The sequence below is a fragment of the Toxotes jaculatrix genome, chromosome 17 (genome assembly GCF_017976425.1).
Source record: "Toxotes jaculatrix isolate fToxJac2 chromosome 17, fToxJac2.pri, whole genome shotgun sequence".
In the NCBI taxonomy this organism is placed as follows: Eukaryota; Metazoa; Chordata; class Actinopteri; family Toxotidae; genus Toxotes; species Toxotes jaculatrix.
In genome coordinates this window covers 22,762,831-22,907,009 of record NC_054410.1, presented here as the reverse complement: position 1 = coordinate 22,907,009, position 144,179 = coordinate 22,762,831, and the positions used below count along the sequence as shown (strand labels likewise).

General features: G+C 41.4%; 5 protein-coding genes across 6 annotated transcripts; 1 reads left to right on the top strand and 4 right to left on the bottom strand.

The window, feature by feature from the left end:
• Window positions 1-13,000: 13,000 nt before the first annotated feature.
• vrk1 (VRK serine/threonine kinase 1) lies at window positions 13,001-28,856 on the bottom strand. Its single transcript, XM_041059910.1, has 13 exons — window positions 28,758-28,856; window positions 28,041-28,200; window positions 27,268-27,323; window positions 24,678-24,747; window positions 23,624-23,711; window positions 23,077-23,185; window positions 21,543-21,635; window positions 20,735-20,867; window positions 20,282-20,402; window positions 17,388-17,446; window positions 16,153-16,322; window positions 13,584-13,671; window positions 13,001-13,501 (listed from the first exon to the last, which is right to left on the bottom strand). The coding sequence occupies exons 2-13, from the start codon at window positions 28,198-28,200 to the stop codon at window positions 13,350-13,352; spliced, it is 1,299 nt and encodes a 432-aa protein (XP_040915844.1). The 5' UTR covers window positions 28,758-28,856; the 3' UTR covers window positions 13,001-13,349.
• Window positions 28,857-31,228: 2,372 nt separating this feature from the next.
• si:dkey-288a3.2 (protein phosphatase 1 regulatory subunit 37) lies at window positions 31,229-85,444 on the top strand. The gene is made up of 11 exons (XM_041061335.1): window positions 31,229-31,391; window positions 32,635-32,735; window positions 45,770-45,815; window positions 52,779-52,879; window positions 53,074-53,193; window positions 54,126-54,273; window positions 57,108-57,263; window positions 58,365-58,477; window positions 60,890-61,031; window positions 61,711-61,877; window positions 85,292-85,444. Exons 1-11 carry the CDS (start codon window positions 31,229-31,231, stop codon window positions 85,442-85,444), a joined length of 1,410 nt encoding a protein of 469 aa, XP_040917269.1.
• An 11,009-nt stretch (window positions 85,445-96,453) lies between these two features.
• Window positions 96,454-105,798, bottom strand: ak7b (adenylate kinase 7b). Its single transcript, XM_041060691.1, has 18 exons — window positions 105,524-105,798; window positions 105,104-105,301; window positions 104,895-105,003; window positions 104,154-104,248; window positions 102,007-102,117; window positions 101,833-101,916; window positions 101,246-101,334; window positions 101,068-101,158; window positions 100,756-100,833; window positions 98,860-99,009; window positions 98,556-98,684; window positions 98,335-98,440; window positions 98,039-98,167; window positions 97,868-97,933; window positions 97,409-97,606; window positions 96,906-97,126; window positions 96,645-96,803; window positions 96,454-96,550 (listed from the first exon to the last, which is right to left on the bottom strand). Exons 1-18 carry the CDS (start codon window positions 105,614-105,616, stop codon window positions 96,512-96,514), a joined length of 2,145 nt encoding a protein of 714 aa, XP_040916625.1. The 5' UTR covers window positions 105,617-105,798; the 3' UTR covers window positions 96,454-96,511.
• A 262-nt stretch (window positions 105,799-106,060) lies between these two features.
• Window positions 106,061-121,343, bottom strand: galcb (galactosylceramidase b). 2 transcript variants are annotated; one of them, XM_041060690.1, is made up of 17 exons: window positions 121,157-121,343; window positions 120,960-121,028; window positions 120,807-120,870; window positions 120,279-120,392; window positions 119,838-119,977; window positions 119,153-119,191; window positions 118,834-118,961; window positions 110,842-110,997; window positions 110,576-110,700; window positions 109,490-109,617; window positions 109,183-109,272; window positions 109,010-109,099; window positions 108,747-108,891; window positions 107,905-108,085; window positions 107,586-107,746; window positions 107,255-107,331; window positions 106,061-106,679 (listed from the first exon to the last, which is right to left on the bottom strand). In XM_041060690.1, exons 1-17 carry the CDS (start codon window positions 121,295-121,297, stop codon window positions 106,536-106,538), a joined length of 1,992 nt encoding a protein of 663 aa, XP_040916624.1. In that variant the 5' UTR covers window positions 121,298-121,343; the 3' UTR covers window positions 106,061-106,535. The 2 variants fall into 2 exon arrangements, with proteins under 2 accessions (XP_040916624.1, XP_040916623.1); XM_041060689.1 differs by lacking the exon at window positions 118,834-118,961 and adding an exon at window positions 115,683-115,813.
• A 1,791-nt stretch (window positions 121,344-123,134) lies between these two features.
• On the bottom strand, window positions 123,135-129,641 carry LOC121197403 (GTPase IMAP family member 9-like). The gene is made up of 3 exons (XM_041061000.1): window positions 129,566-129,641; window positions 126,457-127,073; window positions 123,135-124,712 (listed from the first exon to the last, which is right to left on the bottom strand). Exons 1-3 carry the CDS (start codon window positions 129,585-129,587, stop codon window positions 123,960-123,962), a joined length of 1,392 nt encoding a protein of 463 aa, XP_040916934.1. The 5' UTR covers window positions 129,588-129,641; the 3' UTR covers window positions 123,135-123,959.
• Between the last annotated feature and the right edge of the window lie 14,538 nt (window positions 129,642-144,179).

Sequence of the window (144,179 nt, the reverse complement as noted above, 5' to 3'; positions counted from 1 at the left end):
ATGGATGAGTCAACAAACAACGGGAGACCGCTGGTCGTTAACCGTGACCACGACTGTTCCAGAACTTTAACCTAGTGTTTGTTATTGTAACCATTTTAACCACGATGTTTCCCTAAATCATCCATATCATTATCATTTTATAATGAGTCACAGACAGATTATATGATCCTGCTGACAGGAGGTCAGATCAGAAAGCGTGTCTTTCTAGAGGACATGGACGAACAATGTACAGAAGGGACAGAGATTAATGTGTGAAAGAAAATCTGTTAGAAGAGGATGAGGGGCAGTGGTGAGAGTGACACTACTGTTTTTGTACTGACAGAATTAGTTTAGTTGGTTTTCACAGTGTGAAAACAATACCTCCTAGTGACCACACTCAGCACTAAAACTAAATTTGGACGAGTAGTTTGAGTCTAATTAGTGAGGATGGCTCACTTTCCTCTGCTGCGGCCCCATGCTGTGATTTTGGCTGATGAGACGGCTGGATTTCTACACGAGCCATTATTCCAATCCATCTTCCTCCTTATCTGTTGTCTGGAGCAGCAGAGGAGAGAAGGTTAGCTGGAGAGAGGCCTGCTGCTTCCTGTCCTCCGAGATCCAGAGACAGAGAGGACGGGGTGAAGATGAGCACTTGTTAAATGGACGGATGAGTGATAATCCAGAGATGAAAGCACAACTTGTAGCTCATTTTACTGTACATCTTTCCCATACATCATAATGAAACACACACACACACACACACGGCTCATAGTTACATTTCCCAAGATGCTGGCTTCAGGGGTCTTCAGGTGTTATAAAACAATTACACACACTATAATTTCGCTTGTAAAATCTCAGTAGTAATTTGTGTCTTAAACACAGTCCACAGCCTGCATCATCTCATAAGGCAAAGGTGCTTCTCTATGATTATGACCATAAAAATGTGCATGTGATCATATGGGATTTGGTCTGACTTCATTACTAGAGGACATGTTTAACTAAGGTCTTATTTAGGTTCATCTGTCTTCATGTATATTTAGACTTTATCCCAAAATGTTTCTTATGATGTCATCAAGTACTGAAATGAGTTCATGAAATCAGTTTTTACTACGGTGCACAGACTCACTGTAACCTGTGCATCAGCTCCTCACTGTGTGACTTTCACTCTGTCCTGTGTTATTTCAGTACATCAGAGCAGTGATTCTAAAACATGGAGATGTGTTTGAATGGCCCTTTGCCTAACCCTTCCAGCTGCTTGTGACCCCTGTCACACTGTGCAGCCTGACGATTGAATCTATCGCCTAATCCAGACTCCACGCTCTGGGCCTCTCTCTCCCCTTTGCCCCAAACCCCCAACACCTTTGCACGCTGCTACCGTGTATGTAAGTGGGTTAGCGCGGGGGCTAAGGCTACCTGCCTCTCACTTCCATCAGGCTGTGAGGGGTTCGCTGGAGCACAGGTGTTGGGGAATGTCCTTTTTTGAATGACATCCATATTCTCTGGAGCGTGGGAGAGCAAGGAGAAGGGGAGGGGGGGGGACTCAGGGATCAGGGGGTTAAAGGAAGTAGAGAAACAGCACTCCTTTGGATTTGAGCTTCAACGTGACCTCTGACCCCCCTCTCCCTGGCTCAGATATCAAAACACAGAACCATCTGCCCCATACTGCAGGGCTAGTGGGGAGCGTGGGGTTAATATCATACACTTAGGGAGCAGAATACAGACTGCAATTATCTTCTATTCTCAGACAGAATCCTATTATTTGATCCTGGAGTTGCGACAGATGGAAGGGAGGCAGTCACATCCTCACTTTCCCTCTCTCTCTCTCTGTCTCTCTTTGCTGCCATTTCTGCACAACACCGATCTGGGTGGGGGGTGGGGGGGCAGGGCTAGCGAGGATGAGGACATAATGGTGAGAGAGGGCGAGGAAGGGGCAAGGGGAGGGTGAAAGAGGGCACGGGGTGAGGCGAGGTTGCAGGGTTGTGGCAGAAAAAAGGAGATGGAGGACGGAAACCTGAGCCTGGAGGGGTTGGCTTCCTCCTCCCTCCTTATTCTATCCGTCCATCACAATGGGAAGAGAGAGCGTTTGAAGACGATAGATAAAAACAGTTTGTCGAAAGAGGAGAAAGAGGAACAGCTGGGCTGGTGGAAAAGAGACGCAATTCAGTTTCTTTACATGATTATGAGCAAGGAAGATTTTTACTCAACATACATGCATACACACATACACACACACACACATATATATATATATGTTTAGTACTTGTACTTGTTTTACTTGTTTAGTGTTGTTAGCTTTATCACCTTTTTGCTTGCATAAAAGCTGTTTTTAAGCTTAAAAAAACAAGGCTGTTATAAGTTTTTTTTTTTTTTTTCAGGTGAGAAAGCAAACACTTATATTTCCAACATATAGTCAGTTCATCCAAATAACACCCGTTTGGAAATTTGCTGCTACATTTTCTGAGCAGTGAGGAGTTGTGTGAGTGTCTGTGTCTATGTGTGAACAGTATTTTTGTAATTGCTCTTACTTACTTACAGCAAGGCTGGACAAAAGTTACACACTTCAGGTTTAACCATGGGTAGAACAGTTTGACCAACACCCTTTCCCTCAAAAGTTCCTGGGCCCTCAAGAAACCACGGATCATACTCACAAACAGGTGAGTATGCTAAGCTAGTTAGCGCTGCCTCAAACGGAATCATCGTACTGATAATTACAACATTTGGTGAGTGGGCCAGTAAAACTGTCCTGTGACCAGTAGGTTTCCGACCCACTGGATCAGCAAAAAAATGCTATCTCTGAACATTGATACAGATGATGATGATGATGGTGGTGGTGATTTGTCATGATTTGTCTGTTTATATCTGATTATCTCTGTACTGACTCTTTCCACCTTTCACTCGTTGGCCCAGAACCGTTTGCCTTTGAACAGCGGCAGCTTCCTGCTCGACCCCATGAATCAGCCTCCGATGACACTGATGAAGCTCAAGCTCAACTTTCTCCAGGAATAGCCTGCAGCGAGGGCTTGTCAAAGCAGTGTCAGCAGAATATGAGCATACGAGGCTGACCTGATGGAGGAAAATAACTATCTTCAATGGGAGTTAGCTAAAACCCGCTCAAAAAGTTGCAAATTGTTACATATGCTAATATGCTAATTAGCATATCCATGATGTTGTCGCGGATTTGAGAAGTGGCGGCTCGCTTCATGCGTTTACTTGTACAGTTCATATTAGGCTCATTATTACATTTATGTATTTCTCTGTAATGTGACACAGTGGTAATAAAGTTCACTATAAGATACTTTCACAGCCCTGGAGCTCAAACCACTTTTTGACTAAAGGCTTGAATGAATGATGATTAGTCGATGAAGAAAATCTTTGGCCGAGATCAGTTTATAAAAGCTTTTTAATGTATTTATGACTTTATTAATTTATTATAATTAAACAGTTAAAAGCAAGTATTCAGTATGTATGTGTCCTGAAATAAGTGTAAAATGAAATATCTTTGAATCCATATTCATTTTTGAATGTTGTTCAGAAATTCCCAGATGAATGACCAGATGTTTTTTTTTTTTCCTTTTCCTCTCAGATAAATAAACCATGAATATCAGGCCCACGGCTCAAACACAGATCAGACATACATACACATATGCATATATTTGTGGGAGAAAATATTGAGGTTAAAAGATTCATTAAGTGTATTCCCCAAGTTCAATGCTACCATGTACAAGTGCACACTTGCACACACACACACACACACATACACACAGAGTGAGGGCTGCGAGAGGGTGTGTTTTCCAGCTGAAAGTGGATCCTGAATTTCCATGTAGTATCGGGCCCAGGAGAGCTGGTTTACAGGGCAAAGAACCAGCCTCGCTCATTTAATTACCACCTATCAGTGGCATCAGAGTGTGTAGCTACCAGTTTAAATGGAAAGTAGGATGAAGCGGGCTCTGGCATCAAGGCCAAAGAGCGAGCACAGAGAGCTGCTGTAATAGTTTCATGCAGAGATTTGAAACTTTCCTGTCTGGTAGCTGTGTGATTATCACAGGGCTCTCCATGCAAATGTGAAGTATGCAGTGATTTAAGAAATAAGGCAGGAGCCACTTTGATGTCTTCTTGTGATAGCACACTTTCAGTACAATATAGGTTCATTTGAAAGTGTTATGAGAACTTTGTCACAGAAAAAAGATTGTAACGATGTCTGATATGTTCCCAAAGGAGCAAACTCTTTGCACTCAGTGTCAGGGTTGCCTGGGTCACTGGACACTTCAATGTAAACAGATTGTGCATGAAAATTTTTTAAGAGTAGGAACAAGAACGTTTTACAGTTTGAGAGAAATTCTTGACTTTCTGCTCAATGAAGTTACAGGTCAGTGATTTCTGTGCTTCACTACAGCAGCCTGGGAATTCACAGATATGACAGAGACAGTGTCTTTGTTAGGGACATTTTAAGCAGGACGGAGACGTCCCTGACAGAGGAACCACTGAGGAATGGTTTGGGTTATTTCCCCTGTTAGTGACCGGGACATAACTTACAGAGGGTGGTGTTGTTCCAGCAGTAGTGTATAAAATAACGTGTTTGACACACATAGTTTGCCTGTTAGAGTCAATTAGCTCTGACAGAGCTGTCAGGACACCAAGAAATGGAAATATAGGACACAAGCTCGGATTTAAATGTCTTTTCTCTGCTACGTCCTATTCGTGGTGCCTGTCCTGAACACTCTCACAGTCTGTGGACGCATATTTAGTCCCTTTTTGACAAAACGATAAATGTCTGGAACATACAGACAATGATTACTGCGTGGATGGACAGCAGAGGATGTCCACTATGCCGTGGGACTAGTTTGAACTGAGTTGTGATACCTTTTGTTCCAGTTTCCTAAACCTGGATACCAGTGGTGTTTACTTCCCCTTACTTTAAAATGATTCTGTAAGAAAGACAAAGGAATTCCATTTACAGAAAGCATAAAAGAAATCGGATCACATGAGAGAGAGGCTCAATCTGAGGACAAAGGGAGGGCTCAGGCAGGATCCGTTCTTCAGCTGACCGCAGCTCTGATGTAGCTGAACCCAGAGACTTTCACCACAACAATGTTCTGTGTGGGACATTGCCCAGGGCGCCCCACCGGCCCTCAGCATTTACTGAATGAGCACAACTTCCCTGCGGACCGTAGACAAGCTCCTCCACCCCCAGCAGGAGCCACTCTCCTCTCAGCTACAACACCCCAGCCCCCATCAGAGAGAGCGCTGCCTGGGGCCAGAATACCTACTGGACCCTGTCGCCACTTCCAGACATCTGGGGTAACAAACTGGGCTCCCCCAGGACTGACTGCCCCACCCTCATGACACACATACAGTCTGTGTGTCTGTGAGGAAAGTGATGTGTCAGAGGGCAGCTGTACTGTATGAAAGGTCTATGTTATGTACAGAACTGTGAAGCGAAGAATGGAAGAATGTGAAATGAGATTAAAGGGAAATCTTTGCTTTTCAGCTTAACTAACTATGGTCATTCTGACTGTGTTAACCCTGAAGGATAGTCACACAGTGCAGGCAGCCAACTTCCCTGATTAGCCTCTAATAGATGTTCTATGGCCCCGAGGTGCAAATTGCTTAATAAATATGTCCACTTAGGTTTATTTCCTTTTAGTGGCACTCACAGCATGACATCCATTAGTCGCTGTGACCCAATTTAAGAGCCATCATTCACCCAGCCAAATCAGAGCGGAGGAATGTCTCACTTCACCATCCCGCCCAGCACGTCCACACAGAGCCCTCCATGATCCCACTGTGGACGATGGGTCCAGGGCTTTGGCCGAGGTGATGTGAAGTTTTGTTAGAGTGTGAGTGTGTGTCACTGTGTTTAGTCGTGTCTGGAGGCATGTAGAGTGAGTAAAATGTGAGCTGTTAAACTGCCTTTGTAGACAGCTTATTAAAATATGTGTATCTGTTCCTTCAGACGCACGTGAAAAACAAGACTGAAATTAATATGACACACTGTGGTCAGGCTGTGTTAGGACTCAGGTCATTTCTTCATGGTGATAGTTGGTGCTGTGTGCGAGAGGTGATTACTAAAAAGCATCACTGAAGGTGATGATTTTAAAAGAGTAACGATCTGAAACATTCACGTGCAGGAAGTGAACCAGATGTGGGTGGGGCTTGGCGTTCCTGTGTAAAAAGGCTCAGAGGTTCTGTGTTGTGCTCTGTAAATCTGCTGTGACTTCAGCACACATCTGTAGGATACAGAGCTAACTATCACTGGTCTGTTTCTGGAGGAGTCAGAGCTTTAGGGACAGATGTCTTGCACAGTGGACAACCTGACGACACAGGTGCCTGGACTGGGACGCTGGACTGGGACGCTACACTGTTACAGCTACAGGCTCCACTGCACTGGTCATCACACACACCTGGAGACATAAGACGACCACAGCTTCTGTCCTTTAAAAACAGCACTGCAATGTGAAACATCAGCGACATGAAGTTAGTTGCCTTCCACCTTGTCCACCTAAGTACATCTGTAGCCAGTGTGTTAGCATCAAGAGCCACTAAGGGCAGAAGCATTCATTTGCTGAACACACATTGAAATGTTCTTAAAAAAGCTGATGTCTCCAGTGTTTAACAACAAGAATGACACGCTCAGCTTAGCATAAATCACTGAAAAGACGTTTCCATTCGTCATGACCGTACAGAGCATGTCCTCACTCCTTTACGGCCCGCAGCAATTAGCAGAGCAGACAATCTCTCACTTACTGTGTAGGATGGAGAGAATTCCACAGTTGGCAGCTCCCCCTACTGGCCACTCAGAGGGCAGTATATTAAGCTTCTGAAGGAATTCTTCTAGGGTCAAACTGACCACAGGTCAGATTGAGTAGTGCATAGTTACTTTTTAAGAGTGGGCAAACGTTGATAAAATTTGGAGTTGAACTTGAATTGAAATTTTCATTAACAATACATATACTTTGTAAAAAACACAGAGACTTCAAAGATGAAGGACACAAGGATGTGAGTCTTGGTATTAGTTTCCATTTCTATCTGAGGGTCTGACCCCCCGTATTAACATGTGGTTTGAACCTGGATATCTCATGTGGGTGGGGAAGCACACATGTTAATGAAAGTGTAAATTCACTCTGAACATGGTGTAATCAGAAAACAATCAGATTAGCTGCAACACGACTGGAATCCAGCCAGGTGTAAATGACACCTGTGCAGCGTGTGTTCAAAAGTCACCTAACTTGCCTCTTCCTGTTATCTCAGGCTGCCTGTCAAAAAACCAGAGACAACACCTTCCTCAGCAAAGGTGAGAAGAGCCCAAACAGCAGCATCACGCTTAGCTCAGTTAGCAAACCTAAACTTAGTTCTAATCCTGCACGAGTGTCTCCAGGCTGTGAGAGTTGGACTCTTCTTCATTCAGTCTGTCTCTGACAGTCCGTCCTCACGCACTACATAAACAAAAATATGTACAAGCAATATAACCGCAAGTGGCAGTTTGCAGGTTCTAACCTTTGTGCTCTCAGTAGAAAGAAGCAGCTCGATCATCACCACAGTGTCAGTCAAGTGTCCGTGTCATAAATAACATCTTATCTGGAGGTAATGACAGACTTATGAAATGAGATAAAGGCTCATGAAATAGAAGGTGTTGTTATGATGCTGTTTCACCTGCAGTTGATGCAGGTTGCTTGGTATCTTTGATTTATTTTCACAAGTGCATAACTTAAATACTGAGTGTATTGGTGTGTGTGTGTGTGTGTTCAGGACACAGTGTTGGATGTCTCCTCTGACTTTACTCAGGATTTCTCTGAGACAGCTTGAGTTATGGCCAGTCTGTGCTTTGGTTGATAGCGGCCATGTTTTTGGACCAATCTTGTCCATTTATAAGAAAATTAGGTATCTCAGTCCTGCAAGACTACTTCCTGAATTTTTCTGTTGATAGAGCTGAAATCCAAAAAGTCAATTTGAAGTCAAACGTGGTGTGAGGAGAGTGGTCTTTCCAAAATTAGGCGTATTTGGACCTTAATTACAGCGTCACCGTGTGGCTGATTGGGCTCATATTTCATGGGAAGCACTTACCCATCATTTCCAGCTATTGGGCCAATGTTTCTAGCTCATTGCAGCTCACAGCAATTTGAGCCACTGCGGCACACAACAAATGATAATGAAAATAATAATAATAATAATGATAATAATTATTATTATTGTAGTAAAAACCTGCACAAACACAAAAAGGGTTCAGCTCCCTTAGGGTTAGATGTTCGCTCTCACCCTGGTCTTCCTCTATTGTGACATCAGTGAACACACATACACACAGATGCATCCAGAACAGGGAGAATAGACGACACTGACACTGAAAAGAAAGAGTTCACCCTTTTACCTAAGTTCCCATATTTCTGATGCTTCTCCTTCCCCGTAAAAAAAAAAAAAAAAAAAAAAAAAAAGAAGAAAAGATGAAAATTAAATGTGTGTGTACATTTTATCACATCTGCTATCGCCTTTTGAGAATTGCAGGTAGCGGAGTGTTTAACATTCTCTTGTCAAGCGTCCTCCTGCTGGGACAATAAATGCCTGTCCAGTTTTGCTCACAGTGGCGGCTGCAGATTACAAACAGCGGGAGCACGCCGAAGTCTGAACACAATACCGATAAGGATGCCTGTCTTAGTGCCGGCGCTTTGGCTGGCTTCTCCTCACGCCAGGAACCCGCTGCTTTTAATATTTACACAAAACTAGAATGGCAAATGTACCGTAACTTCACCCACACGCTCCCTCCTCCCCCTCCACACCTGGAACCGGTGTGCATATTTTCTGTGTGTTTTTGTCTTTTGGGAGGGGGGGGGGGTTATGATTTTTGAGGAAAAAGGGGAGAGGGAGGGCTAAATTACAGCACAAACAGAGTGAAATTTCCATTGCATCTTTTCATCCAGGAGTTTCAGGAGGAGGTAGGTGTGGATGATTGCAACTGTTGAAGAGTTGTTATTGTAGTTTTGGAAGGTGGGTGAAATTCAGAGAGTTTCTGTTTTAGTTTTTTTTTTTTTGGTTTCAGGTGAGGGTGGAGGGTGAAATGTAGATTTACTGTCTAAGCTGTGACAATCGAAGAGCCGGGGGAAGGTAGAGAGAAGACGTCGCAGGCCACTGACACAGCGCATTATTCACAACCCGCAAGACAAAGAAGTCGCCGTGAATCAGATTAAATCACAATGAAAAGAGAAATGACTTCGTTTACCTTTTTAAAGCTAATCTTTTGAGTTGTAACAGAGCCAGAGCCAGATCGTACATGCATTCTTCAACATGTCAAAACGGTAACATCCTAGATTTTGGCAGATTTTAGTGAACAGTTCACAGCATACTACTTCTGTTCAGAACAATCTGCCACTTTATTCCTCCCTTCAACGGAAATCAGAAACTTTAAAAAGCTGCATGAGTTTAGGTTTTTCCTACTTGGGTCCAGTGCAACAAGCTAAAAAAAACAACACTGACATATTCTCACCTTATTTATGTTTTATTGCTAACAGACAGAGCAACATTAGCATTTATTTGGAGTGGTGTTTGTGTTCACCTAATGATTCCTTTTAGCTCTGATTTTCTTCTCCACCAGAGAAAATATCCTTAGCTGCTAAATGCTCTCATGCCAAAATCCTACTCATACACATATGTACTGATATGAAATAGTTAGAAAATGTTGTTCACTCCTTGTCCCTGAAATCTTTTGACCAAAAAGCAAATCACATTGGAGTTCCTCAGCAGCTCAGGGAGAAGCTGCACGTATTTCAGATCAGGTGACGAGATGCTGTCTTGGGTTGTTGAGTTGTGACCTAAACCTTCAGCTGGAGCTACAGTCAGTATAGAAATGACACAGTGGGAACATGTGGAACACAATCATAACTCTGTACACCCACATATCCCATGAATAAACACAAGAACAACCAAAGAACAAACAAAAGGAAAAGGGAACACCAGTTTGATGGCTGCTGATGTGAGAAACAGAACACACCCCAGCAGATGTTCAGGCTACATCGACGCTCACGTGACGACTGAAAAAAATCTGAACACACTGCAGCACTGTCAGAGTTTTTGTAGATTCACTTCTCCTTCATACGCCTCGGCTGGTTTGAATCCAAAAGTTTTTTACTTTTTCCGAAGTGATTAGTGATTTTGTTGTTTCAGTACGATTTACACTGCCCTGCAGTCTCAGATTACCAGAATCAACTGGCATCCTTTGGGTCGTCCAGCCTTGTTCATGGTAATCACATTCAAATTCCACAGAAGCAGCCTGAAGAAAAGGTTTTAAATGTGGCCTCACTTGAAAATACACACAGTAAACAAGAATTAGCTTAAAGTAGGACGACACAAAGATGTTCTTCTTCTTAGAAATAAAAAGCTGAGCAGTAAATGAGCAGTAAAAGCCTTAATTCAGTACACTCAGATGTTTCAGAGTTTATAAAGAATATCATACTAAAACCGGTAAGTTCTTCCCTTTGCCTCTGTGATTACATTGCTCTGCCACAAAATGAAATATGTGACAGCAGCACAAACTGAATACACAGTTACTACTACTGTTTGTCATGTTGAAGGTGTGTTAACTTGCAGGAATCTGACTTTGGTTAAGGTGAACTTTGAGCTGTATAGTTATGTGTCCATGTGTTGCTCTGCTACATAGATTTTTCAGCCACACTGTTCTCTCTCTTCTGTTCAATGTGATTTTTTTTTTTTTTTTGGTTAAATTACACAAAAAACACAAATTCAAATACACAAAACCAACAAATAGTGCAATGGAGGTGCCAAAAAACAAAACAAAACTGAAAGTCCAAGGCAAACCTTATACAATCAACAAAGAAGGAAAACAGAAAAACAGAAGAAGGAACGGAGAAAGCAAAGGCACAAAGCTGAGCATCTCTGAAATATGAGCTGATTTTCTCTGGGCAACACGGATCAGGATGATCTGTTTGAAAAACTCTTGCACTTTCACTGGGTTGCTAAAGCTCTTACTTCTGCTCTGACGAGCGAGGAGCTGGAGCTCTCCGAACGTCTTCTCCTTCAGAGGGAGGAACTGAGCTGCTGGGAAAAGACGCAAGTGAGAGAGAACTGGATGCAATTAAGGCACCTGAGATGTGTCCTTTGGTTAATGGTGGCTGGCAAACTCATTGGTGTCTTTGCTTTTGTCCACACCTTGTTGCCTGGACGCACTCCGATGATGTCACTTGACATCACTTTTGAAAAAATAGGATTTAGAAGTGAAAACTAAAATAATTGTCATTTTTACTTTATGTCCATTTAAAAATGACATAGTTTTGCTTTAAAATGCCAAAGAACGAACCTGAGCCCAACGTGCTGATGAAGGTTGCTAACTGAAAGCACAGAAAGGATGAAAACATTCCAACATTTCGAAGTCTGTTTTTCCTTTATGTCTGAACTTTCGGACCCCGCATGAAGTCTGCTCCAGCTGTACCTTCCACTTCAGTTTCAACACTTTGGATCCCCTCCCGCCCCCACCCCTCCAAAATGGTGACAATTGTCACAAACACAGGAAACCCACTGGTCGGTGGAAACTGTTATTGAGTTATTGGCGCGTGGTCCCAGGGAGGGTTGGCATCTGTATCATGAGAGCGGTGGTTAGGCCACTGCTGTGAGGCTTTCACGCGCCACCGCCTCGCCAATCGGGAGGCCGACCACACCAAAACACAGGGGCAACAACTGCCTGCCAGCCCGGCCGCTGGATAACATGTCCATGCAAAATGAAAAAGGCTGGCCGGGGTGAAAATGTGCACCTCTCTCTGAGAGCAGAAAAGATGGTAGCGTTGTGTTTAAGTGTCATCCCCTTTTCCCCTCCAGCTCTCCAGCCCTGCCCCCCCCCCCCCCCCCCCACACACTCCTACATTCATTTGCTGCCATTATGTACCACTGCCCCCTACTGCGGTACTGCGGCTGTGGAGCCCCCGAGGTCAGTGTCTGGGAGGTGGGGGTGGGTTGGGGGGGGGGGGGGGGGGGGGGGGGGGGAGCCAGGCAGGGGGCTCTTTACTCTTCAAGAGGTTGGAACAATCAATGGCAAGCCACCAGCCACCACGGGGGCCCCTACGGGCCCTCACAACACCAACATTGGTGGAGATGTCTTCCTCTGTGGGGAAGAAAGGGGGGGGGCAGCCTGTTGGGAGTTAATGAGGAAGGTGGGGGGTCCCATCAGGGATGGACTGTAAAGCTTGAGGACAGGGGTGGATGGAAGGAAAATGGACATCTTGCCAACAGCTTTTCATGTGTGAAATGTTTCCCCTCTAACACTCGTGACAGAAATGCACCTCTGACGATTTAACCCAAGTTTCACAACAATGTGAAAAATATGTGTCAGAAATGTGACACTTCAGAAGCAGGACAGGGATGGACAAGAGGACAAAGACCTGCACCTGGAACCCAGCAATTCAGGTTTGACCGTCTGGTCAGAAAATGTGACCATCACTGTCCTGCTTGCTCTGTAAGGTGCATCATTACCTGAGCTGACATACAGACCTCAGCAACTCTGCATCTGTTCCTTCAAAGGTTTGAGGAAGTCAGATGTGAATCCATATTTATAATGTTTGAATGGTGAAAGCCAAAAATCAGCTGAAGTGTTTCCTCACTAAGGAAAATCACTGAATCCCTGTATTCAGATTCACTTGTTCAGGAAGAGCAGCTGCCGTTGCTGGACATTCAGGACACAATCTTCATTTTGATCCAGTTACTGATAGATTTGTCGATGTCTAATCAATAATTTACTTGTGCTTTACAGATCAGAAGCATTTGGGTTGTCTTCTTTTAGCAGGACGCTTGTCTCTTTAGCTCCTGTTCATCTGGAAGATTTATAACTGTGTCATCAACAAAAAGACAGAATAAACACCAGCCAAAGATTCTTCACAACCTGGTGACCTTTATCGTCTTATGAATGTCATCCAACTGATCAACAAAGCATTGGTAATTGATTGGTTAACTGTTAATTTAGCCATTAGTTACAACGTCTAAATGCTTTATAGAGAGATAGTGATGGTGCCAAAAATCCCCATCATCATGCGTTTGTTTGTCAGCAGGGTTACACAAAAAGTACTGAACCCATTTACACCAACCCTGGTGGAGGGATGGGACCTTTGCCTGCAGAAGGACCCTTTCATGTTTGGGGCAGATCCAGTTACACTCGGACCCTCAGCCTTGAAACCTTTCATTAAAAATAACTGAACAATTAACAATTTAATTTCTTCTTTATTATAAGAATTCTGAATGTAACCATACCAAATACAATCAAACTTTGGCCACTATCAGTGTGTAACAGATGGAAAACCATATAAAACTTCAAAAAAGTTTTTTTTTTTAAGAGGCAGAGAAAGGACAGAGTGATGGAGGGAGGAGTGCATACAGGTGGATGTTCATGTGCTGGTTTTCTTTGGTCTGCCTCTTTGTTTCTGGGCGAGTCCAGGTGAGGTCTGGGTTCCCATCTCCACCAGTCTGGATTTTGGGTCCCCCTGTTTTCCAGCATTAGGTGCCTTTCTTGGCTGACTCTTCTTCACCCCGTTTACTTCTGCAGTGGAAAATTCAGTAAAGCATTTCCTCTTAAAAGACACTAACATACAACAATCTGACTCTACTGTCTGCTTTCATACCTTTTTTCTTTGCGACTCTCTTCTTCTTTAGCGGACTTCCATCAGTCTCAGTCTCCCCCTCCTCTGCTTTTTTTCTCTTGGTCGTCTTCTGGAAGAAGAAGAAGAAAATAAAAAAGTGAAGAGAGGGGGATCGGCAGTGTGCAGCCCAGTCCTTTAAAAACCCTGTTGTATTTAAATGAAGCCATTTTTGTTTTTAAAGAAAATCAAAAGCAGGGAGTTTGTTGGAGTCCCGGAGATGTGCAGCATCTGACGATGAGAGCAATGAAGAGGCAGACACTGAGACCAGGCCTTGAGCCTCCAGCCCCTCTGTGTGTGAAGCCTGAGCAAAGGCAATTACCGCTCTGCTATCTCACCAGTCACCGAGACCTCGCAGACATTAATCCATTAAAACATCAGATTATTTGTTGCACTGTTTCGACCACAAAGCACCAACCTAACACTCCAGCTTTCCTTTCTGCTGCTCATAAAGTGGCTTTTAACAGTGGGGTCAACAAAGCTGAAGGCTTCTGACAGTCCCTGCTAATACAGCCAAGAGTTTTCCATACACCATGACTTAACAAAGTTCAAAAGTCCTCGGTCGGTCCTCCTCCTTCCCGGGCTTCTATAATGAAGCTCCACTCTCACTCTCAACTATCACTCACCCCCCTGGCCTCCATTCCATTTTTGCCTCCATTTTGACAATTGGTACCTCATGATCACCATGCGGCACCCGCTGAGGTGAACAGATTGGTGGGATAATTACATACAGTAACCAGCGCCGGGGCCCGGTAACCCTTCGGCTGGCAACGCCGTGTCCCCGGTGGCATCTTCCATATGCACAGAGAGCGAGAGAGCAAGAGAGGGACAGAGGGGGAGAGCGAGCGGCACCGGAGGAGGGATGAGGAGGAAAAACAGGAAGATGGAAAGCAGGAAACAAATAAGACTGCGTGTCTTGCAAATAAAATAAATATTAGAGTGCCGACCTACTAGAATACATAAAATATAGCTGCTAAGTGCTGTTAAATTTATAATCCAGATACAGATTTCAGGGACATGCAGCTTTGTCCTCAGTCTTTTAGCATTTCATCAGGCATGTTTAAGGTCCTTTTGCAGGATTTTCATTTTATCACAAGTCAGATGGAGACACAAGGTCTTTCCGAATCTGTGGTCTGTACTTGTGTTCTTGTAAAATCAGACTTTTGCATAAGTCACAATTGATTTTTTTTCTATTTATTTTTAAAGTTGATGGAATACAAAGGAACAGTGCATCAAAGGGGAAATATCTAAGTATTTTAGTTTAAAACATAAAAAATTAACTAAGGATGGACAGAATGTGAAGAAATAACAGTTTGACATTATGTTAAACAACTGGAGAGATATCTACTGAAGTTAGCATGCTAACCAGCTAGCCCTGGCCCGTCGTTGCTAAACCACTTTGAATCTCCAGAGGTGTTAGTGAGTCACTGTGGTCTCCAGTCTGCCCTTAGTCCAGCTGCTCTCCCTCTCCATTCTTCCACCTCTCCTGGCTCGTCCACTACTCCTGCCACCACTACTATGTTTCCAGTCTCTCTGACTGGGCAGACTGGGTGTGTGATCGTCAGTCTAACAATAACCCAAAAAAAAACAGCCTGACTGGTAACATGATCAGACTGCAGGGTAAAGCTGTGTTATTCCTCCAGTTCACACAGGTCTGGCAACATGTCAACAACTTGGTTCAGTGAGTCTCTGTCCACTGCAGCTGCAGATCTACATTCTCGCCTGACAGAACTGGAACCTAACGTGGTCTCTGCTGTTGCAGTCCATCCACCTTAAGTGTTGTTCATTCTGAGATGCTTCTCTGCTCAGCACAGCTGTAAAGGGTGCTTATCGGAGTTAGCATAGCCTTTCTGTCAGCTCCAGCCACTGCTGTGTGTGAAAATCCCAGGAGATCAGCAGTTTCAACAAACACTCAAACCAACAATCACTCCATGGTCAGAGTCACTGAGATCACGTTTTCATTCTGACAACATTAACTGAATCTCCTCACCTGTATCTGTTGGATTTTTATGCATTGAACTGCTGCCAGGGGATTGGCTGATTAGATAATTGCATGAATAAGCAGTTGTAGAGGAGTTCCTAATAAAGTGCTCCGTGAGTGTAATGCAATGGGCTGCTCATGTAAGGAGCACTGCTTGTGTGGCGCCCTGTGGCCTGCGAGAGCAAACAAGCTGCTTTCGTCTATGTATGCTTTGTTTGCAGACTTGATGCCTCTAAATTTCTCCCTGAGGGACAAATAAAGTATCTTGAATTAAAGTGAATCAATAGTCGTAAGCCAGTCTGCATAATGACTTCTTTTACCTTGATACTTTAAGTACATTCTGCTGATAGGACATACATACACAAAAAAAAACTGGTAAGGCACTGGTAGATACTGACCCCTGTATGTAGCAACACATTGGCAGTAGCCTCTTTTAAAGACCAAGCAAAGCTATAGGCCCTGTGGGGCAACATGAACCCTACACGGTCCAAGCAGAGAATTCCTATCAAGGAGTCTTGTTACTCAAATTCCTCAAGCTGCTGTCTGTCTCAGGGTGTGTGTGTGTGTGCTAACCTTGGCAGGAGGTGGTACAGCTCCACTGACGGGAGCAAACTCAAGCTTGCCGTCGTCTTTAGCCTGAATGGTCTTCAGCCCGGCCTGCAGGATGGAGCGCAGCTTCTCGTAATGTGGTTTGTCTTGGTATCCCAGAGAGTTAACCTCCTCCATGAACTTCTGGATTTCATCTGCAATGACAATATGATGCACCTGGTTCATCCTAAAATGAAAGCCTGCAATGAGCTACTCGTTTGTATGTCAGTATCCGTGGTACCAGATTAGGTCATACAGGTCAGGTATTATCTGTTATATTTTTTAATATGAAACAGTATACTCAGTTCTTTTGTTGTAGTGCCTTTATTTAATTTGTATTCAGCATCTCATCACTTTGTGTTCTGACACAGGGAGTTAGCTATTTAAGTGCTTTGATCCATGTTTTGTTATGGGAGACTAAATAAATAACCCTGACTGGACTTGAACATCTCTCTCTTCATGTTGCAGACTATCTTTGTGCCAACAGACTGTCATCACCATAATGTTCTACTCTGGTCGCAGCATCGTGCTTAATTCTGTTTGGTGTGACTTTTTTTCCGACTTGACACACAGTCACAAACACAAACACAGATGGAGTTGCAAAACAACAGTTTGGTCGTGCTCAACAGAGCAGAAGGAAGGAGGTGTGACGCTTCGCGTTTGTATCCGCTGCCTGAACCGACACACTGCCTGCAGGTCAAAATGCCAACATTAAAATGGCAACTCTTACCACAGTGAGACAACAAACGTCGAAGTCACCACTTACAGCCGCAGCTAAAAATGGTTTTCTGCGGTACGCATTATTAGACTCGCTATCCTATTGAGAACCAAGTCTTGATTTGAAAGATTATACTTAGATCAGGCTGAAGATGAATGAAACATGTCATTCAATTTGGTTGACCAAAGCCATTTTTCTCTTTATGTGTATAAGTGCGTGTGCATGAATGCTGAGTACGGTGAGGTGGTTTGGTCTTAACCTATTTCAATTAACACTCTGCTGAAGGATAAGTTTAACCCATTTGTCTGGTGAGCTATCAGTTAGGAAAAGACACACACAGACAGCTGGGAGATACAAATAGTGCTGTACTACTGGGTTATTAAGCAGCTGGAGAAATTGAAGGGTAAAGGGTATTATTAGTGGAATTTTTACAGATTCTCTTATTAATGGCCATGGCAAGTCTACACTCACCCCTGTGTTCAGCACCAGTGTGTGTTCTCACCTGGCTTTTCTTCAAAGGAGAAACACTGGGTCATAAACTGGGAGATGTTTTCCTGACACCTGTAAGGGAGAAACAAGCAGCATGATTTGTTCCCCACGTTTGAAAATTCTCAGTTTAATACATCGGAGTCTACATGAAAAGTAAAAGTGCAAAATTGCTTCAATCTTGCCAAAATCTTCCAAATTCCACTTTCCACATTTTACATGAAAGCGAACGTCACAGGTTAATGTGAGTGACTGTAATCCACCACATCATTTTATGTACATGTTTCCTTTGATTCAATGTGTATTGCACAATATATATGGAGTGTGAGTGTGTGTGTATACTTGTACTTCTATTTTTGTGAGGACCAGTCGGAGTAACAGACCTTATGGAGTGAGAAAATTTTGGAGCAGAGAAGCCATTTCGGCTGGTTCTCAAACTTGGGTTTTAGGGTTCAGGTTTGAATCAGGTTTAAGTCAGGGTTAAGGTTAGACCTGGGTAAAGGTTAGGGCTCACGTAAGGCACTCGGGAATAGATTACATCAAGGAGTGTCCTCACAAAGTTAGTGAGACAAGAATGTGTGTTTGTATGTGTGTTTGTGCATGTACCCACGAATGCCTAGCTACCTAGGTACATGCCCGCCTAAGTAGCTAGGCAACATGCAAACATGCGTTGAAGCTATTTCTGGCTGTAAAGGAGGTAATCAGTGTCAAGTGTGTACAATTTTTTTTTTTGTTTTTTGTTATTGAAGTAAGATAAACACATTTCTCCTAACACATCACATTACATACATACATACACACACACAACATTTTGGGACAAAATAACTGACAGTCAGAAAAACAAATACTGAAAAAGAAGAGCTGTGGTCAGGCCAGGGCAGGTCAGTGTCATTTTGTCCCGTTTGCTAATGCTTGTGACAGCTAACTCTAGCTGGTTAGTTAGCAAGCAAGCAGGTATGGGTGTCACATCAGAGTGTTTGGTAACATTAAATTACCTGCCCACTGACATTCAGCTTACTTTCTAGTTTGCCAAGATATGCTGTTGGTGTGGTGTTAGCTATAGCAGGAGGAGAGTTGTAATCGCCACCTGGAGCTGATGTGCTGGCTCTGGGAAACCGTCTTGTCCTCTCTGCATGTTAGCTTTGGCAACTGTAGCGACAGTTTGCTGTCTCCTTCTCTGACTATATTTTATAGCTATAACCTAAACAAACAAATTTCCTTGCACAGTGTATTTATCTGGTTAGATGCATAATTAAAACTTCTATGCCAGGTGACTTTACTTTCCTCGTTAGCTTAGCTACAAACCTACAGACCTCTCTTCACTCACTTTTGCTAGTTTTTACTCCGTTGTGTTTTAGATGCTGTGTTTGTGTGGATGTTGTTTGTTTGTTTGATTATATTTTATATAATAAGGTGTGTTATGCTTCAGCAATGAAAAAGAGCATCAACTTCCACGCCGTGCAGGATGCTCTAGATTTGGCCGTTGTGCCGTTGCCTTGGCAATGTGCATCCATGAATTTGGGAGGGGTGTGTTTGTGCTTTGTTGTGTGTTTGGTCTTTTTCATTCAGTCGGAGTTTTGTTGAAGTTTTTCTATACAGTCTATGGGCCTGACACTGCTGCCGTATACACAGGGGCTGATCATTTTTGTGCTTTGGGAATATCTTAAGCAGGTACGGAGATGTTTTAACAGCAGTCATTAAGTGGTTTAAAGGTTCAGCTGTGAATTCATAGTTAAATCAAACAGAAGGATTGAGTCACATTTTTCCTGCCAGTCTCATCAGTATAGCATTAGTCTTATGGTGTTTTGTTATGTTAAGTTGTTTGTATGGGTCAAACTTCATTTTAGTAATATTAGTTTGTAATTTTTTTTTGATAAATTTTGTTTGTTAATTATGTTACATTCAACCTGCAGTTTATATTATTGCAGCTTTGTGATCAACTTTGCAGCAGACTACCTGAAACACAAGCTTTTTTCTGGCTGTAAAGGAGAGAGAGCTGAACCTGATGCCACACACACACACACACACACACACACACACACACAGCTGATGATGATTTTTGTGCTTTGGGAGCATCTTTACCAGGGTGCCAATAAAATGACCATAGACCTAGCTTTCCCTCCCGATTCTTCACTTACCATGCCACAACATAACACAGATCTACAGTAACAGGCTGCCAGAGCAGCCAATTAATCCTCATTAATAGAAGAAAATAAAAACAACTCCAGGTTTCTTCTCAGCTCTGTAACCAGGCTGAAAGAGTCACAGCTCTATTGATCCATGTGTTCCTATAGCTCTCAGTAGCTCTCAGTAACAATGACTTACAAGCTTCTTTAATGATAAAATTTTAACTACAGATAAAACTGATCAAATTAGTACCCTGTTACCCCACTAGAACACTGTGCTCCCAGAATGTAGGCTTCCTAGAGTCTCCAAAAGTAGAATGAGACTCTCAGGCTCCTCTGCTATGGAACCATCTACCAGTGAGGGTCCGACCAACCCCTAGTTATGCTGCTATTGGCTTAGACTGCCGGAGGACTTCCCATGATGCACCAAGCTCCTCTCTCTTCTCCCTCTGCATCTCCATCTGTACTCGTATCCCATTAATACATGTTACTAACTCAGCTTCTTCTCTTTCCTGTAGTTCTGTTCTTTCTCGTCTCTCCTCTACTCCTGTCGCTCTCTGCAGGTTCATCTGCCTCTAGAGCTGTAGAGTCTGGACTTGTGGCTGTGGGCCACCTACTGCCCCCATTATTAGTCTCATTAACTATCATTATTACTACTATTATTACTGTGCCATGCTCTCTTTCCTCCTGCTCTCTCTTGACTTGATTTGGCTACAGTAGTACTGCTGGTATAACACTGAAAGAGCTGTCCTGATGTGTGCAGTGGTTGGAGGGCTTCTCTCACCTGATTTTGGAGTCTCTGACGTAGAGGGGGTCTTGCAGCTTGTCCTCCCAGGGTAGCCGACCACACAGCCACTGAACCATGCAGTAGCACAGGATCTCCAAGTCGCTCCGCCTACATGGAGCTGGAGACAACAACCAGATCAGCAGCAGCGGCAAACACGCATTATTAGCAAATCTAGCATTTAAAGTGGAATGTACTGTTATCCAGTTGTGAATACCAAAACTTGATTACTTAACTATGTGGATTATTTTTCCATCCAAGGGATGGGACATGAGCCAGGGAAGAACCTATTCTGTTTTGGGGCAGATCCGGATCCTTTACTATGAATTTCATATTTGTTTCTGTAATCTGGAGTATGTTACTTGACACTGGCCTTGGCATTCTGTGCTCTCTGAGTCTCTTTCTAGTCTGTATCTGAGGTTATAAAGCTACTCGTAAAATACTTGTACCTACATGCTCCTTTATGGGCGTCGATACTTGTGAACTCAATGGTCCCATCGTGACATTTCTTGGGATCTTCCTTGTAGTCTTTGAGGACACCATCAGGTGAATACCTATATGCCAGCCCATAATCTACTAAGTAAACCTACAGGTCACAAAAACAGTGATTCAGGCATGCATTTACACATACACAAACCAAGAACAGCAAGGTCACATTTAACACTTTCCACATTTCTACACCTTTATCTGTAATGATTCCAGGAATCAAACTTTATGATAGAGAATACAAATTTCCTTTGTGGTCACGCACTACAAACAAGAGACAGGTTGCTCAGCTTTTCTTAGCACAAAGACTAAAAGCAGGAGCAGCAGATGATGCCAATCTTTACACTTTAAATTGTAATTCCACCTACACAACCTTCATGATTATTATTTAGTCTGCATTGTGCTTATACACTACAGTTGGTTATTGGCTTTAATAAAGAAATGTACAGTAATAAAACCAAACCTACATCCCTGTGACTCCAGGGGACAGTATCAAAAATAGCACAGCTACAAACATACCTAATATTAAAATCCTGAGGGGCTAGTTTTTAAATTGTCATTTATAAATAGCTCCTTAATAATACCACCAACGATATATTATTAATCTTCAAATTAAATATCCCCCCCTGCCCCCCCACCTTGTTTGCTAGGCAAGCATCTTGGGTTTCCCAATGTTAACAAAATGCAGTGCTTGAAATTTTAAGGTTGTGGAAGCACATTTCCTTTTCATTTTCCCCAAAACAGAAATTCAGTATGATGTATAACTTCTACCGACCTGGTTGGGATCACTGTGGCTCAACATGAGGTTGGATGCTTTAATGTCAGCATGCACATACTCATGCTCATGGATGTACTCCAGATTATCCAGCTAAACAAGAAAAACATATTTTTAGATCTGATGTGAAGAGCCCATTTCTACCTGGTATTAACATTTGAGGAGTATCTTGTCTGACCTATTAGTGACCTATTAGTAAGCAAACTAGTGACACTGACACTGAACCATCTGGGAAGTAATGTGAGGATTTTTGGATTTGATCCAACTGTCACCATCAGTGTGTGAGCTGAATCAAGACAACACAACACTTATCAACACCAGGTGTACATGCAAAGACTCCAGGTTTGATGCTACTGACCAGGTATAGAAAGCTGAAAGACGCTAAGACACTCACTTATACTTATTTATGGAACCTTAAACAGGGTATTTCTTCAAAACCACTATGGATTCTGGACACTAAAAGCATTGTTGTGTTCAGTGATTGCATGTAAAGGTGGACAACATGTCTCCACCTCCTCCCATCGTACGCAGCGCTGCTATCATCAATTGGAGCCAGAGCCTGTGCAGTAGTGATGAGATGGTGAAGCCACTGTCTCAAGTTTTTTTCCTTTTTTACTGCATCACATAACTAACTAGAAAATGAGTGGCGAAATTTTGACTGTGTCTGCTGCTTGGTGCGTACCCAGGATAATCAGCTGTCATCATGCTGGGCATCTGCACAAGTGGACAGGGCCCTTGGAGCAGAATGTATATACACAGACAACCCACTCCGTATCCCCAGCAGACAACAGTGTATAAGACACAAACTGAAAAGTACAAGTTCTATCAACAAAACAGAAACTCTCTCTGTTCTTGACAAGACCTGAAGAGCTCAGTTTAACATGGAGGTCTATGTGAGTTTTGATCAGCGCGCTGTAAGTCAACACAACACACACTCATTAGAAAATCCGAAAGAGACAAAAAAAAAAAAAAAAAAAACGCGTACAACTTCAACACTCATTTTGTCAAAAACTACTATCAAAATCCTGATTTAACCAAATATAGTCTGAAGTCCCACGACTCATTTAAAGTTTCAACCATGTTTCTACATGAAAGTATGATGAAAAAATATGGCTCCAAAAAGGTTTGATCATTTCTTCAATAACTTCCCATTGTTTTTATACGGTCCATGTTCCATTAGCTAACATGGAGGAGGCGGGGTTTATGAGTCACACTGCAGCCAACGAGCAGGGGGCAATCAAGATGCTTTGGCTTCACTTTTGGGAAGCTTTCATGTCGCCCATATTTATATACATGAATATGTAATTGCGAGAAACCGTAATATTGCAACTTGATTTTGGCTTTGTAATGCAGAGGGGCTACAAAAGTTTGGACCTTCCATTCTTCTTCATATGATATCCTCAAAGTCATTATTATTGATGCCAAAATGACATTCCTGTAATTCCATTAATGTGCTATTTACCATAAGTGCACTTCAGTGGAAAACTTTCAAGCACAATGACACAAATAACAATCTGATCATAAAATAACCAACCAGTCGAAGACCGAGCTGTAGGACCAGTTTTCTGGGGAACTTCTTTCCACATTCTTCAAACTTTTTCTGCAGGTCTGTGCCAAGCCTGTCAATAACCATGAACCTATATCTGGAAGGCACAAAGAGAACATGTTTAATACTTCTGAAGTGAAGTGTAAGACAAGCTCAGTTATGCATGTCGTTATTACTAATATTTTAATTCGGTAGCTACGTTTCATATTCTTAAAATTTGTAAAATATTAGTTGAATTTCTTTGTGTTTACAGAGTTCAAACTGTACATTGTCTATTTTATAAAACCAAATCGTTTTATAAAATAGAACCATAAGCCTGAAACTGCTTCCTGTTTTTTTTTTTTCTGTGCACTTGAGTATATGCACTTTTAAGCAATTTGTACTTCCTCTATTATTTAAATGAAATCTGGTTTAACAGTGGCACAGTACAAAGCCATTTACCACAGGAAAAAAAAAACCATGACCAGGTGAAACTAAACCTAAAATCTGATCAATCTTTCCCAAAAACCAATGCAGTGAATGGTCAGAGATTTACCTTTTCCCTTCTCTCTCATGCAGACCTGAGCCCCAGTACTTGGGAACTCCCAGACTTTTCAACTTGTGAGATTTCATCCAGCTTTGGACTGCAAGACAAGAGGAAATTTTGAATATCTCTTTCTGTCTAAAATGTCCTCAAAGTCTGCATATAAATCTATGAAATGTATATCATGTAAAGATAGTTTGGTTACTGAAACTTCCTGTGAACGCCCTGCTAACTGGTGATGGTGTGTAAGTGGGTGATGGCTGAGATGCTCAAAGTAATAAGAGTAGAATTCCGCTGGGGGAGCCGGGCAGCGTGGCTGCAAGCTAATCTGCTGGTGGGACAAATATTTACCAACAATGTGAGATTCCAGCATGAATAAAATATGAGCCTTTGGTTCCTTAGTAATATCACAGTTAATTGTCAGGGGAGATTGACATTTGGATTGTTATTATATAAAATGCAAAGCTGTGGCCTGGGGCCAACAATGCTTCCACCAAAAGCCTCCCTTCCTCTGTAGCCCCCCCCCCCCCCCATGCCTATGCTACAAGACTGTCTTTTTTAATTAAGAAAGTTAGCTTTCCTTTATTTGTTTGCCCTGGTGTTGTGCTATGAACACAAGGCTAACTTTGATTTGGTGGCATACTTCTAGTGGGTGTGTGTGTGTGTGTGTCTGTGTGTGGGAAAATGGTCACGGAGGACAAGACAAAGTACATATGCTCATGTGATTTAAAAGTCACATGTGTGTATGTATGTACTTCTGCGTGAGATTAGAACAACTCAGCCATGCAGACGTGAAACGCAGACACCTGACAAACTAGCCTGTATCAGTAACTCACATGCTGACAGACATAAATCGTTGATCATTCATCTAAAATGTGAATGATGTCAGCCAGAATATAGTGTCTCTATCCACACACTACTGGGGTTGAAAAGGGTCATGGAGGACAAGATGCACGTACATTATTTACTAAATAATTCCACTCGTGTGTGTGATGGTTACAAATCAGGCATGCAGATGTGTGTGTGTGTGTGTGTGTGCATGTGTGTTAATTAAACTGCGGCTTACTCAGATCAGGCTTAGCAGCTCGCATGTAAAACTTCAGCTCAGAGAACAGTGGTCCATTTTCACTGGGCTCCTATGGACAAAACAAGTACATTTAAGTTTTCATTCAATTTAACAGGTGTTAAAACCAAAAAATAGCACTGCACAAACATGGGACTGTGTTGGTGTAGACGTGTTGTTACTGGTGCAGGTATATAGATGAAATACACTTCAAAAAGTCCAGTGTGACAGATAGATCCATAAGCCTGAAGGTTTATCATTCATGTTCATGTTTCCCTTTCCCTACATGCACACTGGCCACAAACCGCGTCACAAGTAAATTACTTGTGGCTAACCCTGAAGACCTGGTTCGTAGAAACAAAAACAATGTTTCAATTAATTGGAGATTATCCATATTTAAAAGGTCAAATGAGCACTTCTGTTTACATTTGTATTGTTATTTGCACAGCTGTGTGTTTTGTTAAGCAGGACAGAAAATCCTGTGATTGCATACTCTATTTTAGTCAGTCTGTTATCACTGAGAACAACTGAAGGAGAATTCTTTATTCTTTACTCTCTTCTATGAATATTCATTTTATATAATGTCTCACTGACATTATATTTTCCACACGGGGAAGGAAACTGTCTTTGCATTTTATTTTGACCACAGTTTCAACAGAAGTACTTGGGACATCTTACATGTAGCTTTGTCTTACAAATGAGCTCTTAGCCCAGAATTTAAGACATAATTCACCTCCATAATTCTTAAAGGGGAGAAGTTTGGGACAACCAAGACCTAGTATCCTGAGTGGAGACAGGAGAAACTTCTAGAAGGGCAACATCACTGAAGCACTCCCCCAATCTAGGGTTTAGTGGCCAGATGAAGTCTCTTCTCAGTGAAAGACACATGAAAGCTGCAAGGAGTTTGCAAAAAAATAGCAAAGGACTTTCAGAAAGTGAGGAACAAGATTCTCTGGTTTGATGAATCCAAGACTGAACTGTTTGGCCTCAATTCTTAGCATCATGTCTGAAGGAAACCAGGCACCACTCACCACCTGCTCAATACCATCCCAGTGGATGGGATGGTATTGAGGGTCACGGTGGTCATGAATTAAATTCAAGCAAATTTGGGCCATTGACCAACTGTGGACCAAAAGATTAATACATTGTGTTTAGTTACCAGAGAGATAGAAAAGCAACTTTACCACAGATACTGAATTTTCTAAATAAAGAATGCAACACTCCAATAGCAAAAGTACTGTCAAAAGAAGGCTATCTTGTAGTGGTCTCAGAGGATGAGTAACAGTTTTTAAACCAAACCTTCTCAGGAGGGGAAACAAGACCAGACCCTTGGGATGGGCTAAGAAATACCAGCATTTCACAGAGTATGGCTGGAAAAAGTCCTGTTTACTGATGAATCCAGGTTTAAGTTTACTGGCAGCAAAACAAGGGTGAATGTAAGGAGATAAACAGCAGAGAGGGTGTTACCACAGTGTATCAAACCCACAGTGAAACATGGAGGTGGGAATACTCAATATCCCCTCCATTCGGCAGAGACATGGTGCAGCCTCTGGTTTGCATCTTTGTGGAGAAGGATCCAGACTGCAGCAGGATCATGAGGTCATCAGGTTTTGCTGTCATTAAAGCAGAAGGGGAACAAACCAAATCCAAACCAAGATATTCTGAAATGCATCTACATGTTTCAAAGATTCAACTTTGCACTCAAATTTAAAAAAAAGAAATGGTACAGAACTGGAAAGGTTGCTGTGATTTCCACTGCCGTTGTCAGGCTGTAGTCGTTTGCTTGTTGAAAATGACAACAGGCAAAAAAAATAAGGAGAAACTGTACTAGAAGGGTGAAATCACTGTTTCACTAGACTGAACAGCCAGACAGCTTTCTTTCACTGAATGCCTCTGACACTGTTTCATCATTCTGAATGGGCCACGCAGCCACTAATAAGGAGCAAGAAGAGCCAATGACGTGGAACACACTGTAGAAAGCTACAGGCCACAAATGGACAGACATGGCCAAAAGGAGCATGAGAAATTGACTGTTGATTTAATCCGTAAGGGTTCTAACAGATGCTGATAATTACAAATTAAAAAAAACTGGAGAAAAACTTCTTTCAATTAAACTGGCCACTTTAATGTCATTTTATAAGGTATATTAAAAATCTACTGGCTTAAAATTGTATAAACTAGGAGACTGGCGGTTAAATGTGATTCCTCTTCCACCTCATTGGCTGTTTGCTGGATTCACTGTCACATTTCACTCTGATGAGTTTTGATCTTTACAGGAGGATGAGCCAGTCAGACTGGTTTAACTATCTCAAACCCTCGTAAAAAAAAAAACCCTCTGTCACAGTCTGACTCTGGGGCTGAATTCACTCCAATTAAATTGTGTACTGGATCTCCAAACTGACCACTTGCTGGGCTCAAGTGCTTAACCACTCTATCTTCTGTCTACTCGCACTATGATCAGGGAGAACTTCAGAAGACAAAACAAAAACTACAGTAAACAACGTGTATGTGAAGACCAAGTTGCACTCAAGGCAGTGCCCTGTGCTCATATTGAGGTGTGCTGCTTTTGTTTTCATGTTGTTTAGGGTCTTACCACTTTGATGACATAGCGAGCATCAGGACCCACGGAATTTGCAGAGTTCTCCTCAGCTAGAGAACAGAGAAAGGAATAATTTCAGAACAAAACAGTGCTTACAAATCAGTGAAATGTCTGACTTTTCAAGTTACATCTTGCACAGTACAAAGCTGCATTTAAATGCATTAGCCCTCTGGGGCCCCGGTTCATTATGGTTAATTTTTGCCAATTTCTTTCTGAATTTCATTTTTGTATTTAACATCAACCATCTGTATCCCCGAATTATCATTTTCTCAACTTAACAAAGCTATAAATCTTTAGACATGAGACAGGAGTGAAAAGACTCACATCAAAACTATCAACTGGTTTTCTCAGCCTCTCATTTTTGTTATAAATATAATTATGTCACTTTTAATCTCCAATTAATGTAACGGCTCTGGTTGGTGTCTAGTTCTTCTGTGCACAACACATAGCTCCTGATGTAACAAGTAAGATAAGATTAGATAAGACTTTATTGATCCCACAGCACGGAAATTTACTTGTTAGGCGGCTAAGAAAAACAGGAAAAAAGGATCAAGTACAGAAAAACAATAAGTGTGCATGCAATTCAAGTACCAAAAATGTGCAAAAAATAGCATATTTACAATCTAAAAAAAGTTGAATTAAATTGAATTATTTTGAGTCTTAATTCAGGCATTAGTTTTGCCTGAGAAAATCATAAAGTCTGAGTCCTTTTATCATTGCATTTTTGTCTTTCTGAACCTGGCCATCAGTGTACCATTTATTCTTACCCAAATATATGAGACCGAACCCCCCCTGGCCAACTGGAGCTCCCAGTTTCCAGGCCTTCTTCCCGGTGTCTGTCAGGACTTCTCCAGGTGGGAACTGCTCTGCCAGCTTCCTCTTAGCTGGAGCTCTGCCCTTCCCTGCTGCCTTGGCTTTAGGGGGCATCTGAAACGCACAGTCATCTGTGGCTGTTAGTACTACTCCATGCCTTGCAGCCTAATAGTGTTAAATAAAGCTAAACTCTATACTGCGAACAAACCAAGGAGGCTTTCACTTTCACTTATCCAAATATAAATAACAAAGGGGTGGGTTATTTACTACTTGTATTTAATAACGAAGTTAGCTAAACATGTCATGGGTTCGCCCGCTACTCCTTAATGAAATAAAGGGTGTGCAGCTTTTAGTTTCATTAAACATAGTTTTAATACACGCTAATTACCAGTATGTGTAGTGCAAAGATAACAGCCTCCTGTCGTTAAAGCAAAAAGCGTTTGTGGGCAGTGTAGGTCGGGAAACACTAACGTTACGTTAGCTATGTGGTGAACGTTACGTTTTTATAAATGTTGGTCAACAACAATGCTAATTGAGCTGTCTGGTTAGCATCGATATCTCGCGTTGACTGCTGCATGACGACGTTAAATAACAAACACTGACAAATCTGCGACACTGTCGATTGCAAGCGACAGTTACACATTTCACTTAATGGCAAGATGAATACACACCTTCACTTTGTTGTTTATCGCCTGACCGTAGGCTAAAGATGCTTTCTGTACTGTCACCGGCTAAGCTGTAAGAGGACCGAACTTCCCGCAAAACTACCGGTCAGGAAGTGGCGTCACGACACTTTGCTATTCTCTCGGTCAGTTGCGCTGCGTATCTTACGCTGAGATTCTACGTTGGCGTACGTGTTTGAAACCTGAAACCCCTGGTGGGAAGGTGAGATGCTTGGGTTTTCTGAACAGGTAAGGAAGAAGCGTTTTCACCCGATTACCAACCACGAGAGCATGGCTGGTTTTATTTTCACCCTGTCTGCCTGTGTGTGTGTGTGTGTGTGTGTGTAATGTGGTGCTGGACTCACCTGCTGTAGCGGGAACTACCACTGAGGCGGTTTTGAGTTCTATGAACAGATTTTGTCACCACGATAGTGTCACAACCAGGTGTGATGGGTGTAATCCGACCTATGAGTACTGAGTACTCATGTAATAAGTATAAGTAATAAATACAGTATAAATAAATTCACTGTGCAGTGTATTTGTTAGTAGTTATCCCGTGTCAACTTAATTAAGCAACCTTATATTTAGGAAAATGCATAATATACTGGAAGACCTGTTTTCCTCTGGGCCCCATTACAGGATGGGGTTTAGATTATTTCAGTAATATCATTTGTGATGTGGTTTAGTGGTGCACTCGGTATGATAACAGTATTATAGTATATGCTAACAAACTTCAGAGTCTCTGCTATACCATTGAAAAATATATTTATTTCTTATTTCTTATTTATTACTAGTAATGTCCCAAGTTTTTTGGCCCTGATCCCAGTCCTTTAATACTGGGTGTTGGCTGATGGCGGGTCCAACCCCATGCTTAATTTACATTACTTAAATGCTGATTAAATAGCCTGTGTATCTGACATATTGTAATAACAGCTGTAGACTAGTTCATCTCACACACATTATTTTTATGAGCTTTTTGATCCAAATACTGAAGTTCATGGTTCAAAAACATAAGTCCATAATCTTAAATTGTTGAAATGATATGGAGCCTAATATTCCAATCATAATATGTTTAAAAGCCCAAACAGAATAAAAAATACTCCATATAAACACCTCCGTCAGAATAAACAGGCCCAAATCTATTGAAATTTCAACTAGTTGTAGAGAGGAAGTTAAAACCTTTTCATAAAGTTATCAATAGAAAAACTGTAAAAGATTTAAGCTCACTACTTGCTTGCTGCATTCTTTCTGCACGTGCTCTTGATGTGAATGCCCGGTGAGACGTGTACAGTTCTCCATGGATCACTGCAGTTACCTATGCATGTAACTGCAGCTAGTGACATGACACGATCCACTATGAAGAAGAGCTCTCACTCTGTTGGATTGGTTGGGGAAAAAAAAAGTGGAGTGGAGCCTCTTCCTTCACAAACTATCTTTGACAAGTGCTGACAGCAGCATGCAGAGAGCACACAAACTGACAACAGCCAAATTTACTTTAGGCCTGTCATCAAGTTTTGACAAATTCTGTCAGCAGCATTAACATTAATTACTGACAGCTGATATAATGTACCACCGCCGACGTTTATCATTTTAATCACCAAAAGCCACACCCAACCACACTATTTCACTTTCACACGCTGGTTTTCACTGGCTTATGCATCAGGATGCTGTGTTGCAGAGGCAGGCTATCTTAAAGGAGAGGAGCTGTAACGCAACCAGGCTGGGCTGGACTGAACACGGCGTAGTACAGTAGGATTGAGGACTGCATTTTGGTCTGTGTTATTTTAGCCAGTGCTGATTGTGTAAGTTGCTACAGTAATAAAGACAAATAAAATAAAATATATTATTTAAATAAGAAAGTCAGCAAAAACTAACTGTAAATCTATACAAAGATTTGATAACAGTGCATTACACATTCTGGAACTAAGTTTGTGTTTTGTTATGGTCTGACAAACCTGGAAATTTGGGTTTGAGTTTGTCAACTACAGGTGACCCACCTCACATTACAACTAGAACCAGGAAGGTTTAAAAAGGGGGATTTTCCATATCACGCCTTCCCATCTTACTGTCTGCATACTCCTGAATGTTGCTGTAAATGCTGAATGTGAATAGGTATGTATATGTGCTGAGCCTCACCTACTTTGAATGTCATTGAATACAAACATATTGGGTTTCACTTGCAACCCCGGTGCACAACTCATGAATAAGATATTGTTTCTTTAGTGTCGTGTCTTTCCAAGTGCCACGGAGTGGAAACAGCAGCACTTCACATCCAAGAGGACCAGTGGCACACTTGTTTGTACATAAACTGTTGCTCTCATTTCTGCTCCCTCTTTAAATCAGGATTACTTTAGGAACTGTTGCCATGGCTCCACAGAGGAAAGACAGTGGTTGTTGACACACTGAGCCTTTTTCCTTGCTGGAAGTGAACTGACCCTTTGCTTTGAAATTCTGAAGCCTCTTTGGTCCCACACAGAGGAATGACCCACTGTAGTGACAAAGAAAACGATGAGCAGAGTGATGACACAGCAGAGAAACCAAACAAGAACCAGAAGAACAGAAGTGGAGGAAAACATGTGTCATTCCCCCCTGATGAACAGATAGTGTCCGGCTTTGCTGAGCACAGGAACACTGACAGAAAGGGTAAGCTGCTCTTCCACTATGTGTTAAGTATAAATAGTAAGATTAAGATAATGAATATTACGATAATATTTTTGTAATTTTTGTGACCCTTGGTTATTTGTCACAAATTTAACAAAGATGCCAGAGTTTGAGTTTTGAGTGTTAGAGGGTAACTCCCTCTAAAACTCAAACCTCAAATAATTTCAGGTTTTATATGAACACCTGAAATTGTAACATTACATATATGTGACAGAAAATAAGAAAAAAACATAAAAGAGAACAGAGATCACCCCCACCAGCATGTTTATTACTGGAAATGGAATGTAATTTCCCATAATCCTTTGCTATTTATAGTAACATACTATACACATGTTTTACACCATGTTACTGTACATATTACAGTAAAATAGTGTTCCTATTATGAATATCAGTTATAGTGTGCGTACATGTTTTTGAATGCTCAGGCAGTGAGTTTTGGTGCCTAAACCGGACCATACTGTGGCAGTGTGCATCAAGGTTTTTACAGCATTCACCTCCATATTTGGCCATTTTGTAGAATTTTGGGAATTGTCCTGCATGTTAATAGGTGCTTGTGTCCTCCCCTTGGACCAGTATCTACATCACTGTTCGTAACGGTTATGCATTGACCATTTATAGTTCATGGTGGGAGAAGAGGCTCATCCATGTGTGCACGCTTTCAAGATGATTGTCATATACTGTATAAATGTACACCGTTTTATTTATTAGCTTTATTTACTTATAATCAGTTTTATTTTATTTTTTGGCGTTCTCTGTCTTCTGTGCACACATAAACTATTAGTATGGTTGATAGTTTTATAAATTAGGCCCCGGGACTTTATTGATCTTTGTTTTATTATTATCCCTAAAATGTACTGAACTAAAATGCATGAAATGTAATCCAGCCTTTGAAGGATACACAAAGATCAAAACATTTACATGTTTGAGTCATAAAAATCCTCTGTAGTCTCTCACATCTGCAGTTTCCTATCCCATAAGGCGATGGTTGATAAATCGAGCTGCCTGATTGGTTGATTTATCGTTAGACAGACGTTCATGTCCTTCTCGCTTCTCACTGACTGCCATCGTCTCTGCAGCGCACACACACACACACACACACACACACACGCAGCACAGTTTACCGTATGGCATATCTGTGCCTCTTAAGCACTTTTGAATAGTTGCTGGTGGCTCACTGGGATATACAGTCATTAAAGCAGTGAATGATTGTATTCTTGTGTTTTAGCTGACAGCTGCCTCACTTTGACGGAGTTAATGGTGGCCTACCAGCAGAGCTGCAGCAGACACCAGGTCCAACCCAAAGCACACATCCTTCAACAGCTCCAGGTACACTGTTTCACCTATCATTGCCAGTTTTGTACATGTCAGTCAAGCTGCGTGAGGCGGGTGTTTCTGTTGATTTACTGTTTCAGTGTTTTGGAACAGAGTAAGTTTCTGTGGGCGGTGCTTAGTCAGTGGCTGACTTAAGTTTCTGTATTTCCCTGAGGAAGAATTTGTGAAAGATTGGAACTAAATCACATGGAACACAATAGTTAGCACAGTTCACAAGTTTATCAAAATACCAGAACTGCTGTAGACTCATGCTATGCAGACATTCACAGTGATGAGTGGGTCCACAACTTAGACAGCTGATCTTAGATGGGGTGTAGTGGTTTTGAGATTATTCCAATTGGAATAATTATTTTGAAAATCAGTAAAAAAAAAACCATCTGATACTGTTTGCGTGAGTGTGTGTGTGTGTGTGCAAACGTGTGTGTCCACTGCCTCCCTCCTTTCTATTGCACTCTCACTGGATACTGCTCATCTCCTGCCTCGGACTCATCTCTAAGGCGCTGCAATCACAAGTGCGTTCTGTGTTTGGCTTCGATAGAAATAAGACGCGTTTGAAGAACGTTGTAGCGTCTGGAACACTTCGTGGCAGAGTCAAGACGTGTCTCAGAATTTCGTGCCAGCTGAAGGGTTTCTGTCTCAGATCTCAGAAACGTCTGGTACGGGCAAAAGCTTGCTGTGTGGTTTGAAATTATAAGATGAACACGATTACAAGGCATTTTTTTATTGAAGTAACAGCCGATAGAGGGCCGAACTCTTGGCCCCACGTTGACACACATTTTTAGCTCGCTATAAACGTGAATCGTGTGCGTCTCAAATCAGTCACCTGTTTAGTAGGTAAGGATTTTTTTTTTTTATTCTGTGCAGATCACTAAAGCTGGGGAAAAAACTTGGGAAACCTCACACATAACACCTGTTTCCACACATTTTTCAGTCTCCGCAGAAAAGAGCAGATATTGAATGACTGAGTAAATACTCGACAAGGATAACACACCCGACGACAGGTGGACTGTGATTAGTGTTGCTAGGCAACTCCTGAAATCTGATGAATTCACATTCTTGCATTTTCCTGAACCAAATTGAATGGGACATTCAAGAAGAACACTCTTCTCTCTTAATGTGTCATTTATTTATGCTCATTTTACTATTTGTTGGATTTTGTTCCCCCGACTTTTAATTGAAAGCACAATAAGGGGTTGCTCTTTAAACGGCCAAGTATAAACAATAGGAACAAATACAGTATGAAAAACCTTGTTCAGTAGGAACATCATCACAGAGACTAGAAAAACTGTGAACCTGCCCTTTAACTTTCCATTAATTTTTTTTTGGTATGAGCTTTTGTCTGTAAGTAATGTACAGCTAAGGAACCACACGCTTAGTTCAATTTCAACAGTTTGATTCTAGTTAAAGTTTCTGTCCCGGCTGACTTGGTGACACCTGTGGTTTCTGGTGGTAATGACGCATGTATCAAACACTGCAAACAGCAAACACACCCTGCAAGGCTGTCAATAGGATTAGAAATTAGGATTGATATAGTGACAGATCCAAAGAAATTCCAACTTTACAACAGATAATTTCACCTTTTTTTAAAGGCTTACAGTGCAAGCAGAGAAAAACAGATCCTCAATCTGAGCGTCTAAACTCCAACAGTGAGGGAAAGTGCCCCGGCAAATTGAAATATGGCTTCTAAAAAAAGTGCATGCACCCTTGTTCTACTATGCAACATCAGCAACTCTTCTAGGAAACATAACTGTAGTGTAACTGCAATGACATTACAGCACTCCAGAAAGGATCAATATTAACACTATAACCTGCTGCAAGACCTAGAGAAATGAAATACTCACCACCTTCATCTTGTCAGAGTATATCTGACAGTAAACCAGAGATTTTATTGACAAAAATAAATAAATAAATAAAACAACACTTTCCAGATACACATAAAAAAAAATACTGATGTGGAGCCAGACCACATGCATCAACTCTAACTCCGGCACAGTGAGTTTTTATACACACACATACTAAAATCCCCTGGATGATTTGAATCATTCGGTTCCATCAGTCTCTATCAGGTTCAATGCTGCAGAGCTCTAACAGCATCTTCACTCCAAACAGGAGGCTAACAGCAGGTTAACTGCAAGGCACCCCTCAACTTAGTGTGAATGCAAATAATGTACAACTGTAAACAACAGCACACACACACACACACACACGCACACACAGAATGCCGTATGTCACTATGTAAGTTAACACTGAGGGAGAAGCTTTTATTTATAGATATTTATAGTAGCAGCAATTTACCCAATGATATCTATTCTATTTTCATGGTTCTTAATTTCTTTTTTCCTTTTGTGTTGTTATTTATGTTCCACAATCACATTTACTATGTATACAGATGTGTAACATAAACGCGTTATGGTGAGGCAGTGTCTGTCCCGCATTCCTAGTGTTTGTGCTGTTCCTGTCCTCCCTTGTGTTTCCTGTTGTCCCCTGTTCGTCTCTTACTCTGTCTGTGCGTCTTTCTCGGCCTGGGTGCGGTGACCTAGTTTCCCTGTCCTGCCAGTTCTCCATCACACCTGCAGCCAATCCCCTCATCAACTCCACCTGAAGACTGCTGAACATAAACCTCAGTTCTTCACTCCAGTCTTCACCAGATCGTTCCATGTGCCACTTTGGTATAAAATTCAGCCTTTCCAAGTTTGATGGTGGCAGCAAATTCCCAGTGGAATGAGGATTGCAGGTGGTGTTTGTTAATGGGCTAAGTGAACGGTTGAAGTACAAATTAACTTGATAGTGATGAACCTACAATTGCTTGTTTCTCTAGCTATCAGAGTGGTCAATTGCTTGCAGAACGGCATTGAGAAACAAGTAGCCCGTTACATTAACCATTATCCTAACAAGCATCCTCTTCCTTTTCTGCCAAGACACTCCTTTGTCCCCACCTAACCCCATACTACTAGACACTGGGGTGGAGGTGATGTTATCCCAATGCTCAGGTCCAGACCAAAAGCTCCATGCCTGTGCCTTTGTCTCCCAAAAACTATCACCTGCAGAACAAAACTATGGTATCAGCAATAAGGAGCTGAATAAGGAAGGAATGGCAGCTCTGGCTGGAGGGCACTGAACTGCCTTTTGTGGTCTGGACTGTTAGTCCCATAGTCCCGTGTGGTGGCAGCACTTACCTGGGAGATTGAATCGGTGGTGAGAGAGACCTAACGGACCCAACCTGACTCAGGTAATGGCCCTCTCTCTCTTTCACTCTGTCCATTCTTAGGCTCTGAAATGGACTCACTTCTCACTTTGCCTGTCACCCTGGCATCACGTGTGCCCCGGCCCTTTTCCAACAACACTTTTGGTGTACTATAAAGGCCACTCAGGACAATGGCAGCATCCAGGGAAAGGCCTTGCATTGTCTACCAGCCGGGCGGGTTTGTCCTCTTCCCATTTCTATTTGCCTGGACTTTGTGACTGGCCTGCCTCCTTCAAAAGGTCACACGGTTGTTCCCACTGTTGCTGGCCCCTTCTCCAGTACACTTTGTGGCTCTTCCCGAGCTGTAGCCACGGAGACTGTGGACCTTCTGGTTAGTCATGTAATCTATCCCCATGGTATCCCCCTTACCAAGGTCCACAATTTATTTGTCAAGTTTTGAAAAAGATTCATCAAGCCTCCTGCCCAGCTCATTGATGACCTGACCTGCCATTCTGCATATATTGTTAGACGGTCCCTGGACGTTCGCCATCATGGCATATGGCTGCAGTAACTTGTCGACAGAGAAGTTTATGGTCCAGAGGAGAGGTCTTGGCTGTCCCAGTCCTTCATTCTGGATGCTCAGATGGTCAGGGGGTTTCATCATTGAGTTCTAAAATCCTGTATCATTCTGTAGAATTATAAACAGCTGTGCTGTGTTTTGCCATTTTTTAACCCTGCAGCCTTCTGTTAGATCTAAGAGTCTGAAGGACTAAACAGCTCTAACACCAGTAGTGGTCACCTATCACCAGGAAGCCCTTTTGTTTCTATCATTCTGCCTGGAGAAGTCAAAACTTTCTCAAGTCAAGCTGAAATATTTTCAGCTCACATGTATGCATCGTTGCCTCAGCTGTGCCCAGTCCAGGTTAATTTGCTTGTATTTGTGCCCACTCACATCTTACTGTGGACTTTGTACTTCCCCTAAAACTTTTCTCACCTTCTGGGTGAAAACACCTTTAGAAAAAAACCCCCAAAAAACTCTGATTGTCATAATTGTTCTTTATGATATTCAACGTGAACAATAAAATGAATGAAAAAAGTCAGATTTAATTCTGCGTAAGGATTGCTGGTACCAGGAATCCCACATTGAACACATATGGTACAGTTGCAGCGGCATACTTTCCCTCTTTCTCTTGTGCTAGCTGAAATCACTTTCTTCCCTCTCTCTCTCTCTCTCTCTCTCTCTCTCTCTGTGACATACTCATACTCTCTCCCTCTCTCTCCCCAATAAAATAAACTCACTTATTCTCTCTTAGCCACACACAGTCTGCCATTTATAATTAATTATATGTACATACTTACTTTACTTGGACCAACCATGTTAAAGCATGTGTCCCCCCCCCGAATACCCCCCACCCCACCCCACCCCACCCCACCCCCTCCCGCATAAATTTCACTTGAGATCAAGGGGAATTATTTGTGGAAAATTAGAGACTTAGCAGTGCTTACATTAAGCATACAGCCGGCGTATTATCTCTGAGGTGCTAATGAACCCAGTTGCATTGGAAACAAATGTAGGTGGTCCTCCTGAAAGAGTAAAATATGTATGGTTAAGCATTAGCTAAGAGGGGCAACATTTAGACCAAAAGGGCTGCATGCGAATGAATTCATAATAAGACGATGCAAAACGAAAAGATGAACGCCTAAAGAGCAAATTTATTAAATTAGGTCTTTTCAGGCGAGGGGCGATTCCCCCGAGGACAAGCACTGAAGACTATTTAAAGCTTTTTTTTTTTATTGCACCCTTGGGCCCCTTTGCACTCCTTTGAAATGTTGTAAGTGGATAAAACAGTATTGCTGTTGGTGACATTTTCATAGGAGTGGTAAACAATAATAGGCTGAAGCCAGCGGGGTCTAAGGCCGTCACGCTTAAACTCTGTGATTTCACTGTGCAAACTGCGAAGTCTGTGTGTTTCTGTTTGGTTCACTGTGCGATTATAAAGATAATTGAGATGATCAAGCTCCAACGCCACATGACTGTTGTGGCACGAGGGAATGAGCTTAACTTTAGACCGACTTCTACTCAGACAGAGAAACAACTGTGAAACACAGACAGTCCTTGATTTATTGATCAATCAATAATTCAGTCTTGAAATAAAATTAATTCTAACAAAAAGTAAAATCAGAAAAATAGCCATAGCATACACAGAAAGAACGTGGAAAAGGTGTTGAAACCTTCACTATGTAGCCACACATACACACACACACACACACACATATAGATCTTTATAGATTCATATGGACACAACATGGTGTGATACCACAACATAATTATGTTATATTTTTTCATTACAGTATAATGTTACCACACAAAAGCTGCTTCAGTAAACTGACCCACTTCTCAGTTTCACCTCATACTTTACACCTGACGTCTGAAACTTGATGAAATCATACAGCAAAAGTTTGACATTTTTAAGCTTTTATTGTTGAGCTTTTCATTTTTGCTGAAATCACAAAAAACAAATCTCATTTTTACCAGATGCCATAGAAAAATGTGGTGTTTGTTGACTTCATTCAGCAAAAAAAAAAGAAGCATTTTTACAAAAACGCAATAAAAATCTTTTTTTTTCCTCTGAATGAAATAAGAATCTGTGTTCTCTCAGTTAACTCTGCTGTTCCACAAATTCAGAAATCCAGGTGAACAATTTATCTTGTGTGGATTTTGATCACATGCATCAGTTTGTGTGGAGTTAAAACAGGAAAACTGGCTCAATATTCCCTTTTCTTCTATAATGTGCTATGGGTTATTTATTGATTTATTTCCTTAGTTTAGAAAGGAAAAGAAATGTGGCTTCTAGGCTCCAAGTGAAGTATTTTCCAACCCTTCAAACACAAAGGGATTCTAAATCAAGCAAGCTTTGACTGTGAGTTTGTATTCTTTCCATGATGTTTGGAGAATAAGCTTGGAATTAGTTGCATGTTGGCAAATCTTCTAATGAATAGCTTAGTGGTTGTTTCGCTTGCAGATTATTCAGTTGAGTGGACTGAAGAGAAATCAATTACCGCAACTTAAGTTTCATTATTTATCCTACAGCCAAAGCAAAAAAAAAATGCCCTTACATGACAGTGCACCTCTCTTAAATTCATGGGGTCAGATTCAATTCCTATAAATATTATTTTTCCCGGGATAAATCCCCCCCATGGAGGAGGGGTGAGGAAGTTGGGGGGGGGGGGTGGCGGCAAGAGAATCCCTCCAGAAATGAAAAGACAAGAGAAAATCTGTTTTTACAGACCACCGCTGCTTTCTCAGCTCTTTTGATTAGCATTAATGTTGCACTGCGGAAGTCTGCCGGCACAACTGTTATAGCTCCTTCCACACACACGTACACACACACACACACACAAGTACACAGACAGCTATATCTCTCTCTGCCTGTGTAATTGTAAAGGGAACATTTTTTTTCTTTTAAATTAAATGCATGCTGATTGTTATTGCAGCCCCCCCCCCCCCCCCCCCCCCTAGTGTGTGGAATAGTCGGCAGCGAGGTAAATGTCACTAAGTAAGTGCCTCACTATTTTCCTTGGTGGTTGTTAGCAGATTTTGCATGCAAAATAAAAGCACAGGGAGGAGAAGGAGGAGGTGGCGGAGTGTTCCTGCATGTGTCTGAATGTGAGGGCTTATCAGGAAACAGCGGGGAGACCGGACATATGTCGCTCCTCTCATTACAGGCCGAGACGGCGTAACGAGGCGGTTAGTGGTGCATTTGAAATGGCGTACAGTGGCAGCCGCCACAATCGCACAGGGAAAAAAGGAGAGAAGTGTGCAGTATGGGTTGGGATGAGGATCACCATGAACCTGCCACTAACACAGTGCATTCAGTCACTGAGATGGCCTCCGTGTGCACACACACACACACACTGCGGGCTATGACATGCTTTATTTAAAACACACCGACTCCACAGCTTTTCCATTGTAGATTTACACGATCTGGCTTTAATGCCGTTTGGGAAACAGCATGCATAACTGAAAAAGGATAAAACCTTGTCTACATGTAAAAGAGTCTATTTTACATTCTCTGTCTCTAATTGAATTGGAGCAGTAGCAGTTAAAGGCGTGTGTGATGCACTATTGGTGGTGCACTATTAGGCTGAATTGAATTTGCATGGTTGGGTGGTTGCACAAGTAATATGAGTGCTTTTGTAAAGTAGGATAATATTACAGACCTGGACTCAGTGGAGAGTCACACACAGGAGAGAGGCTCTGAGACCACAATTACCATATTTAAAAAAAAAAAAAAAAAAGATCCTCATCATACGACTCAACACATAAAGAGTCTTTACATCTGTCAGGTTTATGTATATGGAAATCAAATGCTAATGGAGATTTTTGCTCGCAGCTGTAGACTGAACCTCTTCACTGTGTCAGTTTTTGTGCCGCTCACAGTCCTCAGTGTTATTCCTTGGATTTGGCAAGGGGTGTGGGGGTGCGTAGGAGTTTGCATTCAACAACTGTACGCACACATCTGTAAATGGAAGTTCATTCATGGCTCGGGAATGGTGTGTGAGTGTTTGTGTGTGTGTGTGTGCTCAGGAGTCATCACATGACCTCAGGGATCATGTTGAAAATAATAACGACTTATTCTGCCTGTGCAGAGAGAGCTGAGGAGCACTGAGTGTCTGGGAAGACGTTTGGAATTGCTTTTTAAAAGGTTTGTGCGTCAGGTGAGCAGCATTAGAGGAGTCCAGACCACAGAGTCTGATCTGCTAACAGAATGTCAGCTGATCACTTTAACAGCCTTTGAAAAGATCACACCACTTAAAAGATCCTCCATTATATCCATCAATCCGCCCATCCAGGACTAAAGGAAACGGACATCAAATAAAAAAACAAAACAAAAACAAAGGTCAAACTTTGGCCAGTTGTCCAAATTTCCCCAGGGTAACCACAAACTGCTAAGAACCAAATAAAGGTCTGTGAATTTTTTTTCTCATCCTACACTAAATCCAAATCAAATGTAAGATGATTTTACTCATATGAAATTATACGTGACATTTTCACATTTTATATTTCATGTAAAAAAAAAAAAAACAAATCTGTAAATGACAAGCTTAAATTTAAATGTTCATGTTGTGAATGATGCTCAACCAGTAACCAGATTTTTTTTTACTACACATCTTATAGAAGTTTTAGTTGTGCAGTGTAAACCTCACATCTTGTTGAAGCACTTACGTATATTTAGCTGGAATATTAAGCCGTTTCTAGTTTCAGCTGTTTTATGATCATTTATCTTAAAGACAGAAATAAGATGATTAAATCAAATCAAATGTTTGTGCCAGTGAAGGCATCCTCCATCAGACTGTTTCTGTGTGAAGTGATGGCTTATTATGAATTACACACATTCGGAAATGTTCCAAAAATAGTCTACATGTATCAGCTTGTTATTAAATATAGACTCACCCTTATGTTTTTAATGATCATTTTTAAAAAAGCACTATTCCAAATATCTCTTGTACACAATCTGTATCAAATTCAAAAACTGCTCTGTCACCCGTCTCTCTCTCCTTCCCTCCGATATTTAGGCCGATACTGTCGTATAGCAAAAAAAAAACTTGCACAATCTCAAATTCAGCAGGGACTTAAATGAACAAAACACCCCAACACACAGATCAGACCACTGAAGCACTGAGGCTGTACGACGTGCTGTTCGCACACTGTGAAGCACACACACACACACGAATGTGTACATTATTTTTGAGATCAACCATTTAAGGGGACAGTGTATTTTACACAAAGTGGCATTAATTAAGTCGCTAAATGCCCGCTATCATGTATTTCAAAACCGCCGCGGATGAACAAAAGCAGTGACAGTGGCGAATACTGCGAAAGTCAATTCGAATTTTATGTACATTTTTAGATCTGGCTTTTTTTTTTTAAATGATAAATGAAGTTACTAATTTTGTCTGTGCTCTTTCACACTGCAGCTTTAATTGCTAATTGTTAACAGCGGATGAATATATTTGCATATTAATTAAGTCCCAATTTACATTTTTAATTTGCTGCCTTCAAAGGGTGTGAGATAAAAGGTCGTGTTATTTTAAATAATTTATCCTTTATTGCACAAAAGATGCTGAGAGGAAAAATGTGGGAGTGATTTTTTTTTAACCCCAAGAGCTCAGAAAAATACACGTTAAAAATATATATACGGATATATTTATATATATTTATTGTCAGTTAATTAAATGGGCTAAGAAGAGAAATTGTGCACTCAAAACAGTTTTTAATACAAAGCCATCCGGAGAGGCAGGAGCAGCTGTGGACGGGTGAGTGAAGAATAGTGAATGCACCAGAGATGACTTCTGTGGAAGTCAAGTTTGGAAACCAGACCCCCCCCACCCCCCACCCCTTTCTCTCTCTGTCTTTTCCTGCTGCCTGCGTGTGTCTCTGAGAGAAAGAGAGTGTGAGAGGGAGTGCTTTTCTTTTTATCACTCCGTTTTGTCCTCTCTCCCTCCTGACACATCAATTGATTTGGCAGCCGGCGCCTTCAGTTTCCGTCTTTCACCACGAGGCAGCGGCGAGCGGAGAGGGAACGAACAAGTTCAGAAATTCATTAAGATGAAAAACAGCCGCCACTGTATTTCTTGTGAGGAGGACGAAGTGCTGCGTGTGTTTTTCTCTCTCTCTCTTCCTCTACGTCTGTCTGCTGTGTGTTTGGGAGTGTCATCTGTGTAACCAGCCAGTTGCTTGCACATTCTTCCATTCCATTCTTACTAGCCGACGTTCCGTTCATTGGCTTCGTGCCACAAACAAACCAGTTTCACGGGCAGTCTCCAGCCGGACGGCAACACACAGTGATGCTGCCGTCACTATGTGTTGCAGTGTTAACTAAAAAAAAAAAAATCTGAGATGATAGACAAAGTCATTGAAATCGACCAAGCTACGGCCACCACAAATCTTTACTCCAGCTGGAATTTTATGGTCTAAAGGGCTGATGCAGTAAATGGATCAAATAAAAATAGATCAAATTTAAAAAAAAATGCATGAGACCCACGAAACATTGTAAAAATATTTTTGGAAACATTTTTAAAAAATGAGGTGAAATGAAATCCGCACTCCTTTGTATCAGTAGCCCCCTTTTTTGAAACAGATCCCACGATGTTGCTGTTAAAAAGACCTCACATCATGCCGTCTTTGCTTTGCTTACCCTGAACCTAACAAAGCCGCCATAATGCCGCCACCGTGTGTGCTTTTTAGATCACGTTCCGGCATTCCCGAAATCAGAGGTGCAACGGGTAACGTGGCAGTGTCTGAGCCTGTCCCAGCATGCCTCCTCTCCCTTTTACACTGCCGTCGACCCGGCTCTGTCACTTACCTTCCACTGCTGGTTCGCCCCGCCCCTCCACCCATCACCACCCCCACATCCTGTGTTTGTACCTTTTACATAGAAAGGTGAGGTGGAATAAAGGCAAGGCGGCAGTACCACCTTGGAACCGGCTGTGTAAAAGGGGCAAGTGACTGAAAGCAGTGTTACGAAACACAGTATGTTACAGCACATGCACTCATATACATCCTGCACACAAACACACACACGGCAAATATGTGGGTATATGTGCATGTAGATACATTTGTGCTTGAATGTGTGTGTGTGTGTGTGTGTGTGTGTGTGAGTCTCAGTTAAGATGATTACGGGGCGAAATTCAACCACCTCTACCAATTACACACCAGCCTCTTGTATACATAAACAGTGCAATTTATGTCCCATTGATCTGTCTAATTCTTTCAACAGGAGCACATTATGGCCGCCATCCTTTTGTCTCCCGCCTTGCTCCGCTCTCTGCAGCACAAGAGCCGAGCAAGGAAAGCCTTCCAAGTTCTTTTGTACTCCCCGTGTCCCTTTGAACAATGAATCATTTTTAACAACGACAGAGGAAACAAGGCGCTGCTCGCAAATAAGAAGGCAGCAATTCAATGAGCCAGCCGAGATGAGTTGGTGCAGGAGAGGCAGTTAGAAAGTCAGGCTTTGACTGACATGTGGTTGTGAACGGGGGGTCGAGACGAGACTTTGCAGGGCCCTAAGTAGACTTGGACACTTTTTTATGAAAACTCGTATTTACAGCAAACCACCTTTCTAAAGACTTGTCTTCAAACCATCAGTTTTTTCTGTGTAAAATTGATGTTTGTGTCTAAATGAGTAAAAATCAAAGGTTAAGTTTGGGGATATAAAATGATTTTAAATTATTTTGGAAGATTTCAACTCTCAGAAACTCTAATCTTCTTCATCTTTGTGCGTATGGTCTAAACAGTGGTCTGGCAACATTAGCAAACACCCCACAGCTGTTAGCATACATTGATTCAAATGTTAGCGAATACTGACTGAGCCCCGCCCACTGATAGCAGAGAGTAAAGCAACTACAAACAAACAGAAATCTCTCACATCAGGTCGTCACAACTGTTCTAAATCTGGCAGATTGTTGTGTTTTCATGACCCGTCTCTCAGAGTTTACAGTGGAGCTATGACTCTCTGAACAATACACATAATCATCTCCCAAGACCTGTGCAGCACACCTCCCAGATCTCAACAGTTCATTGGGTGAATACGCGTCAAAGCAAGCTGATTGGCTGAAAACAAACTTAAACATAACACGAGTGCAGCCCAGAGAAGTAGAAATCCAGCGTAAGAATCCGAATGTGAAAATAGCTTTTCAGGGCCTTTAAAGTACAGTAAACACAATATTTTTTTTCTTACCAAATAATTTTTAATAGCAAAATTTAATATTTAAATTGTAATGTTTAATTGTGTAAATCAACCCACTGCAGTTAAAATCACTCAAATAAAATAAACAGAAAAAAAAACAAACTTAAACTATGTTCAGAATGGCTTCCTTCCTGTGAAAAGTGAACAGAGGAAACCAAAGTGGCTTCACAGTTTTAATTTGCTCACTTTTGGGGCCCCCTGGTGGACGTGGGGCCCTAACTTGAAACTTGAACTCACTGATGTTTTATGCTGATATTCAGAGTTTCCCTGAATTTTACCATTTTTGATGCTCAAACAAACAAAAAACCTCAAAACGCAAATATCTCACAGAAATGTGTTTTCGTTATTTTGTTTTTTGAACGGTTTAGCCCTAAATGGAAACCAGACTTATTAAATTAGGTTTAGCAGCTGTTGACCTCTGCCTGCTCTAATCAGTGATGAGGAATATCTCAGCTACATTACAGCCTTTACATACCAACCTTTTGGTCTCTGTCAGAGATGAAGCCTGCTTGTATTAATAAAATCAGCTCTATGTTTTAACCCAGCCTCAGTCAAAATGATCCCTGTTACAGAATCTAATCCTACAATCATCTATAAAAAAAATCCCTGCTGTCTTTCTGTTTTGCTTGTCAGTAGAAAAAAAAAATCTGTGTTTTCCACCATCCGCACAAATCTGCCACCTCCGGTGATTGATGCAGTCAAATTAGATGTATGTGGAACAGTGGCTCTGGCAAATGAACACATCAACTGATGACCAGCTGTTTCTAATTATTATACACTGGTTAATTAGGACGCCGTGTCACCATCAACGGCGGCGGTAAACTGTGTGAAATTTATAATTCATGCTCTGGCGTCCAATGAGCCTCTCTGATCAAACCGGTACAGTGTGGCATGGATGGAGAGGCCGTGCAGAAAGAGACCAGGGAGAGTGGATGATGCACTGCTGTTGCCAAATATCTGTGTGTGTGTGTGTGTGTGTGTGTGTGTGTGTGTGTGTGTGTGTGTGTGTGTGTGTGTGTGTGAGTGTGTGTGTGTGTGTTCGCGCCTTTCCCTCACACCTCCTGTTTCTACCCCTCTCTCTGTCTCTCTCTCAGCAGGGTGTGTGTGTAGGTGGCAGTGTGAAATGTCTGGATCTCAAAGGTAAGCTGAACGCCTCACTCAATCATTATTAAATATGATTGAGGACTTTATGTGACATTCATGAAGCACTGAATGATTTTTGTAATGTTTTACGTGTTCATTGAAAGTGCAATTAGAAAATATGGAAGAACAGACCAAACACATCATGGTGAAAACTCCTTCATGTAAACATTAGTATTTGTTAATAACAAAATGTCTTGTGAAATGTGTGATTCTTCATCTTGATACACCTCACACACATACACACTCAATATCTTACATGTACTCTACGTTTTGAAGGCTAGCCAAGTGTGTTTATTTATGGAAATGATCTTGTTGAACAAAATGTGTGCATAGACTTTGTTTGCTGTTGTTTATTGCTTGTTTTCATGTGTTTATCAAAAAGACAATGCAGAATCTCCATTAGAAATACATCATAAAAACCCTGAGAGGCACTAACTGCCAAAATGACACCATCACTGGAGTCTGAGGGGTGGGATAATTCCACACGTTCCTGATGCATTTGCAAATTTTTCAAAAATTCTCGACATTTTTCAGTATGTGAAATAATTGTAAGAAGAATTGTAGATATGTGGCAGATCACTAGTAAGTAAATAACACACACAGCCAAATGTTTAAAACACATTTCCTAACCAAGGTCTAATTTTCCCAACCAAGATCCAATCACACCTGTAAACCTGCTTAGAATGCGTATTCCGATCTCTGTCCTAAATAATGTCAGCCTCAGCACCAACTGAAACCTGAATCTATCTGACTCACCTCTGATACGAGTTCAAATACTAACCCTAAACCTAATCCTAGTTCAGATCTAAGCCTAAATTCAGGTCCATGTCATAAAGCAAATTTTAAATTAAACAAAAGTTAATCTTACTTCAAAACCAAACTGTGAAAACAAATTCAAATCCTAAACTGAATTTGTATCTCTTACATTAAACTAAACCTAATCCTTGCACAAAAGCTAAATTCAAACCCAAATAATAATCCTCAAGTATTTTTATAACAGTTGCATTCATGTGAACCTAATCCTAGCTCAAACTACTCTAAACCAGAATCCTAATCATTATCCCAATCCTTTAATTTTATACCATTTACATTAAACTAAACCAAATTATACATTTTCCAAGTTCTAAATCTGTGCCTCTGTGTAAATTGTTAAATATAAGCTATAACATATTTTGGATAGCCTATATATCCAAAAATCGTTTGAGTATTTTTATATCGAAACTTTCCATTTCCTGTAAAACATAAAAATATTTTTGATGTCTCATCCCGCACTCTGGATGGTTGCATAAATTTATCCAATTGAAAGCAATTTAGGGGGACTAGCTAACATGCTCATCATGTAGGCTAACTAGAATACTAATCTTAAAATAAAAGCCACAAACTAAAAGGCAAAGGCAAAAAGATAACAATTTAGTTTAGATTTCAAGGCTTCAACAGAGTCAGAATCAGCAGAGTCGGGTTAGGGAATAGCATTGATCAAAATTATTAAGCAGAACCACTTTAACTATGCGTCCAGCGATGTAAGCTCAGAACCAGCACTTACGCTAATAAACGGTTTCTCTTGGTGATCAGTCGAGAGTGTCTGTAACATGTAAATTAACTTTGGGAAGGGATAAACATGAACTCAGAAAAAAAAAAAAAATTAACCAGATATCAGAATCACTACTAAGAAAACATGACCCAGCAGTGACAACACAGTGAAAGACTAAATGAATGCAGAACCAGAGATTGGCAGGGAAAGTAAGCAACAGATAACAAATAATGGTGGTTACTGTCATCTGAAGCATCTGGCAAAAGTGAAAAAATACAGAGTCGTGTTTGGATGGAGAAGCCAGTTGTTTTCTGACTTTACCTGGTTAGTAGAAAAGAGATGTGAGCTCCTTGTATGTCGATGAAATGTCAGCAGCTGAGTCAGCATGGTGACGCTGGAAGCAGGGAAGACGGTGTTGTAGCAACAGGAGTGTGGAGATGGAGATTCTGAATGATAACACCTAGCACCAGCAACAGAGGAAATCCATTGCTGCTGAATTCCAGTGATGGTCTTTGATATGGAACGTTTGAGAAAGAGATTCAGAGAGGCATCTGACCAATCCATGTGCTCGCTTCTTGGGACAGTGTCAGTGTTCATCTGGGGGTCTTGTCCAGTGGAGGTCAGAGGCCACATGAGTGATTAAGAGTGATTCACAGAACCCTAGTGACTGGCAACATTTGGAGTAGTGTCACCTCGCCCAGACGAGGGAAACCAGGGCCCACTTCTGGAGCCAGACCTCAGAGGTGATGCATACAGATATATGAACACCTGCTAACGTACTGAAGAAAGAAGAAGTGACATGGAGCAAAAAGGGTGACAACATAACACAGCTTGACATTCAAAACATGTGGGTGAACAACTTGCCCAACAGAGGGCTCACCCAACCGGAAAAGGATGACTTGGCCAAGGGTTTGGACATTGCAGTAACACCAATTTGACAACAATTTGATGGAAACAGAGGCAGTGCAGTGATGTCCTTGTGAGTGCAAAAGCACGACCTTCCAGCTTCACCATCCAAGAAGGGAAGGCACTGCCATCACTACAGAGACTGGAACATCATCATCATGTCAGCTGATAAAGAAAGATGTACTGTGATACTTAACACAGTGGATCACTATGCCAAAGTCAGCAGACTACCCAGCAACACGACCACCTATGAGATGCTCAGACGAGATCCTACCAGCAGCAGCTATAAGAGGACGGGTATAATCTGACTACAACAACTGGAAAAGGACAAAGCCATTGACCAACTGTACCCCGGGGAAGCCACCCCTTGCATTTATAGACTGCCTAAGATACACAGGGAAGGACACTTTGCAGGACTCCTGCAGGGTTCCTTCCTTTGCATGGCTCTGCTGTCAGCTCACCGGTGTCTCTAGCAATGGTCATATATGGAAGATTTATTGAGCAAAACTCAGATCTCCCTCACAGGAAATGCACAGGAAAGGGACCACAAACAGAACAACACTGTCATTCCTTACATTCTAGGAGAATCTGAAAAAGGATTTTCAACTAACACTGTATTGCTGTGCACTTCAAGACCAGTAATACTCTGAGGCAGAAGCTTGTCCACTGTAAGGACAAAGCACCTAGTCATAAGCAGAGCTATGTAGTGTATGCTGTTCAATGCAGTAAGGAATCCACGGACCTGTACATTGGGGAAACAAAACAACCGTTACACAAGCGCATGGCACAATACAGGAGAGGTAGTTCCTGAAGTCAGGACTCAGCAGTCCACCTAAACCTGAAGGACAAGTGACACTCATTTGAGGACAGCAATGTTCACATTTTGTCCAAAGACCAATGGTTTGAAAGAGACATTGAAAGAAGCCATCATTGTCAAACTGCAACAACCATCACTCAGCAGAGGAGGTGGACTACAACACCACTTGTCAGTTACAATGCAGTTTTGAGATCCCTCCCCAGACCACTTAACATTCACACCATGACTCATGTGACCCTAACGACTCATGTGATGGCTGGGTACGACAATGACTCACTTGTAACCGCTATGATTCTCAAGGTGATAACAACCCCACAATATACCTGGATTCCCCATCAGTCAGTTGGAACTGAAGAAGCCTTTCAGATAAGACCTAAATCTTGTTCTACCCCCTCCTATTAAGAGGGCCAGTCATCAACAATACCCAATCCCCGATAACTACAGTGACATGCCAGCCAGCAGTTCAGTGAAGTAAGCGTAAGACACATCTCATCATTAACACGCACGTTTGAGGCACCAGAGATAATTAATCGATGCTTAATCATCTCTCTAGCAAATTCAAACCTACTGGCTAGACTGTCTTTTGTGATTTCTAATTTCTGAGCCGGCGGAGGTCGAAAACTGGTTTGCAGTCAGGAGGGGTGACTGCACAATTGGTTGGTTGCTCTTGTGAGCCTTTCCATGCTAGCAAACAGGGATCGACTCAGCATAACCTGCCAATGATGCTATACTAGTGCTAACACTAACAGGCTAACTATCAAGCCCGTGGTTAACTCTACCTGGAGTGCCCATCTAGGGACACCCTGCCAAAGCGGAACAGCTGACACAAACCGTCATAACACAATGAGCAAGGTAGTGTTAGTTGTGGGTAAGCAGAAGCTGAGCTGGAAGGCCAGGCTAGGAGCTAACTAAATTCAATTTCATTCTAGTACTTACACTAAACTAAACCCAATTCTCATTCAAATCCTAAATCCAAACCCAAAGTAGCATCTTGTATCAGAGAACATTGGACAAAAAGTCCTCACTTTGAAGGTCTTAAAACTTTGCTCTCACAAGTATAGAAGTACAGGAGCAGACAAATCTGCATACAGCAGCAGTGTAAAGTTGTGTGTGATGCCATGATGGGCGTCACTGTCGTCACGCACTGATGACATCTGACTGCGGGTGTTGCTGCCTTATTATCTCCCCAACGCAGGGCGGATTAGAAAAATGGGATTTCAGATGGCGCTCCCTTCCACCCCACACGCCCTCTGCCATCACTCAGTTAAGTGATTATTGTTAAAACAGAGGGGAAAAGTATCATTTTGGAAATAATTATGATAGTAATTATCATTCCCCCCTTCCTGGCTGGGGAGATAAGAACCCAGGAGAGAGAGAGAGAGACTGAGTCTTAAAAGTCCCATGGATTTGTTTGATCAGTCACAGTTTGATTTGGAGTGTGAGTTCTTATCAGGGCTGGGGAGCAACTGTAATCAGATTACAAAATGTTAACTGTAATTACTTAAATTCAATAACAAAATCACATCAGTAATAAGATTACTTTTTTATTTATATATAAAAAATTTTAAGGCAGTGACACCTTCCAATGATCAGATTACAAAATGGCAACACTGATCCCTGATAATCATCCCGAAAATCACTATAATCACACAAATAATAGGATTAATGGTTGGATTACAAAAATAAAATAATAAGGAGTAAGAGAATAAGGAGAAACAAAAAAAGCTTTAAACAAACAAACAAAAAAAGGTTCATTTCACATAACTTTATACAGATGGCAGATGAAAGTTAAATAGTGTAAGAAATGCTATTCAGATTGGGACAGTAATGAGTGAAAGTTATGAGAAAATACAACTTTAACTTTAGACTTGTTATTAACATGTGTCTCAGGTGATCCGATCATTAGTGGACAGCTCAGTACAGGTGTGATTGTACCCAAGATGCATTGAGGACGTCTTGGATTCCCCTTCTTCTTCTGCTTCTTCTAATTTCCAGCAGCATAGGCATAGAAAGTGAATAGCTACAAAGCAACAATGCATTTGGTCTTTGTAACTGGAGATGTTTACTTGTTTATCACATGCAGAGTGGAGAAGTAAGATCCGATTCCAACTGATCCCTCAAGAAACACAGTATGTGAAGACACATTCTAATGCCTGGTATGAACTGACGTACTTGTTCCACATGTTCCATCGGTGCTAAGACGTTAACCTAACTAGACTGTACTGAGCTAATGTGTCAGTAATTATCAGTTTATATACATACATTTCAAATAGACATACATTCTAAAATAAAATAGAATAAAATAAATGTAAAAATAGAAAAAAATAATGTAAGGCCAAAGTCTAAAAAGTGTGGGAAGTGTAGGGTACCAGCTGCAAGTTCCAAATTAAAAGCAATAAACAAACTTTAAGCTTAATATTAGTATATTAGTATATTAGTATTAATATAATTCAAATTAAAAGTATACAGAAAGGTTAATCAGTGTTACTTTGTTATATATATATTACATATATTACAAAAACAAGGATAAAAATGTAAAGAACAAATGAGAAATAAAAAAAGAAAACACTATGAACTGTATGGAGAGCGTCACACTATAAATGAGATAAAAAACAGTAGAAAAGGTTAAAAAAAAAAAAAACTTGGAGGTTGAGTTTGAGGTATATGGTCATGCTGCATGATAACAATCCCTTGTCAGTGTCCATCAGGAGGAGAAAAGCTAAAAGTAAAAACAAATCAATCACAAGTAAAAGTCCAGCATTCAAACTCTTACTGATTTAACAAGATAAGGTAAAGTATTATCAACCGAAATATCAAAATAGTAATCACGAAAATACAGTAGGAAATATTAGTATATGTAGTAAATGTGGCATTAAAGTGAAGTGAGTAAATGTACACATTTTGCAGAACAGCCCAGGTCAGTGTATGTTCTATTGTATATCCTATTGTCTTATTATAAATATTATTATTATTGCTGAAACATTAACAGAAAAGTATCAATTTAATGTTGTGTTGGAATGAATGAATGGCACTTTTTACTACTCTCCATACTGCAGGGTGGCTCAGTCAATAATTGATATTTTTCAAAATTATCAGATATTTTGTTTGTAAAATCTTAATCTGCAAAGTAACTGGTGCCTACAGCCACAGTCCAGCATTCCCATCTGAAATGAAATGGAATACTAACAGAACTGTACATAGATAAATGTACTTATACAATGTATTTTAGAATTGTTATGCTGTTATTATGTGTGTTAAAGTGTTTATTCCATTTTGGAGGCAAATATCTCAAAGCAATCAGACTATGTTTAGGAATTTTAGAAGTTCAGCCGATGTATGAAGGTTCTTTGGTTTATTGATTGCAATGTTGTGCTGGCAGTTAGTAATCAATGGACACTCGAGCAGTCACAGCTTGGAAGTCCAATCATGAAAAACTACATCCTGTGCCTTCTGACTGGAGCCGTCATCATTATTTCTCTTTCTCTGTTTCTGATTAAGTCTCAGAACTTTATTAAAAGAAACCACACACATGCACACAAACAAGCTTTGGCTGTAAAGGAAGTTGTTTTGTTGTGATTTTTTTTTTTTTTTTTTGCTAAAATGCTCATTTCAGAAAAAGGATAAAGCGCATTTAGAACTGTGCAATTTTGCCTGTTAGCAAACAGCCTCCCAATTATCTTCCGTTTGATTGCTTGCCTCTATCAAGGTGAGCGATTAGACCACCGCTCCTGTGAAGCTCTGGAAGTCGTCCTGAAATCGCTGCACTTTGATTTCATCAATCTGCAGGCAGCCCAACTGGAAGAAAATGTGAGTTTTATGAGCAAAACTTATTTTCCTCATCTTCGTCTTCCAATTCCAATACAGTTTCATATTCAGGCCTTACCCTGTATCAGATTAGAGGCCATTTTTTTCCTTCCAAAAGAACTTCATAACATTCCTGTCAAATTTGAGGACTTGCTTTCTTCATTTTTTTCTCCTTCACTATTTTTTTTCTTTTCCAGGGAGCATCGTCTTTGCTGGATATGATTTTGTACTATGAATCTACAACCCATCTTGACATTTCTGACAACAGCGGTATGGGAACATCCGGTTGGAGGGCCCTCGCTCATTTGATAAAGCAGGTTGGCTGATGCAGTGGAATAGTAATCTTTTCTTGTAAGGCTTTCTCTGGGGGATAATGTACAGCCTAGAAAGTGAGTTTGTTGCACATTACATGGATGTGAGATGCAGGGCAAAGCATACAGGTTACGAAGTTCTCTCACAGCAAAACACACACACACACACACATACACGCTGGTTTACTGCAGCGTAGCATAACTGGTTAGCTGTGAGGTGAGAAACAAGCGGTCCAGTACAGAATACTACAGACTTACTTTCATGTCTGTGTGATTACACCAAGACAAGTTGAGGGAAATCAGAGTAAGGACTTGGAGCATGGCTTTGAGATTATTTTGTCTTAAATGTAACTGTCCTGGAGTCAGTTTTGTGGAATGTATTTATCTTTAAACAGTTTTTAACCACTGCTTTGGAATTTGCTGTTGTAATCTGACACTTTGAAAGAGGACTTACATTTGTTTCATCGAGTTGGCAAACTTGACACCAGGAAAGTGGCGTGCTGTCTGATGTGAACTTTGTCAGCGTGGAAATGCAGCATCTGAGTGCACAGCATCCCTCTCCTAAACCCACCAAACCTAGCACTTTTACTTTTGTATCCCCAAATCTCCAGCACCGTCCTGCACCTAACAAAATCCCAAACACCTCCCAAAAGTACAATCCACGTCATTCAGGCATGTCTTCCTCTTAGTCCCGGTTCCTTCTCAGTGTGTGATGTGAGGTAGGACAGACAGGTCGGTCCAGCGTTAGATTATAACTCTTCAACACCTTCCTCCTCTTTTCTTTGGACAGGCCTGAGTGTTTGACAGCAGATGGTGAAGCACACTCTCCCTCTCGACACTCTTTCTCTCCTTTTTGGTCAGATCAGATTAGATGTGTCTTCAACTGTGTCTTTGTCTGTGTTCATTCTATTTCTGCACAATGTGTATGTGTGTTCCAGAGTGTGTGTCTGTCCAGACTGGATGTGTGTAACGTTCCCATAGCAGACTACCCGGCCTTGTCTCTGTCTAAAGCTCTGCTGACCAGTCGGCTCACAGTGCTGCACCTTCACAACGCCCAGCTCAGCGGCATGCCACTTTTCACACTGGGTATGACGTATATGCACACACACACACACACAAATAATCTTTCCTCACTGAACTCTCCTGAGCTTCAGGTACTGAATTTATTTGTTATTTATTTGTTAAATTGTCTTCATGTGCTGTTGTGAGCTGTGTGTATAAAGTCATAGATTTGTGTGTACAAGTACGTGCAAATGTGTGTGAGTTGTGTGTACATGTGTGGGTGTGTGTGTGTGTTTGTGTGTGTGTGTCCTGGGGCCAGCAGGACCAGATTTTGACCTGTGACCCACTCTGCAGGTCTAGACCCGGATTAGAGGCCTAATCTCTTACCTGTCACTTTACACACCACTGCACACATCTATAAAGGCTCTGGCAGCCAGGACACAGACACACACACACACACACACACACACACATATACATTTTGGATTCACATATAGTCTCTTGAACCAAAATATGACCTGAGATATTCACATTTTTCTGTTTGTAAATATGATCTGTACATGCTCGCACACTAATTAAACACATATGCCTACACACAGACACACACACACAACGTCTGAACACTTAATGTATTTATGATCCCCATAAACAATTTAAAGTGCCATTTGAAATACACAAAAAAACCAACACAGCGACTTCAGTGAGGTCCGTCCTCTCTGACCTCGGCTGCTGCTGTATCTGAACAGTATCTATGGATGGGGAAGGGGGGAAGGGGGGAAAGCGGGGGGGGGGGGGGGGGGGGGGGGGGGGGGGGGGGGTCGATGGGCAGGCGACCCATAAATGAATAGGGTGTGGATACAGGCAGACACACACACAAACACAATTACTGGATGAGTATACACACATATAAATTCACTCACCACGGGTGACAACAACACTCAGGGGGGGGGGGTTGAGTGCTGTACATGGATGGACACACACAGACAGACACACACACACACATATTCATGGGTATTTAGTATTTAGTAATAGGCTTAGGGTGCTGAGCTATATTGTGATATATCATTACTAAATAATCAAATGAAAAGTCTAATAAAGAAAGTTTTTTTTTTTTTTTTTAACCGTGAACCGATGTCAGAGTAAAACAATTGCTGCTTCTGACTTTTTGTCGGGAAAGAAAAAATCCAAACAGCGAGCACACACCTCTCGTCCTCTCAGCTGGAGCAGAAAAAGACCCAAATGGACACAGTGTGCTGCCCACTCTTCCCAACAGCAACTTGTTCCTCCAACATTTTCAGCCACTTCCTGGATCTGTTTGATATTTTAGAGTCTCACAACCCCCCCACCCCCACCCCACATTCATTCCTCACCCCAACCCACCCTATTCTCTCTGCCTCTACCGAGCCCGCCGCCACCCCACCTTCCCTCCTCACAGGGGGTCCCGGCTGAGGATCATTGCCTTCGATCGGAGGGGCCTCTGATTGCAGGATTGGACGCTCGCGGTGGAGTCGACCGGATCAATCCCACCGATTCCACCATTTGGTCCCCACTGTGCCTAATGACAATGTTGGCATTCCACATGCAGCCCAACAGGCTTGATCAAATCTGCAGCATCGATTGGGATGCAAGGGCAGCGAGGGCCCAGGCAACACAGACACATGTACCACAGTACAGTACACATTACACAAATGCTCAGGGAATGCCCACAACACACTCATATATACAAGATAACTGCAAAAAAATGATTCAAAGCTGTGATAAAGTACAATAATGAAAAGACTGAAAAGAAAGAAAACAATGGTGTACACACTGACATTTTTTAAGAGAGGGTTATTAAATCTGACAGGTGTTTTGTAAGGTCTCCTGCACTGAGGAGACACAACTCTGGCCTTGGCAATGTCTGGTTCGTGTTAGAATGGAGTACCACTTGATCTTTACTGCAGTAATTTCAGGAGGCGGCGATTCCTGCTGTGCTCTCGTTTTCATGCTCAAGTTCACTTGCCATCAATCAGTCTGTCACAGTTACAGTGCAGAGGCTTCATGTTTGGCACTCGGAGGACAGACTTGTACAATGGATCATGTTTAATATCAGTTTAAAACAATCTGTATATTTTAATTGGGTGAGGGGTTTGTGAGTGACCCCTTTTTCCATTCCAAGTTAGAATAGCAAATTTACGTACCCTCCTGTCCCCACTACCAACTCCTCTGTTGTTCTGAGGTCATGGACCAACATATGTGTCCTTTGACTGTTTCACCCGTTGAGCTTCACATTATCCCCTCAGTTTCTACCCCCCTACATGCAGGACCCCTAGCCAACCAGTAGAAATTGCTGGTGCTTCCCCTAGGACCTGATCCCCAACTGGGTGCCCACCAACAAACAAGCTTACAATCCAAACGTAAAAAAACAGGATCTTATTGTCATTACTGAAGCCATTCGGACGATGAGTCATGCTAACCAGTGTCAGGATGAGCAGCATGAGGCTCATAAAACTTTCCCAATAAACTTTGCTTTCGCAGAAATTATTTCAAAACCCTGTTGCTGAGTCCAATTGAAACAGACACAGAAACTTGGACTAGTTATTGGAGCTAAGTGGTATCTGTCTTTCCTGAATCTCAATAATTGATGTGGCAAGAGCAAAGTTAGCATGACACATAGAATGTGTCCTGCTAATGAGCATAAGAATAAAATCAGGGTTTAAAAATACAGATATCTTCTTTGATTTCCGAAATGGAAAGGCACTGACAAAGCTGATTCATCATGATAAGTAAGACAAATTACTAAACTCATTTCGTTCATATCAGCTTTCAAAGTAATTCAAAAATTTGAAGAGAATAATTGGACTTTAACAGAGTAATGTACGTTTTGGGTCAAATTTCAGATCTTGTGAACACTCTTTATCTTTTGTTGCTGTCTATAGTTGGTGCACTGAAGACAAACAAGGCTTTACAAGAGCTCCACCTTACCAACAACCTGCTGAACAGCTACCAGGATGCCCTGCAGCTAGGAGACCTGCTACGCTACAACACCACTTTACAGATCCTGGAGCTCAGTGACAATGTTGTAGCAGATGCTGGTAATATGCTGATATTTGTTCCAGAACACAAGCTATGCATTTATTCAGAGTTGCACTGTGCAAAATGAATATGTAAAAAGGGCATATGTTTTATTTATAAGGGCCTGAAAGAGCATTCAGTTTTATTTCACTGATAACCTAACCTAAGTTTATCCTACTTATGAAATGTATTTAATGTAGGATGTGTTTGGTACGATGAGTGATGAATAAGACAATAAAGAAATACTGAGTTGGATAAACAGCAGGCCTAAAAGATATGTTGATAGGGGAATTTTTTTCAACTTCGACTAGAGCCCATCTAGCTAGCCTCCTGCTTCCAGTCTTAATGCTAAGCTAGGCTAACCACGTCCTGACTCCAGCTCGGTATTCGGTGCACAGAATCAAACTTCTCTTCTCACTCAGAAGGAGGGTAAGTCAGTGTATTTGCCAGATTCATTATCTATTTCTTTAAACTGCAAAGTCACGTTTTGGCCAATTGAAACAACTCTTTTATACAGTTGCATCTTAGAGGACTAGTTCAACATTTTGGAAGAAAATATTGAGAGACTGTGCCGAGTTAACATTTAGGAAACATGCTAGCCTGGTTCTGTTCAAAGTTCAAAAATCCAATAAGCATGTTAGCATATTGTTTTTCAGTTGTAAAATCCTACACATACAGAAATGTAAAAACTGTTTGTGTCGTCATGTGAATGAGAGACACTGCAACTGTTTGCAGAAGTTGAAGTGCGATGTTACTAATAATCAGTGATAACACTTAAGCAGCCCTTGATCAGTTTTTTCTAATTAAAGAATGACCCATCTAATTTGCCTGCCAGCAGCCTAATAGGAAAATATAGTGGGAGGTGTCTTCACACTGTCAGCACACAAACTTGCACAGTCCAGCTTTATTATCTAATTAATATAGATATGTGAAAAGGTTAAGCACATAGCAACCTCGTCATTGTTACTGGAGCTCTAGTCATGAGTAGCGATGCAGCAACACTCCCACTAAACATCTGTCAGTGCCATTTAGCTTACAAACACAAGCAGAGACAAGCAGTTGAACATGTTCTGCTAATTACCAATAACATCATTATTCTTTTTTTTTTTTTTTTAATCCAGGTTTGGAAGAGCTGTGTGAGGGTTTGAGGTGGCAAATAGAAGGTCTGAAGGTCTTACTGCTGAGGAACAACCAAATCACTGCAAAAGGCATGGTCCATCTGGCCAAGACTCTGGTGAGGAACAAACACCAGCTTCTTGGTTTGGAACAAAACCAAGTAATTGCACAGTCAGCATATAAAACAGTCTATTCCAATGCTAAAGTCATTGTTTGCAAGAGGAAACCGTGTTTGTAGGCATATTCAACAATGTGATCCAGGCCTTTAAGACTAAGGCAGGACGAGGCATGTTAAAAGTTAGTTCTACAACAGACAGAACAGAAAGTTTCTTTTCTCTATAATAAATAAAGGCCACAGCAGTGCATGCTATTAAGGCCTCTGTATCCTTCACATGAAGTTTGTTGGATCATTTAACAGCTTCTAACCACACACACACACCCCCCTCTCTGACAGCAAAATTAGCAGGGTCTGATTCTGGGGTGTATGTGGAGGTGTGAAGGCAAAGCTGGATTTAGAGTTAATGCAGAGGTTTAACAGGAGTCTCAGTGTAGATACCTGCGGTGTAGGTTGTGATTCACACACAAGCGTTAGAATTCCCCTGATATCGCAGCCGCAACGCGTTTTGGACATGACCAAGCTGTCTTCCTCTGTGATTATATTTTCCTCAGGTACTGTGTTCCAGAGTTTATGTGACATTAATATGAGGCTTCATCAGATCTGAGTTCAACAAATCCAACATTAGGTCTTTTAAGGACTGAGCTCACTCTTTGTGTTACACTTGTGTTGCTCAGGAACACACCACTGTCATATAAGCAGAAAGACAGAAGTTTATACTAAGACTAGAAGATACCCACATTTTTTTAATTTATGACCAGGAAGTGATCAGAACAGCTCTATTAGCTTTGCAATCGCAGAGCTAAACTGTGAAACTCTACCTGTTTTTCCTCCATCCGGTAATTAGGAAATGAAGAGCACTGGGCCTCATCCAGAGAATTCCTCCTCTGAAAAAACGTCCCGTCTCCACACATTTCATTGTACGCTCCTAATAACATGCATTCCTTCCACCTGATTGGCAGCATAAACTGTGCCTTCCTGTCATGTGAGTGGCGATTGTGGAAGTCAAAAGGCTAGAAATTAAAGGCCTGCCTCGCTCACACACACATACATACACACTCACACTTTGCCCGTCTCCTCCAGTGCTACCAAAAGAAGGAACAGTTTGATTAAATAATAGATGTGTGTTAAGGAGGGCTGCTCTTGCAGCCTGCCAGTCATGGGGATAAGTAGATGTCCTCGTAGGCCATAATGATGATAATTAGACCCGTAGCTGGTCGTGTCGAATATGATGATTGGGAGAGCTGTTATTAACCTTTCTGGTTGGTGTATCTACTTTTCCTCTCTGTCCTCCTGGCTGGTTGGCTTGTCTTTTGAAGGACTAAGATGATGAGGCGGGGAGGGGGCAGATCAGAGCCAAAATCCACTTGACTCTGGTTTCTACAATTTGGCTGATGATGACTAAATTTAATCTTTGTCCAATATGATTTAAAAAATGATTATTCTGAGGTGAAAATGTTATGCAGGGCTTGGTTTTTTTTTTTCTACTTTGCATGCTTCCGCTGTTTTTTTGTTTAAAGCCAGCATGTCATGTGTGAAAGCATACTGTGTGTTTGGTGGTTTCACACTCCTACCCCCCTCAAACTTCTCATTCCAACCCTCCCGTGGTTTACGTTTGACAGGCTTCAACCATGCTTGACTCTCACACACTCTCAGCCACGCAGTCGCCTCTTTAATTGTCTGCTATTATCCCTCGTGCATAGCCTTTCGAGAAAGCGCTTCCTCCCTCTCCACCTCCCCTCCTCACCGGAGAAGCTTTCTCGCCACGCGTTGGATGTGCTGGTGCTTCTGTGTGCTGCGACTCAGCAAGGAAAAAGGGGGGGACCCTCTCAAGTGTGTTTGTTGTCACCATGGTGCAAATTAACTCAGAAGAAGACGCTCTCTGGGTCTGTCGGTTGCCTTCCTGGCTTCCTTTCCGCCCCCGTTCTCCCTCTCTCTTCAGAGCAGTGACCAGAGGAGTTTAACAAGGGTGGCGAGGCGAGGGGGCAACCGAGGAGTGGGTGGCACGTTCCTCTTCAAGCTGTTGGGCAACATGGGCCCCTTGTGCCCCAGACACCCCCAGCTTTATGCACCAGCTAATCAACCTTCAATGCTAATGTGGCTCTGGAGAGTGGAAACAGAAGTTCTGAGCTTTTAACATGAGAGGAAACATTTTGAAAAGAAATAATAATCACTGCATAATAATAATGATAATTAAAACTTCTCAGCCTTTGCACACTGAAAGTAGCACACTACACAGAGTCTAAAGCAAAGACTCAGACTCGCTAAGATTGACATACTTTTAAATCTTAGTACTCTTAAAAGGAGTGATTCAAATTTTTCAGTGTTTGTTGGTACCAAATGTTCCTGGATCTAGTCCCTGGATCCCAGGTAACAGCTGACTTAAATCAATATGACCTCATCCCTGTTTTACAGCCAGTACTGAAGGTCCTTCAGGTCCTGGATTTGGGTGAGAACCTATTGGGGAACGAGGGGATCCAGATCATCAGGGTGCCACTGATGGTGAACTGCTCAGTGTTGGAGCTTGGCCTGGCCCAAGCCAACATCACCTGTGAAGGTACAGCAAATTTACTGTTTGAATTTGAAGTCATGATGAGGCCCATTCATATTAAACATGTTTGGTTATTGTTTTTAAACATAATACAATCTATAATTATATTTAATATACAATACTATATTTTTTATTTTTAATATTGAATTTGGTCAAATATTCAAAATGAAGTTGTAAACAAATGAACAACTAATGCTGTTGTGATGCATTGAATATGTTTTGGAAAAGTATTCAAATTAGTCTTAAGTTTGTATGTCAGTGATACACCTTTTGTTTCATTTTTGAGGAGATGCACTGTGTCTTCATTTACAAACAATTAATTTATTATCAGTATAGAAGCCTCTTGGATGAGTGTCTTCAAAAGTCCAGTTGCCCTTGATTCATCTCTTCTTGGATCATGACCTGGTTGCCTGGGAACCTTCACAGATATCTTTGTGCCTAAGACTCAACCTCTGTCACCAAACCAAATAATTTCTTGTCAGGTTAACTTTAAACCAAAGCCCAGTGAAAAGAGGTAGGGTTTGTTTTACAAGAGTCTAGCAGTGTAAAAAATGCAGTCTGGAGAAAATAGGTTGCATTTAGGGTAGCTGGTTAGCCAAGAACAATGTACAAAATGAAACTAGCCTTGCAGCACCCTAGCAGCTCAACCCTCTGAACCTTCTGGTGTCTGTTTTCTTACGTGAAGGTGCTGTGGCACTGGCTGAGTTCCTCGCTGAGAACCATCAGATTCAGCGACTGGACCTCCGTCAGAACCAGGTGAAGACTGGGGGCCTGATGGCCTTGTGTCTGGCTCTGAGGATCAACTGCTCTCTTACCAGTCTGGATTTGGATCACGTGCCCGCACAGGAGCAGGTAGGTGCAGTTATTATAACGGTATAACGACAGATCTGATTCCCTTCTTTGGTCTTCAGAACTTGCACAGTGGCTTCTCGGCTGAGTCATGGCCCAGCCACCAAAACTGTATCTGTTTCACTGGATTTTGCATGGCAGCAGCATTGAATGTGGTTTAGGGTTTGTTTTGTTGATTTGCAGTAGCACCTAGATTTTACCAAGACTACTGAAAAAGAACAAAGTAAGAGTGCTGCCACACAACAGTGAATAAGTCAAATAAAACCACAACATTGGTCCAGACTGAAATATCTCAATATCTTTTAATCTCATCTGGTGGATGGATTGTTCTGAAATGTGGCGCAGACGTTCATTGATCATTGTCAGACGATCATTGTTCTGTATTTTGGTTTTGAGTGAAATGGCTTGACAACATCAGGTAGCATCAGCTGTAATATCTGTTTCGTCTATAGCTAAATGGAGAACATGATAATCATTATGCCTGCTTAATATTAGCATCTTAGCATTGCCATTGTGAGCATGTTAGCATTCTGGTGTTAGCATTTAGTTTAAAGCATAAATTAGACTGTTGCCAAGGTTAGGAGTGAACATCCAGTCTCAACTTTGAAGTCAACGTGGATGAGAAATGGTTGAGGCGCTCACAACTGGAAATCTGAAAATCTACAATTCCATCAAAACTGGGCATGTTTATCTGTGGGTGAAGATCATGTAACATAATTGAAAGTGTGATAGCTGCTACTAAATGGACCTCGTGGTGAGACTGTTTTGTTCGTTGGATTAAAGTTGGATTTAAGTGCATGAAAACATTATCTGGTCTCTTAGAACTGTGACTTCTGTGGCTGTGAGACAGTTAATTAACCTTTGTCCTACCTGCTGTAAACAGTCCAGGCTACTGGTGATGTTGCCACAGTAAGCTGGACACACGTGTGTCAGGTCTGTCGGCATTCAAGTGACTAGTGGTGCTTTCATTTAAATTTTCCCTCTTATTGAGAATTAAGGGATGTTGGTGGCTGGAGGATCACTTCTCCGTAACATCTCGTCATTTCTGATATATTCAGACTCCCAGTGGTCACTGATTTGTCACTTGAAAACACAAGTAAGTCATTTGTGTCTTAGTTCATCAGTGATACTTCTTATTTTTTTCTCTCTCTACCTTCCATGGCTGCAGAGGCCTGAGGAAAACGATGCCATAACTTTAATACATGCCCCTGCTGGATTCACAAAATAATTACCCACACTTGCCATCTGTTTGTCATGATTTTATCTCTGCTAACTTATTTGCATATTAAAGCATTAATTAAAATCTCCAAGGAACAGGATGCTTATTTTAAAATTAACTCTGAAGGCGATCTGTACACAGCTTCCAAAGTTGTTTTATTTTTGTTTGCAGTGGTTTTCTGTTTGTCTGCGTGTTGTTTACACGATTAAGTCTGATTTTTATGAAATGTCTCCTTAGGCTAAAGTCAAGCGGCAAGATGTGCCAGATTTTGGAGAAGCAGCTTTTAAGAGCCATGACGCTTCTGTGAATGTGTGTCATTACAGTAAAGCTGGGACTTCTTCGTCTTTCTTCTTCTTCTTCTTCCTCACTTTTTGCACATGCACCAAAGCCTCCATATTGGTGGCTCTGTTTTCATGCTCCTCTAAGCTGCCAAGAGACGTGATTAGCATTTCCACCATTGTTGGGAGTTAGTGTGGCTGGGTATTTTAAGGGAATGGTAATAAGGGAATTTTTAAGCTCTGTCAGGTTTTAGAGTCACACAGCTGGGATTTGTCTTGGTGTGGCATATCCAGGTGGGAGGAGTGACGATTGTATTAAAAAGCAAATCTTTCCATCAGAAAACAGCGGGTGGCCAGATCAAGTGTTCTCGCTCAGTCACATTCCCCGGGTCGCCAAGGAATACATGAAAATTTCATTCTTGTGATGGAAAATAAGTGTGGGTATGAATGTGACTGAGTGACGGAGGGGGTTATAGCAGCACTTTGTGTGTGTTTGACAGAGTCGCTGATATGGAGTTTGTGTGTTCATACATGTGCCTTTTGTATGTGTGTGGTTTTACAGCAATGCGGGGGGGCGACTGAAGATGCGCATATTTAAAAGGCGAGAAAAGAAGATGGCAAGAGGGGAGGAAATCTGGGTCCTCTCGTCTTTGTTTACAAGAGTCTGATTTTTCATGTCTGTTGCCATGCTGCTCCATTTGATCACTGGCCTGTTTGCTGTTAATTATTAATTATTTACCCTAATAAAATATTCATGCACCCTGGCCCTAGTGGAAAGCAGCCTTTTCCAAGGGGCAAGTTCTCTCTGTAGCCACTGTAAGGTGGAGCTGTTTATACATCCTTATCAGGGGACTCTGTCAACCCAGCTAATGAACTAAACTTCCCGCTGCCCCGTGCTCTCTTAATCACGGGTCGGACAAGGGAGGCTCACAGCCTGTTTACATGTTTGATGCTTAAATATTTGGATTCGGATTTGGCCAGTGTGAGCTTTCTGTCAGCGGCTCTCCAGCAGAGGAGTTCAGTGATAACGCTGAGGGTGTCCTCTCCTGAATGTTGCACGTCAGAGAGGTGTAGCTGTAAGAGAGTGGTTATCTCACTGAGTGATAATTACAGCAGCATGGTGTGTGTGTGTTTAGTAGACTAAAACTCTACTAAACCCCTATTTCTAGTGAAAAATGTTGAAATGCGTGTGAATCCATGTGTCTTGTGTGTAGTATGTAAACAGCCTGTAGCAGGACTTTGACAGTGTCAGTCAAATGTTTGATAAACACCACAGACGTCAGAGATGTCGTCCAATCAACTGATCAATCGGTTGCTTGTGTCCGACTCTGCTCAGAGGTTGCCATGGTGATTTTAAGAGTTAGTATTAGTTCCTACCTATGACTGTACATAAAGATGGATGAGGCGTCTCCACTTCCTCACGTTGTACATGGTGCTGCCATCTTGTGCTGGTGATGTCATTTGGAGCCTGCACAGTAGTGACTGGGGGCGGAGCTTCGGTGTCGAGATCCCGCTCTACATTTGCCTACTTTCTGGCAAAAATGATGTATGCAGAGTGAAATTTGTGGTTGTGAGAACGAGTTAAACAGAAAAATTTTCAGAACAGTTTAACACCATCTCCCACTCTTTTTGAGACATCACCCACTCCAACCTCTGAACGTTCCATACATTTTACTAAAAATTGTCGACAAAACCTTAAATATTTTGGAAATGATGAGAATTATCGCTGAGAAAAGTAATATCATGTCCCGATCAAGCCATGTGTTTTCACGTTTGAATAACGTTTTTACAACAAACGGTGAAGGACCAGCTAGGTGCCAAAAAATGAGCCGAAGAATAATAAAAGACACAACTTTGGGGCTTTGAAGAACATATATTGGGATTTTATACGCTATATATTATTCAGGAAATGTCATTTGATGTAGCACTAACTAGGTTATATAGAACCGGTTAACAGTTTTTCCACCCAGATCTTAGTGAAATGTTGCATTAGATTCAGTTTGTTTAGCTGGTTAGTTTTCGAAACTAACCTGTAAACGAGCAAAAGGTGTTTCGAATTTTATTTCGTTCAATATAATGTGAATGTTGGAGACATCTGTGAACCACTCACTGTATTAGCATGGAGACATCAGATTGAACATATCTCCAAAACATTTTTTCTCTTCTGCCAAATAAAGCATGATAAATGTTTTTAGCCATATTTGCAACACGGTTCCAAGAACAGCATCAGAACAGTCTGATGATCTGTTGGTCCAAGCTAACAAGTTCCCCACAGAATGAATTGTAATACATTTGCGGACTTTTCAACTAGCGCCATCAGCAGGTCAAATATTCAGTTTCCCCAATACTTTGATTTATTACCAAATACCTGCAAACCTAATGACATTCCTCTCAGCCTCAGGTGTATTCTCTGTGTAGTGCTAATTAGCAACATTATTTGCTAAACGTCAACGTGCTAACATTGTCATTGTGCGCGTATTACCATGGTGACATTAGCATTCACTGTAGCTTAAAGAAGGACCTGACAGAGGCACTATTTTATCTGTAGACTCACTGGATCAATAGTCATTCAGAACCAACTTGGGAAATAGCTGATGAGAAAAAATAGGTTAAGGGTGAAATACAAAAAAAAATTACAACCAAACTAAAAATATCAATAACAGAACATCAGAAGCTACATTCAGCTCAAGCAATAGGTGTGGAACGTTCATCATGTTTAGTGTTTTAGTGATCTTTGAATGGACATAAAGAGACACAGTAATCGGTTTGACTGTTGATCAGCTGTGACCAATTGTTACCCAACAGCATCGACCGTTCACACCTCATTCTGGTTTTCTTGAATTTGAGAGGTATGGGAGCAACATCTGAGAAAAGATACACGTGTCTGTAAGGGTCTGTAGAGAGATTGCTGTGGGGAATGTAGAGCACAGAGGGCACCGTCTGAAGGAGCACGGCTTCTTATTTTCACAGCAGTGTGAAACAAAGAGGTCTCTGGGTATGTTTTCGGGCACCCCTCCTGTCATGGTCAGTCCCAGTAGGGTGGCTAGGTGACAGGATGGCCTGACCATGCATGTAGTCGGCGCTCAGGTTTCAGCTCGCATCATGATGACATTGCCGCTCTGGGGAATAGAGTACGTAGGCAGACAACAGCAACCAGGCAGAACAAACCTCCCAGCAAGGCCTCAGAGGGCAGCAGGGAACAGCTCAGAGCAGCCGGGGGAGACCAGGGTTCACACTGCTACCACATCAGTCAGTCACCTACTGGAAACACACCACACAATGATGCTCACAGAGCTCAGAAAGCAGAAAGGAAAGATTGTTTTTAACAACTATTTAACCAAGTGAAGCACTGGAGAGCAGCTTATTCCTGATGACCTAACAAAAGAAATTCCCACTTTAACACAGAGGTTTTACTCAGAATTCAACAGACAACGGTATCTGCCAAAAACCAAATGTTATATTCTGTTATGTATCTAAATGGCTCTCAACCTTGGACCATGCTGCTGTGAAAATTAATGCCAAGGGACAGGCAGGGGGATGGAGGGGATATTGACGCATGCATACAAACATGATAAATGACCTGCTGGTGTTAATCTGTATTAACCACAGTTAGAACATACTGCACTGCAGCCTGACATACAGTAATATAATCAGTATTGCTGTCATTGAAGCCAGGTCATTAAAAAGACAACAACTGGATGGTACAATACGTACATGACTACTGCTGCTCTGCTTCGAACCCATACAGATTCATAACTGGATACAAGTGAAATGAACTGACAAGAGTCAGTTCACTCAAGTTGCAACCTGAGATTTATCCCTCCGATCAAATACAATGGAGGTTAATGGTGTTAAAGTATAAAAACTACTTTTAATCCATTCAAAAGTTCAGTTTTCTAAAAGTTAATTTCAATTCTATTTACATAGTGGCCATAGCTAGTCCTCACATACATTATCTCAAGGAACTGCGTAAGACAGAGTAAGATCAAGACCTGACAATATTATAAAGAGAAACCCAAGAGTTCCACCATGAGCAGCCCTTAGTGAGAGTTGAGAGGAAAAACTCCCTTTAACAGGAAGAAACCTCTAACAGAACCAGAGAGGGAGGCAGCGAACTGTCTGCCTTGACCAGTCGGGAGTAACATCAGGGTCATAAATCCAAAGCCAGCAAGTCTTAGGTTTTCTTTGTGTCTGTTAATCTGGGCAAATAAAAAAAAAATATTTCATTTTGAAATACTGGATTACAAAGATGAACACAAAATAAACTGTTATGATTCACGTCTTGAAGCTATATTTTGACACAGCACCCCTGTTAGCTGAGATCGTACCTGCGAAGTCCTTGACACATTTGCAATTAATTAAGTTAGAACCAACTGACATCAGTTGAAGCAGCGATTTTTGGGGAACCTGGGGGTTGCGTGCTTTGCCAGGTTCTTTCAGGTTTCAGGCTCTCCTCTGGGTTTCTGTCTGATCTGAAGAGACAGTCACTGTTGTTGGGGTGACTCTGGGATGTTGGGGTGACTCTGGGATGTCAGGGAGACTCTGGGATGTCGGGGAGACAGGGATGTCGGGGGCACTTAGGGATGTTGGGGTGACTCTGGGATGTCGGGGAGACTCTTGGATGTTGGTGTGACTCTGGGATGTTGGGGTTACTCTGGGATGTCGGGGAGACTCAGGGATGTCGGGGAGACTTAGGGATGTTGGGGTGACTCTGGGATGTCGGGGTGACTCTGGGATGTCGGGGAGACTCAGCGATGTCAGGGACGTACTGTTTTACTGTTCTTAAATGAAGACTTTTAAAAACTAAATCTGAACAACTGAAAATGTGCCAGGAAAATTCAGTATCACATCAAGTTCCCCAGACAGTCTTCAGGGAGTTGAAGCTCGACCTCAGAAACTGCTACATATCAGCTCCATATATCAGTCAACAGTACATTAATATTCAAAGCCACTGGTGTCCCTCACTTAAAATACGACTTACTTACTTGTGCAGAGAGTCAACTTTCACTCCTGATACCTCTGAAAGGGACAAAGCTGGATGAGTCTCCAATGGGGGGGTGGGGGGTGCTGAGGTTGCTGGGAGGGGGCAATCCCCTGTCTCTCTGCAAACACAACAACAACAGCAGCAACACAGTCCTCGCTGCACTCCTGATGTATTTTCAGGCAAAAACAGGCATATTTGCCAGCTGTGTAATTTACTGCGGCTCTCATTTGCATATTAAAGCCTTAATTAGCCCCTCTGAGCGTGTGTGCGCTCCTGTGTGTGTGTTTGTGTGTGATTGAGGGGCTGGGGGGGGTGTAGTGTAATCACTTGGACGTGTAGTTGGGTGCAAGGAGGGGTGGTGGGAGGAGGGGGTTGGGGCGATCAGCATCATTTTGGGGTCTGGATCAGGGCCGGAGGGGGAGCAGAGTCAGTTCCCTGCCCCGGTTCCCCCCTGTGGACCGCCTGGTTCTGGTATGGAGCGAGGTGGAGCGCTCCCACTTGTCTCCTTGCCATTTTTAATCACTCCCACTCTTCCAGACCAATCAGGAAAGGAGGTGGGAAGAGGAAAAAACTGCTCAGTCTTTTTAAAGTGTTCATATTGTTACAGTCAAACTGCAACACAGCTTCTGCATACCTGAACCTACAACATAGTGCCGACAAGTATCGATTTGAAACCTCTTGAAACACGATTGTCACTCAGTTTTCTCCCCAGAGTAGCTTCAGAGTTATGGAAACACCATACACCAGAAACACCCCACTGACTCTGGATCTCACTGTGGACAGTTTTCATTGAAACTACTTTCTGTTAAAGAAACTTTAATTCCATTCTCTTCCATTGTATTGGCGCTGAGGCAGAAATGTTGAGGGTGTATGGCTTTAAATCTGAAGAAAACTATCTTTTTATTTTGTAATTTTAAGAAACACTCATCATCTTCAAAAGAAGAATAAAGTTTGTATAACACTGTCTAGTGATAAAATAGTTTATTTTTCTCTCCTTCCTGGAATGAGCCCAGCCAGAACCAGCCAGTAATACCCCCAAATACAGTTTCAGTGCTGAAACTAAGGTGCTTTATCAAAACTTTATTCACTTAGCAGCTTTGCTGACACACACCAGACAGTGTGATTCAACATTTCTGAGGAGCCACGAGGTCGTTTTATGCAGAGGAGGCTTTTCTCACTGGTCATAGCCCAGTAAGTCCACATTCCCCATTCAGACATGCAAGGCGCTCACTCAAACAACTTGGCATAATGACCAAAACACTAGAAGTTCTGCAATTGTTATGGGCCTTCTCTGCATAAGAGGGGGGCATATGTATGTAAGCCCCGCATAAGTGGGGGTATCGGATCGCATCGCCTTTCAGCGGGCATGTCCTGAGGCGCCACGCTCAAACAGTCACCCATCAGCAGCCGGCAGCCTCTCATCTGACTACCATGAAGCCCCATGCGTGTCTATCTCTTTCGCTCCCTTCATCCACAAGCCACATCCCTTTCACTTTTGAATGGCGGGCTGACTGCAGAAATTGCCCCTGTCCACCATGTGCACTGAATATTTAACTATGAATATGAAATATCTTGGCAAGATCTTGGCAACCACCTTCAAAAGTGAGAGCCCCACCAACTCTCTCAGCACACACACTCTCAGACACACACTCTCAGACACACACACACACACACACACTCCAAGTATCCCCTCTTTTTTTGCACTCATGAATCGATCATCCCATCCCTGTATGGAGAGATGTCAGGAGAGGAAGTGGTGAATGATCTTCTCCGGTTGGGCACCAAAGTCACCGACTGAAGGCAAAACTCCCGACACCAAAGCTCTGTGGATGATAAGGTGAGGCTCCTTCAACGCAGCGCGGGGTTCGGGTGGAAAGAGGAGACTGACAGAGTGAGGGAAAACATAATGGCTGAGGAGTTCTGCTTTGGCAGTTTGCCTCGTTTTGCTTTTCTCTCTGTTCAAGGCCTTCCCTCCATCATCACTGCCAGACAAGTTTCCCCTCTGCTTCACCTTAATCCACACAGGGGACAGCAGTGTTGATCACAGATCAATACCGGCCTATGATGGTCAGCGCTTGACATGTTCCATCCCAGACTATCAGTAGGAATCAGTTATTTTTCTTAAGTTAATGTTTAAAAGCAGGATGCTGGCTGGATTTGAAAACTGGGTCTGTATCAGCTCCATAGGTTTGTGTTGTGTCTGCCCACCCCCTCCCTGCTTAGTGTGGATAGAAAATAAGGCATTAAATGAAACAGATTTGGGTCCTTGGATTTAACTTTTCAATCTAAGCTCACATAGCTGAAAGGCTTTAATGCAGCAAGTCAAAAAGACATTTGTTTGTCCTGAATTTGATGTGTTACAGGATGAAAAATACACAAACTCCAGAGCATCATCCAGAGGCCAAACTGAAAGTCTACATCAGCCTGCTGTCAGTATATCACCTCTTGTCCTACCATCCTGTCTCACATGTCCCTCATCGTATATACTAGCTACATTATAGTAGCAACACATCTATACTAGAACCCCCTGCCCCCTCCCAGTCTGGTCTGGGCACCGTGGAGGGGAGGTAATTGGATTTGTTGTCACCTCCACTGGCTTGCAGGCCTGGTCTGTCTGCTCAGCTTAGGGATGAAGACATCAGTGTGACAGGGACCCTGGGAGAGGATCAGCTGGTGTCCTGGAAGCCACTAATAAAGCTGTGGTCATGCCACGGCCATGCCGCCACGGCTGCAGCCAGCTGTTACCTCTGCCATCTCTCCTCCAGTGCCAGTGCCCATTCCACAGCTTGGGAAGAAGGGGGTGGGGGTGGGAGGGGACTGACATGGTGAATGAAGAGTGGGCAGCCTTATTAAAGCAGATGCCAGTCCCCCCTTCGTTGTGTTGGAGAGGTCAGAGAAACCCTCTCCAAACCCTCTTCTGTGGTTCCGGGCGATGCTGGCACCAGACACTGGTGTCCTGGCATTCCCTGTGACACACTGTGTCGCTAGGCATCTTATTAAAGCACTGACAGGAGCGTAGCCAAAGTCAAGGTCTGTAGTTTAGGCTTCACTGCAGTTGTCCCCTGGTTCACCCCATCAGGGATCAATTAGTTATGTCCTCAGTGTCCTGCAAAATATGTGGTCTTCACAAGTCTGCTAATGAATACAAAGGAAAGAAAGTCTAGTTGATCTTCCTACAGATGCTTGTACAGTTTATGGAAATAGTGTGGCTGTTTGTAATGACGAATGTGTGTGAAGTGGCACCTCTTAGTTACCGAAAGGAAAAAAACTAGAGACCACCCGTGAGTACTTAGCAGCCTTTGCGACATTATTACATGATGGTTGATGAGATAATTCATTCTGGACCAAAGTGGGGGACACTCCATATTGCCATTGCTGGACATACAGCAACAGTAGTGGGTTGGGAAATTGGCTCGATGGTGAGCATGTCTTTCCAAACGCGGAGATTTCAGGTTGAAAACCTGTTTCAGAGAGGTTCTACATAGATATTACCTGTGTGAAGATTTCTAATGTTAGAATGAGAATTGCACTAATATGAATTTAAGTGGTTTGAGCTTGTTTGATTTCTACAAGCTGGACATCTTAAACTTATTTTAACACATCTAATCAAGTAAAAATCACGTATACTGCACTGGCAGACCAAAAAAAAAAAAAAATCTAAAATGTTTTCGCTTAAATTTGATGGAACATGTTTGTAGTGTAGTGCTTTAAAAAAGAAGCACTGTATTCACATTGTAAACAAAGTAAATGTGGTGGTCTTGCTTCTATTCAAGTGAACATATTATTTTTAATATCCCGGGCTCATATCCAAGAAGTGAAGTGTGGCAAGTCATTCACATTCTCCATCTCTTTTTTTTTTTTTCCCCGTCTCTGCTACCTGACAAGACACAAAGTTAATTGTCAGTCCTCTGCAAAAGGAAACACAAAGAAGACAAATAGAAATGCTCCATGAAAACATTAACGGTCTACGTAGGAATAGAAATGAAAGAAATCCATATGAAAACCACATGAATACTGCATAAGCAATTCATGTGCCCTTAAGGAATCAATGAGTGCTGAGTAGTCTGCTATGATTTATTTATTTATTTATTTACTTACTTACTTACTTACTTACAGCATGAATTACTTTTGTCTGTGCTATGGATTTAAATAGGATTAATAAAAGGGAGACATTTTAGTGTATTTCACATTTCGTATGTTCAAGGTGGTGGAAGGTATCTGTCGACTTTCAGCCGCTTGTACAGCCGCATCATCTGTCGTCACGCTTGTTGCCATTTTCGTGGCTTCTTCTCTGTTGTTAGTTTTCATGGGTGTAGCCATTGTAAGGTAACTAGTTAAGTCATCAAAGGGCACAACACCAGGTCTACAGGAGTCGCTGAGGCAGTCGTGTAGTCAGCGATTCAGACATGTGGAACGTGGACATTGTCACCCTCGATTCATTTATAAATCAAACAAGGAAGTGACAGTGTGACCTCTTCTCATAAGGATTTTCCTTGAACAGTGCCACTCTGAGCAGGGAACCTTCTAGCCTGTCCACATTAATCTGACTGCTCAACAGCAAGAGGTGCCAACGCAAAACCTTTTACACAAAGAGCCACAAGTACTGATAATAACACAATCCTAATGTTAATTAGGGGACATGGACTTGCTGGACATGCTTATTTTGCATAATAAACTGGATAAACTAGGCAGAAATCCAGAACAATTGAGTTTAACATTACCTGAGATTTAACATTGAGTGTGAACATTGGTGTTTATGTGTAAAGTGGTGAGAAGAGGTCATAGGTCACTGACCAGTAGTAAGGGGACGACCGGGGGATGATCAGTAGGGACGTTCCCATCTGAATATAGACACCTGTTATTATGTGGCCAGAGTTTAAGAAACTGAACTGACTCATTTATAACTGAGTCATCGACCCCACTCACTGAGGAAGAGTGTGCTGTGGTTGAAAGCTCTGGAAAAAGCTAGTACGTAGATACTAAGTTAACAGTGTTCTATCAAAGTTTAGTCATTAGTCACTAAAGACTACAAATGAGTGATATTTCCATTAGAATTAGTTTCACAGCCTGTAGTAGAATAGCACTGATTGGCTCCTCGGGAGGTGGCAGAGTCCCCAGATGGAGATTAAACCTGCTCGTAGACCCTCCTCGAAATTTACAGAACACAAAATTATACACGTCGTTATTTTAAGGCTCTTTCCACCAGTTAGTAAGAAAACACATCATGACAGGTGGCTCTTTAATAACAGTGATTAAGGTGTAGGTGACCTATATTCCATCCACACAGACACACACACACAAACACACACACACACATACCCCCACTGACACAGTAACCTCAGAGAACATGTCAGGGGTGAGCGTTGTCACCTGAAACATTTCCACACATATGGCAGCTCAGCTCGTGCGGAAGTTGCTGAAATGATTACTTCATGTGAGCTGATTTCCTTTCTCCCCTGCCTCTCCCTCTGTGTTTTAAATACTTTTGTATAACACACACTCTTTTAGACTACACTGTATATACTACTCACAGACATACTCACGTAAGCCCGCAAGTGCAGGTCTAAAAAAATATCTGCATATATTTACTAACGACTTTATCAGATAATTGCTGTTTGCTGATGAACAACAGCCGCCGTCAGCTGATGCTACAGATTCTTAACTCGTCGTCTCCTCTGGCTCTGACCTAACAGCAGAAATCATTCATAAGAGGCACTGGAAAAGTCAACGCCTTAATTCCGTCTTCCACATTCCAATTTTCAGGTGCAACTAAAAGACTAAAGTCTTTAACTCAGCCACCTTTATAAACATCATGGATGCAACACTAACAGTGAGGCGATCGATGAATTTGGCCACAGACGGTCCATTTGGGAAATGTCATGGACGTAAATGACTTTTACTGAACGTGGATTTGCATGTTCTGCTGTCTGAAGTCCGAGTCACAGGTTTTAGGAAAGGATTAGCAGTGTCACCACTTTGTTAGATGGTTGTTATTGAAAAAGAAATGACTTCTGAGTCTTTCTTTAACTTCCTCAACGTTGCCTTCATTCTCAATAAAACTCCACCAACAGGAAAAACACATCATCCTTTTGATGGAGCATTAAATGCAGCTTACAGCCACACCTCTGTGAGGCTGTACGTAGGTACAGTCGCTAGCATGCTCACAATAATGATTCACATGTTTGGTTTCCTGTCTTGAGTTGGGTTCAGATAGAGTTCCCTCTCATGATGTGTGCTAATCTGCTGGACTGTGCTCATGTTGAATTAGCCCAAACAGCTAATGAACCAGCTGTACTGACGGGAGCTGTAAGCTAGCGAGAGATGGAAGCACAGATTGTGTGTACGACAATTCCAGTTCCTGTTCCACCGACAAAGCAGCATCATGAAGTTTTGGGAAAAACTACAAATTTTCACTCAAGTTGAAATATTGTTTTGTGTCGATGTCTTTGCCTCGGTTTGCGCTGCTCAATCATTCCACTTCTGAAATTCCAATTATGTTCTCTCCGAACAAATCATTTAGTCTGTTAGTGAGCTAAAATAGTAAGAATTGAGTAAAATAAAAAGTACTGTTAGATGTGATGTGGACATCATTACTTTTGTAACTACGTATTTAGTGATAAACCACAGTTTTGGACAAATTCAAAACTTCCAAATTTTGACCTGATAATGAAATGTTGAGGGATCAGCAGTGTGATTTCAGTTCATCCAGAGGGGACCATGAACATCTGAGCCAAGTGTCATGACAATTCATCCAGCAGTTTTTCTTTTCATCCTCTGGGGAACGTGAATGCTTGTACAGAATTTCATGGCGATCCATCCTGTAGTTGTTAAAATATTTCAGTTGCAGCCAAAGTGATGGAATGAATAATGGCCATCCATAGAGCCACGTCTGGATAAAAATGCCTGTATTGTTGTTGTTCTGCTGTGGCAAGTTCATTTTTCTTTTAATTATTGTGAGCAGTCAGTTCTCCAGATGGTGTCTTATAATATTTTGTGTAGCACCCTGCAGTAATTTGTCTGTAGGCCTATGTCAGAAGGTTTAGACCAGATTCAGGCAGCCCATCCACAAAACAAAGTCCAACCAACAGCAGCACTTAGTCTGTTTTTTTTTTCATCTGGGTTTCTTCTAAACTGTGCCATTTTTATTCTGTCGTATTGTTTTCTGACATAACGTCATGATGTCAAGATGCTGCAAGGGCATCATGAAAGTCGCTTTTAGTGGCGTAATTACAAATACACAACACTCTTTGTTTTAGCAAGAAAATCACTTCGAGGATCATAATGCGACAGGTGCAGCAGTCTCCCACAAAAATGAAATGAAATAAAAATCATCAACAGAACTCTGTCCAACAGAACTGCTGAGGTGAAAGAAATATCAGCAATATTTTATTTGCTTCCCAGTATTTTTAATCTTTAAAAATTCTTCAAAAAGGAAAAAAAAAAATGTTTTCCTTTTCAGGTTACAGGGCTAAACCCATTTTTTTTTCCCTCACACCTGACCAATCACTGCTTGAAGTGTAGTACAGAAATGATTGGAGATGACTGAACCCCCCCCAACCCCGGAACAGAAAGGGGGCTTCCAAAGCTGTTTGACCGTCCCCACAAGCAGCTGTGACCGAGAACATCGGCATCTTTAAAGTTAGAAACATGTCAAACATCAACAACATCCAGTTCAAATAAATAAAAAGACAAGATGCAGCTTAATCTCCTGCAGCCAGAACAAGCAAACAGTTTGACAGAGTTTTACCTGTTATGATTCAGAGGCAGTGGGGGCGAGGGATGTGTGTGGGGTTTTTTTTTTTTTTTTTTGAGGGGAGGGGTGTGTTGTTATAAATTGTGAAGATCAGTTAAGCAGAATTAAAGCAGCGCTGGCTTGGGAGAGCATGGCCGGGGGTCTCTGCAGTGGTCTCTCCAGATAATCAGCAGCCCTGGGCCCTCCATAATCACATGGAGGAGTGTTAGCTTTCACACACCGCTGCTAAAGAGAGGGATTAGAAAGTCACACAGCCTGATAAATACAGGGTAGGATAGAGAGGAGAGAGATGAGAGAGAGAAAAAGAGGGGGAGTAGGTGTGTGTGCTGGTATAGGGAGGGGGCACTTTATGGTCAGGGAATGGCACAATACTAAAGAAGCATTTGTCTTTTTGGACAGAAACTGATATGTACAAGGCCTAAGTTAAACTTCAGCTAATCTTTCCTGTTTAAACTGGTGATTCCTGCTCACTTTGTCAGAAGTTACTCAGACAGGAGGAAATAGTTTTGTTTGTTGGTGACTGTTTTCAGAGACCACACACAGGGCCCACAGCAGTGTGGCGGCCATGATTAGGACTGAAAATACGTAAAAGATGTATTTATGGTCATTCAGAGAGAAATCTCCTCACTGTGCAAGGACTTGACTTATTTTCATTGTCTGTATCTAGTTTGAGTCTCTCCTATAATTTTACTAGGTTTTGACTCGGTCTCAGGTTAAGATGACTCGGTCTCGCAAAAGGGAGTAAAGAGCATTTTTCATAAGTTTACACAGTCTGTGCCACTTTTGGAATCATCATGAAAAGAAGATGAAATAAAAAAAAAAATCAACCAACTGTAAGCATTTTCAATTGAGCTGGAGTTCAGAACCCAGAGCAGGTTCATTCAGGAAACTTATAATGCATTGTTAGTGTTTCCCACAGTGTCACACCAAAAATCACTGCATGTAAAATCACTGTGTGTATCAATCAGTTATCTTGTCCACATGGATTCATTTCTCAACATTCTTTAAACCTTTTCACAATCTCAGCGTCGAACTGACTGCAAACCAAGCTGCTGTGGATACATTTATATTCTACACCTGTCTAACTTATTCCCCTGAACATCCACAGATAAAGTCAAGTTTATGTATAAAGTCATGAACCAGACTGCAGAACAAAAACAGAGCAATTCAACAAAAGACAAAGCACACTCACAAAATCAGTCTCTAATGGTTACTAAAGGTCTGCTGGATCTGTTACATCACGAGATATAAAATCTTGTCAAATACACTGACAGGAGTAAAAGTAATTTGCTGCAAGTGTGTGTGTGTGTGTGTTTTATTTTACTGATGCTCTTGCTCTGTCCCCACTGCTGCTCTAACATTATAACATTATATATCTCTTACCCCTGAATGCATATTCAGGGTCAGAAAATATTTTTTGTTTTAACACATCATATTTGACCTTTATTTTGATGCTTTCTGTTTTTTTTCAATTCTCTCTCTCTCCTAATGAAACTCTGTGTAATTATGAAATCATAACTTCCCTAATATGTTGATGTTGTAATTATAAAAAAAAAAAACAAAAGAAAAACAGCCCAACATGAAGTGTAGAAGACAGCCGTGAAGCCGGATAACAATACATGTGTATGTTAAAATCGAGCGTGGCACCACCTCCCACCCTTTAAACACCAGGCATCATTTCCATAATTGTTGTAATGAATACTTCAGCTCTGGAATAGAACCCATTATTTTTGTATTTTCGTGGAGCATGTTAAATCTGTTTGTGGTGAATGTGACACCACTCTGCAGAATGAATGGGATTTTTAGGATTTTCGGATTAAATAAGGTGCAAAGTGAAAAGTGACATTCTTCATACTTTGAACGTTGCACTTTTATGCACTTTATTTGCTCAACAAGAAAATTCAAAAATGCAATTTAGTTGCATTGTGTTTACATTAATGTGTGTATCTCTTATTTAAAGAGCACCCAGCTGGATCAGTTCTACTGGATTTCTTTCTTCTTCTTTTTCTTTTTTTTTTTCTTTTTCTTTGGGTGTCTGTTGTACCCCCTGCATTGTCAAAACTCCACAGTCAAATACAACAACATAGCTTTGTTTCTCACTGATGAACATGAAAACATATTCTCTCATCTCTCACACGCACACACACACACACACACACACACACACACACACACACACACACACACACACACACACACACACACACACACACACACACAGACAGCGCTGTAGAGCAGATATTTGGTATACAACAGTGACATCTTCAGTTGGAGTGATGGAAGGATGCAGACAGAGCGGGGGACAGAGAGCGTGGAGGAGACGGAACAATGGCAGAGCCTGGCGAAGCAGCTCCGCGTGTCTGTCGATGGAGGACGTTCTGGTAATTAGTGCCATTTATAGAAAGAGAAAAGGGCTCTGTGAATACGCTCAAAGTGCATTCATTAACATTTACTCAGTGTTATTCCACGTCTGTTGAACGACAGACTGAATCCTCAGTTTGTTGTACAGTAAGAGACGTTCAAGTTTCCTGACAGTGCGAAGCAGCAGAGTGACTTAATGCTGCTCTATACCGTCCATGAGACCGAGTGGGGGCTTTAACAGAAAGCATTTTACCACGTCAGCTGAGGGAAATGTATTGCAACTTCTTTTACAGAGCTGCTTCTTTATAAAACAAATACTTTTTTTTTGAATGCCTGATTAGGTTTGTTTTCTTCACTAAGACATTTACTGACTGAAATTCAGTTTCAGACTCTCTTTTATTTTTTGCACATTTGAGTCGCTTTTTAAATTCTGAGTGAATATATTCAGATGTAGTTCATTTAAATCTACAACAAGAGCAACATGTTGAGAAACTGCATACATTGTAAATCATTCAAATCAAACCACCCCTCTCACTCACAACTCAGCCACTGCACGGCAGCACTGATAGAGGTGATATAATGTTCACAGCAAATGATGTGACTCTGGAAACAGAGAAAAAGCAAAAAATCCAGATGCCGTTTGGATGTGGTCAGAATAATGGGAATGATGTCTACAGCACACACACTGCGTGTATGCTCAGGTACACAAGTACAGCCACAGCCATCTACACATGTCCACTCAGAAACACATTTTGAATTAAGAGTGTATTGAAGGGAACCTTATGGTGTGTGTATATACATTTATACACACATGCTGTACATGCATTCTGTTATATATTTTAATGTAATATTTATATTAGTTTTGACAATTTCTCCCATTTTGGAAGTTTGGCTTCTTTTATACAGTAAAAAAAAGGGTTTCAACAAAAAGATATTCTTCGAAGTAAGGCACCAAAAAAGCATGGGTTTGATTTTGGTCCTAAAAAAAAAAAAAAAAAAAAAAAAGATTACTTCAAGGTGAGGGTGTGAGGGTGAGGTCAAAGGTGAGGGATTCGCTGAGCAAAGACTGATCCACAGTCAGTGACAGGTTTCAGTCCTGTACTGACAAACACAGCAGCTTAAATATGGTTTGTCATCTTAAATTTGATAGAACCTTTTAATTCAGGTTCAGTCCATTGCTCAGCTGCACTGTCACTGGCAGCGCTTTATTTTAACCATCCCTGTTTAACATGAATCAGTAGCATATCAACAATTAATTAACGAGAGTCTTGACTTTAGGCTGATGCTAATATTTGGCGTCGTTCATTTTATTGACAACTGGTGTCATCCAGCAGTGTGACCTCAAAGGTCTCTATATGTACAATAATAACTGACTGTTCTGTTCAACCACAGTGTTTTTCTTTCTTTTCCTTTTTTTTTAAATTCATGAAAATAAGTGAAACACTGGCCAAAAGCTTAAACGAGCTCAAACCCGGGAGGCTTTTTTTTTTTTTTTTTTAATTATTCTTATTTAACAAAAACAGAAAACTGTAAAACAGAATCATCTTTTCTTTTTTTTTAAAAGGACAGATTGTTGTCAGTGTTTTCTCCCTGACAAAAACTGCCCTGCAAAACCTGACAAAATACTTTATCATCATTTTATTTTATTTATTTATTTATTTTTTTTGCTTTGAATTTTTTTTTTTATTGAATATGTAAATTAGTATTTTATTTAAAGAGTCTGCCCCTCTGACAAAACTCAAAATCAAAATCTTGGTTTTCATTTGAAATGTATCATGTGGGAAATGGAGGAAATTCACAACTTCACATATGTCCAAATTTAAAGCTCTTATATTGTTGATCAGCCTCAACAATATGACTAAAAAAAAAAAAAAGACACAATACACCACTCGCATCATACTTGAAACTGGCATCTGAGGTGTCATTTACATATATTAGCATATAAAGTAATTGGCACAGATGCCAAGGAAGCAGCCGCAAACAGATTAATTGTCATCGAGCAGTCGTGGTGACATAGTTAAAAATGAGCTCCTTTTAAGGCACCAATTATCAGAGAATTTCCCAAGTAACCTTTTTTCATCAGCGATTCCCTTCCCCACTGTTGTCGTTTTTCACAAGCACACAGACACAGACACACGCACACACACACACCAGAAGACAGACAAGTAATATGCATAGTATCAGCATCCTAAATGTATAAATATTGTAAATAGCTGTCTGTTGTCTTTCAAGTTGTGCCTTTGAAATCAGGCCGCGCTGCATCCCACTCTGAAAACGAGCACATGTGCCTTTGTTTAGCTCCAGACGAGAACAAACGGAAAATTCTCACACACGCTCATTGTGAGAATACGTAATGAATTTTCACAGATAGTAATAAGAATGCCTCTGCTGGGCCTTCCATATGCTGCTCTCCTCTTTTTTTTTTTTTACCAACACTTTTTAATGCTGTCTGAGCCCTGTCTTAGACACAGGTACTATTATGCTCTGTGTGTGTGTGTGTGTGTAGGTGTATCCGCTGTGTATATGTATCAGTTTTACTCTGACCCTGCTGACCTTTCAATGTGTGTTTCAGTGTACCACTCAGTCCTGAGCCAGGCTAACAGATTGGGTGCCCTGCCTCTCTCCTCCCCACGTATAATAATTGGAAAGCAGCTCCGAAAGCAGCCTGTCTTCGGGAATTCAGAGCTAACAAATGAGCTAGCTTACACTGCACTTCGGAGAGCTTTAAACACTCGTTCCCAGCAGCCACCGTGCAGCCATCTTAACTAATGTTGAGACGACAGAGAGAGAGGGAGAGAGAGAGGGAGAGAGAGGCTGCGGTGATCCCACATGGAAACATCAAGCCTAAAGGAGGAGGGAGGGTCTGGAACCAGAACATCAAAAATGTGCTGTTGATGTTGAAATGAGGGCCTGGCATGCCTGAGTGTTTGTTAAATGTTATTTATTTTTAGCAAGTTGAAAAAACATCAAAATGAATTTAACTAGGTTTGATTTCATTTGCTACTTTAAAGACATAACTTATCAAAAAATGCTAAAAAAAAAAAAAAAGTCTCAGGACTTACTGTTCTTTCACAGCTGTGATCTGACTGTGTATCCTCCTCCTCTGAGCCATAGAGCCCCATTGTTACCAGAAACTATTAAAAACTCATCAGTGAGCCACACTGTTGCGCTAGGTCACATGTTCCTTCATTACCATTAACACACACTATTGTGACTCGGTCCTGCTGCCCCAGAGAGTCACTAAAGCACTAAATGTGGATTAATCCGCCGCTGAATATAGTCCCAAACAAATTTGATGAAAACAACAGTGAGCAGCTGAGATTACTGAGCCTTTAAAAAAAAAATTATATATTTGTGTGGTGCTGTGACAGTTATGCTTTTAAAACTTTCAACTTTCCAACTTTCTTAGCTATTGAACCCTAAATACAAAGCGACAGATAATTCAGACTCTTCGTCAGGGTGCGTGTCTGTAGTGTCATTTAGCTACATTTAATATAGTTTAGTTTAGTTTAGTTTAGCCAAACTGATCATCCACTAATCTCTAGGTTGGCAGTTCAATTGCTCGTCCTGTCCAGATGTCAAAGAGTCCATGGGCAACATACCGAACCTGAAGAGAGGCTAGATGAGTGCCGTCCATTTTATTTCGTAGTCCAGTATAATGACGTGACCTTTTGTAGGCTGGTGTATAGGGCTGATGGTTACACCATCATTGTGAGTGTGTGTACAAAATATGTGTGTGAGTGGGTGAATCACGTGCAGTGTAGTAAATATAGCAATGCAGTGAAACAGGAAATTACTGTATTCTGGTTCTGATTGGCTGAACAACACAAAAAACAGAAGATTTTCTATCTATTGACTGAAGCTGATTAGTCAAACTTAAAACTTAGAACTTAAATTTATGTGGTCACACTTTACACCACATTTTAAAAAGTCCAGTCGGAAAAAAAGAGTTTGTTCGGACTTTCAGCGCTGACAGGAGGTGTGTGTATGTGTGTGTGTCTGTGTGTGTGTTGTATTCTGTAGTGCTGTTGCAGAGGCAAACACTGTCATTGTTAAAACTTGATGTTTTTGTGCATGCATGCTCCAATACTTTTGCAGTTCTGATTTCTTTGCATTTCACTTATGAGCATGTACATATGTGTGTGTATTTGCTCTGTGTGTGTGTGTGTGTGTGTGTGTGTGTGTGTGTGTGTGTGTGTGTGTGTGTGTGTGTGTGTTCCCATGTGTGTTTATATTTCTTAATGACTTTCTAATTCAGGGCCAGCAGGAACCTGTCTTTATCTCTATTAGTTTAGTAGCCTGGCAAACAAAGAGAGTCTGTGGCCGTGGCACTGAGCCAGAGGAAGACTCAGCCGTAAAAGCACTTGTCCATCTGCGTCTCCTCCTCCTCCTCCTCCTCCTCCTTTTTCTCCCCCTCCTCTTATTCCTCCTCTCTGGGTGTGAAAAGCTCTCCTCTTCTCTGTCGGTAAAAGGAAAAAAAAAAAAGTCTTGATTTCAGGCTCAGGAGTCCGCTTCCTCAATCTAGAGGTATTGATTGTTCCACTCGCTGATCAAGTGCAAAAAAAAAAAAAAAAAATGTAGTGTTGACGGGGGGAAGGAGTGTTTGTATTTGTGAAATTGGTAAATTAGTTTTGCTTTGCTGAAAGTCTGGCACCTCGATTCCATGTACTAAAAAAAGATATTGAGCCATGACATTCCCATGAGATGTGTGGGGATTTTACACATCAAAATGTACACGAAGGAATCAAATAGCCTGCTAAAATATTATTAAGAGCAAGTCATAAATGAGAGGAGATGAAACCTCCAGCACATGAAACAGCATTAAAAATAACTTCTTAATGCACAAGCAGATATGTGTGGGGGTTTTTTTTTGTAAATATACCACTGGAGCACAAAATTGTAAAACGCATACATGTGCAAATGTCCATTAAACCCATCAGTACAATTAAACTATGTAACATGCTGATCAACAGCCACTGAGACCACTCGTGATAATCACAGGATAATGCTACTACATAGTGTACTGGTCACACCAGACCATGTACAGCTGTATCACTGTACTGAATTTGACATTTAAAGCTACATTACCTGATTTAACCTGCTAAGTGTGATATTTCTTCTTTCCAAAGTTACGTAGTTTGACTTTAAAGTACAGCTCTGACACACTTCATGTTACTGAGGTTACTGTTATTATTATATTATTTATAATATATTTGACCCCTTTGACTCCTGAGTACGGCGTCACTGGCACCACCATCCCTCCCTCTCCCAGGCAGCGGCTGTGAACTCTGACCCCCCACCATCACTAAAACACACACACACATACACAACACACACGCACACACACAGACAAACCTCTTCCACCAGCAGAAGGTTGCTTTGCTGTTCTCCACATGCCCGCGTCTCACCCATCCAGCCCCCCCACATCCTCCTCTTCCTCCACTACCTCACCTACCCCCGGTGTTGGCAAAGACATCTGGGTGTGTGTGTATGTGTGTGTGTGTGTGTGTGTGTCAGGCGGGCTACTGCCTGGTGAGCATGCCCTCTGTCATTCATGCAGAGCATCCCTGTCCAACTGTCACTTCCTGACAGGCCGATAATCAATCTCTTTATTAACTGCTCTGCTGCAGACCACCGCCACTGAGGGGAGGGGGGAGGAGGGAGGAGGGGCTGGGGGGAGGTGAAGAGAAAGGAGGGAGGAAGGGGAGAAGAGAAGAGCAGGACTCACACTGCAGCTTGGGAGTGGAGTGGTTTAAAAAGCTTTTATTTTGGAAGGCCATATTAGACTTTATGACACAAAAAGTCTTTGAAAGATTTATTTAGGGTGAGACATAGTTATTATTAATGAGGGAGAGTGAATATTCACTCTGTTAGCTCTGGTTTTGGTCTCCACACAGAACTATCTGACTTTTTTTTTAGTATGTTGTACTTTCTTCTTCCAGCTAGTGTGTTTGCCACTTGATGCTGGACATGCAGTATGAAGTTAGCCTGTGAGTCTTTCAGCAACCTGAATAGTTACATTGACTTTATCCACGATTGTTGCTGTCGTTATTGCCTTTTTTCTGATTGTGGCACAGGAAGTCAATGTCTCCATTGTTAATCCTGCCTTCAAAACTATGATTGGCATTTTTATTTTACACCTAGCTAGGAGGTAATGATTCAGCTACTTGGAACTGGGCTGGAATTTGTGGGCTGTAAAACCAAAACAATAAGCTAAAGAGACAGTCCACCCTATGACTGAAAGGTGTTTCGACAATGGTAACGCTTGTTTATCACACCTCAGGTCCACTCAGGCTTCTTTCCCAACGTAATCTATTTCAATGTGTTTAAAATGACAGAGAGTGATGGCAGAGGAGTAAGAGAGGGTATCTGGAGCTGCAGGCCAGACCTGCCTGTTTTTTGGGATGCTGGCTTTCCTGACAGCTTCTCAGCCACCGTCACAGCAATAATTTATGAGGCGGGAAAGTGCATCAGTGATTTTGGCGTCCAGCAGCCAGTCAGGAGTCAGCCCACTGCCACCCTTTGATTTGATTCGTTTTCCAGTTTTCTCTGAGTCACTTCTCCTCGTGAAATTTATGGATATTCATGCTCCCCAGAGGGTGATTTGTGTTCCGTGACCTTTCCTCTAGTGCCACCATCAGGTGAAAATTTTCACAGTAAAAACAAGAAATATAAATAAACAATGGATCCTGGAGCTGTTGTGGAAGTGATCCATGTACACTTGCCAAGTGCTTTATTAGGATCTGTTCACTTGCTGGGAGATGATCCTTTTGATTTCTGTGACCCAATGACTTTTGCTTTGTTCTTGTGTGTGATCAACAGGATGAGTTTCTGATGGAGACTCAGGCAAGGCTTCAGTCAGAGATCACCCAGCGTTGCCTCGCCAATGCCAGGCTCTCTGGCCTCGCCGCGGAAACCTCCGAGATGTTACCTGCCGAGGCCGACGGACCAGCTGACAGCACGGCTGCACCCTGAGATCGCACACATACGCACTCACACCTCAAACAGAGGAGGGAAAATGGCAAACCTTGTACAGATCACCTCAGAAACCACTCACGGATTCAGTCACACAGACAGCATGTCCCAGTGTCCCCAACCCAAACAGCTGACTAGCAGATATATGCGAATAATAATTCTATTGCAAATAATGATAACCATAAAACTCCAAATCCGGGTAATAAAGGCGGAGTAGAGCTCCCTAATGAAACGCCGGCCTCCCCGCTGCTTCCCACCTAATGTTCCCGCCGAGCCGCTCGCCACTTTCCATAAAGCAATTTTGCAAGCCCTCCTCAAACGTGAATCACCTAGAAATGAAGAGAGCCCCACTCCTGCCCCCCCCCCCCACCCCCGCTATCCCCACCCTCCTGAACTCCCCCACCATCACCTCCACCCTCCCCTTTCTACAACACTCACACCAGAGCTCAGTGTGTGTGTGAGAGAGTGTCTGTTTATCGATGTAGCATCAACTAAGTTTCATCTGCATTAATCAGCTGAGAAGCACAGGCAGACGTTCATCAGAGATACAGTGTGAACCAATTGAGCAAAGTGCATAGAGCTGCAGTAACAGAGGTGTGGAGGTGTCTGTGTGTGTGTGTGTGTGTGTGTGTGTGTGTGTGTGTGTGTGTGTGTGTGTGTGTGTGTGTGTGTGTGTGTGTGTGTGTGTGTGTGTGTGTGTGTGTGGAGGTGTGTGTGCGTCTGGAGATGTGCATCAACTCCTCTAAAAGCAGAAGCTTGGATTGTTTTCAGTGGTTTTTAGTGATTACCGTTCTGTATGTAGGACACTCAAAATGAAGACGTCCCCTCTTCACTCTTGGTTTTCCTCACACTGTTGTTTGAACACAACTGAATTAAACTGATATGTAGAAGACGACTGATTTTCTTTCAAACTGGATGTCTTGTATTTTATAGCAATGCAAACAGCTCCAGGTTTAAAGATGAACTACACACCACAAAACACATTTTTGAGTTGTAACTATTTATTGATCTATCCTCACCAGAAAAATGATGTGTCGACGTGTTTAAGTTTTAATATCATATCATATAGCATATAGCATATCAATAAGCTGAAAGACAGAAACTACGTAGTTGACAGACAGTGTCTGTGGACTGTGAACTCTGATTCCACAGACTGTATTTGGTTTGGTGGGTGGCAGCATAAAGGAAAATGTCACACACAGTGGCTGACTGACTTGCAGGACATCTGCAGTCAGAACAGGCTGATATTAAGCTCTGGAATCATCATCAGCTCACAGCTAATAACAGCTCTCCATGCGCCTCACAGGTCCTAATGAGTCAGCGAAGGCTTAACAAGTTAATAAAGTTTAGAGTGTTTTACCAGTTCAAGCATGTCCACATTTCCTCACATGCCACAAAAGAGGAGTAAGTGACTCTGGAGAAAGACTGCTCAGAAGCCCCCTCCCCCTCCAAATTCATAGACGTGCCTTTCCAAGGAAACAACGCTAACAACTGGTCTATCTGATCAAAAGAGAAAGATGGCACAATCCAGAGTGTCTCACATGCAGTGGAAGTGGATACTCTTTCTTATAGCTGATGCAAAACAAACCTTATCACATAAAACATCACCAAACTAATGACATTCAACACAAACTCCCTGCAGCTCCTCTCAGCTCTGAAGGGCATTTTAGCATCTTTCAGCTCATTGTTTTGGTTTTATGGCCTGTTTGTGCTCATGCTCAGTGTTTTCATCTACTGTGCTTCCAGCAGCAGCAGCAGCCATGTTCAGTAACACAGTCATAGTCAGAGACCAGAGTTTCTGAGGAGACCAAACACAGAGCTAAAAGGGAGGGAATATTCCCTGTTTTCTCATTTTCTATGTTCAATTTACAAGAAGTCTGCCAATTTATTTGGATGGAAAAAAAATACCAGGTGTCTTTGTTTAGTTAGCCTGCCAACCAGCAGCTTATTTGGATTAACTGACTGAACTGTCTCTTTTATCTAGGTAAAAACAACAAAGACAGGACAAAGTACTGTGTCCCACTCACACATTCAGAAAGAAATAACGTCACTTTCTCTTTTAAGATTACTCTGTTCTCATAATAAAATTATGTTTCTCATAAAAGTACAAGTCTTATCATGACTTTTTTTTTTTTTTAAATTGTGACTTCTTCTAAAAAAATATGTCTTTGTTGTCTAACAAATGTTTTACCCAGCTCCTGTAGAATTTAAGTAATATGTGTACACAGCCCGCGCTGTGGCAGGCATTGTTGCTTTACAGTCTATTTTGGTAATAAGTTCTACTGCTGAGAGACGCGTCTGGAGTCTGCAGGGACATGTGAGTTAGTTGTACCTGCCTCTGAGGATCTGAGCCTCCTGCCACCGTCTGAAGGCTCCAGGTCGTCAGATGAAGTTGTATGCAGGCAAAGTAAGTCTACAGTCTGTGTCCATGATCTGCTGTGAATATCAGTCTCATTCTTTTTCCTGACTAACACACCCACAAACACACAGCATCGCCTCCCCCTCCACCAACACGTCACTGGGGAAAGATTCAGTGATTGACAGGTGAGAGCAGATGAGTGGCTTTAGCAGAGGAGATCTCTGCTTCCCTCAGTGGGATCAGAGATTCACACTCAGTGCACCCACACCTATAGACCATCAACACACCCACACACATACACACACACGCTCCCTGCTTTTCCCAAGCCAGAGTGGGTGGTGTTTGTGTGTGGTAGCAGACTGACATCAGTATGTGGCCACCAATGTGACTCGACCTCCTCACACCTCGCCCCCACCCCCAACTTCACCTGATGTTTCAGGGTCCATGTCTTCATCCACCTCCTCCTCAACCTCCTTCATCATAACCCATGTGGGCATGGCTGCCTCCCAACCTCCCTCTCCTCCAGCCAAAGTGGCCCCAGGACTGGTTCTGAACCTGATCCAGTCCTGATGGCAAAGGCAGAGGAGGCAGATGCCTGGGCAGTGGGAGTAGGGCAGCGTCCATGGCAGGACTGGGGCTACTTTATCATAGTTAGGAAGGAGTGAGGGCAAGGCATGAATATCAGCATGTACACACACACACACACATACACAGAGCAGAATAAAGTTTCCTGCACTTGAAGCAGAACTTAAACATGCTAATTTACTGTTAATTACACTTTATTGTGGTCACTAATTTCTAACTTAAGAGTTAGAAAGCTTAAAACGGTGAAATCACAACAAAAGACTGGACTACATTACAAAGTTACTGCAAGAACTGAAGAGAAGAAACTGGTAGTAAACTGGTTTTAAACAGTGTATGTTCCCTGCATGTTCACATGCAGCGGAGTAGGAGTCATAGTATAGTATAGGAGAGAAAAAAAAAACTCTACATTGGTTTTTTTTGTAAATAATATTTGGAACATGTTCTTATTTACCTTGCATTTCTCAGTGACTTAAATCATAAAGAACACACCCGGATGTGTTGTAAAATTGTGGAGTAGAACCCAAAAGTTGACCACAGATCAGATTAAAGATGTAAATCATTCAGATTTTATAAGTAAAAAAAAAAAAAAAAGTAAAGTGTTAAAGATAGACTCTGCTGCTGAGGTGTGTGGAGTGGATGCTGTCTCTTCCTCTGTCCCTGTGGGATGATGAGGTGAAGTTTCTCTGAGCACTGATGAACAGAGTAGGTCAGCACTGGTTGTAATCACTCATCACAGTCTGACATTATGGCTGAGCAATTAGGCAGGACAGTTGTGTACTTTACTAATGAACAATGGTTGAACGAAGCCTCCCTCAATGCTGCCATCCATCACCCACAAACATCCCCAACTTTTCCAAGCTCGCACACAAATACACACACACACACACACACACACCGCTGGCTCTCTAAAACCCTCACACACACTCACACACACACATGTTCACATCCTGCTGTTGCTGGGCTGTTGGAGGTGTTTCCATCGGTTTGATGAGTTTCTGGCCAACGCTCTCAGCCTCCCCGCTGAACGTGTGGCTGCCTCTCCCCCCTCCTTCTCATCATCATCTTTCCCTCTTGTCAACACAATCCCTCCATCCATCCGTCCTGAGGCCCAGGCCCAGCGGGGGCCGATCCGCCCCTCGCAGCGTCCTCTGGGTGCTCTCTGCATCTCCTCTGGTCCCCCCGCCACTGCACACGCAAACATTTGTCTTTGGACACCAGTGAGGACCTTTGATTTATTACAGTCGTTCTCTAAACTCACAGCTCACACTGTAAGCTTAAGATTTCACTTGATCTTCATAAACCCAAACCTTCTGTTTGTGGATGAGTCACGCTTAGCTCATGTTGCATGGCCTGAAAACTGGCTCTGTTCTGATGGTCCATCCTGGTCTGGAGTGATTGACAGGCCGTCTGGACGAGGCCAGGATGATCATTCACCAGTGAAACTTCAGTCACATACAAGTGTTTTGATTCAATCGTGCTGTAATTACTGTTATTTCTCTTTATTTGTCAGTGGAGTAGGAATATTCCACAGACTGCTCTGTGCTGTTTGTTAGCTTGTTTTAAGTTTTCAGTTCATTGTAATCAGGGTATGTTCTTCGGTTAGTTGCACCAACAGACCCTCCAAAGATTCTGGTTTCCATATTTTTTCAGTAAGTCAACTTTTCTAAACCTCATAATGAACCTAACAGGACCTAACAGGTTTGGTGTATTAGTGTTTAAAGTGTCACTGCAATTGGAGAGTACAAACAAGAAAAGCACATATTCTGATATCTGTCTTCTGATCCTTGTCAAGGTTCAAGGACAGAAACATTTAATAAACATTTCTATTATTCATTGTTGTTGATTAAAGCTGACACAGAAGTAGCTTTGTGATTCATTACAGATTCTGGCACAACATCTATGAGTGTGTTCTTGTATGATTACCGTGCATGTTATATTGTTAAAATTCACACCAGATATGCAGCATGAAAACCATCAACAAACTGGTATAAGTGGGCGCATACAGTGTCCTTGTGTTCTCAGTCAGACCCGCCTCTCACTTTTTTGTTTTGTTTTGTTTTTTTTTACATCTTTTTGAGACAGGATGAGCGTGATTTTTTGCAGTGTTATGTAGGTGAAAAAAAGGCAGTCCTTGAAGTTTGATTTATGTGGGAGTTAAAGGGTATATCCTGATCAAAGAGAACTCCAAGATTCCTTACAGTGTTACTGGAAGCCAGGGCAATGCCATCTACAGTCACTATATATCGTTAGCTAATGTGTTTCTGAGGTGCTTGGGGCCAATTACAATACAACTTCAGTTTCATCAGAGGATCAAAGCTGTTACAATTTATCCTGGGGGGGAACATGAATGTCTGATCCAAACCTCATGGCAATCATCCAATAGCTGTGGAATCATAAAGCTCACACACTCCCTGAACCAAAAATGTAAACCTCATGGTGTCCCTAGAGTAAAAGTCAGGAGACCTCCAACATCAGGATGACTCTACCTCTGCAGACCATAACTGCTGCATGGAAATCTACTCAGTTGTTGAGCTATTTTATTACGGACTAAAGACGGGTGGATCGGTATTGCTATCTCTTGAGCTACGTCGCTAGCAAGGCCATTAAGGGATGTTCTCTGAGGAGCAAATTTAAAATCTAGAATCAAGGAGAACCTGAATATTCAAATTTCATGGACAGTGTTCATCAGGTGCACTCTTTGGACCTACATGTGGCTCTTGAAAAAAAGATCAAAGGTGCCCCCCCCAAAAAAAAACCAATCATTTGGAAATATCCTCTGGGGACCACAAATATCCACGTGTGCACTTCCACAGGAACTACTCCTTCATCAGAGCAAACTCTGTACTGTATATACATCATAGATGGATGCAGACAGAAATGACTGGCTGGTTGCTGCAGACGATCTCCTTTGATAAAAGCTAAGAAGCTTCTTGTACTCGTTAGTGGAGAAGAAGAGGAAGCAGACTGCTGCTCTTCCTCTCTCAGTTTGGCCTGCTTGTTGGAATGACATGCCCATTCATTACTGGGGAAATAGTGAGTGAAGAGGAAGCGGGGTGGGGTGGGAGGGATGTCTTCTCCAGGGCTCTTGTGGCTGTGCCAACTTTTGGGAAACAGACGACGGGCAAGTTAAGGCTCTACGTATACTCCCAATGAAATCCAGATTTGGCTCGTTCACAAAGGCTGTGGAACCGCTGCTGAAAGGGGAAGCTGGGAGCAAACATTCTCTGTGAGACTCCAGGTCTGTTGGTTTAACAATAAAGGAAATCACAAGCCTCCACAGGAAGTGATGGAGAGGAAGGAAGCGATAGCTGGAAATATGACACTGATGAACAGTAGCAAGTGATGATGCATTTTGTTTCAAGTGTGAACAGGGTGCGTTGCTAAATGGCGTGTCCATGAGTCAGTGTTTATGTTCTCCACTTATGAAGCTTTTAATTTAATTTAGAGTAGACTAAGGGAGACAGGAGTTACAGTCTACACAACATAAACAACCACTTGTTAATTGTGTGTAACTTTGCTAAATTTGCTGTGTGTGGTTATTTCATTATGGTTTAAGTTTATATTGTACTCACATGGTGTAGTTTCCTTTATGAATCTGTTGAATCTCTAAGCTTCAAGGTAAAGCTTTTCAAACTGTGAGGCCCCTCCACGGGGCACTGCGAAGAAGCAGAAGGGCGGCTGTGGAGGGAGAGACACGAGACAAAGATACTGTGTGAGGTAAAAGGGACACTCTGCAGCAGGGACACACTCTGCAGCAGTGGCTGGGACACACACTGCTCACGGAGGAAGTTAAGGTACTTAAGCCAATTCTTCTCAGTCATAACTCAGTCAAATCCCAACACACAGACATGGAGCACATATTTTTAGATTCAGTGTGACTTACACTTCCCAGGGCATGATTATCTCTGATGTCCATCCTGAATAAACGTCCCTTAATCTTCTTAGAAATCATAGAAATGTATGCTTGCCTGGGAAGCATCCAGTTTTTTTTCAGGATCAGAGTAATCTAATGATAGATGTCTGTACATCCATGGCTACACTGCAGACAGGAGCTGCTAATAGCTAATTCAGCATCCTTTTAATAGTGTCAAAATGTAAACAAATATAGACCAGAAAAAAAGAAATAAATTGGGGGTGGGGGGCACAGTATGTTGGAGTTTTTGCAGCTCTGTACGGCAGCAGCAGTCTATTTTCAGGTGCAGGCTCTCAAACAGCCATACATTCATTTTCATCTTAATAACCATCCTTTTCCTCTCCTCAGGCTTCTGCCTAAAGAAAAGCAAAACAGTGCAGCTGCTAACCTTGACACCTGCCATGGCTCTGTGCAGCCATTTTGATAAATTTACATTGAAAGAGGTGAGGTGTCTGGCGGCGGAGTCTGCCTACCACCGCCTTTAATCAATGAAAACATTTTTGTGGGCCTCTGGAGAGTGAGTAGAACCGAAGATAAATATTGGCAGAAAAGAAAAATGTGTCGTCCTCCCCAATCGAGGGGGACATAATGATATTCAGAAGGAGACCCCCTGCAGAGACACGAGGCAAACTGTTCCTTAGCAACAAAACACATTTTTCCCTCTCCGAGTGCTCAGAACGAGGCTGGTGGCGGGGTGTTTGTGGGGTGGGGGTGGATTAGGGGTGAGTGGAGGGGGCCTTAACACTTAATGATGCAGACTATTTGAGTATGACATTGTAGTTTTAAGTCTGTAGGTGCATTTTGAGTGTGTGTGTGTGTGTGTCTGTCAGTCAGGTTGTGAATGTTTGTTTGTACTGAATGTGTGAGCATGCACGTATCTGCTTGATTTGTGTGTGTGTGTGTGTATGTGTCATCCCTCCATGGATTAAGGGGTGTTAGGAAACAGTGACCAGCATCAGTGAGAGTGGATTCAGTCCAGATGCTGCCACGCACTGAGACATCCACGGCTTACAGCAGCTGATGGCTTGTATTAGCGGTGATGGAGGAACGTATCATCTGCCAGATGTTAAAGGTTCTCGCTGTCATGTGATTTGGTGATATCACATCTTTTCTTCGTGCCGGCAAATCACTTTGTTGAAAAACAATAACATCAGACAAGCTGATTTTGCTAAGTAATTACTGAGTTAATTTCCTGTAAGTGGCAAAGTTACCTGAATTGAATAGAGCAATGAGACAAACATAAAAGGCTGAGCATGTCAGTCTCCAGAATGAGTTAAGCTCCAAAAAACACAGGATCCTACATTTCCCATGATGCAACAAAACAATCGTGTTTGAGCCTGAGGTTCAGGTTTTTCGTCAGCTCCATGGGGTGCTCGGAACGAAATGGAAATTCAAACACGCTGCCGATCAAAGTTATGTGATTTCATGGTAACTTCCAACTCGTTTAACAAGTGGACTTTCCAAATAAGTTATTATGGGAAAATGAATATGCTAGGCAGAATGTGAAGTCCTCAGTCACACAGGAGCATCTTCAGTTTCTGTTCACATGGTATGAGCATATGCACCGGGCTCTGTTCATGAGCACTGAGACCCATCATGACTGAAGAGACAAAGAGCAGAACCCACAGAAACCCAGACGTTAACGTTTGTGAAAACATCCACATCAGGCTCAGTGTGGATGGAACATGTTGTTCACTCTGAGCTCTGCAGTTCATAGAAACCAATAAAACCAGTTCATCGTTTATCATGTGAAGAATAAAAAGATCCCATCATCATCATCATCACCTTTTCACTGACAGTGTCTCACTTCTGATGCTAATAGATGATCTAAGACTGACACCTGCTGGTAAAACACAGGTAGTAAAACACACGGCACAGTCAGACGTGGTTTCAGCTGCTACTACACAATATATTTTTAAATGGTTTTTTGTGTGTATATTTTCTGCTTGGTGTTTCAAATGTAAAATACCGTTTGAATTACACCTGTATCCATTAATAGGTTCATATAGGTCTATTCACACACTATTTACAGCCATTTACTCTATGGAATAGGGACCAGGACCCTTCAGTCTTGGGGGGCTGTGAGATGATTGAAGGGGCAGCACAGAAGAAAAGTGCTGATCCACAAATTTATGTTCACTTTTTTTGGAATTTACTTCTAATCTTTGGTTTTTGTAAGATAGTGTATAACTCACATCCTTGGGCCTGAAACAATAAAGACATCTGAAGCACGACAAGGTCCCCAAGAAGACTCAAGGGGTTTTGTATTGTACCTTATCATACATGTAAAACGTGTGCAGATAAATGTAATGGAGTGAAAATTACAGTATTTACCTTTGAAATGTGGTAAAGTAGAAAGTAAATAAATAATAAATATAAATAAATAAAATGGAAATACTGAAGTTAAGTACCTCAAATTGCACTTCAGTACAGTACTTATTTTCCAGCACTGATGCATTGTCCCGTTCCAAATGAAAGGAGTGGTTAGGCTTCCCCCTGCTGGACATACAGAGCAACACAAGACCATTAACAACCAAACAAGTGTGTTTTTTTTTTTTTAAAAGTCACAGGTTTACAATAAAATACACCCAAAAAGTTCTTAATACCTTCCTGTCTGCGAGTGGACCAGTTCTTGAGCACCAACCTCTGTACAGTGTCGTACAGACTCATGGCACTGACTCATGGCAGTGACTCAGGGTCAGACATGCTCCATCTGTGTGATGAAGCTGCCCACACAATAATCGCTGATTCACCAGGGTGGATGGTGCATTCACGTTCACTCGGAAAGCCTCCACCCGAATCTTCCTCAGGTGTTCCTGGGTGACACTGTCTGACAGCTAGTGTACGCCGACCTCACAGCTACGTGAGGAAACACATGAAAACCTTCCGGTGATCACGGGACGTGTTATTTTAGAAATGTGTGTATGCTGCATCTGCCACATCAGCACAAATGTTGGGATTTTTCCCTGTTACATCTGACAGTCACATGGAGTTAAAACACAGGTGCTTATATTTTATCAGCTCCTCATTAAAAAGTGAGTGAATTATGTCACAGGTGACAGGTTGTCATTTTTGCATTTGCCAAGCTTCAAGAAAAAGAGAGGGTCCTATTTAATATGAGCCTGTCAGACCGAGGCCAGAGAGGAGAGCAGGCTTATAATGCTCATAATCAATTATCTCTTCAGTGAGCCATTTGTATTACTAGGAAAGATTAATACATAACACATAAAGAGCAGTTAAGTAATGGTAATAACAGCTTGTTATAAACACAGGAGCTTTCAAAACAACGTAACAAAGTACTTTGCAGTAAAAACAAAGACTTCACTTCATTTTGTGCTCTGCTGACTTAGTTTCTGGCATTTAAGATCTTCAGACATGTCTTCACGAAGACAGGGAATAAAAGTTTTAGATCACATGAAACTCTCACGCGAAGCGTATGAGAACGTTGTGTTATCGTATTTTCTTAAATCCGTGTCTTTCACCTTCAAGGAAAACTCTCCAGCGTTGTGTGTTGTGTACCTGGGACTCACAGATGGCGCAGTCAAATTGCAACAGCTTGCGTCACAATGTTTCCCAAATAAACTCAACTAATTTCCCCATGTGGTGATTAAGTATGTACAATGAAATAATTTGGTGTTCTGTCGCAACCAATTATGTACACTTTGGAGTCACGAGTGGCAACATGAGAGAGACACAAATTAGCTGCCATTTGTAACATTTATCCTTCCTGGATATCGGAAGCCAAAATCAAAGCAATTATGACCCGAGCGTGTCTACTTTGGAGTTTACCAAGTTCATTACGCAAATTAACTTCCTAATTAGCTTTTGGCTTCATGCACACTTTCATCTGCTTTTTTATAGTGCTTTTAAATAATGGCCGGCACACAAGAGCCCAAAACAAAGCTGTGTGTAAATACAACAGGGGCAGGGGATTTGGCCACTTACAAATCAGACCTAATCAAAATCCCAGCATGAACCGAGGGACACTTGGCATGTTACGACTGAAATACTGTGACAGCTCTAAAAGACTCCAGGAGGTTTTCCTCTAATAGAAATGCTGCGTGTAATTGACTCGGCTCTCTAATATCTTAAAAAAAGCAGAGGAAAATTAGGAGGAAAAAAATAAAACAGGATTTTATTTGAGTTTTTTTTTTTTTTGTTCTGCGTTTGCATCAAATGTAGGTGCAACTGTGAAGAATGACCTGGACCTTCAGTATTCAAAGGGGTTGTTCTTAAACAGGTACTCTGCCTGGAAAGAGACAAACCAAAAGAGATGATTACAGACAAATCGAATCAAGTTTAACTTTCAGAATTTGGGTAATAACTCATGGTGAGTGTAATACCAGGAAGTCCACGGGGTCTTGTGGTCGTGCAACGCAGCATTCGATCAGACCCTGGGTCAGTGTGGGCATGACGTGCTCCATCAGGTAGTTCCTCATGGGGACTGACTGGGCCTCCAGCAGCTCCTCCTCCTGCTGCCTGACCTCCTCCAAAGCCTGACTCTGACACACACATCAAACACAGTCTGCATCATTTCTCTCTCTCTTTACATTGTGTTCATCAGTTTAACAGAGATGATCTCCACCAGTTTATCATGCACCTACCCACTCCTCCCAGTATGCAGCCCTCTGTCTGGCCTCCTCCACCTCCCTCTGCTCCTCTTGTGCCCTCTCCTGAGCCTCTTTCCTCATTTTCTCCTCAGCCCTCCTCCTCTCCCCTTCCTCCACCTCCCGGCTGCTGGGGCCGTAGTTCCTGGGCTTGCCCACCATGTCACAGATCTTCTGCATCAGCAGCAAGTTGTCAGGTTCATGACTGCTGGTGATCTCTGGAGAGGATGACAAGGAAGAGAGTAAGGTTTGGCAAGATGAAGAAAATAGCAATGATGGGCTGAATCCGTGGCACAGACTCCGTGTCTTTCAGGGTTCTGAAAGTCCTGCTCATTTTCTTCACAGGTATCCAGTCACCCGGCTTTAAAATCTGATTTTCAAGTGTTGATACAGCTTTTTTAATTTCCCTTTCAGAGTCTGGAGTCAGTGCTGGATGATGTTGCCACCTCAGCTCAGCCAACAAACCTCTCCCTCTACCACACACACACGATGTGGATTACCCAGGTACAGAGGGGTGATGTCCAGCTCCTCAAAGTAGCTGGCAGCAGTTTCATCTCGCATGCTGTTTTCTCTGTATCTGGCCAAGCGTTGCAGGAAATGCTCCTGCTCGTAGTTGTGCTCCTGTACCAGCTTCTCAGGCAGGTTCATCACCCGATCCTTCAAGAAGGCGTCTGACGCATCCAGGCACAACACGAACTCTGACACACACACACACACAAAGAAACTATTACTACAACACTGCTCACTCAGGCTATTTTAATTAGTGATTCTATGATTGTTCCTGTAGTTACTGAAAAGTTTTTTTTTGGAACTTGTCTCTTTGTCACTGGAATATTTCCAGCGTGTATATCTGAATGCTATGGGCTACATGAGCATGTTTAAATCTCACTGGTGTGGGGTAACATATGGGACAACACGTCTTCCTCCATGTAAAATAACAGCATTGCAACGACAGAGACCTGGCAAAATCTTCTTGCTATATGAAGAAATCTGGGACACTCCATCCTCTGAGTCATGTTCTTCAGCTAAAAAAAGAAAGGTACATTATAGACAGATGTGTGTGTATGTACAGTCTGGATCTGTTTTACATGGAGTGCATGTACTTCTGAGGCTTTGTGTTGGTGTCTCACCACTGAAGAGCTCATTAGCTTGTTCATATGTCATGGGAAAGCCGTCCAGAACAAAACCCTGGTTTCTGCATGGGTTAGATGTCAACTTATCCTTCACCACCTTCACCAGCAACTGGTCATCTAAAAGACCTTATGGGGAAAAAAGACCTATCTCTTAGGGCTTGAGATTCATAGTGTAATCTGACCCGAGTCCTACAAGTTTGACTAAACATGCAGACCTCATGACTTGAAACTAACATTTATAAGAGTGAACTGATTTTAATGGAAGAAACTAAGAGTTACTCGGTAGTCCATACCTCCGTTCTGCTCCATACTGTCCTTCAGGCTCTTGAGCAGCTCCTGAGCCTCTGCTGCTGACTCCTCATTCTCTGCATCTGGATCAGCATTCCTCACAGCAGCTTCCTAGATAATGGGGATAGAGACGGCTGGACAGTTTGGACGCAGAAAATACAGCTGCATTATCAATATTTCTACAATACCAATAGATCACATCAGTATGTGTAACGTGAGAGCTCACTAGCTGTGTGATGGTTTCACGGATGGTCTCCTTCAGTGTAATGTGATGGAGCTTGTAGTGTTCAGAGATCTGTTTTGATACTGTGCTTTTCCCCACTGCAGGAGGACCCAGTACACACAGACGGATGGGCTGGGGACAACAGAATGATAACTAAGACAGCTGCCAAAATATGATACACAACCTTAAGACACTCTTTTCCTATTAAAATAAAACTCTGATTTAGATGTACATTTATTTATGATATAAACAGTTCTTTGTATTCTCTGGATGGAAACATGTTTGTGCCTTTTGCTGCTGCACCTACCAGCAGTCCTCTGGTCCGCCGGTACTCCTCCACCACTAGATCTATGTTATCCACCAAACCAGACTCACACAGCCAGTTGATAGAGAACAGTTCCTTGAGGTAGACACCCTCCATGCGAAGGTTGACCAGTACTGAATCAATTTCTACTATCTGTTAAAAAGATGCATGTAAACAGATAATAAAGAGGCAGTGTGTAAGAACTGGTCAAGGGCCAAAATTCATAGTCCAAACTCCAAAGGAAAGTTGGGGTGTCCACCCCTGTCAGAAGACGGAAATGATCTGTACCACAGTCAGACTGGCCATCGGGCATACTGGGACAAATCCCAGTGTGCCACCACACTGGTGGGGCGGTGGACCATCAGATTATCATGATGTCTTTACTGTGTATCACTCTCTGTTTCTGTCATTTGGTGTGTGTATGAGAGCGTGCTGACTGCGTGTTCTGGGCTCACAGGCCAATCACAACCAGGTTTCAACCGTCACCCGTGACCCTGAGCTAACGTTAGCTTGAATAAATCTGACCTCAGCGTAGAAAACTTGTTGACGCTGAAGATAAATGTCAATCGTGGCCTTGTGTAAAGTTCTGAGTTGAGGCATGGTTAGCTTAGCATAAACAGCTGGCTCAGGTCTGTCCAAAGATCACAATCACAACCAGGTTTCAACCGTCACCCGTGACCCTGAGCTAACGTTAGCTTGAATAAATCTGACCTCAGCGTAGAAAACTTGTTGGCGCTGATGATAAATGTCAATCGTGGCCTTTTGTAAAGTTCTGAGTTGGGGCATGGTTAGCTTAGCTTAGCATAAACAGCTGGCTCAGGTCTGTCCAAAGATCACAATCACAACCAGGTTTCAACCGTCACCCGTGACCCTGAGCTAACGTTAGCTTGAATAAATCTGACCTCAGCGTAGAAAACTTGTTGGCGCTGATGATAAATGTCAATCGTGGCCTTGTGTAAAGTTCTGAGTTGGGGCATGGTTAGCTTAGCTTAGCATAAACAGCTGGCTCAGGTCTGTCCAAAGATCACAATCACAACCAGGTTTCAACCGTCACCCGTGACCCTGAGCTAACGTTAGCTTGAATAAATCTGACCTCAGCGTAGAAAACTTGTTGACGTTGATGATAAATGTCAATCGTGGCCTTGTGTAAAGTTCTGAGTTGGGGCAATTTGATCTGTCCAAAGATCAAAAATATGTCCTCTTATTCTTACTCAAACATAAAAGTGCTAATGCCAAATAAAAGGCAACAATTTCACTGCTCAATGACAAATATAGTTAGTGTATGTGTGAGTTACACAGTCTGCCTCTGCACAGAGGATATCTGAACATCAGGCTTTTCTGAGCCGAGACTGAAACATCAGCATTACACAGGGTTAAACCTGTCTTATACGCTGAGTTTGACCTCTTTCACCTTCCTCTGCCTTTCTGCATCTGTTACTGATTGAAATCTCAATTGAAAAAAACATTCTTGATGTGATGAGGTCAGCCTGTCACGCAACAGATTAAAGGCTGAGTCCAGTGGGGTTTTTTTTTTTTCTACACATCAGACTGGTATGCTGTTACACACACACTCCAAGTATATTTGGTCTGATTACAATGTGTTAGTTAGAGCTTTAGTTAGTAGGTGTATTTTTGAACAGGCTAGCTGTTTCCCCCTGCTCCCAGTCTTTGTGTTAAACTAAGCAAATCACATCCTGACTCCAGAGCTGTACTTAACACACAGACGGCAGACTAATATCACTCTTCTCATCTCATGTTGAACTATTTTTTAAAGCTTTTTAAATTTTTTGAGTTGGGTAGAAGATAGCTTTCTGTCTAGTTTATTATCAACATTGAGGCAAGACTGAATAAATCAGTGATTACAGTAAAGCAGACCTCATTTAAACAGGTGTAACATACACTTAAGTCCTGTGTGAGGAAGGCTTCCTCAAACGGCTTTTTCTGGATCTTCCCTGGTCCGAGTACAGAGGCAACTGTCTGTTGGAGAAAGAGACACGTTCCTCTTTTTATTCCTATTCCATCAGTAATCATATTGGAAGAGATTGATCAACAAAGTTTTGAGAACATATACACTTTACCTATCAAGAATAAATCACGTTGTCACAATCATTTCATGAGTAGAGGTAAAATATATTTTATTCCAACTTTATGGGCAACAGTGTACATTTTGAACCCATTCATATGTATATTCTTCTATTCTGTGACACATACCTTCACAATGTCCTCCATGGTATTGTTGGAATTGTCCACAGCTAGCAGGTAATATGGCTTGGGCTGATGTTCGATCACGTTTTGAATCACACTGAATTTACACAGTGAAATCACACTGTTAACAGTGTATAAGGATACAGTTTATAGCAATAGTTTATAGTGTGTGTGTGTGTCAAACCTTGCTAGGTCATTGATGTGAATCGTGGGAACGATATTGTTGCCACCTCCAAAGACAGGTACTTTCTGTTCCAGTCCCAGCCATGATGTCTAATAATACATATCATTTTGATTAGTCACACATGTGAAGCTAATTAACATTTTCACAATTTGTGATGGGGGTCTGAGGAAGGTGATGGTGGTCCATCCAACACTTTGTCCAGAGCCACATCTCCACAGCCGCTGTCCAGGTTTCCATGAGGTCTTATATTGAAATTCATACTGGCCCGTAACATGGATTTTGGAGACATTTTATAAACTACTGCAGGGACAAAATTTTGAACAAAACTCTCCTCCTAGTGAATAATAGGATGGGGACAAGTTATGGATTAATCAACTACTAATATCACAACTAATTGATCTCTTTTGTCCCTGGTGTGGTGCTGTATGAAGAAAATACTGCACCGACCTGAATATAAGATGATATTTATTTCTGGAAATATTATACACAACAGCTGGAGCTTCAAAATGCTTAGAGGACATAAAAATGAAAAGTGCATGACAATGACAAAAACTAGACTTATAGACATATTAGTCTTCAAATCTCACCTTGAAAAAGAAGTGGAAGACCTGCTCTCCCATCCCGTACTGAAGTCCTGACGCTACCACGTATGTCGAAAACAGTGTCCTGTTCTACAAGCAACAACCATGGGACAGGATGACGCATCTCAATCACGCGTCTCCCTGAACAGAATGCAACAAACTCAGGCATGTGAAACTCACAGTTTTGCCCATCTTGACCACCCTCTTCTCCAGGTCAATGTGCTGTTTGAAGTTGGGATGAGCTCTTCGTCTCCAGAAAATCTCATCAGTGAAAGGAAGCTCCGGATCACTCTGTTACACAACACACACACACACACACACACAGAAGGATCCAACTTCAACATCTGTCTGATGTGGACGGTCAGAGTTGCTGTTCAGTTGTTGATGAGTAAACAAACCTGTAGCCCTTGTAAAAATGGGTCCACAGACCACAGATACTAAAAAAAGGCCTTTCAACTTTAAAGGTGACTCACCTGTACCACACCTGTGGAACCTATTCACCCATTGTACATCTTCTTATTTTACCACACTGGATCATACTGTCCAAGTGAAAACAGATTGAATTTATTTAGCTAATTTAATTCAATTCAATGACATTTTGCCTGGTTAAGTGAAGGTTAATTAAGATAAATAAAACGATGTGTTCACATCAGGTCTTCACCATTCCTCTTTGCCACCATCAGGTGTGAAAGTAAAATTAGAATGAGGTGTATTGGAATGTGGGTCATGGAGGAAAGTGAAAATATCCATCCAGATGTTGACCTGCCATTAGCAGGTCAGCCCTGAGAGCTCAACACACTGCAAATTAAGAAATTGAAATAATAACAAAACACACACAATAAATTGTGAAACTGTTCTAAGAATAGCAAAGCTTCTTTCAGGCATAGTTCAGTGTGCAGCGAGTGTGTGGTCGAGTGAGGGACAGAGGGTGATGGTGGCTGAGAGCTGACGGGTGCTGGCGATTGGAGCAGGGAAGAAATTAGCAGCAAAGTTATGGTATGGTCTTGTTTCTGACATTTTATTCCACAGCTGGATCCAAATGAGAACCACTGAGGAGCCTGTGAGAAGCATTCATCTATATCAGCCTTCATAAGTAAGAGTCAGACTTAAGGTACCTGAACTGAACACATACTGAAGACCCTGAGCAATATAGTATGGGTGCAACACTCATTTTCTACGCATGCACAGAGAAGCAGAGGCCAAAAACAACAGTTCACCACCTCATCTCTCTGACATGGTGCTGGTTCTGTTATGGGTTGGACATGTATGGCTGCAGACTAAAGCAACAGGATGAATGCAGATGTATACAGGAGCACTCTGTGCTCAGATTCAACATTTCATCATTCAGCAGGCCCACAATCTTAAACATACAACCGCAGCAACCACAGAGCTTCTCAGGGTGAGGAAAAACTCTGTCAGTCCCCTGATCTCAATCCGACTGAGCTGCAGTCCACCTGCTGAAGACCAGACTAAAGGCAGAGAGACCCCACAAGCATCAGATGCATTAAGATTTAAATACTTTTAACAAATTTCAGGTCAATTTCTTATTTCTGCCACTGTAATGATCCAACTGGGTTTGGCAGATTGTAAATAAGGTTTTTGAAAAATACATATGTCACATCAGTACAGACCACCTGCATATTTAGGTCCAGATCTAAATATAGAGAGGGTAAACAAGACTCGAGCCTCCCGGCTCTAATCTACGTCATGGTGAGGTTTAGCTACGATAATCACTCATGAAACGTTGGACCTTTGATCTTTATTTGTTCTACGAACAACTGATAGAACATTTTATACTTTATATTTGTAATCAGATTTGATTCCATTATAGAAAACTGCTTTCTGCTGTGATTTTAAAGTGTTTGCTTCTGTTGACCAGTAAGTTAATGCTGTTTGAAATATTTTCACACCACTTGAATTAAAGAATAATCATGACCAATATTAAGCCAAATGATTTCTGCAAGGATCAGCCAATTAATCATTTAGCTGAGTTGACAATTTTGATAATGGATCTATCACATTAAAGTATTATAGTAGCGTAGTCCCCTGTTTCAAACTGTGTGATTATAAAGTGAATATTTTGGGGTTTTAAGTGACACAGAAAGACAAATATTATGTGTTGGCCCATTTTGTTTTTGTTTGTTTTGTTGGACATTAGTGACATTACATACCTACATAAAGTAGAGATACTACATTATATGAAATAAATGTATGAATTTAAGATTACATTTCAGCCCTATGACCTATATTTGAATATGTAATGAGGAACAAACATGGATTTGTGTAACATGTTAGGTTAGCCAGAGGTACTGTGTGTACCCACTCACAGGATCCACTGGCTTGCTGCAGGCCCAGGTCATCACTGTGGAGATGAGGATGAACGTCTTTGGTCCAGAAAAATTTTCCATTTCACTGTGAAGTGCTAAGAGTACAACACACGAGAAGTCATCACCTGAGAGACTGATTTGTATCTCAGTGTTGGCTGCAGATGATCTCTGACACATATACTGCTTAACTAAAAATGAGGACATCTAAATAAACACACTTTATTGAGATGATTTTCTTGTTTCCTTGTTTTGGAATTTATTCATTCATAAATCCATCCATATAAGGTAAATGGCATGAATTCACACATAACTGAAAGGTCTTATATTATGTCCAAACATGTCTACAGATGATAAGATTTAACAAAGACATCAGCTACAACACTTTAGTGATAAACAGGAAGCAGCAGTAGACAGAATTTTAAGTGAGTTTCTTGAAGTAGACACAGATGTGGCTGTGATCTGATGTTTGAATATTAATGATGACTGTTGTAGTAGATGGAAAGTCATTCCCTGCTCCTGGTAACTGAATATAAAGGACCAAAATTCACAACATAATCCTTGGAACAGAAAAATGAAGAACCCCTGCTGTAATGCTTCATTAATGACATTAATGGACATACTGTATCAGTGAGCAGCATTATGAGAAAATAAAAGTAAGCAAAAAAGTAAACAGAGTCAGACAGAGAGAACTGAGTTTGAAGAAAACTTCACAGACAATGAACTAGCCTGAGAGGTGCTTACCTGAAACAGCCCAGGAGGCTTCCTCCACCTGATCAGCATGTTGGCTGATGTTGTAGATGACGACGTCACAGTTCAGCAGTTTAGCAAGAAGTTCATCTCTGTCCAGGTGCTTTTAAACAAACAAACAAACACAGATCTGCTCTCAGACTCTCGAGTAGCTTAATGTTTCTCACAGCTCAAAGTATTACTACACAGCCTGTCTTACTTACTAAATACTCCTCCAACACGTGTGGTCTGTCCTCATCAGACTGATCAGAAACACTTCCAACAATCTGAAAAGCTCCTGCTCTGCTGTGGGTTGATATCATCCTCTCCTCCTCCTCCTCCTCCTCCTCCTCCTCCTCCTCCTCAGCCTCCACCTCTCCATCAGGATCAACGGGTGCCCCGACAACACACTCAGACAAAAACTGCACACATCAACACGTTAACTGACTGTTGATCTAACTCAACAAAGTTGTCCACGAACGTGTCATCAATGTGCAGCAGCTCAGTTGGTAAGATGCTGCGGTAAAACGGCTACAAACAAAGCAGTCCAATACTGCTAACTCACAGTAACACCAGCTAACAGCTATTCAGCTCACCTACTCCATCCTTATATCCAAATTCTGACACGACACACATTTATTTACCTTTGAAATGTTTCTGGATGCGTATGAGTCTATGTTGTTGATAAAAACTCGTTTGAGTGGCTGCTTAACTTTCTCCAACCCCTGCTCCGTCATTTTAGTGGGGTAGCGGTTGGTATAAGTTGTTAGTGCCCCGTTGCCATAGAGACGCTCTCTCGCACCTGCGCACTACGGTCTTTCGCTCGCTTCCAGCGCGTCACCGTGTGCCACAGACGCGCGAGCACGCATCTCTATGGCAATGGGTCGCGTGTCTCGTCCCCGCTTCAGTTTGTTTTTTTTTTTTTTTTTTTTTTTAATTCCAATATTTTATACCTTGCTGACTTCGGAAAAAGGCTAAATAATCTATCGACCTCACAGAAAAAAACAAAAAAACAAAGCAGTGTTTTTTTATTGTTTTACTAAAAATTATAAATGTTTTCAATCACACTGAAAAGCAATGAGCTTGGTAAACGTCAAAATTCTTACAGTATGAACTGAAAAGCAGCACCTGACCAAGATCTAAATGCTAAAGACTTTATATCCCAGCACGAGCCCTGCACACAGGTTCCAAGTCCTTTATTATTAACTTTAAACATAAACTTTATATACAGTCAGTGATCTGGAAACACGTTATTTCATCCACAGATATCCATATACCTATTTTCTCACTCCAGTGGGGTAAACAAATGTTGTCCCTTACTATACAAATGCTTTTAAAACATTAAAAGCAGTTTAATAAAAAAAATCCTTTTATTCCATTAAAAATGGAATAAAGCTGAAATTCACATATATTCCATTAAAAATGGAATAAAAGGATTAAAACTGTGCAAAATTCCATTTACCTCAAACAGCAGTTGTTAGGTTACATTATGTGCCCTCTTGTTCCCTTAATTCTTGTGTAAAACCTTTTAAATCTTTATAAAGAGAAAAACAAAAAATCGACATTCAGAGATGAAGTATTAAATCAATGCATTCATCTAGTCCATAAATTAATTAGAATATTAACAGTATAGTGTAATGCATTACTTCACAGTCATTATTCTGCCACCACAGCAAAGTTGTCAAACTGAGCTAACTGAAATGAATGTGTTCCTATGGCAGCCCAGCCATGCTCTGGAGTCAGTACCACAGCGTTCTTCCACAGTGGGTAGCCATTCAGCAGCCCTGACGCAGTCTGGCCCTGCAGGACAGAGGGATCACAGTGACAAGCCGCAGTGGAAAGTTTTACTACACACACTTATCTGCTTTTTTAGATGCAGTAAGTGACAGTAGGTCGCATGGTTGTTACCATACAGCATGCAGATGGGGCTGAAAGGTCAACATTATGAACGACAATGTTGTGAACATTATATGAGACCGTTTGCTCAAAGACAAAGTTATTTTTTTTTTTATTTGATATGTAGGCTATTTGAACAAAACATTTATCAATAACTTTACCGTCTCAGATTGTGTACTTATATGTGATATTTGAATTTCAGCTGTAATACAACCACTCTGATGAAGACTACTATAGATATACAATAGAGTGAGTGCTTAGTCCTGAGTCGTGAAGGGCTGCTGTAATTTCTGCAAACCACCAGATGTCACTGTGTTAGCTTCAAAATTTTTTTTTTTTTTTTTGAAAAACTGAAGTACTTATTGAGGAAAAAAGACTAAGAAACACCTAATTATCCATATACAATTTCACGCAATATAAAATTAAGATGAATGGGATCCTTGTGTTTTCCAAAACAAGGATCTAAAATCTTGACTTACGTTCACGTGGAGTGATAAGGTGTGCCAGCCATATGCTCGGGTACCAGACTGACCTTCTGCAAGAACAGTCTGACCGGCTGTTGACAACACAAAAGAACAAAACAACAGACCACACATTTACACGAGGTACATCAAAACAGAAGCAATTCAATCTTCTAATGTAGGATGGTTTGGAAGGCTGAAAATGCATTTGGACATTTCTTTTTAATATGTACAAAAACATTTTTTAAATATTAAAAAAATATAACCTCGACTAAAACCAGAACTCATGGCTTTGTTTTTTTCAGTTAATAGTAAAATGTATAATGAAGAAGAGAGTGATCATACTGACCAAGATCATTGGTGACTTTGTAGGTGCCATCAGCAAACACCCAGTAGAAGACTCCCTTAGCGCTGCGGACTGACTGGCCTCCTTTGTCCACCCTAGCTGCTATGAAAACACCAGTCTTTACACTCTCCATGAAGACATCGCATGTAACCGTCAGGTTCTGCCTGAAACACAACAACATAGCAACATAACAACACACTCACAGGGACAGAAAACTGGTCCTGAGTTCTGGCTTTTAGGATTTTTCTTTTTTTTTTTGGTGCTGTGTTTGCAAAGTTTTGCAAGTGCACTTAAAGTGTATTTTAAAGCCCAATCATCTCACCACTGATAGTCTCCTATGACGCTGATGGTCTGGTCAGCGTCTGCTACCCATGTGACAGGTCTCTCAGTCAGAACTTGTCGGAAGGTGAACACGTGAGGTCCAGGGTCGGTCAGGTTGATGTAGTACTCAAACACCCCTGTCTGGTCGGCAAAGTCTGGAGCTTCAGAGAAGGGTGGGTTTCCTGCAGGAGGTTGGACATAAATCTTCATGTTATGATTCCCAATCTTTAAAAAAAAATTTAGTTTCCAGAACATTGATGGTAGGTGCATGGGGATCACATCCTTCAGTAACATGTTCCTCTCTATGGAACTCTCCTTTGGAAAATGTGCTGATCTATGGCTCTGTAATTAGAGGACAACAACTGTTGACTCCAGGGCTAACCTGAATCCCTCTGTTGCTTTAAATCACATCGACCACTCATTCAGCGTGAATGCATTCAAATGCACAAATCTGTGGGACATTGTGAGCTTTTTTTCAAGACATAAGACGTGACCAAGAGCAGCCCTGTACTCTTGCCCTTGCAGTTCTAATTTCATCTGGTCCCTGTAGAGAGCCCTCATTTCAGCTGCCAGCTGTTGCAGGGATCTGTCAGTGAACTCTCAGAACAGAATGTCTGAATTATTCTGCAGGGCAACACAATGTTTTTCAGGACACTGTACTATTTCTCTCATTTTCCATGTGTTCTCCGGGACACTACCATTTCCAAACTATCCAAACCTAACTTTTAAATGACTTTTCATAACTAAATCTAAGCTATAATGAAGTTTGTTTCCTGAACCTATTAGAACTGCATGAAAGAACGTGTATTTTAACAGATGAATCATCTGGGTGATGATACTTACGAACATTAAAGTCATCCTTGTAGACTTTAGGGAAGCGAGCTGAAGGAGGTGGGTCTGGGTAACTGCCTTTCTGTCCTGCTGTAATTGTAGTTAATGTGTAAACTTCGTCCTCACCCAGATTTAAGGTGAACAATCCATCTAAAAGCTAAAATCATCAAACACATAAAAGCAACCAGATTAGACCTTGTTAAAGTCTTAGCTTGGGGTCAACATTTCCTGGAGGACGAATCTTTCTTCTCGATGATTCTGAACTGTCCCTTTACCTTCAGTGGCGTTAGTTTCTCAAAGAAGGAGGGCTTTTTGGTCTTGAAGTTAAACTGTGACCGCCATACTTGGAGTTCCTTTATGGAGGCCTGGGAAAAATAAATGACCTTGAATAAGAGAAGAATCGTTGATGAACTTTTCGCGGTTTGATGAAAACCTCAGAGGAACTTACAAAGGATCCCTTCAGCTGGAAAGTTGCATTCTGGGATGTCACATTGAACGGAAGGAGTGGAGGTCTTATGCAGACTGAATGATCATGAGTCTATCAAGGAAATATAGTATAGGAGTTAGTATATAACAAACGTAATACAGGAGACTGCACAGCAAGTTGAAAACCTGACAGCTAAGCTTCATTTTAACACTTACATGTAGTTCTGTTGTCGTCGTCTTCTGAGCAGCTACACACTTCAAAACTTTCAGACTTTTTTTTCTAATTACAGAACCAGTAAAAAAGTGTAGGGTACGAAAGCTGAACTTGCCATGGTTTCAATGACAACAGTGAGGTTTCCCTTCCCGTCGGTGAGGGCAACATAACTTCCCCCTTGTGCCAGAGGTCCGACTGTCTGCAGGTAGGTCCATCCTGGCTGGGTGAACTGTGTGGTGTGGGCTACAAAGAAAACAATACAGCAGAATATTGTTCCAAACACTTATTAAAGCATTTCTAGAGACCAAGATTAAGGAAACCTGATACACAGATATTTATTTCATACCATAACAAGTCATTTCTTCAACATTCGGCCACAGAAGTCTTCTAATTATCCAATATCACTCTAATTAGCATATTCCTGATACCATCTTGACATAGTTGCATCCTGCCTAGTTTCAGTTGGTTTCAGCTCTTTATCTGTTAGCTTCTCTCCTCCTCTCTGTGCTCACATATACAGTCATTTCATTCAGCTGAATTCACAGTAAAGCTGTTCTCACTGACATGTTTCTGGGTTCACTTCCTTCCTCCAGATTGTCACACCATCCGGTTTTAACATGCCTGAACCCAACACAAGTCTGAATGGTGTCTTCTATGCTATCAAACCACACTACACACAACCAACCAAAACTTTATTTTACTGTTTGCCTCTCTGCACTGGCTACCAGTACAGCAGAGAAATGACTGGGTAAACTTCTTGACCTTGCACAGCACAGCACAGCTTTTAATATTTCTTTTTAATATACTTTGTTTTTTTATTTCTCTGCACAGCACAGTCTTCCTTTATCTTGGTAATGAGCTGTACATGAAGGTTATTCTTATGACTGCTGACTTTGCACAGTGTCCCCTCTCTAATAACTGCTCTGGGTGAAAAAACAAAAAAATTTAAACAAATTATGTCTTTTTGCAACTTTTCAAATAAATGTGTCTCTGTGCCATGTTACAGAACTAAGCTTTTCAAGCTGGAACTCCTCCTTCATTCCTACATTCACCTACATTGTTTTCAGTAGCAACTTCTTAAGTGCAATGTCCTAGTTGACGTTCTCCTGGGCTGTTAAGATTAAAAAAAAAGAAAAAAAAAAAAAGAAATCTCATATTCTCATCACAGCACCTTCCTCTATTTGCAGGATGTATTGCGCACCTGTGATCCAGATAGGAGATTCCACAACATAGTTGCCACTCCAGGGCTCCTCAGCAGTCATCAGCCCATCTCTGCCAAAGGGCAGCTCCTCATAGTAGCTGGCCACCAGGTTCCAGGAGATGGTGCTGGAAGAATATTCATGATCAGCAGCCGGAAATGAAATGACTTTTTTTAAAATCTTTTCTGCTGTAGAACTTAAACATAAATAGATCATTTGAAAAGAATATTTATTGATCTTCCCACAAGCAGTTTGTGTATTTACTTACGCAGTCATGCGTCCGTTGACGTAGTTCTGGTTGAGGATGCGAGCCCAGCAGCCTCCCCCAACCTCATCATTGAAGGTGCTGTAGTCCTCTGACGACCACAGCTTCTTCTCTGTCTTCAGGGCGTCCATCACTGTGTTGGTGCCTGGGTAGTGGGCCCTGGACAAAAGGTAAAGTAAAATGATAAGAAGATACATCAAATCATCAAACAGGTCAAATCAATAAACTAAGGTCTGAACTGCCAGATAAAGAAAGATTCATGTTATAAAAAGTAGGATTTATGTTCAAATTCCAGAAAACACTTGGCCCTGTAGATTCATGTTTTACATTGTGTTTGTGATTTTACAGCCTGTGAATATAAATCATAACCACTTTAATAGTTACATTTAATAGTTGAATTTTTTGTACAAAAAAAAAAGTCAGATAACAATATATTTGCCCACAATTGTCTCTTAACATAAACAAGCATTTGCAATAAGGATGCTAGTTTCAAAATTGTGATCTAAATATGTCAGTCAGCCAATCATGTGGCAGCAGTGCAGATAAAGCTCAGGAGATTCAGCTAATAATCACATTCTAAAACATATCCCGTTGTGGTATTGGTACCTTAAATATGAATCATCTCTAACTGTAAATGGCAAAATGTCTCTGTCTGTCTGTGCAGGTGTATTGCTGAGAACTGAAGGAAGCGCAGTGTGAAGTTGTTTGGATGATGCTTCACGCTGGATTAACACAGGCCAAGCAATAAGCTGACAGGCACATGTTTAACAGGCACTGCATTAGTTGTGCTAATATCTGGAAATTTCAGTGATACCCAGCCCTGCTAATAAGTCTATTCGTTAGGCTACTATGTGCCTCATCTTTTAACTTACATTTCTTATAAAGTGCAGTACAGTAGTTTTGACCCCCCATAAATAAATAATAAATAAATAAATAAATAACAAAAACAAACATCTATTCTTGGTAATACTGTGGATATTTTGTCTGATTCTTGCCTTTAGCAAAAATCCTCTCAACATGTTTTCTAAATGTGTTGTTAATAGTTTTATATTATTAAAAGGAAGAAAGAAAGAAAAAAAAGGTCTTAAGGAAAATATCAGAAACACTCCTTTTTATCTCAGCCAGCCGCAGGTACCTGTCTGCTTGACTGACAGCAGTTGGAGGGGGTGTGTCAATGTCTGTATTTGATTGACAGTAACTGGCAGGCTGTCAGAGTCAGAGCTCCGGTGTTACACCGTAGGGACCGAGAGACAACTCAAACAAACTCTACTCTGCCTGTGAAAGATTTGACTCACTGCATCCAATTGGTAAGGTCTTCAACTACAAAGCCAGATACTTAACGCTTAATGTAGGGGTGTGCCATCTAAGTCACCTCACGATTCGAATACGATTACGATTCACAGTGCTACGATTCGATGATTCACCGATTATCGATGCATCTCGATTAATCATTTTTTTCCCACATAATGTTTCTTTTCTCACTCTGTAGTTACTTGTAAAATGTATATTTTGAAATATCCATTGAAGGAAAACACGTTTATCTCTATCTTTTCTTTATTATTAACTTTAGCAATTTCCCAGCATTTAGAAAATACAAAACTTCTTTTAAACAAAATGTCTCCACACTGTCCACACTTTTAAACCCGAAGTGTGAACTGCACACTGTGACACATTACACGCCGCCATCTCTTGGACTGAGGTCCATCCCCTAATGTTAGGGCCCTATAAATTCCTTTTTATTTTTTCCCAAATTCAGTTTTTTCCATTTTAATTTTTGGGAATTATGTTTTTTCCATTATAGTTTTTGGGAATCTGCCCAAAAACAGTGTGTTTTTAATGTAAATGACTAAAATGTACACAAATTAAATAGAATTTAACTGTTGAGTAGTTGCATCTATCAATGAAAACATCCACAAAAATAAGGAAAGGAAATTGACAATATTTCCACTTCTATTACAATTTGATATCTTGATTTACATGTCCAGAAAGATGTTGTTAGTCTCGCTGTAATTTTTGTCATCGCAGTTTTAGCACCTACATCTTCTGTTACCAAATTATCTCGCATAATTACATACAGTGGATCACTTCTATAGCTCACTGAGGGTGTGTTGATGGACACATGCTGTGCACTTCTAGCAAGCATCTGTAAATTAAAATGAGTGACTAACAATATAATACTGCACAGTTAATCATATAAGATAGATGTTTTATGTGGGCAAGAAATATTAAGTATTAATATTTATTTGCAAACGGACACATGAACACGGTGAGAGAGTTCACGTGTAATCATATATCATTAAATATGGTGACGGCTGTGTTATACTTAAAATGACCTGTTAGTGTTAGGGGCAGGCTTTCACTGGCCTCTGCTGTGTCCACCTTTGTGGACCAAAGAGAAAAGTCTTGTTTCATGTACTGTTTAGGTGAGTTTGTGCCACAGATTTCATTCGCTGATTCGTCCCTATGACTGAGTGATGTCATAAAGCATAGAGGTCACAGGACATTCCGGAACTCACCCAGGTCTTTAAATTCCACACTCTTTACTTTGTCAGCTCACTTTCGTTCTTGCTTGCAGAACCAAAGACACATCAGTTTGGCATTAGTTGTGAGAATTTCCAACAGTCTTAACTGAGAGATTTTGAAGAAAAACCTGTGACCAAAACAACTTTTCAAGAACATCTGAAGAGTAGAAGAACAAGACCAAGAGCTTTCTAACATTGTAAGTACACTACTTTTTGCACAGTTTCTTGTACTTGCACACTTCTTGTTTTTCTGCACTTTATTCTTTTTTCCTGTTTTGCTTGTGAGCTGCCTAACAAGTAAATTTCCCTGCTGTGGGATCAATAAAGATCTTATCTTATCTTATCTTATCCCACTGTCAGAGAGCCTGGCATCCACCAGCTCTTCAAAAGAAGGCGAAAAGAAGACGTGAAGTCTGAGAGGGAGAACTCCAGGCTCACATCAAGTCGCTACAGACAGGAAACCCAAGAAGGCCCAGGAAGAACGTCCCCAGAAAGGAAGACGATGAAGATCTATGAAGAAAGATCTCTCCTGAAGAGGCCATACAGTGCTGTTTCAAAGTGCAGCAGCAACAGATGTGAGGTCCCCTCCCCAGAAAGAAAGAGGAGGAAGATCTGTAGGGAAAGAGCTCACCTAAAGAGGCCCTACAGTGAAATTTCCAAGGACAGCGAAGAAAACCAAGAGTTTCGCTCTCCAGAAAGAAAGAGGAGGAGGATCTGCATCCAAAGACCTGTCCTGAAGAGGCTGCACAGTGAAGTTTCACAGTGCAGCAGTAGACAAGAGATCTCCTCCCCACCAAGAAAGAGGAGGAGGACGACCACAGCAGAGAAGGTGAAAGAGGAGGCGAAAGTGGAGGAGAAAGAGGAGGAGAGAGGAGAGGAGAAAGAAGAGGAGCAACCAAGCACCTCCAAACAACATCCTTCTCAAGCCCAGTCACAGACACCGACAGGGAAGGACAATTTTATGAGTGGGATGTGGAAGGAGGACAGGAAGGAGAACAAGAAAGAGACCATAATATGGATCATTGGGTCCAGTTACATTGAGCGTGGAGAGGAAGACGCGCTGAAGATGTTTGGGGAGAACCTTGGACTTAACGCCAGAGTGGAATGGTTTGGCAAAGGAGGCCTTCGCTGGTGTAAAGCCCTTCCCAGTTTCTATGCTGCTTTGTCCACACATAAGAATCCCCCTGACATTGTGGTTTTCCACGCCGGCGGCAACGATCTTGGGCTGATTCCTCCCAAGGAACTCGCATGTAACATGAAGAAGAATTTGACACATCTTCATGGAGAGTTCCCCTCAATGCTCATTTTGTTTTCTTGCATCAATGAGCGGCAAGTGTGGAGATATGGACGGCCATGCAAGATCGACACTGAGAGGAAGACTGTCAACTCTCTCGTTAAGCGGATTGTCTGCGACATCGGCGGTGAAGTGATTGAACATCCACTCCTGAGGTTTACGAACAAAAGACTATTTATGCCAGATGGAGTGCACTTCACCAGCAAAGGAAACAAGGTCTTTTTGTCGAGGATCCGTGCCGCCCTGCAGAAGACCCCTCAGCTGGCCCAATGTGACAACTGACTCCTTCCTGTGTTTTTAATTCATGCATATATCTTTGTATATATCTCTGTAAATATCTTTGTATATAAGTGTATTAATCTTTGAATGTCTTTGTAAATATCTTTGTATATATGTGTTAATATAAATGTTCAAAAAATGAAAAGTGACTGTGTAGAGTGGTGCAGTGTCTGTAGGGACAAAACAGTGTTCAAATGTATAATTATTAGTACAGTAAATGGATCTGTCACATACTAACAGACAAAACAGTTCACTGTGAACTTTACTGCCCTGCAAAGGGCAAAGTAAAGTTGCACTTTCCTTCCGTTATTAAAAGAATCGATTTGTGAACATTTATGAATCGATGTGTCAAGGGGGATTCTTGTCAAGTGTCGCGTCACGATTAATCTATGAATCGATGAATCGGACACACCCCTAGCTTAATGGTACTTAATATGTGTACCATAAATCTATATAGAGAATAGAAATTGTTCCCTTTTGGTTTCAAAAAACAGGTCAAGATTTTTACAGAGCAAATTTGACAGATCACAAATCAATCACAACCAGCTACAGATACAAATAACAACACATAAAATAATACACACATACACACACAAATCAACAAATTCTTCTACGATACTTACTACTTCATACTGCTGTGGTTAGTGCTATATTAGCAGTGACAGAGAGACTGTCACAACAACACACTGATGTTACAGCTGGCAATAGGCGCTGTGCAAGGAAATGTCATGGTCAGAAAAGGATCCTACCCTATCACGTCTACAGCTGTGCTGAGCTCAGGGTCTAGCAGCATACACAGGGCAATGGGCTCCCACAGATTGTCACTGGCTATGATCCTGACTCCCTCCAGACCATTTTTATCCAGAGTGTACCGCAGCAGCTGGTACAGCCAGTCACAGGTGGACAAAAAGCAGAGAAGACACTGATTAGCTGTGACAGTTTTTAGCTCTGTTTTTGGTCTCCACCAACTCCAGAGGAAAAAAAAAATATCAGGCTCTTAAACTGCTAAATGCTCCACTATGTTCACCAGGTGCTCTTTAACTGTGTCTGGGGCTGCTGGGCAGGTAATGGACAGCTGCCTCTTATGACAGGAAACGAGACAGTAAAATGTCATACAGTGCAACAGACTTTGCACGTGGGTGTACCATAGAGGAGCATGAACATATGCAGCTTGTCATGTTAGTCTATGACTGGACTGTCACTTTTCACGGTAAGTCTGACAGAAAAACAGCCACAAACACCCAGCTCCCACTTAGATTTACAGAGAAGAAGGAATCGCAAGAGCAACACAAGCCGCAATGACATGCAGCTGTACATGTTTACCATGAACAGATGCATGTCACTTTTCTAAGGAAGACCTAGTCCGATTGGGACACATAGCATACATCCCACTTTGGACAGAGCAGCTCTCATGTCTAGAAATCTGGCCGAGTTTATTAGTAGACCCAGAGTTCAGACCAGGAAGCACAGTTGCAGTTTTATATGCTTCTCTGTGCTTCCAACATAGCAGTCATCCATCCAAAACCCCATAGGGGTTTATAAGGTTTATAAGGTGTCTGCCCCCAAACCACCACCAGAGGAGTTATTCAAGACCACCACTGCAAACGTACAAGAAAATAGAAGAATTAAATGTGAACTACTAAACATTAGATCTGTCATCTGAATCTGCATTAATAAACCATTTAATTTCAGATTATCTGTCATACTGAAACTTTTACTTTAAAACACAAAAGCTAATTCTTTTTGACACACTGCACCGTGTTCCTGTCCCATATTCTGAATTTTTGAAGTTCTTATCAAATCAAGTCCTTGATACAAATAAAGTAATCATAGTAAGAGATTTTTGTGAACTGGCTTCTCTGTAGATAAACCAACTCACTGATTATTAGGGGGCTTAGGGACCACTCATGCAAAGCAGCATGGAAACATATAGTGTAATGAGATTTTGCCTTTAACTCTATTTTTTTTCTGCAGCATACGCCGTAAAAGTGATGCAAGTGAAACCTTCGGAGGATGTAAACAACACGTTAGACATCAAAACTGAAACATGACCACCAGCAGGTAACATTACAATCAAGATAAGGGAGTTTTGGCCAGTAACTCCCACACTGTACATCTCATGATTTCAGTCATGCCCATTTCTGCCTATGCAAAATTGCTAAATATGTAAAACCTACAAACTCCATCCAACCAACATCAACCTGTTTCATTTTTACAAGCCAATCAATTCTTTTTATCAAAATAGGTCTCTTTTTCAAAACTTTGCAACAACTCATGAAGGCACGGATATATCAACCTGATCAGGAGTTCTCATGAAGCTTACGTATCAAAGCACATTCTGCTTCAGCTCTTGGCTACATTGGCTTGTGACTAAGCCACAAAAAAATTGTGTTGATGACTGATTACAATTGGTGTGGCTTATTACAAAAATATCTAAATGTATGTTTTTCAAAATATACAAAATCAGTTAACATTTATATCTAAAAAAAAAAAAATTAAGTTTTTTACCCAAAATGCCCCAGTTTTGCATGTCCTTGCTTCAATTTGACAACAACCTCTCCCATTAACATCAAACTTGGTCCAGTAGTTACTAATGACCCACGGAGGCTCTGTACAAATTCTGGCACCAATTGGCCACTAAGTGGCACTGTTGTTACAAAATCATAAAACATGCTAAACTAGTTTTTCCCGGCTACTTTTCCGCTAGAATTGCAATCTGCATGAAAAATTGCATGTATCGTCTATGTACTCTCGTGATCACAAGTTATTAAAAGTTTTTATACTTAAAAAAAAAATGCTATATAGAAAAGTAAAGAGGGCTGTTAACACAAAACTTGGGCCAGTAGTCTGCCTTACCACACAGAGGTTCTGTACAAATTTGGTGCATATTGGCCATTGGGAGGCGCTCTTACACAAAGTCAAAGAACATGCAAAACATACTTTTTTGAATCTCATGTTAAAGTCAAATCTGTGTAAATTGCTGCACATGGCAGCTAAGGACCCTCATGGTAGTCAGATCCCAAGTCCCGGGTCCTAGAATACCTCTCAGAAACATTTAAACCTTGGTGGACTTGGTCCAGTTATTATTATTAGCATTATTATTTTTATCAAACATTAGTTGTATTTTTAAGGAGCTACATGATCTCAAAAACTCCTGAAACAAAAAATCTGCTAAATTTAGATTTTATGGATGATGTGCATGGGTGTGGTTAAATGGCTTGATATCAAAGAAGTATAAAAACGTCTCTTAGAGCCTTACCCTAAGCCAAAGAGGAAGCCAGCTGTTTAGAATTTACTGTGCAATTTTGGTGCAGTTTTGCCCTTAACGGGGAAAAGAATTAATCAGATCAACTTCAAAGTGGGTCACTGTAATCTAAAGACTTTAATAATAAAAAGCTGTTTTTGTTCATCAGTATGTCTGTGTGATGTTTCGCCATGAATCAAGAAATGACCACATCTCAAATATACACGGTCCAATCTGCCCAAAGCCTCTACATCTTGATCATTCACATGCAAATATTCAGTTACAGTCATAGTGTCACCAAACTGGCAGCAGAAAATGACATGATGTTTTATACTTTGATGTACACCTCAAACCGCTCAACTGCCCCCCTTCCCCAACCGGTCCTGAAAGTATGGTCTACGCCTGCCCTGAAAAGTGCCCCAAGGTAACTTCGCTACATAAATGAAACTGGCTTGACAAGTCTAATTCACCCTGTGCTCTAAGGAAAGACACACCCAAATGCACCTGACGTTTCACTGTGCATCACATGTTTAGTCAGTCAGTTATCAAGCCTTCAGACTGTAACTGATGTACCATTCAGTCAAATGAGCAGTAGTGGTTTTCAGTGTGTAACTTCACGCCACTTGTGAATGTGACTTCAAGGCAAGTGTACTTACCCAATCACATCAACAGAATCATTAAGGAACGGGTCAACGTTCATAGAATTAGCGATGCTCCAATCACCGTCTGCTGCAATGATGCCAACACCAGTTAGACCAACTTTGTCCAGCATGTCCCGGAGCACCTTGGCAACAAAGACATGCTCTCAGAGGAACCCAGCTAGTACTTCAAACAATCTCTCACATGGGACACAACTCAATGTCTGTGGCTGTTTTTCTCTTTAATTCACAGTTGAGAATAAGCTTACCCTTGATGCACCAACGTTTATCAGTCAAATCAGTGAAAGGACATTGAAAGATAAGAGGTTAGGGTTACCTTGATGTACTTGCTGTCGAAGTTTCGCTCATTCCAGATCTAAATAGATGAAAGTGAATTTTAGTGAATGTGTCCAGGTTTGTTTGTAATCTGCTGTTTAGGTGACATGTTCAACTTTTACATGCAACTGAACTCTGATCTGTGTACCAGCTCATACATTTACCTGAAATGTTGTCACTAAGTTAGTTGCAATTAAAATGAATTCCCATTTATTTCAACTTGTGTCACAAGAGCCTCGTGATTTAATTGAGGCTGAACTGTCATTCCCAAGCTGCTGCACCACAGTGGTACACAGCTGTTAAACCTCTGTCCTGTCCATCCTGCCTTCAGCCCTCTCTGGTTCAAATATAGGTAACTGATGAAATCTACATTCTTACAAATGCAACTATGTCTGACAGTCTACTTAAATACTGCTGCTATATGACACATCACATGTAAAATGAGTGTTCATAGGGATGTTATCGTTTAGTTATCATAACCACTCATCCGGTCGACTTCAAACTTTGCAGATGTATTGCTAAAGAGGAAGTGCAGTGTTGACTTAAGTTTTTTGGATGAGCACTTCTCAAGAAAGCTTCCATGGTAACCACAACATGGTAAGTATGACGTGTAAATGCAACCCCTGTAAAAGTGCAGTTCCACTTTACATGAAGAGGAGTGAGATTTCAAATAAATGAGTACATACCCCAACATACTGAATGTCCAGGTCATGGTATTGCTTAGCACCGAGGATCCAGTTCACCACGTACGCTGCAGTGATGTCTGGGAAGTCATAGGGCCAGTTCTTACCATGGCCCACCCAACCAGGAAAAGCCCAGGGTAAACCTGCATGAAGACACACACACACCAGGATGCAAGGCTAAAGATGTTTTGTATACATCAAACTAATGCTGCCTGATGTTTCCAGGCTGAATGCCCAATAAGACCATATTTTCCATCAACCCACAGGAGTTCTTCATATCCATTTAGGGAAGTACTATCCCAGAGTAGAGTCACATCTTGATTAAAGACTGAGCTTAGTTTCTTACATTCTGATTTCGTCTTTCTGTTGGATCTCTACTTTATCAGCTGTTTGTTTCCCTGCTGTGTGTAGAACAAAGGAAGAAATGATGGTTAACTTTCTTACCTATGAGCGTGATGTTTGGGTTCCTCTTCTTGGCTTCTTTCATCAGCCACCACTCATAGCCCCGGAAGTAGTTCTCGTCATTCTCGTAGTGCATGTGTGACGGCTCTGTTCCATCTGGAAATGATAATAATAATCCACTGTGATATCAGAATCATGAGACTCAGCCGTGAATATGAGCGTATGTTTACACTTAGCACAACTCAGTGTAAGAATATTTACTTATAACCGCAAGTATTCCGATTATACAAACCTAAAATACATAATTATGTGTCTGACCTGTCAATCAGTGACATTCTCAACAGCATACTGATCTAACCCCAAATTGTTTACAGTGAGTTTTATTATTTTATTACAATACTTTATGCATATTTTATTTTTCAGAAAATTAAATGAAATATCATAGTCATTTGAAGGTGTCAGCTTGGTTTCTTGGAACGTGTATTGGGCTTTTCCCACTATTTTCTGATAATGAATAGTCAGAATTATGAATGAATTAGTCGTTTGAAAAAGTTACTTAGTGTCACTCACCAGTAGTTTGAGCATCTCCTCCAATCTCCACCTTCAGTATTTGCAAAGAGGCTCCAAAGTTTGGCTGAAGACAGTAAAAAAAAAAAAAAAACACAGCAGTGAGTTTCCACTTACTTTCAGCTCACCTGTCTGAAGGACTCGGGTCATACTTACTTTGAAAAGGTAGTCCAGTATCTGGCTGCGGTACGGCTCTGCATAGTTGATCAGTAACCGGGACGTCGCCTGAATAAGGCCGTGAGATGCAATGTTCCATTAGTAAACAACTGATAACAGAAATATTCAGGCTGCTATCCGTCCTGTGAACAGACCCTAACCAGGAAGTAAGTGGAAAAATAACAGGCTGAACTCACCCCGCCACCACTCAGACCCCCAATTCCGTCAAAAACTCGGCCCAGTCCAAACTTATCGTCTAGGACATACGTCTGAGCGGCAGAAAAATCCACAGACAAAGCGATAAATAAAACAACCACCGCCGACACACTCATTTCCATCCTGCCACACCGGCCGCCTGGAGCTGTGTGGGACTGTTGCTGCAAGCTCACGAGTTCTGCATGTCACATGACCACTGCCGAGCGGTCACGTGCTTTCAAATCAGGAGGGAGGCAGAGTGAGGCAGGAAAACTGTGTTAAAAACAAATAAAAGTTCCGCCTGCTTTAAAGTTCGTTCCTAAATATTAGGATCAAGATATACGTGATATGTGACATTCTGCAATCAAATAGATATAGTAGGGAAAAGTACAATATTTCCTTCTGAAATATGGGGAAGATGCATAAAGAAGCAGAGAGTGAAAAGTAAAGTTCAAGTTCACAGCACTTGAGTGAATGGGTTGACTCACTCTCCACCGCTGCACTTTTGTTTTCTAATACAAAACACAAAAATGTAAATGAAGCACATATAATTTCAAATGTTTTTACTGTAAAACATTTTTCTAGGTAACAAAATACAACAAGCTATTCATGTTTTGGAGATTGAAAAATGTGTATTTTGACATAAACTGCATTGAGCTATCCAACTTTCAGCTTTTTTTCATCATCATCTTTTTTCATCATTTATCAAGCTTTTGGTTTATTTGAATATTTATCAAAAATATTTGATAAATATTCTTAAGTTTCTCTGAAGATGTCAAAAAAATGGAGAACTTTAAATTTTCACCTAATGTCAGTTGTCAGTTACACTGACAGCTTGCCCTATGTGTGTTAAAGCCATTTGTGGCTTCAGATAAATATTGTAACTTATGATGGAATTATATCAAATGCCTGTCTCTGATATCAGATTTTACCATCATTCAAGCAATATTGTATATATGCACATTGGGCAAAATGTGTATACAGAAAATGATTGCTCATTTTCAAGATTCAGACAAAACTTTACCAGTCTATCTGCTGGGATTAATAAAGTTTTTTCTGATTCTGATTCTGGTTGCTGTGACCCCAACCTGTGACCAAATTTCCACGACGTGCAATAAAGGACATAACCACCAGGAGTCACTGTTGTCCACCTAAACAACGTGTGGCTGCAGTTTGAGCAGCAGACTGACTTTACTCTGCTTCTGTTTGCTTTCAGACTAAACCATCATCTTGTTCATTACATCCCTGACAGGAAATACAAGCAGAATGATTATAAAGTTGAACTGGTTAAATCTATAATCTTAGGATGTAAAGTATCATCACAACATCCTGGAAACAGTTAGTTTTGAGCTGATCTACCTGATGAAGTTAGGGCAACGTGAATGGAGGGAGAAAGATACATATTTGTTGAGAATCCTGCTGATTGCTCAAGAAATGGAAAGAATTGCTTTTATCTTAAGAGCCAAGAGGAAACATTTGTTTACATTAGTTGCTCATCCTTCGGATCAGCCTTTGTCTTCCAGTGTCATTCTTAGTCTCCCGCTTTTGATTTCTGTGTGTTTTATTTTCTCTCCATATAATTCCCCATGGATTTAGTTTCACCTCATGTTTAGAATGTGTTCATGTTCATATGCTTGATTTTTCTGTATTTGTTATGGTCTCTCTATATAAGTCAATAAAGCGAGAAATATGAAATATCCACATCAAATATTATTCTTTGAACATGCTCTAATACTGTCAGTTTTCCTTGTCTATACAAACCTACAGAGCACGTCCAAGTCATTCCAACAATACCATGTCAAACATAAAATACATTTACATACATTTACATTTGTCCGATTTAACAGACTTTCTCCAGTCATCATATCGGTTCATTCTCTATACCTGGAGCTCCTGTTCAGGGCCACAAAGGGATGAAATGTATCCCAACATTTCTAAACAACATCTGAGAATGAACAAATTGCCCAACACGTTATAAAATACATGTCATGAATTTATAAATTGAAAAGCGACCTACACTCACATCAGCTCACACACACTTATTTCATATGAACAATGCATCACTTTCCAATTTAACATGATAAAAGTTTTATTCCTGAAAATCTATACAATACAGATCTACATGAAAACCCAGCATATAACACTGAGTAAAACATATAGAATATACAGCAGACCACACCTCAAATGAAGGGAAAACAAAATCACGTCTATCTCTCATATTAGGCAATAGCACATAATACAGGCCACAGCAGAGCACTATCCACATGTTTGATTTGACATTTTACACCACGTGCCTTTTGTGAAATGGAGAGATGCACCAACACACACACACACAGGGAACATCCCTTTCTCTTCTAAGTTTAAGGCAGTAATCCATAATACATTAAGTAACAGTAATATTATCATTTATATATCATGTATGTTAATATACATTGTACTATACTAAACCTCAATTTACACTACTGTAACAGAAACGTATACATCATTTTGAAAATAAATAAAAGGAAGGACATTTTCTGTCCGTGGGTTCATTAGCATTTCTGTTTCTGTGTTGCTCACCAAGGACATGGTATTGAAAGAGAATGCACAGGAAACACATGTTGCATTAATTCTGGCATCGGTATGTTAGGTAGAATGAGCATGTGATTTAGGGTTTTGCTCTTTGTACATGATGATAAGAATTTGTAAAACCAGAGCTGAAGTAATTGTAAAATGCTGTATCCAGTGATTAAAAGAACCTTGAGCCTTGAGGTGCAGCCACATCTATTCAGCATCTATTCACTGTTCCAGAGCGTCTCCATCTCCCTACTGCACAAGACATTTGCTGTGTTTGACTGACTCTCCTCTTTCATTCAGTTCTCTCTCCACTTCAGCCTTCAGGGCGTTCCTCCTCTGCTTCTCTGCTGCCTTCAGCTGCTTTAAATTCCTTTGTTTCTCTTTCTTTAAGACCTTTTGTGCTTTCCTGAACATCTTTGTGGTGTAGTGCCCTCCATCATTCTCAAGAATCATTCTGTTAATTTTCTCCAGGAGCTGATCAGTCTGTTCCTGGTCTGTCACCTGGTTGTTGAAGACATGATATCGCCCGTAGCAAACCTCAACGAGCTCTTGGAGTTCTTCGCTCTTTGAAATGAAGCGCTCAATAGTTTGTTTCTTCAGTTTGTCTCCGTGCGTAAACAATACTAGTGAGTATTTAACTGCTTCCTCACCAAAAGTGCTGTGAATCATCTTGATGGTTTCCTTCTCCTCCTGGGTGAACCTGCCCAGCTGAAGAACCACTAGGAAGGCATGAGGGCCGGGAGCAGACAGAGAGATACCCGTCTTGATCTTCTTCAACACTTCTTCGTGGGGTAAATTAGTGTCAAACAGCCCCGGGGTGTCAATGACAGCAACCTTTTGACCTCTGACCTCTCCCTCAGCTCTCTTGCATTGAAATGTCCAAGAAGAAGAGGACAGTTCAGACTGAAACGCTTCTCTTCCTAAGATAGTGTTTCCTGCGGCGCTCTTACCCGCTCCTGTCTTCCCCACCAAAACGATCCGGAGTTCATCGCTCTTCTTCTGCTTCTGAGTTCCTGTTGAGATAAAACACAGCAACGTCTTTGTTCTTTTGCTGCTGAATGTGAATGAATGAATGAATGCATCCCGCTAACAAGTCTTGTGTGTGTATCCAGTCATTCTTATTCCTCTGAGCCATAGAGCTGCATTGTTTCCAAAACCTATTAAAACACATGTTGCACTGGGTGTCAGGTTCCTTCATTACCATAAACACTCACTGTAGTTTATTGTGACTCAGTCCCACACACACTGTCCTGCTGCCCCAGATACTCACCAACAAATGCACTATTTCCCTTTGTTTCAATGATTTTTGATTAAAAAAAAAACAGTGAGCAGCTGATTTAGGAAATTACTGAACCATTTTAAAAATGAAACCATGCACTTGAGGTGTGTCATCAGTGAGAACCAATAGGTTTGGAGCTGAGGGCCACAGAGTGAGTAGCAAGGTCAGAAAGTATTGAAAGATATTGTCGGTTTGTCTTTTTGGATTTTGCTTTTGGACAGTAAGAAGAGTCTAAAGTAGCCTTTGATACAGGGAGGTGTGGTGGAACTAAAACCCGAAAATAAAAAGAGTTTCTTGTCACAGTTCCTGTTCAGTCTTCAGTTTATTTCATCCATGTCTGCCGGTTTTCTCCTGTCAGTCCAGATCCTGCCACTCTCGTCTGCCCCTGCAGTAACCCCAGCCTTTTTCACCATTTCCAGTCACCTGATTCCCACACCCACCTGCTCACCTGGTCCCGTTTCCTTTATTAGTCTCACACTCCTTCATGTATTTCCTGTTAGATCCTCTGCCATTTCTTACCTGCTGTAGTTTTCCAGCCTTTTTTTTCTGCCTGATAACCAGCTTGTTTAAAGTCCCTGCCAAATTTGGGTTTTGCCTTTGCCTGGCCCCCTTTGGTCTGTTCACCTTAAGTCCTGCTTTAACTGCTGCCAGCTCCAGTCTGTCCATAGACTTCCCCCCTGGCCTGCCTCCCGCTTTGTTTGGTTTTGCCTGCAAAACTTCCAGTAAAAGTGACCTGCTGAATCCTCCAAACCTGTTTTCCTGAGTCATGAGAGTTTCTCCTAACTTGCATGTATCTGTGCATCAGTTTAAGATACCATTGTACCTCACATGCTGCTTAACATAATTTTATTTAGATGCTACAAATGTATAGTCATTCCATTACAATCCATCATAAAGTACATTAATGACTTAAATTAAATTACACAAGTATTATACAGACGTGTCACTGCTATAGATGCAGCATAAGACAAGCTGATTAGCTCGGTCTATTTCAGATAGAAGTATTTCAGTTATTAACAAATGATTATGAGAATAAATTATTTACACAGAGTTTACTTCGTAATCTGCAACTAGAAGCATATACACATCATTATATAACTGTATGTTACACTGCCTTTACTGCATACGGCACTGCTGTGAGACTGTCACTGATAAAGCACCAACAGCAGATCCAACAGCTGCTCCAGCTGCAACTCCAATTGCTACACCAATTGGACCTGCTGCCAATCCAAGCAGACCTCCAACAGCAGCACCACAGGCTGCTCCTACAGCTATGGCTGGAGCAGCTATGAAGTCATTTGATCTTTCAGCTCGAGCTCTGGCTTCACACTCATATCTCATATGTACCCGGTGCTCCTCCCTGCGGTAGACCCTCCCTGCATATTTGACTCTCAGTTGATCCAGCTCTCTCTTCTTCTGTGCTTCCATCTCCGTCAGGAGTCGCTGTTTCTCCTTCTCTATGGCTACCTCTGCTTTCATGAACATTTCATTGGTGTAGCAGGTTCCATTGTTAGCCATAGTCATCTTGTCAATTTTGTCCAGGAGTTGACTGGTTTGATCTGGATCTTTGATTTCGTTGTTAAAGACATGGTATCGACCATAGCACTGCCGAATGATGGCTTTCAGGTCAGCACTCTCTGAAATATAGCCCTCAATGGTTTGCTTCCTTAGCTGGTCTCCATGCGTGAACAACACCATTGTGTATTTAGCGACATCTTCACCAAAAGTGGTCTGAATCATCGAGACGGTTTCCTTCTCCTCCTGGGTGAACCTGCCCAGCTGAAGGACCACCAGGAAGGCATGAGGGCCGGGAGCAGAGAAAGAGATGCACATCTTAATCCTCTTCAACACTTCTTCTTGGGTCAGGTTAGTGTCAAACAGACCCGGAGTATCGATGACAGCGACCTTTCGACCTCCAACGCCCCCCTTCGCTTTCTGACATTCAGACGTCAGGGAAGATGGAGATAGTTCAGACTCAAATGCTTCTCTCCCCAGGATGGTGTTTCCCGCTGCACTCTTCCCCACGCCAGTCTTCCCAACTAGAACGATCCTCCTTTCGTTTGAAACTGTGGCTCCTGTGAACCCTGTCGAACAGAAGTACACAACATCATACAGTACTGCGCTGTTAGAGGCTGTGTGCGTACTACAGGTGGAAAAAAGCCTCTCACGAGACAATATCAGAGTGCACTTATCCTTCGATCTAAAAGTAAGGCTGTGAAAAAAGCAAGCAGCCTTTGTTTAGTGTGATGACAGTGCATTTTATATTGTTATCCAACAGTTTGTAAAGTCTTTGATTTCCAACAAGTCAAACAGCTGTTTCCACTCCAAGTTAGTCCAATATAAATGATATATTATAAGCTGTAAAGAAACATGGGGTTGTTTTTATTTTCTTCTATTAATGAAGAGTAACAGGCTGCTCTGGCATTACACAGGGCTGAACTATGTGTATCTTGCCAGGTTAAGCGGTTTGTTTGGTGGAACACCATGCTTTCACGCTTTCACGTCATTTGCTTTAATATGTGAGATTGGGAGCTAAACCACGGAGAAAACCTCTTTTGTTTTGTTGTCTTCTTTTTTAGAGAAGCGATAGATTTGAGTGCCATTCCCATTAAGCCTGCAGCACCATCAAGAAGGTGGTCAGTTTGTGAGGGACTAAAGTTAGCACAAGAGTCCTGTGATATGAGTCATGACACTGAGTTAAGCACTGATGGAATCATCCATCCATCCATTTTCTATATATTGCTTGATCCGTCAGGGTCACAGGGGAGCTGGAGCCTATCCCAGCTGACTACGGGTGAGAGGCGGGGAACACCTTGGACTGGTCTCCAGTCAATCGCAGGGCTGACACACAAAGACAGACAACCACACACACACACCTAGGGGAAATGTAGAGTAGCCAATTAACCTAATGTGAATGTTTTTGGGATTGTGGGAGGAAGCCGGAGTATCCGGAGAAAACCCACGCAAGCACAGGGAGAACATACAAACTCCACACGGAAGAGCTGGGTTCTGAACCTCTTGCTGTGAGGCGACTGTGCTTACCACTTCACCACCGTGCCACCCACTGATGGAATCAGTTTCTTAAATTTAGTTATTATAAGTTAAAAAAGTTATTAGTGGTCTAATAGAAGAGGATTCTGTGGAAAGAATGTTCAGTTTTGATGCCATATGACAGAACAAGGTTGAAGGTGTGGTTAAAAAAATAGTTTACACTATGAGACACACCTCCTCAGCAGGTGTGAGCATTAATATGACTCAGGGTGGATTCATTTAGACTAACATAGTCATCATGACTCAGGCAGATTTCAGTAAGTCAAAATAAATCAATATGATAATTGAAATTAAATGGTTTACCAATAGTACATGTTTGGATGACAGAGATCTAATTTAATTCTCCTGTTTTGTTGTACTTTGCAGTTGTGGTCTTTATTTTTATCAGGTCTCAGTCTCCTACATGCTTCTATGGGCTCTAATGGAAGCACAGAGAAGTGTGTAGGACTGGGACTCTGCCTTCTGGTCTTAACTCTGGGTTCTCATGGTTTTGGTCTACTCATAAGCTCAGCCAGAATTTCTAGATCTGGGAGCTGCTCCATCCAAAGAGGGATGTATGCTGTCTCTCCTAATCAGACCAGGTCCTCCCCAGAAAGTCCACCAGTCTACAAAGCCCACGTCGTTTGCTGGACACCATCTCAACGGCTGAGTGATGTGGCTCTAGAGGTGATCACTGCTCAGATTAGACAGGGGCCCAGAGAAAATTACAGAATCTGAATCTTGTATTTGCATGTGTTCTCCACATTAATTTCTGTGACCTCTGAGTGGTGTAATCAGGTGTTGTTACCACCAGCGTATTTTCAAAGAGAACTTGCTGAGTCACCACTGTTACTGACTGAACTAAAGGGTTTTAGCAGTGGAACTTCTCACTGCTGACTGACAGCTCTGTTGTCAGCTTGGCTGTGGTTCACAGCACGTTACTTCCTTTTTAAACCTCAGCAAAAGACAGTGAAAGCTACAGAAACTTCAACAAAATCAAAAACCTTCAAAACTGCTGTACATACTAAGTGCATTTGAATGGTCATGCAACCAGACAAGAAAGTGAATGAACTACAGTCAGTGACAGAAGTTTTGAACTGAACTGACCAAAGTGTAATGACTCAGCAGAGTGAGGCTATTCCTAAAGGGCTGGTTTCCCAGTGGCTAAAATTAGCAAACCAGTTCACTGGTCATAATATGGAGTATATTATGACCAGTGGAGTCACCAGTTGAGGCTCCCCACTGCAGTCCCTGCACCAAGTGGTTACATGTTAACAAGTTCTCAACACTCATAGATTACACACTAATAGAGGAGGAAGAGAAGAAAAATCATAAGAGATAAGAAAAAAAGTTCACCTCATATTTTAACCCCTCTAAAAATTTCACATCTCACTCAAACACAAATTCATCCTCAGAAGCTGTTTCAAGTCAACACTGAAAAAAATTAATCAATCTATATTATAATGATCCAGAAGGATGTGTTAATAAAGTAAAATATGTGGTTGGAATCGAAACTGAAAAGTACAGAAAGACACCTGACTCTTACCTTGGTAGTTTAACCCACTCATGTTGAAAAGCTGAAAGGATCCTGTCGTTGTGATTTTTTTCTTCCTGACACCTGACATTTCTTTACCTTTATCAACTTCACGTGGGCGTTCCTCCTCTCTCTGCTCAACTGGAATTTCATTGCACCAGGAAGTGCAGGATGTTTTTTGTTTTTAAATCTACACTCTGAAGTCACACGGCATGTGGAATGTCCCATTTAAATGCTGGAATTTAAGGTTGAAGTTTCATGTATGGAAATCAGCTCACACCACTTCAAAAATATGAAGCATTCCATCACACAGAGGCCATTTCTTGTTTTATAATGAACCCAACTATGCATCCACTTTTAACAGAAAAGTTGAATAAAGTATCTTTTCTTCCCCTGTTTTGTAACACCTAGTTCAGTGCCTTATAATAACTAATGTTTAAAGAGCAGACTGGCCTGTCCTATATTATGAGAGATCTGGAGCTCATCACACTCATCACCCTTCAAGTCTGCATAGTTGAGAGACAAACATTCCTAACGTTTGAAAGAGCAGCCAACACATGTAAGCACGAAATTCCAGTTCGGGCAGGTTTGTATGCCACACTTTAGCATACAGGATGTTTAGTGACTGCAGGCAGCTACTGTTATACTAAAGAGAAGAACATTAGCTTATCTTTGTGACATCTCCAAAACTCTCTGTCTTTTTTACTCTCCTATTTCCTGTAACCTACTTTTGTTTAGAGAGTGGGCTAAGTTAACCAGACTGTACAGGTGATAAAGCCTGAGATTTTTCCTTTCAGCCCTTCTTTTTTTGGAGTTGCCCATGGTGTGAGCTTTCAGGCAGGTGTGGGGATACTCACAGAGAACAAAAGACTTCATCTTCACTCAGTTACAAGTTGCTAGGAGGAAGGCTCTGACTGTCGTTTGTGCTTTTGCACATGAACAACAGCTCAGAGAATCTAGCCTTCTTGGAGTCTCAAGGTAGGGCCTTGGAAAGGGCACCACCTTAGTTCCCAAGCTGGAGAAACCTGGAGGGGGGGATGACTGAGAGGAATAGGATGCCTGATCTGAACCCATGTGGTGTTTGGTTATTGAACTCATGTGCTCATCATGGATTGACCATAGCAAACATCATTTTGAGCATAGGGTGTAATGGAGGTCATCAAGCTGAAGGAGGAGGCCTTTTGGGCATGGTGGCCCCAGGTGTCTCCTGAAGCAGCAAATGGGTACTGGAGGGCAAGAAGGGCTGTGGCTATGGTGGTTGTGGACACAAAAAACCAGGGTGTGGAAGGAGTTCAGAGAGGCCACGGAGAAGGACATTTGGTTGGCCTTGAAGAAGTTCTGGCAAACCATCAGACAACTCTCTCAGATTTGGCATGGGAACTGTACATGCTGAAGATAAGGGGTGCAAAATAAACTACACAACAACTCCTAATGAGCCATTTGCTGACTATATGAGGCAACTCAGCTCCTACATGGTGAGATTCCTACAAGCAGCCATTTGATGTCAGTACTGTCTGAGGATTTCAAAAAGAGGCACCAGTCCCTGAACTCACTTTTTCATCTCTATATACACACACACGTACACAGTGTCCATTCATGAGTTAAGTGTCCACTATTTACATTTAGTAATTGTCTTTGTGAGACTGATTGGCTCTCCAGCCAGTCTCTGTTTCAACAAGTGTCACCCACTGGATCCCAAATTAATTTTCAGACTCACTGATTGCTGAATCATTTACTTTGCGGCTGTGTGTCTTGAGTCTTGAAACAAATTTAATGCAGGCAGCACTTGAGCCTAATACCTTTACATAAATCTGAGATTTCAGAAGTGGTACAGTCTGTGTGTGTGTGTGGGGGGGGACTAAAGTCTGTAGCCTTGCTCCCTGTATTTACAACTAAAGTCACCCCATCACTGTGATTTGGTTTAACACTGGTTGTATTTTTAGACATTCACAAGATGAAGTGTCTTTGACTCCATCTTAACTTTTCACATTAAAGACTGAATCTTTCAGCAGGTTATGATGGAGTTACATCCGCATATTTAAATTCTGTTTCAGAGTGTGTCTTGTCAAAGGTTTAATGAGATAAGTGACTGAAGTTTTATTCACAGAGTCAAACATAGCTGAGCAGCTTTGGATTTCTTTTGCTTCTCCTTTCACTTTTGTCTTACTTTTGAATGACATAGTCCAAAAGGTGTTGGAAATACTGATGCAACACTGTACTATAAAAAGATTCAATCTATATATCTGATGAGGTTGTTAAGACATTTTAAGTCTACTAATAGTGTGAGATCCCTCCGCTTTACCCAGTGCATTTCCTGTGTTAAATAGTTTCTCAGAAACAAGTATCAGCTACTGGAAGTGAGGAAGAGCTGCTCAGAGGAACTGAGGAAATCGTATCTCTGTGTTCTGTGACAAGTTCATTTATATTTGAAAAATGCAAACAAATTTTAAACCACTGGCACATTTGTGATCATTACAACATTTGATTTTAGGATTTAATAGAAACTGACAGGTTAAGCATAGATGTTTTTTCTACTGTAACAAGCAGCAACCGGGTTGTTTTTTTTTTTTTGTTTGTTTGTTTTTTTTTTGTAAAGGGAATTTTCACCTGAATCTGAACTTCCGCTTGACTTTACAAACCTTTATAGTGACCCTCAAAGCACTGCTAATCTGTCCAGACCACCACTTTACTGTTCTGGTTCACTCGCTCCTCTATCACAGTGTTGTTTTTGGCTCCAACAGCAGCTGTTTTCAGAGAAAAAGCCGTATAAATGCACTGTACACTACCTGCTCAGCAGCAAACAGCAGACAGATACAATCAGAGAACAGTTGGTGAACATTTAGCAGCTAAGGAGCCAGATATTTTTTCTCAGGAGTTGGTGGAGACCAAAAACAGAGCTAAAAGAGCCGGAATAGTGGACTTAGATTCATCACATGGACTCATACACCACTCCAAATGAATGATCATGTTGCTCTCTAACTGATGGGCGTGTCAGTGAGCAGCTGTTTGCTGACATGTTCACCATATCAAGTAAAAAGGTGATGCCCATGTTGTGTTGACTACTTGTTCTGCCTTCCTGCAAGACAAAACATAAATAAATAGATAAATAAAAAGTCAGTTATTGCTAGTTTAACATAAAACTAGCCTTTTGGAGAGATGTTGATTTTACAGCCATTTTGGAGGCTATTGTTTTCATAAATAGATCTTACTCTGTTAGATGCATTTTTCCAATGTTGTACAGACTTAATATTATAAACACTTCTTTGCTTAAGCTAATAATATAAAAATGTGAACCTATTATGTTCTATTAAAGCAATCCACTGCATCAAACTAGTACGTAACCCCTAATTTAAACCAGAGTGAACCGCTGAGATATTTCCCATTTAGTGATATCATCAGTCCTGTTGTGCTGTTGAGTTCCAGATGATTCTGCCGCACATTATTACTGAGTAATAGAAATGTGTCCGACAGAACAGCCCTAATGTCAGTGATAAATGGGGGAGGGGGGGCGCAGTTTGTGACTGACAGTGCTGTGTGGGAATGTGTCACTACAACTGCAAGGTGAGTCCCATATGTGATGACTATACTCTTGAAATAGTCTAACCCATAATAAGAGAGAAGTCCTGCAGAGAGGAATGACAGATTAGCTGCTGTGCTGCTCTGGGGAGGGCTGGGGAGGGCTGCGGCTCTGTGGGAAGGAGCAGGTCTGCTGGACAGTGATCTATTGTTCCCCCTGGGAGGACGTGAGGGAAGTGACTAGCCCCTGTGGAGTGCTTTTTTTCCAACTGTACAGTAATGTGATCTGCACAAGATGAGATACTCTTAGAGCCTCCTTACTGCTTGTATAAAGTCTGAGAAAGTAGCGTCTAAGGTGTGGATTCTGATGAGGCGCTGAATGCCTCAGGTAAAAAGAAACTATCAGGCCTCATGGTGTGACACACGGATGGATGTATAGTAGGATGCAGATGTAGTTCACATCCATATCCAAGTGGTAAATGTAAACTGGGATTACAGATGTTTCTGGAAACTTTAATGTATCAAACGTACGAGTAATACAGAGGAGTTTAAAAAGCACTTAAACACAGATTCTTCAAATTAAACACAGATCACTGAAAGTAACTGAACTTTATTTTAATGCTGTTTTGATTATCACACTATTTTACCGTATTCATTTTTTAGTCTTCCTGCATCACAGCTGGAGCTCAGTGCAGAGTGCAGATTACATTCATAAGATGAGTTGAACACTTGAAAGCTGTCATCATGGAATTGTTTTCCTTTGCAGATACACAGTGGTAGTGCTGGGAACAAAGATTAACATATATGAAGGCACAAGATTTACATCATGCACCAGACAGGAATGTCGATATTGGAAGTTTCTGGAAAACTCCTGATTTAATTTGAACAACTTTTACTTTCTACAATATCTGTGAAGGGCACCTGTAGTATGTTTAGATTAGAGAAGATCATACTTAAAATAAGACACTCAGCATTCAGTTGTCACAACCTGGTTCAGAGGAAGGACAAAGAGGAAAAGGACCACCTTGCCAGCATGAATGTACTAAGCTGATTTCATTGCAATCTACCGTAATGATGATGAGACATCTTGCGGGCCAAGTTGACCATTTGTCCAGAAGGTGGAGATACAGGGAAAATGGAAAGGGTTCATCATCTGGTGAGCTTAAATGTGATGAGTATAAGGTTGCAAAAGGTGTGCACCGACCCTAAGACTAAGAGAGGAGGACTTGGTTCATTGTCTGGTGATCCCCTGCCGTCTGCAATTGGCTGTTAGGTTAACAAAGTTAACCTGCTGGTACCAGTCTTTCCAGAGCCAAGGGCCCTAAGCAAAGATAGAATCAGTCAGCTCAAGGTTGTAACACATGCACACAGCACATAAGCGTAAATGTGTGAATACTTTCCAATTTTTTTACTCAATCCCACTTCATTTCTCACAGCTCACTGTATGTATGTAATAGGAGACTTGTGTGCCTTTAATCTTTAATAATAGTGTGATAAATCATTAGATTTGTATTACAGGAAGGTTGCGGTTTGTTTCACCTCACTAATAAGCTAAGGGGCTTCTTTCTCATGTAGCATGAAATTGGTTGTACAGCGCCCTTAATGTTCATTATTTAAAATATCAGAAGCACAATTTGTGGAAATTGCCTGAACCTCTGTAATTAAAAACTACATTTATTTGATTTGTGCCCAAATAAAATACATTAAATTAAATTAAATTAAATTAAATTGTGTTGATACATTAAATTAATCAGTGCCCAAACAAGGGCCAGGTCAAGATTAGCTGAAGTTTATCAAGCATTAAAGAATGTGATGCTGACCTGGGAAGGAGGATACCTTAATGTCTTGCTCTTCATGGCGAGCGATGATGAGGTTTGCATTTCACCTCCTCCCACTTCCCCTTTCTGTCATCCACATCATGTTTGTCTTGTCAGTGCACCTTGGACCATTTTTCTTCAGCTATTGCATGTAATATTATTACCAATACCAGCTCTGCTGTAGTGAACGCAGTGGTGTTTAGGTGGAAAATATGAACTAATTTTGACTGTTCTGAGACTGTTTTCTGAACTCTTTTGGTTTCTTTGGTAACTCTTGTGGACTTTTGTTTAGCTTCTTGAGTTTTGGTTTACTAGTTTCCTGTTTGAGTTGAAAGTTATGTTGTGTTTTACTTTTTTACCCTGACCCAAGTGTATCTGCTCTTTATCTATTTCCTGTCTTTATCTAGTTTCCCACCCACTCTATGCCAGTGGGTTTGAGTTTAATAAAGGACAGAGACAGACCTCTCCCTTTTAACTCCTTGAGCTGCTCAATCACCTCATTCTTGGTTGAGAGCATGGCCAGCACACTGAGTCATTGCTGTCCCATGGTGTTTTGAGTGAAAGGTTGTATTTACTTCACAGTGGAGAAGACCCTTTCTGACTCACATGTTGTCATGGGAGTTGTTCTGATGATTTTTAGCAGCCTGACAGCAAAAGCCTCATCCAAGTTGCTTTCATGGATGGATGCATCTTGAAACAGGGCCGTCTTCTTCGTGTGAAGCTCTCAGTTGTGCTGCAGCATGGTCAACTCCGTGTTCAACTTCCCATCCCAAAGAGCCAACATTTTACTGCAAGGTCAAATTACGGGGTGGGAAAGGAACGATGTGAGATGATGATGTTGCATGTCTCATTCATAACTGCTGTTGATTTGATGACTCTTCAGATAGTTCATCTGCTCTGTTATGGGCTATAGTGGCAAGTCTTTTAACAGTCCTTCTGAACCCAACAAGAGAACCACTGACTCCAGCTTCACCAGTGGTTTGTTTTAGTAGAATACTGCACTGAACAGCCTTCTTTGGCATGGACAGCAAGTGGAATTCCAATAGTTGTATCTGGATTAAAGCTTAAAGCTGGCTAAGGTCAGAACTAACTATTATTATTCAGTGGAAAAATGTTTTTGAGATTAGGGGATTAGGGATTAGGATGCTCAAAAACTCACAAAAATGTACACTCCTGTATTTAAATTTGACATCATAATTGGGCAGGTGCAGGGTACATAAGCTCTTTAGCACCCCCTATAGTGGTTTTTTTTTTAGTTAGTCTTATTAGCCCTATTATTTATGATTTGGGACTATATAATTAAACTGACTTGACTTGAATTTTGGCAGCACATTCTTCATTCAGATGAAACCAAACCTACACTCTTGGATTCTCTCACAAGCTACAAGAAATATGCAGTGGGTGTTTGTTTGGGTCCAGCCTTATGAACAGTCTCTTGCTGTGTTTTATATCATCCCAAAGCTGCAAAAATGTGCTGAATTATGGAAAGAAAGTGCAGTTTGACTTGATGTTTCCATGCAACTACCACAAGGCAATACACAGATTTCTGGAAGATAAGGGTATGTTTTGTGTTTGGGACTGAACTACTCTCATAAAAAGCTCATTTGAATTCATAGCAGTCTCCAGGCTTTATGCCTTTAGCTTTGTGACAAACAGGGAAGCATGTCCTTTTCTCTGGAGTGAAGTACAACAAGAGTACAATACAATATCATTAACAATGCTAAACTTCCATTATAGGGCACTGTACAGTTCCTGCATTAGTCTGTCTCAATTGATTGAAGTTTCATCTCTTTTTTTATTTTATTTTTTTTTTGTGAGGTTTTTTTGTGTTTCAACAGGAAAAATACAATAAAAACAAGAATTTAAAATGTAGAATGCATGGCAGCTGTGGAAAAACAAGACTGTAATCCATTCATGTCTTTCTTTATCCAGAATATGTAAATATGCAAGGTGGGGGAAAAAATGAAAATATGTAAAGGATATGGAGATAGAAATGAAGAAAACAGACTGAGACTATGTGACAAACATGATATATATTCAGTATGACAGAGGTAAACAACATATGCAAAACAGGACAGGATGGGGGCAGGAAGAGCATAAAATTAAAGTAAATATAGTGTATATCAGTGCATGAAGTATTAGAACAGTAGACTGGTAGCATGGAGTGGCAACAGACCCATTGAACATACCCACTAACCATCTATAGTTTTTCTAACTGAGACTATATATCAAGACAAATGTACACATAAATACAGATTTTTATTTTTTATTTTTTGCCGCTGTATGTGTCTTTAGACCATGCTGTTTCAGGTACTAGTGAAACAATGAAATTCAATCGGTTCTGACAGATTTGACTGACAGAAAACAGCCCAATCAGAACCCAGAACCTCTTATTCACCCCACAGTACCATCAGTGAATTAATTAATGAATAACAAGTGAGCACATTAAAAAAATTGAAAAATAAATTGGAAGCATAATAATGCTATGCTTCGTGGTCATTTATGTGTGATGGCTATTGAGGATAATCATAAGTGTTTGTCACACAGGATCTAAAAATAGGTGCATTGTGTCTGTGAGTTATGACTCTGATTTTGACACAAACTGTGGCAATTGGGCTCTGAGGGTTTTAAAGTAGTCCACCTTAATTGCCCAGAGCTGTGAGTGATGCTGCTCTAACCACTGATTGTTTTGATAAGCAGCTAAACCATGATAATTAGCTTCCTGTTGTTTCAGAACCACTGCATGGATCTGTCCCTTTCACCTCACACAGCGTCTTTGCCTCACGACTCGTCAGATCTGTGCCTCCCAAACATTTTGTAGGTGGAAATCAGAAATCAACACAAAAGTAGCTATCCCTAATCATAACAACCTGCACAGACACATTTCTTACCCAGCCCATTAAAGAAAATGTTGCCTGGCAACACTGAATACAACCCAGGGAGACTGATTAGAATTTTAGATTTAGTTTAGCTGACAATCAGATGTGATTTGTAACTACGCAGTTTGTGTTTGTGCCATGTACCACTCGATGTACATGATTAGCAGCTCTGGAGAGTTGCACATCGACAACATTTTGTTGCCAACATTTATTCCTTTTTGTTTAAGTTGTAATGTAATTCATCAGGAGTTTGCTCTTGCATATGATTGGCTACAGCAGCACCTTGCTGGATGATGCTGGTGTTGCATTGTGGCAGAAGCTGTGCCAGGTTCACTTGTTTTGGTCAAAACCTTTGGGTCAAAACTCTGTGTTTTTTTGTCAGCGTGAATGCAGCCTTGGTGACAACCACAGTTGTAATGGATGTTTTTAATACCCTCATGGACAAGCAGCACCAATGAGACCTCTGCAGTCACAAAAACATACTACACTGAAAAAAAAAGTCTTTTGGATTTACATAAAAATATTATGGACATCGGTTGCACATATTAAAGTTATGTTTACTGAAATTGATATATTTATGTTCTGTACATTCAATTATTATTTGTTAAACCAACATGACTTTTTTTCATAAATTTAAAATTTCTTTTATGTTAAGTATATTAGATTATCTTCTGCTAAACTGACTGATTTTTTTTATGTTAAATGAATGCTATTCTTTAATGTGTATACTGTATTTAATTATTATCTGTTGGACCAACATATTTTTTTGCATGAAGCTAACCTAACTTCCACAGGTAAATTGGACACTATTAAGTTAAGGGAATCATCTGCTGCCTGTACAATGCACAAAAAGAATCAAAGTGTGATTACCCTACATGCCTACATACTGCATATATGTATTGAGTAATTTATTAAGATAATCAAATCAAACTTTATTTATAGGGCATCGTGCTTTGTTTCAATGGGTGGACTCAGGCTACAACCGGAGGCATCGGAGGCCGGTGAGCATCAGTGCCCACAGAGCCCGCCTCCACAACAGCTTCTTCCCAGCCACTGTCAGAACAGTGGCACAGGACATTAAGGAGGGAAGAAGCTACTACATAGCATAAGCCTGTCAATGTGCAAAAAACGTCAAAAACAATCTGTTATCACTATGTGCAATATGTCCTTATATTCACCATGTGAAACAATTCAAAAATATTCTAAAATATTTGCAATATCACCATGTGCAATATGCCTGTTAAGATCATCATGTGAAACATCACATACAGGAAGTGACAGTGTGCCTATATTAGGCACCTAATTTTCTTAAGAATCTTCCCAGTATTTTAAGTGCACTATCTTGCTCTTCTTTTGTATTATTTATTTCTTGGTTATTTTATTTTATTTCTTATTTTATTGTATTATTTAAACCTTAAGCTTGACTCTGGGGAGGGATGCACAAGAATTCCAATGCACATGTACTGCAGTGTATCTGTGCAAATGGCAAAACTCTATTCTATTCTATTCTATTTTCATACAGAAAAGTAACACAAAGTGCCTCACAGAGGCTCAAAGTCACACACTTTGTTATTAAGATCACTACCATTTTATCTTACAACTTACAATGGGTAGATGCTTTAAAACGTATACAAAATATGAAAGATAACATCTCAACATACTAAGTAATGCTTACCACATACTCTCTCAATAGGTTCTCCGGGTCCTCGTTCAGGTAAACACAGGGTGCCTTTATGACACATTCTCTTCCCAGATCCACGTTGAACCCTGCAATACCATGTGCACCCAGGTTGTCAGCCACAATACTCAGTACTGTACCTTCAAGAGATTTACCTAATAAAGGTACATACACGCCATGGTCCTCAAGAATTTTAAGATCTTGAAGAAGTGGTTCCAAGACTGTTTTATAACCATATGCTTTTATATCACCACTTTTGCAAAGCACTGCAAGATAAAGATACAGTGGGAGCCTGATGGCAGGTTACCTAGTATCCAGTAAACACCTCAAAGTTTGTGTTTTTTCCGAGAGGTGCCGAGGGGATTGCGGGTCTCAAAATCATCCACATAGAGACGCAGTGATATCCGTAACTCCTCTGCATTTAGGAAGCTGTTTTCCTTAAAATGCAAACCATCTTCAGGGGACCTGAATTCAAGAGATGGGTCAAGTTCAATGTCCTGCTGCCCTCTATGATTTTCAATTATCTTATCAAGAATTGCCTTATTATTTAAAATTTGCTGCAAAGATTTCAACAGTGGGATATACTGAAAGGTGTGTTTCATTTTATGATCAAGTTTGTAACTAACTGGTTCCACAACACAGAATTTTTCCTTATAAAATTGTTTACATTGATATGAAGTAATAAGAGGGCCACCTTTTTCAATTGCTTTTAGAACAGGGTTAGATGGACATAGTGCTGTGGTGATTTCTGTAACTACAGAGTCATCAACTTGTAGGTTGTGATGCTTAAGGATATCTGTCACAACACCTCTAGATAGTGTGACTGATGCTGTGTTTATCAAGTAGTAAAGTTCTTGCAAAAAATCATCAATTGCCGTGCCTGGCACATGAACTAAATATTCCAACTTTAGTAAGGCTGCTGCAAGCTGCTGTTCAATTGCACTTGGAAGTGCTTTGTGTTGATCTTGTGAAGAATCAGAAACTTCCTCTAACACACACTCCTCGCCCTGGCTACCAGCAAACGAATCATCTGATGGTGGAGATGCTATTGTTGTTGTTTTTACAATACCTGGTAGAAAATCAGCTAATATGTGAGGTGTGTGTCGGCGACTCTTATGAGACTTAAAGGTTCCATAAATACTTGTTTGAAAACTACAGCCAACAAACATGCAACATACATTTTCATTTCTCTTCAGATGTGTGTTGATAGGAACAAAAAACTCCCTTTCATACATTTCATTTCATTTTGCATGCACATAAGTGACAGCTGAAAATAGACAACTCTTTTAGAGTCTGACCATCTTGTGTGGAATGCACTCTACTTTGATGGATGATTAAAGCATTCCATGTCTTAAATGTACAGGGACATTTAGAATACGCACATGGATAATTTATGGTGCGTCCAAAATGTGGGTGTTTGAGTTTATAATGGTGAAGTAAGTCAGACCTACTTTGCACTGCGACTGAACACCCTTTACACTGCCACATTCACTAGAGAAAGAGAGACAAACAAATGGAAGTTCAACTCACCCACACACATCCAACAGAAATAGAGCAAATTTTTTATCATAATTTAAAATGCATAGTCTTTCCAGTTTATTAGGGCCCCACTCTAATCCTAAACCATTGTAGTCTAATCCAGAAATCAATAAATCTTACCATCATAAAAGTTATAGTTATATAGTTTAGTAATTGTTGGAAAACTTACAAAAAATTACAATCACAGCCATTTTAGAAGGTGTAGTTTGTGGTGCCGTTAAACTGTTTTGTGTAATCCTGAGAGACTAATTATTAGAAACTGCCAGGTTTTGACAAGGAAGAAGAATGGATGAAGTAAAGAGAATATTTCTGGTTCTCTTTCAGCAATTTTGAAATTGAACCTTTTCATTATACTGTTCATCGAGGGCCCAGCAGAGTTACAGGAGTTTAATGCTACATGTATGGAACGCTCTCTGAAAGGATAAGTACCAAATACTGGCTCGGGAAATGTAACGTTCACTTCTGTGAACTTTTCAGCAGTCTTTTTCACAGCAGAAACTCTGACCTGTCATGGCAGGAAAAGCATAAGTGTAACTAATAACATTCAAAAGTACCTTAAGGAATGAAGAAATTAAAGTATCAGCCTGTGTTCTGACCTGTAATCAGCGCCAGGTGAGTCAAAAATCTTTGCCTGACTTTTGGATTGAATAAGTGAGAAAACCAGGCGGGCGGTCAAACAGTTGGTTAGGTGTTCAGTCATCCTTGAGGATGTAATTTTCGATAACTGGTGAGATATGAAGCAGAAGAATTGAGGCAGGAGGGCAGGGATGAGTCTGCTGATAAGGAGGATGAGAAAAGTACAAACTGAAAGACTCCAGAGATCTCAATTGCTTTGGAGGTCAAAAAGCTGGTGCCTCCAGCTCATGGGGGAAATGCCAGCATACATCATTCCAATGATCTTTCTCATTAAACTCACTATCTCGCTTTGCCTGCCCGGCGTGGGTATAAATATGACAATATGACCTCTGTGCTCTGGACACAACATCCCAGCTGCTGAAAGAGAACAGGGGCAGTTGTGCCACATAAAAATGAAAATGATCTGGATTGCATGTCTTACTGCCAACTGAGGTGATAGATGGAAATGAGTCAAGGTGGTATTGTGAAAGCTGTACTTAAATTTATTGGTCTGATTGTACAGCACTGTTTATCATCCAGCTGTGTGTGTACAGTCAAAGAGATCACACTGCCTCTCCAGGATTACTGCTGACATGCAGAACAGCTGCAAAGAGTAGAGCTACAGAGTCAGGTTGCTCTTGTCTGGGGTCTGCAGGAGGAAGAGGTAAGTCCCAATCCCTTCCTAAGAAGGCGAATTAGGACAGAGTAGGGGAGCACGTTTCCAGAAACCAGGTGAGTACATGCGTGAATAGTCAGAGGAGGCAAATGACCTAAGGTCCTAGGGCACAGGTAAGACAACAGACACGAGTGATCCAAACCAACAGATAAACATTCTTCAACACAGATAAGTAATTTAACAGCTAGGTCAGCCAACATGTCTACCATGAGTGAAGTGAGATGAACTGGTGATGAGTGAACTGAAGAACCGGCTTTAAATACATCCTGGAGGTGGCTGGAATGATGATGATGATGTGCAGGTGTGTTGGTGGGAAACGTGATGTCCCCATGCTTTGTCCTGACAAAAACAGGTGCATACCCACACCCAGCAGCACACATTATGGCCTAGGGTGTGTTGTTTGTCCCCTGTATTTCTTGTGGGACATAAAAAAAAAACAAGAGGAGAAAGAGGAAGACCCTACTTTAACTCTAACACACAAAGCCTGATATATCTTACTTATTCCTCTGTGCCATAGAGCTTCACTGTTACCTGGAAACTATTAAAAGCACATCAGAGAGCCACACTGTTGCACTGGATGACATGTTTCTTCATCACCGTGAATGGGGTTTTTTTTCACTGAACAATAACAGACCCTCATACCAAAGTATTTTTTGTTCTTTGACAAAAATAGAGATGGGTTCAAAAATGTCATAGTAAATGGTGAATATTGGGCCACTGTCCCTGGAGTCTGGGCCCAAGTAGTGATGTTCCCTCTGATGCCAAGGCTCCGCAAGCACGCTTCAAACTCTACAGGGTATTTTTCTGAAGCGCTGTGCCGTAGCTTGCTTCAAATCGGGAAAATCCACGTGACTGATGACGTTCAAACCACTTCCCTGCTTCATTCAGACTGAATCAGCTGACTGGTTTGGTTCGATAGGCGGAGCTTCGAAACATTGGCACGAAACAAAAGTATTTAAGACGGATGAAAGAGTGCTTTGTCTCTTACCTCCTGTCAATGTCATTACTAATGTCAGTGGGTGTGTGAGTATTTATGATTTATGACTGTAAGAATGTTTCTGTAATTGCACTGACCTCACCAAACAAATCCCAGAACGCTACTGCAGATGCCATTGTGGAGGTTCAGCGATATCTATCTGCTCTTCCTCTGGACAGATCACAAGATAGGTTACTAGATGATGCACAAATCCCTATACCCAAACTTGTTCAACCTGGCCAAGTTCCTGATGACATTAGCAACTTCTTGGCCGTGTGAAAGGGTCTTCTCCAAAACTGGGGACGTTGTCTCAAAAAAAAAAAAATCGACCAAAACCATCTACTGTGGAGAAACTATTACCTTTGCAAGGCTGTACAACAACTACCCACCCACGTGCTCAATGAATGAGGCTTTGAGTAGTGATCCAGTTTTCAATACAATGGTCCAAAAGGGTTCAAAGCTGTATGGAGCCTCATTTGGCCATCACTAGGCCCTGGGCGAGGGGCAACGATCTGGAGCTGTCCCCCCCCCCGTCTCTCTAGCCCTAGAGCCATCACAACCTCCCCACTTTTATACCAGTGTACTGCACCTGCTCAATAGATCTATGTCAATTGTCTCTTTCAAAACATTTACAAGAATGAAAATATCAAATAACATATTATCAAATACAAACTCACTTACATTTTTATTTTTAAATAAAGTACTTTTACAGCTCATTTCCCCAAAAAGAGACAAAACACCCCTCCCACTCTACCTCACTTGGTCTCTTCCCCTGTGATCCCCTTTGTTTAACAAAATGCAACCAAGGAGACAGGTGAACACAATTTAAATCCAATGAATCAAATACACAACTACAATATCTCTTCCCCCACTCCAAATGTTTGTATTACACACATCCCTATCAGCAGTTACACACTAGAATAGGGGTCG

Bases quoted from the DNA above. Each gene is read 5' to 3' on its own strand.
- vrk1 (XM_041059910.1), bottom strand. From the start codon at position 28,200: ATGCCCCCTAAAGCCAAGGCAGCAGGGAAGGGCAGAGCTCCAGCTAAG. The intron at 20,403-20,734 runs GTAGGTACAAGT...TGTTGTCTCCAG, and splicing joins CGACGCCCATAAAGGAGCAT to CTCCATGTAGGCGGAGCGAC. The intron at 17,447-20,281 runs GTGAGAGAAGCC...TCTCCCTTACAG, and splicing joins GTCAGAGACTCCAAAATCAG to GTGTCAGGAAAACATCTCCC.
- si:dkey-288a3.2 (XM_041061335.1), top strand. From the start codon at position 31,229: ATGACCCACTGTAGTGACAAAGAAAACGATGAGCAGAGTGATGACACA. The intron at 58,478-60,889 runs GTGAGGAACAAA...CCTGTTTTACAG, and splicing joins TCCATCTGGCCAAGACTCTG to CCAGTACTGAAGGTCCTTCA. The intron at 61,878-85,291 runs GTAGGTGCAGTT...TGTGATCAACAG, and splicing joins ACGTGCCCGCACAGGAGCAG to GATGAGTTTCTGATGGAGAC.
- ak7b (XM_041060691.1), bottom strand. From the start codon at position 105,616: ATGACGGAGCAGGGGTTGGAGAAAGTTAAGCAGCCACTCAAACGAGTT. The intron at 105,004-105,103 runs GTAAGTAAGACA...TTTGTTTAAAAG, and splicing joins ACGTGTTGGAGGAGTATTTA to CACCTGGACAGAGATGAACT. The intron at 101,335-101,832 runs GTGAGATTTGAA...ATGTATTATTAG, and splicing joins TCTTCCACTTCTTTTTCAAG to ACATCATGGCTGGGACTGGA.
- galcb (XM_041060689.1), bottom strand. From the start codon at position 121,297: ATGGAAATGAGTGTGTCGGCGGTGGTTGTTTTATTTATCGCTTTGTCT. The intron at 110,701-110,841 runs GTAAGTAAATAC...ATATTCTTCCAG, and splicing joins GTCAACGGACGCATGACTGC to CACCATCTCCTGGAACCTGG. The intron at 109,100-109,182 runs GTAAGTTCCTCT...TATTTTTCCCAG, and splicing joins TCCAGCTGAAGGGATCCTTT to GCCTCCATAAAGGAACTCCA.
- LOC121197403 (XM_041061000.1), bottom strand. From the start codon at position 129,587: ATGAGTGGGTTAAACTACCAAG. The intron at 127,074-129,565 runs GTAAGAGTCAGG...TCTGTTCGACAG, and splicing joins GAGTGGGTTAAACTACCAAG to GGTTCACAGGAGCCACAGTT. The intron at 124,713-126,456 runs GTAGCCATAGAG...GGAACTCAGAAG, and splicing joins AAATGTTCATGAAAGCAGAG to CAGAAGAAGAGCGATGAACT.